Source organism: Salmo salar, chromosome 03, assembly GCF_965601325.2.
Source record: "Salmo salar chromosome 03, fSalSal1, whole genome shotgun sequence".
NCBI lineage: Eukaryota > Metazoa > Chordata > Actinopteri > Salmoniformes > Salmonidae > Salmo > Salmo salar.
The window spans coordinates 46,485,073-46,617,411 of NC_138293.1; the positions used below are offsets into that span (position 1 = coordinate 46,485,073).

At 43.2% G+C, this 132,339-nt stretch overlaps 4 protein-coding genes across 8 annotated transcripts; 1 reads left to right on the forward strand and 3 right to left on the reverse strand.

Moving 5' to 3' along the window:
• Positions 1–60,132: 60,132 nt before the first annotated feature.
• LOC106600583 (calcium/calmodulin-dependent protein kinase II inhibitor 2) lies at positions 60,133–63,279 on the reverse strand. The gene is made up of 2 exons (XM_014192062.3): positions 62,461–63,279; positions 60,133–61,876 (listed from the first exon to the last, which is right to left on the reverse strand). The coding sequence occupies exons 1-2, from the start codon at positions 62,624–62,626 to the stop codon at positions 61,806–61,808; spliced, it is 237 nt and encodes a 78-aa protein (XP_014047537.1). The 5' UTR covers positions 62,627–63,279; the 3' UTR covers positions 60,133–61,805.
• Positions 63,280–66,575: 3,296 nt separating this feature from the next.
• Positions 66,576–82,354, reverse strand: mul2 (mitochondrial E3 ubiquitin protein ligase 2). 3 transcript variants are annotated; one of them, XM_014192059.3, is made up of 7 exons: positions 80,520–80,541; positions 71,775–71,884; positions 70,843–71,011; positions 70,440–70,527; positions 70,167–70,287; positions 69,314–69,545; positions 66,576–69,122 (listed from the first exon to the last, which is right to left on the reverse strand). In XM_014192059.3, the coding sequence occupies exons 3-7, from the start codon at positions 70,957–70,959 to the stop codon at positions 68,619–68,621; spliced, it is 1,062 nt and encodes a 353-aa protein (XP_014047534.1). In that variant the 5' UTR covers positions 70,960–71,011; positions 71,775–71,884; positions 80,520–80,541; the 3' UTR covers positions 66,576–68,618. The 3 variants fall into 3 exon arrangements, with proteins under 3 accessions (XP_014047534.1, XP_014047535.1, XP_014047533.1); XM_014192060.3 differs by lacking the exons at positions 71,775–71,884; positions 80,520–80,541 and adding an exon at positions 82,029–82,354; XM_014192058.3 differs by lacking the exon at positions 71,775–71,884 and having other exon boundaries at positions 80,520–80,674.
• On the forward strand, positions 81,352–91,253 carry alg3 (ALG3 alpha-1,3- mannosyltransferase). 3 transcript variants are annotated; one of them, XM_082973530.1, is made up of 10 exons: positions 81,352–81,594; positions 84,725–84,763; positions 84,862–84,961; positions 85,525–85,672; positions 85,857–86,017; positions 86,246–86,366; positions 86,542–86,747; positions 86,966–87,041; positions 89,240–89,385; positions 89,599–91,253. In XM_082973530.1, the coding sequence occupies exons 1-10, from the start codon at positions 81,411–81,413 to the stop codon at positions 89,753–89,755; spliced, it is 1,338 nt and encodes a 445-aa protein (XP_082829656.1). In that variant the 5' UTR covers positions 81,352–81,410; the 3' UTR covers positions 89,756–91,253. The 3 variants fall into 3 exon arrangements, with proteins under 3 accessions (XP_082829656.1, XP_082829657.1, XP_082829658.1); XM_082973531.1 differs by lacking the exon at positions 84,725–84,763 and having other exon boundaries at positions 81,356–81,594; XM_082973532.1 differs by lacking the exons at positions 81,352–81,594; positions 84,725–84,763 and adding an exon at positions 83,012–83,916.
• vwa5b2 (von Willebrand factor A domain containing 5B2) lies at positions 91,186–119,717 on the reverse strand. The gene is made up of 21 exons (XM_014192055.3): positions 119,583–119,717; positions 108,469–108,612; positions 108,044–108,259; positions 105,552–105,777; positions 105,230–105,387; positions 104,137–104,268; positions 103,890–104,014; positions 103,496–103,672; positions 101,824–101,934; positions 100,205–100,407; positions 99,172–99,286; positions 98,768–98,953; positions 98,431–98,647; positions 97,958–98,277; positions 97,602–97,839; positions 97,139–97,480; positions 95,907–96,044; positions 95,440–95,568; positions 95,064–95,114; positions 94,670–94,905; positions 91,186–92,499 (listed from the first exon to the last, which is right to left on the reverse strand). Exons 2-21 carry the CDS (start codon positions 108,605–108,607, stop codon positions 91,702–91,704), a joined length of 4,257 nt encoding a protein of 1,418 aa, XP_014047530.2. The 5' UTR covers positions 108,608–108,612; positions 119,583–119,717; the 3' UTR covers positions 91,186–91,701.
• Between the last annotated feature and the right edge of the window lie 12,622 nt (positions 119,718–132,339).

A 132,339-nucleotide genomic window follows, 5' to 3' on the forward strand; every position in this document is an offset into this window, starting at 1 on the left:
TTTACAAAGATGGCCTACCGGGGAACAGTGGGCTAACTGCCTTGTTTAGGGGCAGAATGACAGATTTTTACCTTGTCAGCTCAGGAATTTGATCCAGCAACCTTTCAGTTACTGACCCAACACTCTAACCACTTGGCTAACTGCTCCCCACCTGGATACCTGGATATACCTGAGAAACCTGGTTAAGTAAACAATGAGAATTGAACCTCAGCGGTTTTTTTTTTTTCTTTGATGCTGCCATCGGACAGGACGCAACGCGAACAGTATAGCAGCTTTCATTGATTTCAAAGGAAGCATTCCCTCAATGGCTGATGGCTGATGGCAATGCCGGACGCCCAATAGCTTCAGTGCAGCAAGGTTATCACATGTTGGAATTTGAAAGGAAGTGGTGAAATTTTTACAATAGGATTTCACACATTACAATAGGTGGAATGCTACTTATATAGTGCTACTCTAGTTCCCTAGTAGAAACAAGTTAATGTTTCCAACATTTTCGGACCACTACACCGCTATTGATTTAGAACCACGGAGAGTTAGCGCAAGTTACAAAGAAAACAGGAGCTGCCTCCACTATTCCAGCACCATTTCAACTTCAACATTTCAACATAATTAAATCACCTATGCTCAGTCTAATACATTGACAACTAAAAGATACCAAAAACAATTTAGTCCAATCAACGTGAACTAAATATGATGTGACTGTCCATGGTTCTGATTTCTGTGTGTGTGCGTGCACGTTTGTGCAAGTAGAAAAAACATGTTGACTCACCCTACTTGTAGAGAAAAGCAAATGCCATCCTCCTCTTTCATGTTGACTAAACTGTCTATCACTCTGTCATACAGTACACACTTTTATTTTTTGTTGTCCTAGGCTACCTGACCTGCCTGCTAAAATGCTTGCCTGCTAGCCTAACTTCCATTCATGAGCAACGTTAGCTAGTTAACATTATCCTTCTACATCTAGCTACGGTACATATTGAACTTCCATCCTCTCAGGCCAGGGGCACAAAATATGTATTCATTGATGGTTGGATCAGAATTGCCGTTACAATCATTGGCCAGTACGGTGAATTAAGTAAAACCACAAGTGCAAATCCCTATCTCCATCAATGGCTAATTTAGGAAAGAGAAAAGTATTTTAGCTAGCTAGTCACTGGAGGACAACAACACAACAAGATGCAACAATTCAAGTTGTTTCTCTCAATGCGATTTGATTGGAGTTACGCCAAATCCAAACTGACTTCCCTTTACACTTTTTTTTGGTGCGCCAGGACCCTTCAGTGTTGAGCTCACTCAGTTTAGCTCAACGCTGATTGGCTATTTAATAAAAAAAATATATATATATATCAGTTGAAGTCAGAAGTTTACATACACCTTAGCCAAATACTTTTAAACTCAGTTTTTCAACAATTCCTGACATTTAATCCTCGTGAACATTCCCTGTCTTAGGTCAGTTAGGATCACTTTATTTTAAGAATGTGAAATGTCAGAATAATAGTAGAGATTTTATTTCTTTCATCACATTCCCAGTAGGTCAGAAGTTTACATACACTCAATTAGTATTTGGTAGCATTGCCTTTAAATTGTTTAACTTAGATCAAACGTTTTGGGTAGCCTTCCACAAGCTTCCCACAATAAGTTGGGTGAATTTTGGCCCATTCCTCCTGACAGAGCTGGTGTAACTATGTCAGGTTTGTAGGCCTCCATGCACGCACACGCTTTTTCAGTTCTGCCCACAAATTTTCTATAGGATTGAGGTCAGGGCTTTGTGATGGCCACTCCAATACCTTGACTTTGTTGTCCTTAAGCCATTTTGCAAAAACTTTGGAAGTATGCTTGGGGTCATTGTCCATTTGGAGGACCCATTCGCGACCAAGCTTTAACTTCCTGACTGATGTCTTGAGATGTTGCTTCAGTATATCCACAAAACTTTCCTCCCTCATGATGCCATCTATTTTGTGAAGTGCACCAGTCCCTCCTGCAGCAAAGCACCACCACAACATGATGCTGCCACCCCCTTGCATCACGGTCGGGATGATGTTCTTCGGCTTGCAAGCCTCCCCCTTTTTCCTACAAACATAACGATGGTCATTATTGCCAAACAGTTCTATTTTTGTTTCATCAGACCAGAGGACATTTCTCCAAAAAGTACAATCTTTGTCCCCATGTGCAGTTGCAAACCGTAGTCTGGCTTTTTTATGGCGGATTTGGAGCAGTGGCTTCTTCCTTGCTGAGCGGCCTTTCAGATTATGTCGATATAGGACTCGTTTTACTGTGGATATAGATACTTTTGTACCTGTTTCCTCCAGCATCTTCACAAGGTCCTTTGCTGTTGTTCTGGGATTGATTTGCCCTTTTCGCACCAAAGTACGTTCATCTCTAGGAGACAGAATGTGTCTCCTTCCTGAGCGGTATGACGGCTGCGTGGTCCCATGGTGTTTATACTTGCGTACTATTGATTGTACAGATGAACATGGTACCTTCAGGCGTTTGGAAATTGCTCCCAAGGATGAATCAGACTTGTGGAGGTCTACAATTTTTTTCTGAGGTCTTGGCTGATTTCTTTTGATTTTCCCATGATGTCAAGCAAAGAGGCACTGCGTTTGAAGGTCGGCCTTGAAATAAATCCACAGGTACTCCTCCAATTGACTCAAATTGTGTCAATTAGCCTATCAGAAGCTTCTAAAGCCATGACATCATTTTCTGGAATTTTCCAAGCTGTTTAAAGGCACAGTCAACTTAGTGTATGTAAACTTCTGACCCATTGGAAATTGTGATATTATAAGTGGAATAATCTGTCTGTAAACATTTGTTGGAAAAATTACTTGTGTCATGCACACAGTAGATGTCCTAAACGACTTTCCAAAACTATAGTTTGTTAACAAGACATTTGTGGAGTGGTTGAAAAACGAGTTTTAATGACTCCAACCTAACTGTATGTAAACTTCCGACTTCAACTGTACATTAGAACACCTACTCATTCAAGGACACCTACTTATTCATTTTCTTTATTTATACTATTTTCTACATTGTATAATAATAGTGAAGACTTCAAAACTATGAAATAACACATATGGAATCATGTAGTAAACAAAAATGTGTTAAACCAATCAAAATATATTTTATATTAGAGATTCTTCAAATAGCCACCTTTTGCCTTGATGACAGCTTTACACACTCTTAGCAGTCTCTCAACCAGCTTCATCACCTGGAATGCATTTCAATTAACAGGTGTGAATTCTTAAAAGTTAATTTGCGGAATTTCTTTCCTTCTTATTGTGTTTGAGCCAATCAGTTGAGTTGTGACAAGGTGGGTATACAGAAGATAGCCCTGTTTGGTAAAAGACCAAGTCCATATTATGGCAAGAATAGCTCAAATAAGCAAAGAGAAATGACAGTTATTATTATTTTAAGACATGAAGATCAGTCAATACAGACCATTTCAAGAACTTTGAACGTTTCTTCAAGTGCAGCCTCAAAAACCATCAAGCGCTATGATGAAACTGGCTATCAAGAGGACCACCACAGGAATGGAAGACCCAGAGTTACCTCTGCTGCAGAGAATAAGTTCATAAGATTTACCAGCCTCAGAAATTGCAGCCCAAGTAAATGCTTGAGTTCAAGTAATAGACACATCTCAAAATCAACTGTTCAGAGGAAACTGCGTGAATCAGGCCTTCATTGTCGAATTGCTTCAATGAAACCACTACTAAAGGACACCAATAGGAAGAAGAGACTTGTTTGGGCCAATATGCACGAGCAATGGACATTAGACCGGTGGAAATTTGTCCTTTGGTCTGGAGTCCAAATTGGAGATTTTTGGTTCCAACCACGGTGTCTTTGTGAGATGATTAACGGATGATCTCCACATGTGTATTTCCCACCATGAAGCATGGAGGAGGTATTATGGTGTGGGGTTGCTTTGCTGGTGACACTGTCTGTGATTTATTTAGAATTCAAGGCACACTTAACCAGCATGGCTACCACAGCATTCTGCAGTGATACGCCAAACCATCTGGATTGGGCTTAGGGGGACTATCATTTATTTTTCAACAGGACAAAGACCCAACACACCTCCAGGCTGTGTAAGGGCTGTTTAACCAAGAAGGAGAGTGATGGAGTGCTGCATCAGATGACCTGGCCTCCACAATCCCCTGACCTCAACCAAATTGAGAGAGTTATGTGATTAGTCGAACCGCAGAGTGAAGGAAAAGCAGCCAACTTTTTTTGGTTACTACATGATTGCATATTTGTTATGTCATAGTTTTGATGTCTTCACAATGTAGAAAATACAAAAAAATGAAGAAACTTTTTGAATGAGTAAATTAAGAAAAATGTTTGAATGAGTAGGTGTTCTAAAACTTTGACCAGTAGTATAAATGGAGGCCAAATGCTCGCTGGCTTCTCTTGCATTCAATGTTACGGGCGGCAACAATGTCAGCCTCATGCGAATTGAAGGAAAATATGAAACACAAAGAGAGAAGCCGGGCCTCCCTTGGCATCCATGAATACACGCTACTGAGCTAATGTCTAATTACAAAGCACTAGCTACTGTCATCCTGGTAAACTAGTCTTGCTAAATGGGCTAACGCAGCATAATGAAGCAATTGCTAAGCTGTGGCTAATGCACCTCTATTCAGCACAGTGACTTAATTACTAATTATATGGAAGTTCTAGTGAGTGCTTGGTAAGTGTAAAAAAGTGTATTTTGTTCTTCAGGCTAGATACTGTAGAGGAAGAGAGGAAGGGATGAGGGGAAAAGAGAGAGAGAGACTGCAGTGCTATCAAGAATGTCAGTGGTATCAGAAGCAGCAGTCACATTTTGCTTGCAGAAGAGGTTGATAGGTTTCACAGTAAACATGGAAAATGTTCTCATTATACTTCATAATAAGACAAGTTTTGTTGAAATGTCATTACATTGAGGATGTAGAACACACACACACACACACACACACACACACACACACACACACACACACACACACACACACACACACACACACACACACACTTTCAGATGATGTTACTTTATGCAGGTCTGAAAGGCAGTATAGTAGTGTGAGAAGACACACAAACACGCACAACACACACACCTAAAGGTGCTAGTGTATGTGTGAGAGTTGGTGTGTGTAAGCGGGCGGGATTGGGTGTATAAAGTGTGTCACTGCTACTGTCATTTTGAAAAGGAATTCAGTAATTAAAACAAACCTCTTCTCCCTGCCCCCTGCTGAGAAACAGCACCAAGAAAGAGGGAGTGAGAGAAAAGAGGGAGGCAGAGTTATTTTTTATCAAAAGGAAAGAAAGGGGTTTAAATTTAGCTGTCTGTGTCGGGTTGCCATGAGGGGAGAATGTGCTAGCTAATACCGGAGATGCTAACTGGTTAGACAGCGAGGGAGCGCACATGCAAACCGTAGCTTCCTCCCACAGCACATGCAGCCCGCTGTTGTGGCCTCGAGGCAGCAAGGTTTCCAAATGGACTTCACATAGAAATGAACACAGAGGATCACCACGGCTTTTCATCCCCGACCCAAAAGCTTTTAACGTTTTATTTAAACCCACAAAAAAACATAAACCTTAACCTGGTCCTTTGGTTTTTCAGGGGGAATTATTTACTGTAGCTAAAACCCAGTGGGTTTTCTAACTCTCAATTTTGGGGACACAGACTGGTTCCTTACGTCATCCCACAGTTATACACTTCCTAAAACAACTGTTAATCTCTATTCTACTGTACAGTAGGTGATGTATGGAGGGAATTCTGTCAGACAATGGCAACAATGCATCCCCCAAGAGTGTGCAGAGCATAGGATGAATTATATCAACAGTGGAAACTGCTGTGAGATATGATTAAAGATGTGGTACATAAATGCAATCTCATGTATTACTGAGTCAAATCCTTTTCATTATGATTACTCAAGTATTTCCCTCCATTTCCTCCTTCAACATTGCAGCAGTCAGCTAAACGGATAAAATGACCATATCGACGGAGAGTGAACATTTCTGAACTTTCTGCTGCGTGTTGTTTTTGTTTGGAGAGGTGTCGCATCGTGACCTAGATATGCTACTTTGGATGCTTCGAAACTTTAGTCTCCATGGTAACTCCCAATGTGAGAGCGAGTGAGCGATACGATGGGCTGCGTGCTGAATGCTGGAGGTTGTCTCCTGAGCCATCTGAGGTATACAGACAAGCACAACGAGCTAACTAACACCCCTGCCACTTACTGCTGCCTGCCATAGAACACCCTATGTAAAAGACGGGTCATATGCTAGAAATGCACAGTCCACTCCTGGTAAATGCAGTGGCTTGGGGCTATCATGAGAGCGTGCACTTATCATGCAAATATCCGAAGTAAGAAAAGCGAAAACAATTTTGGGGATAATTCGAACTGGTGAACTGCATTGCAGTTTTGAAGAGGTTGCAGAAGTTCACTGTACACAGTAACATGATTCTATTCTGATTCTATACTGAGAGCACATTCCTAATATTGAGTTGCACCCCCTTTTGCCCTCAGAACAGCCTCAATTCTTCAGGCATGTACTACAAGGTGTTGAAAGCTTTCCACAGGGATGCTGGCCCATGTTGACTCCAATGCTTCCCACAGTTATGTCAAGTTGGCTGCATGTCCTTTGGGTGGTGTACCATTCTTGATACACACAGGAAACTGTTGAGCGTGAAAAACCCAGCACCATTGCAGTTCTTGACACACTCAAACCAGTGTATCTGGCACCTACTACCATACCCCGTTCAAAGGCACTTCAATATTTTGTCTTGCCCATTCAACCTTTGAATGGCACACATACACAATCCATGTTTCAGTTGTCTCAAGACTTAAAAATCCTTATTTAACCAGTCTCCTTCCCTTCATCTACACTGATTGAAGAGGATTTAATAGGTGTGACATCAATAAGGGATCATAGCTTTCACCTGGATTTGCCTGATCAGTCTATGTTATGCTAAGATGTTTTGTACACTCAGTGTATATACTGTTTGTTTTTACTGCTTCTGCTGTAGCTAGCCTGTCCCTTTCCTCTATCTGACCAAAGGGACAGATACACACATGTATAAACACTCACCCTATATCTTTGTCGAATGCATAATAATGTAGACCCACACCTGGTGCTTGGGAGGCACACATGGAAGAGAGGAGAGAGGAACAGTCTCTGTGATATTTAATTCAGGTGTGAGGCTGGTGGCCAGAGAGATGGATGAGCGGGGGGTGTTGGTAGCCCCCCTCGAAACACTAACACACTCAGCCCTGGGCCCTTTATCTCTTTCTCACACTCCCTGTGAGATGGGCAGGGTGTACAGTGGCCAGGTTGAGGACTGGGGAATATAGGACAAATAGTAACGGGTGGGCAAGGCTGCTAACAACTGCTGTAGGTATTTCTGTACCGGCCTCCAAACAAGTCAATTAGACTGTATAGTAGGTGTGTTGTCACTAGATTATTGTTATGTTGTTATCAGCCTGCACACAAACACAAAGGGCTGTGCACAGACCTTTCAGGGGGCAGGTGCGCAAAATTAAAAAACAGGTCACCCCCTCTCCCTGCTTGAAAAAAATGATACTTTCATAATTCATATCTCAGAATTCATAACATACCAAATGACTCTGTAGGGAAAATTGAGCGTAGGCCTATTTATTTCTGCAACAACACACTCCCTCATCATCACACATTGTAAGCAAGCTAGTTACAATGCCTCCTAAAGACATGACTGACATCGGGAAAAGAGGGTGGGCTATCAGCTGATCCGTCATGTTGATGATTGATGTACAGTACTAGTCAAAAGTTTGGACACACCTACTCATTCAACGGTTTTTATTTTCATTTTACTATTTTCTACATTGTAGAATAATAGTGAAGACATCAAAACTATGAAATAACACATGGAATCATGTAGTAACCTCTTTTTTTTTTTAAACAAATCTAAATATATTTTATTTTTGAGATTCTTCAAAGTAGCCAACCTTTGCCTTGATGACAGCTTTGCACACTTTTGGCATTCTCTCAACCAGCTTCATGAGGTAGTCAACTGGAATTCATTTCAATTAACAGTTGTGCCTTGTCAAAAAAGTTCAATTGTGGAATTTATTTCCTTCTTAATGCTATTGAGTCAGTCAGTTGTGTTGTGACAAGGTAGGGGTGGTATACAGAAAGATTTCCCTATTTGGTGAAAGACCAAGTCCATATTATTATTATATTTTTGGGGGGACATACCTACTCATTCAAGGGCATATCACCACCAAAAGGTGCACTTTGGAGACTGGAAGGGTAAAGGGGCATGTGCTCTGCACAGGTAGATGCCTATCTGTGCACAGGCCTGCACACACTCCCTATCTCTCTCCACTTTGCAGATTGTGGCTTAGTATTTGCACACTGGGCGCTTGAAGGCCCGAATTGGGGGAGAGAGGGAGAGAAGGAAAGAGGGATGACACAGGGATAGTGGGATGAAGCAAAAACAAAGCAGGCTGTTACCAGTGCCCCTGGAGGGAAGAGTAGATCTGCACCTCTCTCTCTCTGTGTTACGGCTGTCGTAGAGAGGGGACCAAAGCGCAGCGTGGTAAGTGTTCATTATTATTTATTAAACAATAAAACACTAGAACAAAGAAACATAACGAAAAGCCAAACAGATCTGTCAGGTCACATACAAAACAGAAAACAACTACCCACAAAACACAAGTGGGAAAAGGCTGCCTAAGTATGGTTCCCAATCAGAGACAACGATAGACAGCTGCTTCTGATTGGAAACCATACCTGGCCAAAACATAGAAATATAAATACATAGAATGCCCACCCCATATCACACCCTGACCTAACTAAACAGAGAAAAACGGCTCTCTCAGGTCAGGGCGTGACACTCTGCAACGTTTACACATTTTCTACCTTCCACATGTCTCGTTGCAGGCTGTGGGTGAGGTGAAACGGAAAAGAAGCAGTTGATTTAAAATAAACATTTTGGAGGGAGTGGGTCTGCGGAGATAGAGAGAGGAAGAGCAGGAGGGTTTAAAAAGCGACCTCCCGAGTGGCGCAGGGGTCTATGGCACTTGTGGCGTTACTATAGCCTGGGGTTTGATCCCAGGCTGTGTCATTACCAGCTGTGACCGGGAGTCCCATAGGGCAGCGCACAATTGGCCCAGCGTCGTCTGGGTTAAGTTCAGGGTTTGTCCGGGGGGGGGGGGATTTACCTGGCTCATTGCGCTCTATTGACTCCTTGTGGCGGGCCAGGCACTTGCAGGCTAACCTCGGTTGTCAGTTGAACGCTGTTTCCTCTGACACATTGGTGCAGCTGGCTTCCGGGTTAAGCGAGTGGGTGTTAAGAAGTGTAGTTTTGCGGGTCATGATTCAGAGGATGCATGACTCCACCTTCACCTCTCGGGAGTTGCAGTGATCATGAAATTGAGAAGAAAAAGGGGGTAAAAATGACAACAAAAAGGAGAGAATATATGATCCAAATAACATTTTACAACATCCTTCTCCTATTACTCTATGCCCCAGTGCTTATGTGTTTGTATGCATGCTTTCCTGTGTGTGTGTGTGTGTGTGTGTGTGTGTGTGTGTGTGTGTGTGTGTGTGTGTGTGTGTGTGTGTGTGTGTGTGTGTGTGTGTGTGTGTGTGTGTGTGTGTGTGTGTGTGATCGTATACAGTGCATTCGGAAAGTATTCAGACCCCTTCTCTTTTTCCACATTTTGTTATGTTACAGCCTCATTCTAAAATTGACAACAGTTTCCCTCATCAATCTACACACAATATCCCATAATGATGAAGCGAAAACAGGTTTTTAGAAATGTTTGCAAACATATATTTTTTTAAATACAGAAATAACTTATTTACATAAGTATTCAGACTCTTTGCTATGAGAATCGAAATTGAGCTCAGGTGCATCCTGTTTCCATTGATCATGCTTGAGATGTTTCTACAACTTGATTGGAATCCACCTGTGGTCATTTCAATTGATTGGACACGATTTGGAAAGGCACACACTTGTGTTTATAAGGTCCCACAGTTGACAGTGCATGTCAGAGCAAAAACCAAGCCATGAGATTGAAGGAATTGACCGTAGAGCTCCGAGACAGGATTGTGTCGAGGCACAGATCGAAGGGTACCAAAAAATGTTTGCAGCATTGAAGGTCCCCAAGAACACAGTGGCCTCCATCATTCTTAAGTGGAAGAAGTTTGGAACCACCAAGACTCTTTCTAAAGATGGCTGCCTGGCCAAATTGAGTAATCAGGAGAGAAAGGTCAGGGAGGTGATCAAGAACCCGATGGTCACTTTGACAGAGCTCTAGAGTTCCTCTGTGGAGATGGGAGAAACTTACACAAGGACAACCATCTCTGCAGCACTCCACCAATCAGTCCTTTATGGTAGAGTGGCCAGACAGAAGCCACTCCTCAGTAAAAGGCAAATTACAGCCTTCTTGGAGTTTGCCAAAGGCACCTAATGGACTTAAGATTCTCTGGTCTGGTGAAACCAAGATTGAACTCTTTGGCCTGATTGCCAAGCGTCACATCTGGAGGAAACCTGGCATTGCCTGGCATCATCCCTACAGTGAAGCATGGTGGTGGCAGCATAACACTGTGGGAAAGTTTTTCAGCGGCAGGGACTGGGAGACTAGTCAGGATTGAGGGAAAGAGGAACGGAGAAAAGTGCAGAGAGCTCCTTGATGAAAACCTGCTACAGAGCGCTCAGGACCTCAGACTGAGGTGAAGGTTCACCTTCCAACAGGGCAATGACTCTAAGCACACAGCCAAGACAACGCAGGAGTGGCTTCGGGACAAGTCTCTGAATGTCTTTGAGTGGCCCAGCCAGAACCCGGACTTGAATCCGATCTAGCATCTCTGGAGAGACCTGAAAATAGCTGTGCAGCGACGCTCCCCATCCAAAATGACAGAGCTTGAGAGGATCTGCAGAGAAGAACGGGAGAAACTCCCCAAATGCATGTGTGCCAAGCTTGTAGCGTCATACCCAAGAAGACTCAAGGCTGTAATTGTTGCCAAAGGTGCTTCAACAAAGTACTGAGTAAAGGGTCTGAATACTTACGTAAATTTGATATTTACGTTTTTTATTTTTAATACATTTGTGGAAAATTTGTTAAACCTGTTTTCGCTTTTTCATTGTGGGGGGTATTGTGTGTAGATTGTTTAGGAAAAAAAGCTATTTAATACATTTTAATATATGGCTGCAACGTAACAAAATGTGGAAAAAGTCAACGGGTCTGAATACTTTCCGAATTAACTGTATGTATGTACTGTATGTGTGCGTGTGTACATCCACCTGTGTGGGTGTGTGTACGTGCATGTGTGCTTCTGTGCATGTTTACATCTGTGTGTGTGTGTGTGTGTGTGTGTGTGTGTGTGTGTGTGTGTGTGTGTGTAAGCCGGCTCCCTGAAGCAGACCGTTAGCTGTGGTCCGTCCAGGCCTGTTGTCCAGAGATAGCGCTGGGCTGTGTTGTTGCTACCCACCAATCAGCCCTGCGCTCACACCGAGGGGAGGGAGGGACCTGGCACAGCCCACCGCCTAGATGTACACACACACACACACACACACACACACACACACACACACACACACCTTCTCTCTCTGTTAGATACACACACACACACTCCTCCATCTTCTGCTCACTAAATCCTTTCCCACACACTACAGCTCCTCCATTAGTTTAGAACAGATTATACATGGATTTTAGGGTTAATCTCAATACGGTGGTAGAAAGTGGCTTCCTCTCCTTTTCTCCTTCATCTGATCTCAGCCGACTAGTCCGACTCAGAAGGCGTGCACACCATCCACCGCTTCCGAGTATACTACTCACTAATGTTCAGTCTCTGGACATAAAGTAGACGACCTCAGGGCTCTCTTTCTCCGTTCTCAGTACATCGTGCAGATAGGAATAAAGAACTCTATGGTAAGAAGAAAGGCGGTAGGGTATGTTTCATGATTAACTAGTCATGGTGTGATTGTGGTAACGTACAGAAACTGAAGTCCTTTTGTTCACCCGACCTAGAATATCTTACAATCAAATGCCGACCGTATTAGCTCCCAAGAGAATTCTCTTCAGTTATAGTGACAGCCGTCTATATTGCCCCTCAAGCCGATACCACGACGGCCATCAAGGAACTACACTGGACTTTGTACAAACTGGAAACCACGTATCCTAAGGCTGCATTTATTATAGCTGGGGATTTGAACAAAACATATTTAAGGAAGTTCTATCAACACATTGCCCATAGTACTCGCGCTGCAAAAACTCTCAACCATTGTTACTCCCCGTTCCGGGATGGCTACAAGGCCATCCCCCACCCTCCCTTTGGCAAATCAATTCACGACTCCATTTAGCTCCTCCCTTCCTATAGGCAGAAACTCAAACAGGAAGAACCTGTGCTAAGGTCTATTCAATGCTGGTCTGACCAATCGGAATCCATGCTTCAAGATTGTTTTGATCACGCAGACTGGGATATGTTCCGGGTAGCCTCTGAGAATAACATTGACGTACACACTGACACGGTGACTGAGTTCATCAGGAAGTGTATAGGGGATGTTGTTCCAACTGTGACTATTAAAACCTACCCAAACCAAAAACCGTGGATAGATGGCAGCATTCGAGCAAAATTTCCCACTGTAAGGAAATCAAACAAGCAAAACGCCAGTACAGAGACAAAGTGGAGTCGCAATTCAATGGCTCAGACATGAGACATATGTGGCATGGTCTACAAACAGTCACGGATTACAAAGGGAAAACCAGCCCCGTCTTGCTCCCGAACAAGCTAAACACCTTCTTCAACCGCTTTTACGATTAAACAGTGACACTGACACAGCCCGCTCTCGTTCTCCGTGGCCAACGTGAGTAAGACATTTAAGCGTGTTAACCCCTGCAAGGCTGCCGGCCCAGACGGCATCCCTAGCGGTATCCTTATAACATGCGCAGACCAGCTGGCTGGAGTGTTTATGGACATATTCAATCTCTCCCTATCCCAGCCTGCTGTCCCAACTTGCTTCAAGATGTCCACCATTGCTCCTGTACCCAAGAAAGCAAAGGTAACTGAACTAAATGACTATCGCCCCGTAGCACTAACTTCTGTCATCATGAAGTGATTTGAGAGGGTAGTTAAGAATCATATCACCTCTACCTTATCTGACACCCTAGACCTACTTCAATTTGTTTACTGCCACTATAGATCCACCGACAAGAGGAATACCTATGTCGGAATGCTGTTCATTGACTATAGCTCTGCCTTCGACACCATAGCACCCTCCAAGCTCATCATCAAGCTCGGGACCCTGGGTCTGTACCCGCCCTGTGCAATTGGGTCCTGGAATTCCTGACGGGCCGCCCCCAGGTGGTGAAGGTAGGAAACAACACCTCCACTTCGCTGATCCTCAACACAGGGGTCCCACAAGGGTGCGTGCTCAGCCCCCTCCTGTACTCCCTGTTCACTCATGACTGCATGGCCACGCACGCCTCCAACTCAATCATAACGTTTTCAGATGACACAACAGTAGTAAGCCTGATTAACAACAATGACAAGAGCCTACAGGTAGGAGGTGAGGGCCCTAGCGGATTGGTGCCAGTAAAATAACCTCTCCCTCAATGTCAACAAAATGAAGGAACTGATCGTGGACTTCGGGAAACAGCAGAGGGAGCACTTCCGTATCAACATCGACAGGACTGCAGTGGAGAAGGTGAAAAGCTTAAAGTTCCTCGGCGTACACGTCAATGACAATCTGAAATGGTCCACCCACACAGACAGAAGAAGACAGCACAACAGCGCCAGCGTCAACTACCCGAGCCATGGCCTGTTCACCCGCTATCATCCAGAAGGCGAGATCAGTACAGGTGCATCAAAGCTGGGACCGAGAGACTGAAAAACGGCTTCTATCTCAAGGCCATCAGACTGTTAAATAGCCATCACTAGCCATTTACCACCCGGTTACTCAAACCTGCACCTTAGAGGCTGCAGCCCTTTGTACATAGACACAGAATCACTGGTCAATTTAATAATGGAACACTATTCATGTTAATAATGTCTACATACTGCTTTACTTATTTCATATGTATATACTGTATTCTATTGTACTGTATTTTAGTCAATGCCACTCAGACATTGCTCATCCTAATATTTAAACATTTCTTAATTCCATTCTTTTACATTTAGATTTGTGTGTATTGTTGTGAATTTTTAGATACTAGTTCACTGTTGGGGCTAGGAACACAAGTATTTTGCTGCACCCTCATTAACATCTGCTAAGTATGTGTCTGTATCAGGACTCAGGATAAGACCCAAATGCAGACAGTTCGAATCGCAGATGTTTATTTAGAAAACAGGGGGCAGGCAAACGACAAGTCAAGGACAGGCAGAGGTCAGTAATTGAGGGCAGTGTCAGAGAGGTACAGAAAGGCAGGCAGGCTCAGGGTCAGGGCAGGCTGAACGGTCAAAACAAAACTAAAAAACTAGAGTACAGGAAACACAGGAGCACGCTGGTAGGACTTGACGCGACAAGACGAACTGGCAATAGACAAACAGAAAACGCAGGTATAAATACGCAGCCTCACTAATGTATCTATAGTGCCTACATAAAGTATTCATACCCCTCAATTTATTCCACATTTTGTTGTGTCACAACCTGAATTAATGGATACAAAAATGTATAATCTCACCCATCTGCACACATTACCCCATAATGACAAAGTGAAAACATGTTTTTAGAAATGTTTGCAAATTTAATTAGAATGAAATACAGAAATATCTAATTTAAATAAGTATTCACACCCCTGAGTCAATACATGTTAGAATTCAATTTGGCAGAGATTACAGCTGTGAGTCCTTCTGGGTAAGTCTCTAAGAGCTATGCACACCTGGATTGTACAATATTTCCATATTATTCTTTTCAAAGTTGTTGTTGATCAGAAACATTCAGTGTTGTCTTGGTAAGTCGCTCCAGTGTATATTTGGCCTTGTGTTTTAGGTTATTGTCCTGCTGAAAGGTGAATTTGTTGGAAAGCAGACTGAACCAGGTTTTCCTCTGGGATTTTCCTGTGCTTAGCGCCATTTCGTTTATTTTTATCCTAAAAACTTTGTAGTTGTGTTGTCTTGGATTTGTCCCAAACAAAACACCTTGTATTCAGGACCTAAAGATTTACTTTACCGCCTTAGTGCAAACGCCAAGATGGCATAGCAGTGCAGACATGGTTTGTTGTCCTCTCGTTTTTTTGTTGTTGTGTATATATTCCAATTTATTTTTCAATCTCTTTTTCCATTTTTAAATTAAATATACCTTCCGGTAACCCGCCTCACTCAATGTGACACGGATCCGCAATTTTTTAGACCCTATAGCCAAAACTTTCATCAGAAGGTAGCCAGCTAATTAGCTAAGTTACTAGCTATTTAGTCATTGTTAGCCACTGCTAGCGGCCTTTACCCTCTGCTCAGGCACCAGCCGTTTTTTTAGCCTGGATAATACCTGCCAGCCTCGGACTGTTTTTCTCCACTACAATGGCAGATTCCTGCCGTAAACCCCTGGACCATTGATCATCACAGCTAGCTATCGTCAACTGAGTGACCCAGCCCCGAAGCTAGCCCTGAGCCAGGCGCATCTCCCGGCTAGCAAACAAAATTCCCACAACTACAATAACTCTTTCGCCATCTGGCCCGGTCCCTTCGTCAACACGGTGCCCCGCCGTACCACCACGACTGGTCCGCAGACGTAATTTCATCAGCTGTGCCTTCAACCGGCCTTTGCTGGACGACGGAGCAGACGCTTCTACTTACCCCGGACTGCTAACTTTAAACGCCGTGTCTCCCACATGCTAGCGTAGTAACGACTACCTAGCAGCTTCCCTGTTTCATTTATAGATTGACACTGGAGCCTTTGATCACTTGGCTACATAGCTGATGCCTGCTGGACTGTTCATTTATCACGGTACTCCACTTTGTTTACCTTTTGTTTATCTGTCACCCTAGCCCCGAACTCAGGCCCTGTGTGTAGTTAACCGACCCTCCCTGCCCATTCATCGCCATTTTACCTGTTGTCGTTGACTTAGCTGATTAGCTGTTGTTGTCTTACCCATTGTTGACTTAGCTAGCTCTCCCAATCAACACCTGTGATTGCTTTACGCCTCGCTTTATTTCTCTCTCTAATGTCACTATGCCTTGTATACTGTTGTTTTACCACACCCAGAAATCTGCTCCTCTTATTCTCTGTCCCCAACGCACTAGACGACCAGTTTTGCTAGCCTTTAGCCGTACCCTCATCCTACACCTCCTCTATTCCTCGGGTGATGTGGAGGCTAACCCAGGCCCTGCGTGTCCCCAGGCACTCTCATTTGTTGACTTCTGTAATTGAAAAAGCCTTGGTTTCATGCATGTTAACATTAGAAGCCTCCTCCCTAAGTTTGTTTTACTCACTGCTTTAGCACACTCCACCAACCCCGATGTCCTTGCAGTGTCTGAATCCTGGCTTAGGAAGACCACCAAAGATTATGAGATTTCCATACCCAACTACAACATTTTCCGTCAAGCCAAAGGGGGAGGAGTTGCAATCTACTGCAGAGATAACTTGCAAAATTCTGTCATACTTTCCAGGTCTATGCCCAAACAGTTCGAGCTTCTAATTAAAAAAATTAATCTCTCCAGAAATAAGTCTCTCACTGTTGCCGCCTGTTATAGACCCCCCTCAGCTCCCAGCTGTGCTCTGGACACCATATGTGAATTGATTGCCCCCCCCCATCTATCTTCAGAGTTCGTTCAGTTAGGTGACCTAAACTGGGATATGCTTAACACCCCAGCAATCCTACAATCTAAGCTAGATGCCCTCAATCTCACACAAATTATCAAGGAAACCACCAGGTACAACCCTAAATCCATAAACATGGGCACCCTCATAGATATTATCCTGACCAACTTGCTACCCAAATACAACTCTGCTGTTGACCTCATCCCGTCAGTCGAGGATGCCTGGTCGTTCTTTAAAAGTAATTTCCTCACCATCTTAAATAGGCACGCCCCTTTCAGAAAATGTAGAACTAAGAACAGATATAGCCCTTGGTTCACTCCAGACCTGACTGCCCTTGAACAGCACAAAAACATCCTGTGGCGGACTGCAATAGCATCGAATAGTCCCCGCGATATGCAACTGTTCAGGGAAGTCAGGAACCAAAACACACAGTCAGTCAGGAAAGCAAAGGCTAGCTTTTTCAAACAGAAATTTGCATCCTGTAGCTCTAACTCCAAAAGGTTTTGGGACACTGTAAAGAACAAGAGCACCTCCTCCCAGCTGCCCACTGCACTGAGGCTAGGCGACACGGTCACCACTGATAAATCCATGATAATCGGAAATTTCAATAAACATTTCTCTACGGCTGGCCATGCTTTCCTCCTGGCTACCTCAAACCCGGCCAACAGCTCCGCACCCCTCCCAGCTACTTGCCCGAGCCTCCCCAGCTTCTCCTTCACCCAAATCCAGATCGCAGATGTTCTGAAAGAGCTGCAAAACCTGGACCTGTACAAATCAGCTGGGCTAGACAATCTGGACCCTCTCGTTCTAAAATTATCGGCCGCCATTGTTGCAACCCCTATTACCAGTCTGTTCAACCTCTCTTTCATTTCGTCCGAGATCCCTAAAGATTGGAAAGCTGCCACCGTCATCCCCCTCTTCAAAGGGGGTGACACTCTAGACCCAAACTGTTACAGACCTATATCCATCCTGCCCTGCCTTTCTGAAGTCTTTGAAAGCCAAGTTAATAAACAGATCACTGACCATTTCAAATCCCACCGTACCTTCTCTGCTGTGCAATCCGGTTTCCGAGCTGGTCACGGGTGCACCTCAGCCACGCTCAAGGTACTAAACAATATCATAACCGCCATCGATAAAAGGCAATATGGTGCAGCCGTCTTCATCGACCTGGACAAGGCTTTCGACTCTGTCAATCACCGTATTCTTATTGGCAGACTCGACAGCCTTGGTTTCTGAAATGATTGCCTCGCCTGGTTTACCAACTACTTCTCAGAGTTCAGTGTGTAAAATCGGAGGGCCTGTTGTCCGGACCTCTGGCAGGGGGTACCACAGGGTTCAATTCTCGGGCCGACTCTTTTCTCTGTATATATCAACGATGTCGCTCTTGCTGCGGGTGATTCCCTGATCCACCTCTACGCAGACGACACCATTCTGTATACATCTGGCCATTCTTTGAACACTGTGTTAACTAACCTCCAAACGAGCTTCAATGCCTTACAATACTCCTTCCGTGGCCTCCAACTGCTCTTAAACGCTAGCAAAACCAAATGCATGCTTTTCAACCGTTCGCTGCCTGCACCCGCCTGCCCGACTAGCATCACTACTCTGGACGGTTCTGACCTAGAATACGTGGACAACTACAAATACCTAGGTGTCTGGCTAGACTGTAAACTCTCCTTCCAGACTTATATCAAACATCTCCAATCCAAAATCAAATCTAGAATCGGCTTTCTATTTCGCAACAAAGCCTCCTTCACTCACGTCGCCAAACTTACCCTAGTAAAACTGACGATCCTACCAATTCTCGACTTCGGCGATGTCATCAACAAAATAGCTTCCAATACTCTACTCAGCAAATTGGATGCAGTCTATCACAGTGCCATCCGTTTTGTTACCAAAGCGCCTTATATCACCCACCACTGTGACCTGTATGCTCTAGTCGGCTGGCCCTCGCTACATACTCGTCGCCAAACCCACTGGCTCCAGGTCATCCACAAGTCTATGCTAGGTAAAGCTCCGCCTTATTTCAGCTCACTGGTCACAATAACAACACCCACCCGTAGCACGCGCTCCAGCAGGTATATCTCACTGATCATCCCCAAAGCCAACACCTGCTTTGGCCGCCTTTCCTTCCAGTTCTCTGCTGCCAGTGACTGGAACGAATTGCAAAAATTGCTGAAGCTGGAGACTTACATTTCCCTCACTAACTTTAAACATCAGCTATCTGAGCAGCTAACCGATCGCTGCACATAGTCCACCTGTAAATAGCCCACCCAATCTACCTACCTCATCCCCATATTGTTTTTATTTACTTTGCTGCTCTTTTGCACACCAGTATCACTACTTACACACCATCATCTGCTCATCTATCATTCCAGTGTTAATCTGCTAAATTGTAATTACTTTGCTACTATGGCCTATTTATTGCCATACCTCCTCATGCCATTTGCACACACTGTATATACACTTTCTTTTTTTTCTATTGTGTTATTGACTGTACGCTTGTTTATTCCATGTAACTCTGTGTTGTTGTTTCTGTCGCACTGCTTTGCTTTATCTTGGCCAGGTCGCAGTTGTAAATGAGAACTTGTTCTCAACTAGCTTACCAGGTTAAATAAAGGTGAAATAAAATAAAAAAAATATAAATAAAAACAGGATGAATGTTTTGGCATATGTTTATTCTGTACAAGCTTCCTTCTTTTAATGTATGTTAGTATTTTGGAGTCACTACAATGTTGTTGATACATCCTCAGGTTTCTCCTATCACAGCCATTGAACTATGTAACTATTTTAAAGTCACCATTGGTTTCCTTTCTCTCCGGCAAGTGAGTTAGGACGGATGCCTGTGTATTTGAAGTGACTGGGTGTATTGATACACCATCCAAAGTGTAATTAATAATAAAGTGTAATTAATAACTAATGTTCCCCATCTACTAATAGGTGCCCTTCTTTGTGAGGCATTGGAAAAAAACCCTGGCCTTCGTGGTTGAATCTCTGTTTGACATTCACTGCTCAACTGGGGGACCTTACAATTATCTGTATGTGTGGGGTACAGAGATGACATAGTAAAAAAAAATCATGTTGAACACCATTATTGCACACAGAGTGAGTCCATGAACTGTAACTCATTCTGTGACAAAGGGGTGGAATACTTATTGACTGAAGACATTTCAGATTGTTTTTATTTGTAAGAATTTCTAAAAACATAATTTCATTTTGACATTATAGGGTATCGTATGTAGGCCAGTGACACAAAATCAAAATATAATCCATTTTCAATTCCGGCTGTAACATAACAAAATGTGACTACTTTCTGAAGGCACTGTATATATTTATATTCCGGACTCTGACATTGCTCATTCTGATATTTTTTTTGACACTTTTTGAATATGTGCGTATTGTTTTGTATAGCTTTCTAGGTATTATTACTTTACTGTTGGATCTAGAAACACAAGCATTTTGATTCATCTAAGATAACATCTGCAAATCTTTTTATGCGATTTGATTTGTTTTGAAGGAACCTGACTTCGGCTACTATATCCAACCAAGCTCCTATATCACAGAGAAAGAGGCAGAGAAAGACTGTCACCATACAGTCATGGAAGCCAACAGTAAATACACGGTTGAACGTTGCAGCTGCACTCTGGATGTGGGTTGAGGCCAATCCACCACCGCTCTCACCTTGTCAGTGTCCATCTGAATATTTTGCAACCTGATTCAAGTGTCCTCCATTGCTCTGAAGGAGGACTGGTGTCTGGCCACTTCCTTAGCCTTCTATAACAGCTGCTCAATAACAAATCTACCACGTTTTGTTTGTAGCATGTGAATGAAATAAGATATCATCACTCAATAAAAATATATCGATAAAAATAATATATTTGTAGTAGACAAGTGCCATCCATCTATTTTTGCCCTAGAAAATACACTATAGTTTTGGGTTAGCAGATGAAGCCCCCTAATGCTATCAAGCTAGCTACCTAACTTGCAAATCCTAGTTAGTTATCATATCTTTTTCCGAGTTGAAATTAGTTGTCTAGATAGCTAACGTTAGCTAGCCAGTTCAGATGAAACATTATTGAAAGCAAGCTGACTACATCCTATGATTAGCTAGCAAGCTAGTATCCAAGTGCCTGCCCTGCATTGACCCTTAATGACAATGAGCTACAGTTAGCTGTTATTAGCAAGGTAGCTAGCTAATGTGTGCTATGCACATCTTCCTCTGACATGCAACATCCCATTACATGTGAGCTTGATGTATTTAGCTAACTAAAGTATCATTCCCATTTCATCTGTGATATCATAGCCAGCCTGGCTCGCTAGCATAATCAAATCATGTTGTATAACTAAAAGTAGCTACTAGCTAGCGAGTAAATCAAATCAAATCAAATTGTGTTTGTCACATGCGCCAAATACAACAGTTGTAGACCTTGCAGTGAAATGCTTACTTACAAGCCCTTAACCAACAATGCAGTTTATACCCCCCTCCAAAAAAAAGTAAGTGATAAGAATAACAAATAATTAAAGAGCAGCAGTAAATAACACCGGTGTCGAGGTAATTAAGATAATATGCACATGTAGGTAGAGTTATTAAAGTGACTATGCATAGACAATAACAGAGTAGAAGGGGGGGGGCAATGAAAATAGTCTGAGTAACCATTTGATTAGCTGTTCAAGAGTCTTTTGGCTTGCACCTAGACTTGGCACTCCGGTACCGCTTGCCATGCGGTAGCAGAGAAAACAGTCTATGACTAGGGTGGCTGGAGTCTTTGACATTTTTTAGGGCCTTCCTCTGACACTGCCTGATATAGTAGTCCTGGATGTCAGGGAGCTTGGCCCCGATGATGTACTGGGCAGTGCGCACTACCCTTCGTAGTGCCATGCGGTTGGAGGCCAAGCAGTTGCCATACCAGGCAGTGACACAACCCATCAGGATGCTCTCGATGGAGCAGCTGTAAGACCTTTTGAGGATCTGAGGACCCATGCCAAATCTTTTCAGTCTCCTGAAGGGGAATAGGTTTTGTTGTGCCCTCTTCATGACTGTCTTGGTGTGCTTGGACCATGTTAGTTTGTTGGTGATGTGGACACCAAGGAACTTGAAGCTCTCAACCTGCTGTACTACAGCCCAATCGATGAGAATGGGGGCGTGCTCGGTCCTCCTTTTCCTGTAGTACACAATCAACCCCTTTTGTCTTGATTACGTTGAGGGAGAGGTTGTTGTCCTTGCACCACACGGTCAGGTCTCTGACCTCCTCCCTATAGGCTGTCTCATCGTTGTCGGTGATCACGCCTACCACTGTTGTGTCATCAGCAAACTTAATGATTATGTTGGAATTGTGCCTGGCAGTGTAGTCATGAGTGAACAGGAAGTACAGGAGGGGACTGAACACGCACCCCTGAGGGGCCCCCGTGTTGAGGATCAGCGTGGCAGATGTGTTGTTAGCTTAGTGATGAGCTTTGAGGGCACTATGGTGTTGAACGCTGAGCTGTAGTCAATGAATAGCATTCTCCAATAGGTGTTCCTTTAGTCCAGGTGGGAAAGGGCAGTGTGGAGTGAAATAGAGATTGCATCGTCTGTGGATCTGGTAGGGGGGTATGCAAATTGGAGTGGTTCTAGGATTTCTGGGATAATGGTGTTGATGTGAGTCAGGACCAGCCTTTCAAAGAACTTCATGGCTACAGACGTGAGTGATACAGGTCGGTAGTCATTTAGGCAGGTTACCTTAGTGTTCTTGGGCACAGGCACTATGGTGGTCTGCTTAAAACATGTTGGTATTATAGACTCAGACAGGTAGAGGTTGAAAATGTCAATTAGTACCAGCTATCCACCTAGCAAAAGTGACCGTATTGGATGTAATGCATTCCTGGCCATCTAGCAATATTGTTGAAATGCATTGGAAGTTTGCACCAAATTTATGGAAGCCCATTTTCACTCCTATTTTCCAAGCAAATGTGCATGCGTTGCACCCATATGGAGAGGTGACATGTCCACATGGCAGCAGACCAAAAGTGTTTATTCTGGGCAATTGGTCCATATTGGCATGTACAATTGAAGTCGGAAGTTCACATACACCTTAGCCAAATACATTTAAACTCAGTTTTTCACAATTGCTGACATTTAATCCAAGTAAAAATTCCCTGTCTCTGTTCAGTTAGGATCACCCCTTTATTTTAAGAATGTGAAATGTCAGAATAATAGTAGAGAGAATTATTTATTTCAGCTTTTATTTCTTTCAACACATTCCCAGTGGGTCAGAAGTTTACATACACTCAATTAGTATTTGGTAGCATTGCCTTTAAATTGTTTAACTTGGGTCAAACATTTCGGGTAGCCTTCCACAAGCTTTCCACAATAAGTTGGGTGAATTTTGGCCCATTCCTCCTGACAGAGCTGGTGTAACTGAGTCAGGTTTGTAGGCCTCCTCACTCGCACACACTTTTTCAGTTCTGCCCACAAATTTTCTATAGGATTGAGGTCAGAGCTTTGTGATGGACACTCCAATATCTTGACTTTGTTGTCCTTAAGCCATTTTGTCACAACTTTGGAAGTATGCTTGGGGTCATTGTCCATTTGGAAGACCCATTTGCCACCAAGCTTTAACTTCCTGACTGATGTCTTAAGATGTTGCTTCAATATATCCACATAATTTTCCTCCCTCATGATGCCATCTATTTTGTGAAGTGCACCAGTTCCTCCTGCAGCAAAGCACCACCACAACATGATGCTGCCCCCCTCATGCTTCACGGTTGGGATGGTGTTCTTCGGCTTGCAAGCTTCCCCCTTTTTCTCCAAACATAGCAATGGTCATTATGGCCAAACAGTTCTATTTTTGTTTCATCAGAACAGGGGACATTTCTCAAAAAAGTACAAACTTTGCCACCATGTGCAGTTGCAAACCGTAGTCTGTCTTTTTTATGGCGGTTTTGGAGCAGTGGCTTCTTCCTTGCTGAGCGGCCTTTCAGGTTGTCGATATAGAACTCGTTTTACTGTGGATATAGATACTTTTGTACCTGTTTCCTCCAGCATCTTCACAAGATCCTTTTCTATTGTTTTGGGATCGATTTGCAATTTTTGCACCAAAGTACGTTCATCTCTAGGAGACAGAACGCGTCTCCTTCCTTCTACTTGCATACTATTGTTTGTACAGATCAATGTGGTACCTTCAGACGTTTGGAAATAGCTCCCAAAGATGAACCAGACTTGTGGAGGTCTACAATTTTTTTTCTGAAGTCTTGGCTGATTTCTTTTGATTTTCCCATGATGTCAAGGAAAGAGGCACTGAGCTTGAAGGTAGGCCTTGAAATACATCCACAGGTATACCTCCAATTGACTCAAATTATGTCAATTAGCCTATCAGAAGCTTCAGACGCCATCACGTAATTTTCTGGAATTTTCCAAGCTGTTTAAAAGCACAGTCAACTTAGTGTATGTACACTTCTGACCCAGTGGAGTTGTGATACAGTGAGTTATAAGTGAAATAATCTGTCTGTAAACAATTGTTGGAAAAATTACTTGTGTCATGCACAAAGTAGATGTCCTAACCTACTTGCCAAAACTATAGTTTGTTAACAAGAAATTTGTGGATTGTTTGAAAAACAAGTTTTAATGACTCCAACCTAAGTGTATGTAAGCTTCTGACTTCAACTGTAAGTGTATTTATTTTTTTTACCTTTATTTAACTAGGCAAGTCAGTTAAGAACAAATGTGTATTTACAATGACGGCCTACCCCGGCCAAACCCTCCCCTAACCCGGACGACACTGGGCCAATTGTGCGCCACCGTATGGGACTCCCGATCACAGACGGCTGTGATACAGCCTGGGATCAAACCAGGGTCTGTAGTGACTCCTCTAGCACTGCAATGCAGTGTCGTAGACCGCTGCGCCACTCGGGAGACCATAAGTAATCCATACCCAATCCTCCAGTAAGTCGTAACGAACTCACTTACAAAACTCAGTTTAGGACGAGACTGACTTTATGACCAAAATTATCCTATTTACACTTTGTAGCCAATTTTGACAATAAAATGACTGTTTTGGCTCAAATCTATTCCACATAGGCTGTTTAAAGCCAGAGAAAGGGGCAGTTGACCTTTAATATATTTTCTGCAAAGTAGAGAGGAAATGGGCAGGTTATGTGCAGGTAATGGGGAGACTGAATTTAAACTGTCCCATTATGCTGTGACAGCTGGAGTAACTAAAACCACTGAATTATTAAGAGGTAGAAAAGCCATGACATCACCTGAACCCGGGGGTGGGGGGACGACGACAATGCCTGAGCCAGGGGGAGGAATCAAAGAAACAAGGGAGGTAAGAAGAATGAGAGATGTGGTGTAACAGGGGGGATCAAATGAGTTGGTTTCCTAGTTAACACTTTGCTCCAGCTAGTTGCCCTTAGGTACCTCATCTAGGATCTGGTTACTATCCTCAAATCCTAACCTTTTACTGGGGAAGTAGTGTCACGTCCTGGCCAGTATACGGGTTAATTGTTATTGTAGTTTGGTCAGGACGTGGCAGAGGGTATTTGTTTTATGTGGTTCGGGGTGGTGTTTTGGTAAAAGGGCGTTTGATTTAGTATTTCCGGGTTTTTGGTTTCTGATCTATGTTTATGTAATTCTATGTTTAGTCTAGGTAGTCTGTTTCTATGTAGAGTTAATTGGGGTGGACTTCCAATTGAAGGCAGCTGTGTGGTGTTGCCTTTGATTGGAAGTCCTATATTAGTTGGGTGTGTTTGTCTGTGTGTTTGTGGGAGATTGTTTCTTGTTTTGCTGAGTGTGCTTTTCAAGACTGTTTCGTGTTTGTAAGTTCGTTTTTGTTTTGTTGTTTTTGGTGTTCACTTAGTTGGTAAATAAATACACAAGATGAGCGTCAACATTCCTGCTGCGTTTTGGTCCTCCTTAACCGACGACTGTGACAAGTAGTATTCATCTTGAATCAGTTTTATAAGGGCAACTTCATCCTATACTGACTAGAACAGTTTGGGTGTGGAGGGTTAATTCCCAGGGCTTAATGAATCTAAACCAGAAGCATTGGTTTAATTTGTGTCCCAAATGGCACCCTATTCCCTATAGTGCATTACTTTTGACCAAAGCCCTATGTTCCCTGGTCAAAAATAGTGCCGTTTGGGATGGAGGCTTAGATAATGGTTCAAATGTATATTCTGTGAAGGGGGTTACCCCTGTCAGTCTGTGATATAACCTCTGTGTGTGTTAAATATGTAGTCTTGGTTATTTTACCCAGATTCAGAGGAAAACACTCTGGCAAGCTTGTTTCATTGTTCATTTGAAATGAGTAACTATTCCTTGTATTTCAAAGCAACAAGTGGGTGAAACCAGCTGGCACAGCGAGTCTCTACTCCAGGACCAGGTTTTCACTATATCACAACAGTTTTGTTCCTGTCTATGATCTCAGCTTAGCGGGGGGGCGGCGGCGGCAAGTAGCACAGCAGGTAGAGCGTTGGGCAAGTAACCGAAAGGTCTCAGGGGAGTTGGGATATGCAACAACAACAAAAGAATCACACATTTAGGCAGTATTCTCTCATGTTCACAGCCATTTTTAACTGTCAGTATCTATGCATGGAATTATGTTCAATCCGTTTTGTTTTTAGACCACCATGATAAAACATTGAAGGAATGTTTGAAGGAAACATTGGAGTGCATTTTTACAAATGGCTTGAGGAAGACAAACACCTGTCTTCCTCTCTTCCTTCTCCCCTCTCTCTCTCTCTTGCAGTGCATGCTGGGAGTTTTTTTAGAGTTTGAGTGTTTGGTGTGGAGGGCTGTCCTACCTTATTTTCTTGATTATCTCCTTGGTCTTTTATTTCAGTTTTTCTTTTCTATGGTGGAGGGTTAATGCACTGTTTGTTTTAGCAGTACTCACTGCTTTTTTTCAAAGTTAGGGAGGAAGAGGACAGAGTTCTAGTTTCCTGGGGTTTGGAAGGTATGGTGTGCACGATGGATTCTCAGCCTAGCGCGGAGGAGACGCTGTCATTACGGCATGGATTCAGGTGTATTTCTGAGAATGGAGTTAAGGTGGAGGAGGTTCTGCTCGCGGTCAGTGAACAGGTAGGAGCTAAATTTATACATTCCACTTCCAGAATGAACAAAGCTGTGGTTGTGTTCATGAAAAGAGCAAGTTTGGTGGGTAGGTTCTTTGCTATTTGAATATTTGTAAGGTGTGTGTTGGTGCCAATTTCTCCTCTTTCTACACCTTCAACCAGGGTGGTAGTTGCAAATTTTCCTCCGTTTATTACGGATGATAAAATCAGGAAAGATCTCAGTCGTTTTGGTAAGTTTGCTAGAGGTTTTCGTGTACTGTCGGCAGGTTTTCAGGCAGATGTCGTTGAGCATTTTTCGTTCCGGAGGCAATGAGACACAGGCAGCAGAGGCTGGGCCTAGTCATGCCAGGGATGGTGGTGTAGATGAGGCTGGGCCTAGTCATGCTATGGAGGGTGATGCAGATGAGGCTGGGCCTAGTCAGGTTATGCTAGTGGATGAGGAGAGTATAGTGGGGAAGTGTAAGAGACTAGGGGGAGGAGGACGGTGTCAAGCAGAAGAGGAAAAAGGGGAGAAGAAAGGAGGTGGAAGGGGAGAGGCTGGGGTGGCCAAAGCCACCAAGGAACCTTTGCCTGGTGTTGGGGTGAGAGGCCCTGACCAGAGAGGAAGGGAAGGTGGTCAGGATGGGAGATAGAAGGAAGGTGAGTCTAAGGAAGAGGATGTAGAGGCCTTTTTCAGACTCCTCCTCAATGGGTCCGGAGCTGACAGCCAGTCAAGCAGAAGGGTCAAAGTACACGGTGAGGGATCTGACAAGGTTCCTGAATAAGACCAACAGGAAAAAAGTGAATCTTGAGGCTTTTTTTCTGATCCGAGAAAGTTTGTAAGATCAATACAACATGCTATGAAAAATGAGGGGTGGTGTCCTCTCACCCAGGAAATGGTTTAGGTTGAGGAAGTAGGTCACAACTGTGCGTAAAGGTCTACCTTCAAACGCTGTTTAGATAACTAGTTTTTTATGGCACTGGGGCTTTTCAAGCTTTGTTATTGGTCTCTTTGTTGGCTTTTCTCCCACTTCCTTTGGAGACTCTTCGGGTAGGCTCGGTAATATAAATGACGCCAGAGTTGCGGGAAAGAGGAGTGTGTTGGGTGAATATGTAAAACAAAAAAGGTACAGGTGTTGTTTCTGCAGGAGACGCATAATGATGTGGTGAATGAAGTCGATTGGGGGCTCTGGTGGAAAGGGGCAAGTGTGTTGAGCCATGGGACAAATTTTAGTGCAAGGGTGGCAGTCCTTTTTGTACCGGGTCTGTCTGTAAAAATGTTCTCCCCAAAGGAGGTGTGTAGGGGTAGGCTGCTTGTAGTTAAAACAGAAATTAACAACATGGGTTTTGTCTTTATAAATGTGTATGCGCCTAACACAGGGAGAGAGGGGGGTTCTTTTTGGGTGTCTAAGACAGGAACTCTCACAGGTAGCACCTGAGGAGACGCTGGTGGTCAGCGGGGACTGGAACTGTGCAATGGATTTTACGAAAGACAAATGGGAAAGAGCCTCATGCAGGGTCAGTGAGAGTGTTTATTCATACATTTTTTTTCACCTTTATTTAACCAGGTAGGCCAGTTGAGAACAAGTGGTAGTGTTAAGGGACATCTTTAATCAGTTTGACCTTGTGGATGTTTGGAGAACTAGACATCCTGACACAAGACAGAATACATGGGTGAAAGTCTTTGGGGCTAGGGTGAGTGCAGCCCGACTTGATCGTTTTTACATGTCCAGGAATAAGAACAATAGGCTGTTGGGCGCTACCATTCTCCCGGTGGGTTTTTCGGCTCACCACATAACCATGACTCGGCTGTCTACTTCACCAGGGCCTTGGCATGCATCCTATGGGAAGTTTAATGTAACGCTCTTACAAGATGCCACTTTTTGCTCAGGTTTCCAGATTTTTTGGGGAAAGATGGGGGCAGCAAAGTGAGGAGTATGAGTCTCTGAGTCAATAGTGGGATGTGGGAAAGTCCAAATTCGGCTTTTCTGTCTACAGTATACAGTTCTCTCATCCTCAGAGGCTAGGAGGGTATTGGGGGGAACTCGAGCGTAGTATTTGTGAGATGGCGGTAGAGATGGTGGGGCAAAGGGGCAGTTTTTTCCAGGTTAAGGCAAAGGGAGCATTTGTAAGAGCTAGGTTCTCCATGCTCAAGGAAATGGACGCTCCCAGCTCCTCCTCCTATGGTTTGGAAAGACAGCTGTGAAGCCAAGGGTATGCATTGTCTACGGCTTTCTGATGGGAGGGTGATCTCTGTGGTGGGGGAGATGCGGGAGCGGACTGTGGAGTTTTATACTGAGTTGTATAGGGCAGAACTGTGTGATCCTATGTGTGCTCAGGTCTTGTTTGCAGAACTCCCTCAGCTCTCTCTGTGCCAGAGGGATGAAATGGACATTCCTCTGTTGTCCCATGAACTGGAAAAGGCCATAACCCAGATGTCCCCTGGCCGTGCACCCGGGGTCGATGTACACCCAGTGGAGATTTATAAAACATTCAGGGAAATAATTAGACTGGACTTCTTTTGCGTGTTGCGTGAATGCGTCGGGGTAAGAGAGTTTGCGATGAGCTGCCGTCGGGCGTCTCTGACTCCCCTGCCCAAAAAGGGGACTTGTGTGAACTCAAGAACTGGAGGCCTGTGGCATTGCTTTGTGCAGACTACAAGATATTTGCCGAGATCCTCTAACAGACTGAAGTCTCATCTGGACTCTATAGTACTCAAGTACCAGACATACTGGGATGCTCAATCATGGACAACTTGTTCTTAATCAGGGACATGTTGGACTTGTTGAGAGGTTCTAATGTGAACTTTGGACTGGTCTCTTTAGATCAAGAGAAGGCTTTTGATAGAGTGGACCATGAGTATCTGTTTAATGTGATGTTTGGGAAAAGGTTTTTGACTTGTGTAAAGATGTTGCATACTGGAGTGTCATGTATGGTCAAGGTGGGAGGGGGGCTCAGTAGGCCAGTCTGGGTGAGATGGGGCATTAGACAAGGATGCCCTCTATCGGGGCAGTTATATACGTTAGCCATTGAGACTTTTTGGGGTCTGCTATATATATACTGCTCAAAAAAATAAAGGGAACACTTAAACAACACAATGTAACTCCAAGTCAATCACACTTCTGTGAAATCAAACTGTCCACTTAGGAAGCAACACTGATTGACAATAAATTCACATGCTGTTGTGCAAATGGAATAGACAACAGGTGGAAATTATAGGCAATAAGCAAGACACCCCCAATAAAGGAGTGGTTCTGCAGGTGGTAACCACAGACCACTTCTCAGTTCCTATGCTTCCTGGCTGATGTTTTGGTCACTTTTGAATGCTGGCGGTGCTTTCACTCTAGTGGTAGCATGAGACGGAGTCTACAACCCACACAAGTGGCTCAGGTAGTGCAGCTCATCCAGGATGGCACATCAATGCGATCTGTGGCAAGAAGGTTTGCTGTGTCTGTCAGCGTAGTGTCCAGAGCATGGAGGCGCTACCAGGAGACAGGCCAGTACATCAGGAGACGTGGAGGAGGCCGTAGGAGGGCAACAACCCAGCAGCAGGACCGCTACCTCCGCCTTTGTGCAAGGAGGAGCAGGAGGAGCACTGCCAGAGCCCTGCAAAATGACCTCCAGCAGGCCACAAATGTGCATGGGTCTGCTCAAACGGTCAGAAACAGACTCCATGAGGGTGGTATGAGAGCCCCACAACCACAGGTGGGAGTTGTGCTTACAGCCCAACACCGTGCAGGACGTTTGACATTTGCCAGAGAACACCAAGATTGGTAAATTCGCCACTAGCGCACTGTGCTCTTCACAGATGAAAGCAGGTTCACACTGAGCACGTGACAGACGTGACAGAGTCTGGAGACACCGTGGAGAACGTTCTGCTGCCTGCAACATCCTCCAGCATGACCGGTTTGGCGGTGGGTCAGTCATGGTGTGGGGTGGCATTTCTTTGGGGGGCCGCACAGCCCTCCATGTGCTCGCCAGAGGTAGCCTGACTGCCATTAGGTACCGAGATGAGATCCTCAGACCCCTTGTGAGACCATATGCTGGTGCGGTTGGCCCTGGGTTCCTCCTAATGCAAGACAATGCTAGACCTCATGTGGCTGGAGTGTGTCAGCAGTTCCTGCAAGAGGAAGGCATTGGTGCTATGGACTGGCCCGCCCGTTCCCCAGACCTGAATCCAATTGAGCACATCTGGGACATCATGTCTCGCTCCATCCACCAACGCCACGTTGCACCACAGACGGTCCAGGAGTTGGCGGATGCTTTAGTCCAGGTCTGGGAGGAGATCCCTCAGGAGACCATCCGCCACCTCATCAGGAGCATGCCCAGGCGTTGTAGGGAGGTCATACAGGCACGTGGAGGCCACACACACTACTGAGCCTCATTTTGACTTGTTTTAAGGACATTACATCAAAGTTGGATCAGCCTGTAGTGTGGTTTTCCACTTTAATTTTGAGTGTGACTCCAAATCCAAACCTCCATGGGTTGATAAATTGGATTTCCATTGATTATTTTTGTGATTTTGTTGTCAGCACATTCAACTATGTAAAGAAAAAAGTATTTAATAAGATTATTTCTTTCATTCAGATCTAGGATGTGTTGTTTAAGTGTTCCCTTTATTTTTTTGAGCAGTATATATATATATACACTGAAACTGACAGGATGGCTGCAGTTTTATTGGCTCTTAACCAACAGTGCTGTTTTGTTAGTTTTTTCGCATTGTTTGTAACTTCTTCTGTACATAATGTTGCTGCTACCGTCTCTTATGACCGAAAAGAGTATCAGTGATTACTCACCTTGAATAGGACAAATAATTTTTCTTTAATGAGTCGGACAAGAGGGATTTACTCCAGACACCTGAATAGGCCCTCATCCCCGTCATTTGCAGGAGAAAGAGATTTTGAGGAAGGAGATCGGGGTGCCTTGTGAGGCGACGAGTGGCTAATCTGCCTTTGCCATCCATACTATTTGCCAATGTACAATTGCTGGATAATAAATTGGACAAACTAAAAGCACGTACAGTATATCCTACAAACGGGACATTAACTCTCTTATGTTTCACAGAGTCGTGGCTGAATAACAACATGAATAACACACAGCTGGCGGGTTATACACTGTATGGGCAGGATAGAACAGCAGCCTCTGGTAAGACAAGGGGTGCAGTCTATGTGTATTTGTAAACAACAGCTGGTGCATGATATTGAAGGACGTCTCAAGGTTTTGCTTTCCTGAGGTACAGTATCTCATGATAAGCCCTAGACCACACTATATACTTAGAGTTTTCATCTGTATTTTTCATAGCTGTCTTCATACCACCACAGACCGATGCTGGCACTAAGACCGCACTCAATGAGCTGTATATTGCCATAAGCAAATAGGAAAACGCTCATCCAGAGAAGGCACTCCTAGTGGCCGGGGATTTTAATGCAGGGAAACTTAAATCATTACTATTGAATTTCTATCAGCATGTTAAATGTGCAACCAGAGGGGAAAAGAAGTCTAGACTACCTTTACTCCACACACAGAGACGGGTACAAAGCTCTCCCTTGCCCTCCAATTGGCAAATCTGACCATAATTCTGTCCTCCTGATTCCTGCTTACAGGAAGCACCAGTGACTCGGTCAATAAAAAAGTGGTCAGCTGAAGCAGATGCTAATCTGCAGGACTGTTTTGCTAGCACAGACTGGAATGTTCCGGAATTCTTCCGATGGCATTGAGGAGTACACCACACCAGTCACTGGCTTCATCAATAAGTGCATCGATGAGGTTGTCCCCACAGTGACTGTACGTACATACCGAAGCCATGGATTACAGGCAACATCCACACTGAGCTAAAGGCTAGAGCTGCCACTTTCAAGCTTATAAGAAATACTGCTATGCCCTCTGACGAACCATCAAACAGGAAAAGCATCAATAAAGAACTAAGTTCAAATCATACTACACCGGCTCCGACGCTCGTTGGATGTGGCAGGACTTGCAAACCATTACAGACTACAAAGGGAAGCACAGCCGAGAGCTGCCCAGTGACACGAGCCTACCAGAAGAGCTAAATAACTTCTATGCTCGCGTCGAGGCAAGTAATACTGAAACATGCATGAGAGCATCAGCTGTTCCGGACGACTGTGTGATCATGCTCTCTGCAGCCGATGTGAGTAAGACATTTTAAACAGGTCAACATTCACAAGGCCGCAGGGCCAGACGGATTCACTGACTACAGCTCAGTGTTCAACACCATAGTTCCCTCAAAGCTCATCTCTAAGCTAAGGACCCTGAGACTAAACACTTCCCTTTGCAACTGGATCCTAGACTTCCTGATGGGCCACCCCCAGGTGGTAAGGGTAGGAAACTTCACTCGACTCTGTAAACTGGAAACTATATACCCGTAGGCTGTATTTATTGGAGCTGAGGAATTTAACAAAGCAAATTTGAGATCAATGCTACCTACATTTTATCAGCATATTGATTGCGTGACACGTAGGCCTAATACTTTTGACCACTGCTACTCTAACTTCCGCGATGCATACAAAGCCCTCCCCCGCTCTCCCTTCGGCAAATCTGACCACGACGCCATCTTGCTCGTGCCAGCTTATAGGCAGAAACTCAAACAGGATGTACCAGTGATGAGAACCATTCATTGCTGGACTGACCAATCAGAACCACGCTCCAAGGTTGTTTTGATCACATGGACTGGAATATGTTCCAATCAGCCTCAGAAAATGACATTGATCTATACGCTGACTCGGTGAGTGCGTTTATAAATGAGTGCATTGGAGATGTCATAACCACTGTGACTATTAAAACCTACCCTACCCAGAAACCGTGGATGGATGGCGGCATTCGCGAAAAACTGAAAGCGTGATCCACCACATTTAACCATGGGAAGAGGTCTGGCAAAATGGCTGAATATAAACAGTGTAGTTATTCCCTCCGCAAGGCAATCAAACAAGCGAAATACTGGTACAGGGACAAGGTGGAGTCACTATTCAACGGCTCAGACACAAGACGTATGTGGCGGGGTCTACAGGAAATCATGGACTACAAAAACAAAAACAGCCACGTCACGGATACCGACGTCACGCTTCCAGACAAACTCAACACCTTCTTTGCCCGCTTTGAGGATAATACCAGTGCCACCGTCGCGGCTCACAAACAAAGTCTGCAGCCCCCCCTCTCTTTCTCAGTGGCTGACGTGAGTATAACATTTAAACATGTTCACCCTCGCAAGGCTGCTGGCCCAGACGGCATCCCCAACCGCGTCCTCGGAGCATGCGCAGACCAGCTGGCTCAACAACAAAGCTTTCTGAGTGTCCAACAAGCTTTCTCTGCCCTTAACCTTGCTCTGACACCTCCAAAACAAAGGTAATGTGGTTTGATAAGAATGCCCCTCTCCCCACAGGTGTGATTACTACCACTGAGGGTTTAGAGCTTGAGGTAGTCACCTCATTCAAGTACTTGGGAGTATTGCTAAACGGTACACTGTCCTTCTGTCAGGACATATCAAAGCTACAGGCTATTTATTTATTTATAAAACCCTCTTAGGCCTCACTCCCCCCTATCTGAGAGATCTACTGCAGCCCTCATCCTCCACATACAACACCCATTCTGCCAGTCACATTCTGTTAAAGGTCACCAAAGCACACACATCCCTGGGTCGCTTGTCTTTTCAGTTCACTGCAGCTAGCAACTGGAACGAGTTGCAACAAACACTCAAAATTGACAGTTAATCTCAATCTCTTCATTCAAAGACTCAATCATGGATACTCTTACTGGCAGTTGTGGCTGCTTTGCGTGATGTATTGTTGTCTCTACCTTCTTGCCCTTTGTGCTGTTGTTTGTGCCCAATAATGTTTGTACCATGTTTTGTGCTGCTGCCATGTTGTGTTCCAACCATGTTGTTGCTACTATGCTGTGTTGTCATCTTAGGTCTCTATTTATGTAGTGTTATGTTGTCTCTTGTCGTGATGTGTGTTTTGTCCTATATTTAAATTTTATTTGTCATCCCATCCCCGCAGGAGGCCTTTTGGTAGGCCGTCATTGTAAATAAGAACTTGTTCTTAACTGACTTTCCTAGCTGAATAAAGGTTAAATACATAAAAAGACAACATGGTTGTTTCAATTTGAAAACAAACTGTTAAAGACATGGACAGAGAAAGTGGTACCCCACATGGCAAAGTCATTGGACGGGCAGGAAAAGCAAAAAGAAAACACCAGAACTTGTACAACTTGCACGACTCTTAACCAGCTGCCCTTTCTGGTACAACGGGGTCAACTGACTTGTCACTTGTAGATAATCACCAGATTGAACCAATGGACAATCTAGAACAACAAAATGACATTCACGATGATGACGTACTCGAAAACAAAGGATGTCTCATTTGACTCAGCTAAAAAAGATGAACTCAGTAATTGGGGGAAAGATTGATTGTTTGAGGAAGTCAAAGACATTGGCCAAAAATGTGTCTCAAGGCTGGTATGTATACTTAAAGAATCCTCAACCGGAATAGTGCCAAAAGCATGTCTAGTGGTTAGAGGTTTGAGGAGCTGGCTACTGAAGAACTCCCAAAAGTCTAATCCACATGTGCCTCAGTCACTCCGTTTGCTGACTGTGATCTGCCAGAACCAATGGAAGCTTCAATCTATGATATCAAATCTGCATGTCTGCAGGGAACAGAGCTGTTAAGGGACGTTCACATCTAATCTCCACCTGAAGTTAAGGGAGAAGGAACACTGTGGAAACTACAAAAGTGTGTGTATGGTCTGGCAGATGTATCACTCTACTGGTACAACAAAGTCAAGGCAACAATGCTGAGTACAGGAGGGAAAAGGTCAAGTGGAACCTGCCGTCTTCTACTGATCAAGACCTGAAATGTGGCTGGATTACTACTACTGTGATTTCACACCTTAAAGGCGTTCCCTACTTGATGCTGTCAGGTCAACCAAGTCTGTCATCTTGAGATTAACAGCATCAAGGAATTTGAGGCTCAGAAAATTCTGCAGATTCTGTGGTCAGCTACAAAGGAACAGTTGGCTGACTATCTGACTAAAAAGGAACATCCTCTCTTGCACTCAGTAATGAAAAGTGTCAGCTTGAGTAAAAAACTTTGTCACGTGACATTGCCGTATGGGGCGGCAGGTAGCCTAGTGGTTAGAGCGTTGGGCCAGTAACCGAAAGGTTGCTGGATTGAATCCCCAAGCTGAGAAGGTAAAAATCTGCCGTTCTGCCCCTGAACAAAGCAGTTAACCCATTGTTCCCCGGTAGGCAGTCATTGTAAATAAGAATGTGTTCTTAACTGACTTGCCTAGTTAAATAAAAGTTAAATAAAAAATATATATATGTAAATGGGGGACTTAAATAATGCTTTGACATTTTATTTTATTCTGCGTTTATTTTCTGTGGGAGATCGTTAAGTTCATGTATTAAGTAGTCCTATACTTGTCTAATTACTCCCTCTGGTATTAGTGCACCTGAGCAGAAGTTACTGTCACTGTTGGACCAGGCCTGAGTGTGATGGATGTTATGTACCGGGCTGATACTGCAAAGTACATTTTGTTAAACTGGAACTTTAGTCATTGTGTCATTTTGGAGTTAACACCTATCAATTACTTTCTTGCAGGTGAGCTCTGTGGAGACTCCTCTGATCTTCAAGCCCTGCCATACCATAACCTACACTACACCGCGTTGCATGGAAATACATTGCATTGTCATGTTATCTTCGCACATGAGCAAAGTTGGGGCTTGTGTGGTCCCTAGAGCCCTGTCACTGAACTGCTTTGCCATCGCATACTGGACATGACACTAAAATGTATTTATTTATACTGTAAGTTGCATCCACACACATGAGCACAGTGTAAGGTCATGAATAGGGCAAAACAGAATCTGTTAGGACTGTACATCACCCATTCTGCACAATGTATTCAATTCTCTACTGATGTTTGGATAACCTTCTCTCCCTCTTGTTTCCTATTGTCCCACTGTATACTGTGTAGACTGAACTACACACAAACACTTCAATGTGGTTGTGCACATGCGCACTTGTGTTTGCGTTTGTGTGTGTGCTTGCATGTTTGCGTTGGTATTTGTTGCGTATGCGTTTGTGTCATGCGTGCACACATATGCATTTCTGTGTGTGTGTATGTGTCGTGGTGCTAAAGGCTCCATGTTCTACAACACACCACAAGTGACTTAACTCTCACTTTCTTACATTATGCCTTCAAAGACTGTTTTCATTCCCATTGGCTTTGAACCAGTTGTTATATTGGGATTCATTTTGTATGATTCCCTAATTTATTGTATTTTTTTAGGTGAAAAAAATCTTTGATTAAAATGACTTAAAGGCTAGTCATTTTAGTATCATTGGTGTTCCATCAAGTCGTCATTGTATTGTTTACCTAATCATCCACCATTGGAATATTTGCAAGACCCCACACTACAAGCTTCTTTGGGCAGTCTGTACATAACTCCATTAATACGACACCCAGCACCCCTCCCTGTGGTACAGTTTCCATCTCTCATGTCTCCTTTTGGCTGGTGACAAAAATTAGACCCACTTTTAAGACAAGCAAGATATGCACATACACTATACTGTATATAAAAAAAAAGGTTGTAGACACCCCTTCAAATGAGTGGATTTGGCTATTTCAGCCACACCTGTTGCTGACACATGTATTGAATCGAGCACACAGCCATTCAATCTCCATAGACAAACATTGGCAGTAGAATGGCTTTACTGAAGAACTTTCAACGTGGCATTGTCATAGGATGCCACCTTTCCAACAAGTCAGTTTGTAACATTATTACTCTGCTAGAGCTGCCCCGGTCAACTGTAAGTGCTGTTATTGTGAAGTTGACACGATTAGGAGCAACAACGGTTCAGCCGTGAAGTGTTACGCCACACAAACTCACAGAACGGGTCAGCTGCATGCTGAAGCGTGTAGCACGTAAAAAGAGTCTGTACTCAGTTGCAATGCTCACTACCGATTTCCAAATTGCCTCTGGAAGCAACGTCAGCTCAAGAACTGTTCGTCGGGAGCTTCATGAAATGGGTTTCCATGGCAGAGCAGCCGCACACAACCCTAAGGTCATCATGCGCAGTGCCAAGCGTTGGCTGGAGTGGTATAAAGCTCACTGCCATTGGACTCTGGAGCAGTGGAAACGTGTTCTCTGGAGTGATGAACCACGCTTCACCATCTGGCAGTCCGACAGACGAATCTGGGTATGGCGGATGCCAGGAGAACGCCACCTGACCAAATGCATGGTGCCAACTGTAAAGTTTGGTGGAGGAGGAATAATGGTCTGGGTCTGTTTTTCATGGTTCAGGCTAGGCCCCTTTGTTCCAGTGAAGGGAAATCTTAACGCCTAGCATACAATGACATTCTAGACGATTCTGTACTTCCAAGTTTGTGGCAATAGTCTGGGAAAGGCCCTTTTCTGTTTCAGTATGACAACGCCCCCGTGCACAAAGCGAGTTCCCTACAGAAATGGTTTGTCAAGATCAGTGTGGAAGAAGTTGACTGGCCTGCACAGAGCCCTGATCTAAACCTCATCGAACACCTTTAGGATGAATTGGAATGCCGCCTGCGTGCTACATGCGCTACACATCACTATGCTCTTGTAGCTGAATGGAAGCAAATCTCCGCAGCAATGTTCCAACAGCGTGTGGAAAGCCTTCCCAGAAGAGTGGAGGCTGTTATAGCAGCAAAGAGGGGACCAACTCCATATTAATGCCCATGATTTTGGAATGAGATGTTCGACGAGTAGGTGTCCACATACTTTGTCATGTGGTGTACTTTTACTCTCTCTCTGACACAGACTCAAACACACACACAGCCAACCCTATCAGCTAGCATCCCAGCCTTCAAACCTCCTGATATTTGTATAAGAAACATATCTGATGAAGCTATGGGTTTCTTCTGCAGCTTAAATATAGAACACAGAGCCATGCAGGGATATAGGGAGCGACGGCTGACTGGGGGCCCCATTAATAAAGTAGAAATCATTTATTTTTAATTCTCTGCTCAAATGTAATTACCGTCTATTTTTAATACCTGAAAAAAGGTCAATGATTTCTCAGCAGACAGGCTCCTGTGTGTGCTGCTGAATTTTAACGATTTGGTTTAAAATAAATATTTATGGAAGTGTTATAATGCAATGCAAAAAAAATACAAACTGCCATTTACTGTAGTGTGGAAGTTTTGATAATTGGATGAAGTAATATCACAGATGGTTAGGCAGGCATGTTGATGGCAGATATAGTACCTATTGGGTGTAACCCTAAGGATCTACCTTAATGCATTACCAGGATTTTGTGCCTCAACACTCAATACTGCTCAGTAGCGTTAGTGTTCAAAACACTCAGTAGACCTCATTGTGAAAGAAACAATTGAACCCTCTGGAGTCTAAGCATTGGGGGGGGGGGCATACAAAAGCTAATTTAGCTATTTTATTTTAGGATCCCTTTAGGTATAACAAAAACATATATTTGAAGAAACATTTGGCCTTACTGCTATTGGCCAATTGAAACGCATTAAATAACAGATTCATACATACAGTTGTTGAAAAATAAATCAAAAGGAAGTTGGTTTTGAAGTATCTGAGAGATATAAGAAAGAGCAGGATTTATTTATTTGTTTTTACCCATATTTAACACCTTTTTTGGCACTTAAATATTTCCATATACAGTGCCTTTGAAAAGTATTCAGACCCCTTGACATTGTTAGGTTACAGCCTTATTCTAAAACTGATCATTGTTTTTTTCTTCATCGATCTACTCACAATATTGCATAATGACAAAGAAAAAACAGAAATCATATTTACATAAGAATTCAGACCCTTTACTCAGTACTTTCTTGAAGCACCTTTGGCAGCGATTACTGCTTCGAGTCTTCTTGCGTATGACACTACAAGCTTGGCACACCTGTATTATGGGAGTTTCTCCCATTCTTCTCTGCAGATCCGCTCAAGCTCTGTCAGGTTGGATGGGAAGCATTGCTGTACAGCTATTTTCAGGTCTCTCCAGAGATGTTAGATCAGGTTCAAGTCCGGACTCTGGCTGGGCCACTCAAGGACATTCAGAGACTTGTCCCGAAGCCATTCCTACATTGTCTTGGTTGTGTGCTTAGGGTCGTTGTCCTGTTGGAAGGCGAACCTTCGCCCCAGTCTGTGGTCCTGAGCGCTTTTGGAGCAGGTTTTCATCAAGGTTCTACCTGTAATTTGCTCTGTTCATCGTTGTCTCGATCCTTGACTAGTCTCCCAGTCCCTGCCGCTGAAAAACATCCCCACAGCATGATGCTGCCACCACCATGCTTAACCGTAGGGATGGTGCCAGGTTTCCTCCAGACGGGACGCTTGGCATTCAGGCCAAAGAGTTCAATCTTGGTTTCATCAGACCAGAGAATCTTGTTTCTCATGGTCAGTCTTTCGGTGCCTTTTGGCAGGCTGTCATGTGCCTTTTACTGAGGAGTGGCTTCCGTCTGGTCACTCTACCATAAAAGCCTGATTAGTTGAGTGCTGCAGAAATGATTGTCCTTCTGGAAGGTTCTCCCATCTCCACAGAGGAACTCTAGAGCTCTGTCAAGAGTGACCAAGGATCTTCTCCCTCAAATGCTCAGTTTGGCAGGGTGGACAGCTCTAGGAAGAGTCTTGGTGGTTCCAAATGTCTTCCATTTAAGAATGATGGAGGCCACTGTGTTCTTGGGGACCTTCAATGCAGATCTGTGCCTCAACACAATCCTGTCTCGGAGCTCTATAGACAATTCCTTCGACTTCATGGCTTGGTTTTTACTCTGACATGCACTGTCAACTGTGACCCCTTTTTATATAGATAGGTGTGTGCCTTTCCAAATCATGTCCAATCAATTGAATTTACCACAGGTGGACTCCAATCAAGTTGTAGAAACATCTCAAGGACGATCAATGGAAACAGGATGCACCTGAGCACAATTTCAAGTCTGGTAGCAAAGGGTTTGAATACTTATGTAAATAAAGGATTTCTGTTTTTGTTTAATACGTTTGCAAAAAAAAAACTTTTTTCGCTTTATCATTATGGGGTATTATTTAATCAATTTTAGAATAAGGCTGTAAAATGACAAAATGTGGAAGAAATCAAGGAATGGATACTTTCCGAATGCACTATACACGTCCATACATTTTTTTAACTGGTATCGTGTTGCGTGACTTGTGGGCTTCCTAAAGCAAAACTGGTATGTTCATGAGAGTCTTACCTTTCCATAGATGTGTCATATTAGTGTTTAGTCCAAACTGTTCGGATGCTGCAGGCAGAAGTTGGCAGACAGGCGAAACCGACTTTAGTCATATTAGCCAATCCGTTCGGACACTACAGAAGTTTGCATGAGAAGACCGATTTTCGGGATGTCTCCTGGTCTGGAGTGTAGTGTGTTTTGTAAAATAAATAATACAAATACTGAGCTATATTGTATGCAAAAAAAAATAAGAATTATATTCTTTACTAATACAATTGCTCAGTTAAATACATTTTGTTTAATAAGTAAAAAAAGAAAATCTAAAAAAGATAGGGGTCCAAATGATTGGCATCCCTGTTTTGAATACTTCGGCACCCTCCCCTTGCGAAGATAATGGCACTGACCCTTTTTCTAAAATGTTTTATGAGATTGCAGAAGGAATTGGGAGGGATTTCAGACCAATCCTCCATACATAATCATTTTAGACCATTCCAGATCCTTGATATCCTTCATCTACGCTTATGGACTGCCCTCTTCAATTCAAACAACAGGTTTTCAGTGGGGTTCAAGTCCACTGACTGACGTTGATTTTTGTGGTCAATTAACCATTGATTTTGTGATTTTGATGTGTGCTTGGGGTTATGGTCTTGCTGGAAGATCCACTTGTGGCCAAGTTTCAGCCTCCTGGCAGAAACAACCAGGTTTTTGTCTGCAATATCCTGGTACTGGGTAAAGTTAATGATGCCATGGACCTTAACAAAGGCCCCAGGACCAGAAGAAGCAAAATAGCCTCATAACATCAAAGATATTTTACAGTAAGTATGAGGTACTTTTCTGCATATGCATCTGTCTTTTGCCTCCAAACCCACCACTGGTGTGTGTGGCCAAAGAGCTCGATGTCCTCCAACCTTAGCGCCGGTTCTAATCCAAATGCCAGTAGCCCTTTCCTGCAGTTAAATAACTAATAAACATTATTTCAAAAACCTGCTGAAAATCCAATGTTTCTATGTCAAAAGGTTTTGTTATATTTCAGTCTTCTATGATGTGTGTGTATGTACTGTAAAGTGTAATATAGGGATGCAAACTCCAAATTGAATACATTTCAACTCTGTCTGACATGGTACAGCCCACGATCAGGTTTGTGAGGTGTATACTTTTATTTGAAAATAGATTTGTATAAGACTACCAAGAAACACTGTGTGACCCGGATTTAGCCCACTGCAGTCAAATTAAGCAAACTCCAGGTATTCACATTTGTTGCATGACATGAAAATAATGCTCTTTTGACCATGCACACCAGTGGTGGGTTATAATAATTTTGGAGGTGACAGTATGCATGTGTCGTGACTTGACTTTAATTAATGTGAATATTATTTATCAAATCAACCTGAATATGTTTAATTATCACCCGATTTTTTAATTAATCATGTAACAATTAACTCATTAGGATCTGGGGCACCACGAGAGCGGTTCTTTACAGAGTTACCATCTCCCTAATTAAACTCTAAACGTCTTTACCTATTACATTCATAAACAGTCAACTTATTAATCATAACCTCGTATCATATCATTCTGAACAGTCGTAACCTCCTTGCATCTGCAAAATCCAGAGCCTTACTTATGATTCAGTACTACACAAATTGGTTTAATCATTTATTTACTAGCTAACTAAATGGTGACACAAGATAAACATACACACTTAATACATTATAAACAGGTCCCTAGAGGACTGACAACAATATTGCTGCTTGTTACAAAAGACATGGAGAGGGCGAGAGAGGAACAGAGACACTTAATGTTGGTATATTTAGAAACACTCTCAGTTATAGCACTCCTATACTTTACACACAAACTGCCACCCGCTTGGAGTAAGAAATCATGAATGTATTTACTTGAAAATCCTTGGTTTCTCTCGGTGGACAGGGCCGCCTTGGAAAGGGGATTGGGCCTTTTCGCAGAATGCTTGTAAGGCTCTGTTTGTCCTAAAGGGGTTTCTCTGTTGTTCCCCTAACCAGTCGTTCGGTATCCGGTGACTTGGAAGTTTATTCTCCTTCCATTCACTCTGGAAGATGCTTCTTTGAAGATATGCTAGCCAGCCGTGTCGATGGTTCCCAGTGGGGGGATGAGAGTAGCATGCTATGGTGGTTTGAGCAGAGTAGTAGAATGGTTCCACTTCAATTCGCTTTTGTAGATACTTTACTTAGGACAGCTAATCAGCCGTACCAGTGATTGTCCAGGAGGTGACTTTATCGTCTCTACCTCGTGCTGCGATTCAGAGTTCAAACCACTTTAAACGTGAGCTGCAGCTCTACGTCTCTGGTGTAATATGTTAATTCTTAACCAGTAATTGGATACAGTTCATTCAAAACGGGTGGTTCCGTCAGGCTGGCGCTCTCTGACCTCACTGAAGGGGGCGGTGACTACTTACTGTGGACAGTTATAGAAACAATTTCCTCCTATAGTTTCTTAAATCACATCTCTCTCTTAACAAAAATAATTTCATAATTGTTCATGTAGCATCCACAACGCAGAGGATGGAAACTTCGTACATGTAGTGTGTATACTTTTCAAGTTACAGTATTTCCTTTAACATTTTGAATAACGTCACAAAGTAACACTCAAAATGACATTAGTGTTCTTTAGGTCGCATCTGACCATTCCCCATGTTCTATGTTAGAAATATTTTTCCAGTAGTTGCTTTTGAAAGTGTTAGTTTCGTCAGGAAAGTATTTTTAAAACAAAGCACATTCCTTGGGTGAATTTGGAGAGGGATGTCTGAATGTTCTGTCCTTGATTTACAACAGGGTGGTGAGAGGGGGTCCTAGTGAAGATATTTATTGCAAAGCTGATCTGACCTATTTGGATCCTCACAGGACAGTCATGACATACTGTATGCATGCCTGCCCGTGTGTATATCTGCCAGTTTGTGTGCTATATGTATGTGTAAAGTGACAGACCATTTGAGTAGCACTACTGTTTTTGCTGAGTGCTGACCCTAGCCTGCTCTGCTGTCCAATCCCATCTGTGGTCCTGTATGGCTCAGCTGGTAGAGCATTGTGCTTGCAAAGCCAGGATTGTGGCTTCAATTCCCAGGGCCACCTATACGTAAAAATGTATCCACACGTGACTGTAAGTTGCTTTCTGCTAAATAGCTATTATTATTATATTATTTGTTGATGTTGAGTCTGTAGGAACAGTATGTGGGGTGAGAGGGATTCTAGTTTTAGGCTAATTACTTCTGGTTCTTTGTTTTGTCAAGGCCGTAAGAGGACATCATATGGGGACAGGATAACCGTTCACATGTAAACAGACACACACATATGTACAAAGAGCAACAAGTCGATTGTAATGCATGCCTATCCGACTCTGTACTGAACATCAATGGTGATAATGTAACAGCCACAAAAACAAACACACACTTTCATTGACACACACAAACACACTTTCTCTCTTACAGAGACACATGCACGCATATACAATGGTTGATGGTAATGTGTTCTGATAACCTTTCAGTCAGTACTCTCAGTACAACGCAACTATGGGGAGTCGCACTCTCGCAACTTCGACTGAAGAACTAAAATCCTGCTTGACAAGGCCAATGAAATCTGCACCTTGCTGGAAGCTTTGCCTTCCACAGGTGATAAGCCTAAGGCTTGGATTCATTCCTTCAATTCAGTACCGCTATTAAAAACTGGAACAGGAGTCTTACAAGCATTAGAAACAACATTGGGTGTGGATACGGTGGGAACATGTGAGTCTGAGCAAGTGTGATGTGACTTTTTCCACATTTTGTTGTTACCGCCTGAATTTAAAATGGATTAAATTGAGAATTGTTTTCATTGGCCTACACAACACCCCACAATGTCAAAGTGGAATTATGTTTTTAAAAATGTTTTCAAATGAAAAGCTGAAATGTCTTGAGTCAATAAGTATTCAACCCCTTTGTTATGGCAAGCTTAAATAAGTTCAAGAATGAAAATGTGCTTAACAAGTTACATAATACGTTGCATGGATTCACTCTGTGTGCAATAATAGTGTTTAACCTCTATGGGCTAGGTGGGACGCTTGCGTCCCACCTACTCAACAGCCAGTGTAATCCCGTGGCGCGTTATTCAAATACCTAAAAAATGCAAAAACTAAAATTTTTCAAATATATGACTATTTTACACCATTTTAAAGACAAGACTCTCGTTAATCTAACCACAGTGTCCGATTTCAAAAAGGCTTTACAACGAAAGCAAAACATTAGATTATGTCAGCAGAGTACCCAGCCAGAAATAATCAGACACCCATTTTTCAAGCTAGCATATAATGTCACATAAACCCAAACCACAGCTAAATGCAGCACTAACCTTTGATCTTCATCAGATGACAACCCTAGGACATTATGTTATACAATACATGCATGTTTTGTTCAACCAGCTTTTTACATTAGCATGTGACTAGCATGTGACTAGCATTCCCACCGAACACTGCCGGTGAATTTACTAAATTACTCACGATAAACGTTCACAAAAAACATAACAATTATTTTAAGAATTATAGATACAGAACTCCTCTAAGCACATTTTGCAATATTCTCAGTAGATAGCCCGGCATCACAGGGCTAGCTATTTAGACACCCAGCAAGTTTAGCCTTCACCAAACTCCGATTTACTATTAGAAAAGTTTGATTACCTTTGGTGTTCTTCGTCAGAATGCACTCCCAGGACTGCTACTTCAATAACAAATGTTGGTTTGGTCCCAAATAATCCATTGTTATATCCAAACAGCGGCGTTTTGTTCGTGCGTTCAAGACACTATCCGAAAGGGTAAATAAGGGTGGCGAGCATGGCGCATTTCGTGACAAAAAATTCTAAATATTCCATTACCGTACTTCGAAGCATGTCAACCGCTGTTTAAAATCAATTTTTATGCCATTTTTCTCATAAAAAAGCGATACTATTCCGACCGGGAAAGCCTGTATACGTACAGAGAGAGAAAATAAATAGATCTCGTGCACGAGCGTGAGTCTCAGAGTACTCTGACCAGCCACTATCCAAACGCGATAATGTGTTTCAGCCAGAGGCTATCTCGATATCATTCAGCTTTTTCCCGGGTTCTGAGAGCCTATGGGAGCCGTAGGAAATGTCACATTACGGCAAAGATCCTCAGTCTTCAATAAAAAGAGCCAAGATGAACAACAACTTGTCAGAGAGGGCGCTTCCTGTTTGGAATCTTCTCAGGTTTTTGCCTGCCATATGAGTTCTGTTATACTCACAGACCCCATTCAAACAGTTTTAGAAACTTTAGGGTGTTTTCTATCCAAAGCCAATAACTATATGCATATTCTAGTTACTGGGCAGGAGTAGTAACCAGATTAAATCGGGTACGTTTTTTATCCGGCCGTGTCAATACTGCCCCCTAGCCCTAACAGGTTTTTAACATGATTTTTGAATGACTACTTCATCTCTGTACCCCACACATACAAGTATCTGTAAGGTCCTTTAGTCGAGCAGTGAATTTCAAAGACAGGTTCAACCACAAAGACCAGGAAGGTTTTTCAGTGCCTCACAAAAGGCACCTATTGGTAGATGGGTAAAAATGTAAAAGCAGACATTGAATATCCCTTTGAGCACGGGGAAGTGACTAATTACACTTTGGATGGTGTATCAAAACACCCAGTCACTACAAAGATACAGGAGTCCTTCCTAACTCAGTTACCGGAGTGGAAGGACACCGCTCAGGGATTTCACAATGGTGACTTTAAAACAGTTAGAGTTTAATAGCTGTGACAAGAGAACTGAGGATGGATCAACAACATTGTAGTTACTCTACAATACTAACCAACCGTAATTTCCGGACTATAAGCCGCTACTTTTTTCCCAGGCTTTGAACCTCGCGGCTTAAACAATGACGTGGATAATATATGGATTTTTCCTGCTTTCAAATAAAAAAAATTTTTTTTTTAAAAACACATTCTGTGACGTGCTCAGTTTTTTGGCGGCATGAAGCTTTCATTAGACCAATGAAATTGCCGAACGGGTTAAGGTCAAACAACTTTTTTGTTTACTGTTTAGATTAAATCGAGCGCGCTCAAACTTCCCATCATTCTGATTACGGTAGTCATTTTGTCACCCTCATCATGGCAAAGACACGGAGAAATGCATATGATGCAGCTTTCAAGTTGGAAGGCGATTGATCTGGCTGTTGGAAAAGGAAATAGAGCTGCTGCACGGGAGCTTGGTCTGGAGCAATGACTTTCTTGGTAGGCTACTGTTTACTGCTAATTTTTTATTTTTTGTTACAAGCCGTGTTTCGTTAAAGCCTATTTATTTTTGTTACAAGCCGTGTTTCGTTAAAGCCTGTGTAAAGTTCATTTGTTTCAATGTACCAGTAGGCACCTACGGCTTAGACATGTGCGGCTTATTTATGTTCAAAATAATATATTTTTTTAATTCAGTGGGTGCGGCTTATATTCAGGTGCGCTCAATAGTCCAGAAATTACTGTAATTGACAGAGTGAAAAAAGGAAGACTACAGAATAAAACATATTCCAAAACATGCATCCTGTTTGCAACAAGGCACTAAAGCAATACTGCAAAGAATGTGGCAAAGCAATTCACTTTTTGTCCTGAATACAAAGTGTTATGTTTGTGGCAAATCCAATACAACACATTACTGAGTACCACTCTCCATATTTTCAAGCATAGTGTCACACCCTGATCTGTTTCACCTGTCTTTGTGCTTTTCTCCACCCCCCTCCAGGTGTAGCCCATCTTCCCCATTATCCCCAGTGTATTTATACCTGTGTTCTCGATTTCTGTTGGCAGTTCGTTTTGTTTCATCAAGCCTACCAGCGTTTTTCCCTGTGCTCCTGTCAATCTCTTGTTCCTGTTTCTAGTTTTCCCAGTTTTGACCATTCTGCCTGCCCTGACTTTGAGCTGGGCCGTCTCTTTGGCGGAGGGTAGCTTACGAAGAGGAATGAAGTGGGCAGCTTTGGAAAACCGGTCCACTGCTGTCAGGATGGCGGTGTTGCCATCAGATTGGGGGAGACCCATGACAAAGTCCAGGGATATGTGAGACCAGGGACGGTGAGGGACAGTAAGAGGTTGAAGAAGATCAGCTGGAGCTTGCCGAGGAGTCTTGTTCTGCCCACAGATCGTGCATGTGGCGATGAATGCGGAGACGTCAGGAACCATGGTAGGCCACCAAAAACGTTGTCACACAAAGGCCTGGGTCCAACGGGAGCCTGGGTGGCAGGCAAGCCTGGAGGAGTGGGCCCACTCCAGGACTGAGGAGCGGACCGCATCAGGAACAAACATCCGGTTATCTGTGCCCCACCCCGGGGTTCGGCTGGGAACGCTGCGCCTCACGAACATTCTTCCCTATTCCCCAGCTGAGTGCCGTCGCCAGGCATGAGGTGGGAAGGATGGTCTCGGGTTCCGGGTTGCAGCCGTGGGGCTATAGCGGCATGACAGCGCATCAGACTTGACATTCTCGGATCCCGGTCAGTATTAGAGGGAAAAGTTGAACTGGGTGAAAAGCAGGTCCCACCTAAGTTGCCTGGAATTGATATTCCAGGTTCTTGTGTTTGGTCCACACAATGAACAGATGTTCCGCCCCCTCCAGCCAGTGTCTCCACTCCTCCAATGCCATCTTCACCGTGAGAAGCTCACGATTCCCCACATCGTAGTTCCTCTCCGTGGCGTTAAGGCGATGGGAGAAGGCGACGCAGGGATGTAACTTGAGGTCCAGGGCAGAAAGCTGGGACAGGACAGCCCCCACTCCGACATCCAAAGCGTCGGCCTCCACCATGAACTGACCGGACGGGTCAGGATGAACCAATATGGGAGCTGTGGTGAAGCGATGCTTGAGGTCCCGGAATGCCCGGTCAGCAGTTGGGGACCACTTGAACGGAACCTTGGGAGAGGTGAGTGCAGACAGGGAGGAAGCCATGGTGCTGTAACCCCATGTAAAAGTTGGCAAATCCTAGGAAACATTGCCTGCGCACTCTGGATGTAGGCTGGGACCAGTCCACCACCGCTCTCACCTTCCCGGGATTTGCAATTCTCCGCTTTCACAAAAAGCTGGTACTCCAGGCGGCGCTGGAGGACCTGTCGGACATGGAGCACGTGTTCTTGGCCTGAGTGGGAGAAAACGAGGATGTTGTCGAGGTAGACGAAGATGAACCAGTTCAACATGTCCTCAGTTCTCTCCCCAGTTCAGTCGGAGCGAGCCAGCCAAGACCTGGACATGACTCTTCGCTGCCTGGTCTCCGCCAACCCCACCATCTTGAGCCAGCAACTAGTCTGGGTCGATTATGCCCGCAACACCCTTCCTTGCTCTGCCATGCGTCTCTCACCCTTTGAGTGTTCCCTGGGTTATCAGCCCCCGCTCTTCCCTGAGCAAGAGGAAGAGGTCGACATACCTTCGGCCCAGATGTTTGTCCGCTGCTGTCGTCATACCTGGAAGAAAGCCCGGTCGGTCCTTCTCAAGACCACCTCCAGGTATCGATGACAAACGGACCACCACCGGACCCCGGCTCCCTGGTATCGTCTCGGGCAGAAGGTATGGCTGTCCACTTGGGATCTACCCCTCCAGGTGGAGTCCCGCAAACTTTCCCCCGGTTTATCGTCCCTTTCCCCATCTCCAAGGTCATTAGCCCCTCTGCTGTTCGTCTTCTGTTGCCCCGTACCCTCCGTATACATCCCACTTTTCATGTATCTAGAATCAAACCCATGTCTCACAGCCCTTTGTCTCCTGTTTCCTGTTGATCATTCTACCTGCCCTGATCCTGAGCCTGCCTGCCATTCTGTACCTTTTGGATTCTGATCTGGATTACCGACCTCTGCCTGCCCTTGACCTGTCGTTTTGCCTGCCCCCTGTTCTAGTAATAAACTTTTGTTACTTCGACACTGTCTGCTTCTGGGTCTTCCCTAAAACGTGATAATAACAATGGGGTTGAGTGCTTATTGACTTTTTTATTAATTTGTAAATATTTCAAAAACATTATTCCACAGACATTATGGGGTATTGTGTGTAGGCCAGTGACACAAGATCTCTATTTAATCCATTTTCAATTCAGGCTGTAACAAAATGCAGAAAAAGTAATGTGGTGTGAGTAGGCACTGTATGTACAGTACATATAACTAGGAATAAAGTGACATTTGTATTTGTTTTTCCTGGGGTCCAGCAAAATTAAGGCAGTTTTTTTAATACAATTTTTAAAACATTACAATACATTCACAGATTTCACAACACACTGTGTGACCTCAGGCCCCTACTCTACCACTACCACATATCTACAATACAAAATCCATGTGTACGAGTATCATGTGTATGATATCGTGTGTGTGTGTGTATGCATGTGTTTGTGCCTATATTTGTGTTGCTTCACAGTCCCCGCTGTTCAATAAGATATATATTTTTATCTGTTTCTTAAACCTAATTTTACTGCTTGCATCAGTTACTTGATGTGGAATAGAGTTCCATGTAGTCATGGCTCTATGTAGTACTGTGCGCCTCCCATAGTCTGTTCTGGACTTGGGGACTGTGAAGAGACCTCGTGGCATGTCTTGTGGGGCTTGCATGGGTGTCCGAGCTGTGAGCCAATAGTTCAAACAGACAGCTCGGTGGATTCAACATGTCAATACAAGTAGTGATGATGTCAATCTCTCCTCCACTTTGAGCCAGGAGAGATTGACATTAATATTATGAATGGTAGCTCTCTCTGTGTTCATCCAAGGGCCAGCCATGCTGCCCTGTTCTGAGCCAATTGCAAGTTCCCTTTTTGTGGCACCTGACCACACAACTGAACAGTAGTCCAGGTGTGACAAAACTAGGGCCTGTAGGACTTGCCTTGTGCTGTTAAGAAGGTAGAGCAACACTTTATTATGGACAGACAACTCCCCATCTTAGCTACTGTTGTATCAATATGTTTTGACCATGACAGTTTACAATCCAGGGTTACTCCAAGCAGTTTAGTCACCTCAACTTGCTCAATTTCCACATTATTTATTCCAAGATTTAGTTGAGGTTTAGGGTTTATTAATGAATGATTTGTCCCAAATACAATGCTTTTAGTTTTAGAAGTATTTAGGACTAACTTATTCCTTGCCACCCACTCTAAAATTAACTGCAGCCCTTTTGTTAAGTGTTGCAGTCATTTCAGTCGCTGTAGTAGCTGACGTGTATAGTGTTGAGTCATCCGCATAAATTCTTTACCCAAAGCCAGTGTCATGACGTTAGTAAAGATTGAAAAAAGTAAGGGGCCTGGACAGCTGCCCTGTGGAATTCCTGATTCTACCTGGATTATGTTGTAGAGGCTTCCATTAAAGAACACCCTGTGTTATGTTAGACAGGTAACTCTTTATCCACAATATAGCAGGGGGTGTAAAGCCATTACACAAGTGTTTCAGCAGCAGACTATGATAACGTAAAAAGCCGCACTGAAGTCTAACAAAACAGCCCCCACAATTATTTTATCATCAATTTCTCTCAGCCAATCATCAGTCATTTGTGTAAGTGTTGTGCTTAATTGAATGTCCTTCCCTATAACCATACTGAAAGTTTGTCAATTTGGAAAATAACATTGTATCTGGTCAAACACAATTTTCTCAAAGTTTACTAAGGCTTGGTAACAGGCTGATTGGTCAGCTATTTGAGCCAGTAAAAGGGGCTTTACTATTCTTAGGTAGCAGAATGACTTTTGCTTCCCTCCAAGCTTGGGGGAACACACTTTCTAATAGGCTTAAATTGAAAATATGGCAAATAGGAGTGGCAATATCATTATTATCCTCTGTAATTATACATCCAAGTTGGCTTGTCACTCTTAAACTCTTACTTTACAGAATTCAAAATTACAATGCTTGTCTTTCATAATTTGTGACCCGTTTCAGGAAACTAGGTGTATGTCGTAGGTCACTTCTAAACAGGAGAACTGTTTGAACGTTACCTTTTTCTTTTTAATCAAAATGGGTTTTTGGGCAGAAATGTGAACTTTCATGTGCCTTAATAACAAATGTGTATGCCATCTGTAAATACAAATAAAAAAAATAATTACCAGCCTAGTTGGTTAAGCCACAGAAAAAGTTAGCAACCTTCCCGCTATCCATGATTGGCTGAGATAATGAGTGGGCTGGGCATGCCAAGAGATGAGTTTGGATTGGTCTGCCATATAGCACGCTTCTGTCTATTTGAGCTGGTCAGTATGTGTAGGTAATCCTGTTTTACGTGACTTTTTTAAATGTATCGCATAGTAAAACTTAGCCAAAGACTCCCCTATGCAAGTATCCATTTCAATAGGATGTCACTGAAAGAATTGTTTCAGAGCACTCTCATCTGTGTGCCAGAGCGCAGAATAACTGATTAATTTACGAACGCTAAACACCGGTTGAATATGGCCTGGTGTCAGTAAACGTTGGCAAAAAAAGCGTAATTCAATTGTTGCCAGGAGGACAGTTACAGTCACCAACGCTCTGGATAACATGAAAACAGCCTAACCAGCTCTGCTAGGGTGAGTAAAATGGTCAGAGTTTGGGTGGGGGCTAAAGCTTAAGATGATTCTTATGGCATTGCACATGGTCAGTGTGACCCAGAGTGACTTGACACAACGGGCCAAGCAATCTGTACAAACGAAACGGGAACGACACAGGACGTCTTATTTAATGCAATGAGTTGCCGTCTGCTGTGAAGCATTCATCCATGTATACGGGTAAGAGTCCAGCTACAGTTTCAGATATTATATGTTTTTAATTTTGTCAGAAAGTTATTTTCATTACAAGTTAAAGCTAACGTTAGCTAGCTGATGTTAGATGGCTGGCTCACTAGCTAACATTACGTGTATGATCTGTGTGTAGTAATGCTATCTCAGAATGCCATTTCGCATTGCTTGTTAAAGCCTAATGTTAGCTAGTTAACTAGCTAACATTGAACCTATTTGGTTAACTTTAGCTAGCTATGATAATCGGTTTGTATTGCTAGTACTCTATGGATTGGGATTATGGTTCATTGTCTAAACAAAAGACCCCAAGTTAAATATTACTGTTAGCTAGCTAGCTGACGTTAGATGGCTGGCTCACTAGCTAACATTACGTTTATGATCTGTATATAGTAATGTTATCTCAGAATGCCATTTTGCATTGCTAGTTATAGCCTAATGTAACCCATCTGGTTAACTTTAGCTATGACAATGTGATGAATGAGCCATCATTCAATGAATGATGGAGCTTAGTTTGCTATTTTTACCAAAATGTAATTTAAGGTGCTCCAATGATTTTTTTTTTTCTATCCTTCTTTATTATTTATCTTTGTTTCATAGTGTAGTTTCTTCTTCCTTTTATTCTTTTTAGTCACTTGATTTCTCAATTTGCAATACGTTTGCCAATCAGTTGTGCAGCCAGACTTACTTGCTATTCCTTTTCCCTCATCCCTCTCAACCATACCATTTTTCAATTCCTCATCAATCCACAGGGAAATATATACCCAGAAAATATACCTCTCTGTTGATACAACATACATTATCAAGCATTTCACATATGTTATCCAGATACTGACTGTTAGCACTTGGTGGAGTATAGCAGCTTCCCACCAGAATGGGCTTTAGGTGAGGCAGATGAACCTGTAGCCATATTACTTCAACAGTATTTAACATGAGATCATCTCTACTCTTTACAGGAATGTGGTTCTGAATATAAACAGCAACACCTCCACCATTGGTATTTCTATCTTTTCTGTAAATGTTATAACCTTGAATTGCTACCACTGTATCATCAAAGGTATTATCCAAGTGAGTTTCAGAGATTGTCAAAATATGAATGTCATCTGTTACTAGCAAATTATTGATTTCATGAACCATGATTCTTAAGCTACATACTTAAGCTACGTGGGCTATTTTGAGCACTTTTCTTCTGGGATGCTTACTTGTTTTCGTTGCTTTATTGGGAAGCTTAGCTGAAGTAGTTATGCTCATGTTATTTATGTTAGTGCAGGGTGAGTTACACACAGTGGACTTCCTCCTAGGGCACACCACCTCAGTGCTACAGTATAAATCTGGTTCATAGGCACATGATCACTGCATACAATAGCTGTAGGATCAGCAGAGGCATTCAGGGCAGTTAGAGAGACATACTTTTGGTTACTTACATTGTGTCTACTAATGCCCCTGGTGTAATGTTCATTTGCTGAAGCAATATGGCAACTCTGCATTACAATGGTAGGGATTAGCTGAGCTGGGCTTGGGTCATTGATAAGTCATTGTCTCAATGCAGCCTTATAATGTGATGAAAGGATCCAGGAACCCAGATTATTTGGGTGGATCCCGTCCTTATAAAATGTGTTTTGTTTCCAAAAGGTATCAAAATTGTCAACAAAAGTTATACCCATTGAGCTGAAATAATCATGAGCCAGTTGTGAAGAGAGGGAATCCTGCTAAAGTGTTCAATGCCACAATTCAGAGAGGGCACAGGGCCAGATATGAGGAGTCTTTTGTCAGTGTCTAGCAGACAGTCAATCAGCTCTTTAAAATCCAGTTTCAACTGTTCAGAGCTGCCCTTCGTAACATACTACATTTGGGAGCAGCTTTGTAATGTCATTTACTCAAGCTGAAGGGATAGGACATTGTTTTTGCACCAGAAATGGTCACATTTCTTACCATGGAGCTGCCCAAAATCACAGCTGGTGAGAAGGACGAGGAAATCCGCCCACTCCCACGCTTCACAGGATTCTGAGAACCCTTTATGTCAAGGTTCAGGAGAAGACCCAGAAGCAGACAGTTTCGAAGTAACAAAAGTTTATTACAAAAACAGGGGGGCAGGCAAACGACAGGTCAAGGGCAGGCAGAGGTCAGTAATCCAGGGTGGTGTGACAAGGTACAGAACGACAGGCAGGCTCAGGGTCAGGGCAGACAGAATGGTCAAAAACCAGGAAAACTAGAAACAGGAACTAGAGACAGAAAGGAGCACAGGAATAAACGCTGGTAGGCTTGATGAAACAAAACGAACTGGCAACAGAAATAGAGAACACAGGTATAAATACACAGGGGGTAATGAGGAAGATGGGTGACACCTGGAGGGGGGTGGAGACAAGCACAAAGACAGGTGAAACAGATCATGGTGTGACACTTTATGGACGGGCGAGGGGCAGAATAACTAGAGCCGTTGCTCCCGGTGCCTGGTGCAGGCTTCCGACAGATAGAGAAGCCCCACTCGATCCACAGCAGTGATGGGAGGTTGTCAACGTCGACTTCGAAATCGTAGTAGTAGGCACTGAGGCCACAGACACAGGCAACTCCAGCAACGAAGGTGCAGGAAGATCAGGCTCCAGGATGGCGAAACTATTCGTTGTTTGTATCCTCTACAGTCCTCTCATTGGGAGTGTAGACTGCTATACTCCGCTATCAGATGGGGGAGTTCCGGGCAACACCGACCAGTCAGATAAAGACAAACGACAAGGCAGTGATGCATCCAACAAGCGCGAATGTCGTCAAGCCTTTTAATTGTTATTTTTTTATTTACCCCTTTTTCATGGTATCCAATTGGTAATTACAGTCTTGTCCCATTGCTGCAACTCCCGTACAGACTCGGGAGAGGTGACCGTCGAGAGCCGTGCATCCTCCGAAACAGAACCCAGCCAACCTCACTGCTGCTTGACACAATGCCCGCTTAACCCGGAAGCCAGCCGCACCAAGGTGTTGGAGGAAACACCGTACACCTGGCGACGGTGTCAGCGTGCACTATGCCCAGCCCGCCACAGGAGTCGCTAGTGCGCGATGGGACAAGAACATCCCTGCCAGCCACACCCTCCCCTAACCCGGACCAATTGTGCGCCGCTCCAAGGGTCTCCCAGTTGCGGCGGGCTGCAACATAGCCTGGACTCGAACCAGGATCTCTACTGGCACAGCCTTAGACCACTGCGCCACTCGGGAGGCCACTCTGCGTTTTACCAAGTTTCTTATGTAGACAGGCAACTTGCGTGATCAAGGAAGTCACCTTAAGCCTCTAATCCTTGGCAAGCCAACAAGTGCCGTATTGGAACTCTGAGTAATCCGCTTTGTCCTGAATTAAAGTGTAGTAGATACAGCTCTTACAGAGCTGGAACCGTTAACTTATCTCGGCTAGAGGTTTACCTCTGAACTATTCGTCCGTAACGGTGACCTCCACGGGAAGTCTGCATGTGTATAAGTGGCAAGCGTCAGAGCTTTGGTACCAAAATAAAGGAATTGTCCCCCAGAGCACTCTGAAAATGAATATTTTAATGTCCCTACAGGAGATTTTCGACCGGATTCGTTCATTCCCCACTTTGAGAACGACTATAGGTTTCTAAACCTATTGCGCCCACTTGGGATTTAGCTTTGGTTTTGGATGCTCTGAGTGACGTCCACTTTAGAACCACTGAAGTCTGTGGATCTGAAGATAATTTCGTCCCTGGCGACTCTATGGTGACTTTGTTCCCTAATGCGGCCATTACCCCAAAGGTCATGACTATGCCCTACAGGTCTCTAGCTTTTAGCTACTTCCCTTTTCGCCTCCTCCATTTGCTTCTGAGAAGCAACGGAGGTTACATGCCCTGTGTCCAGTACGAGCTTTACGCGTGTACCTTGAGTGAACCCGGGATATCCGGTTATGTGATCAGCTTTTTGTCTGTTTTGCTATTCCAGCTCATGACAGGGCACTCTCTAAGCATCATCTCTCCCACTGGATTTGTGGAGGTTACAGCCTTATTCTAACATTGATGAGGACAAACATTTATTTAATCAATCTACACACAATACCAAATTATGACAAAGCAAAAACAGGTTTTTAGAAATGTTTGCAAAAAAAAAGTATTCATGCCCTTTGCTGTGAAACTCAAAACTGTGCTCAGGTGCATCCTGTTTCCATTGATTATCCTTGAGATTTTTCTACAACTTGATCGGAGTCCACCTGTGGTAAATTCAATTGATTGGACATGATTTGGAAAGGCACACACCTGTCTATATAAGGTCCCACAGTTGACAGTGCATGTTAGAGCAAAAACCAAGCCAAGAGGTCGAAGAAATTGTCCGTAGAGCTCCGAGACAGGATTGTGTAAAATAATAGATCTGGGGAAGGGAGCCAAAACATTTCTGCAGCATTGAAGGACTCCAAGAAAACAGTGGCCTCCATCATTCTTAAATGTAAGAAGTTCGGAACCACCAAGACTCTTCCTAGAGCTGGCCGCCCGGCCAAATTGAGCAATAGGGGGAGAAGGGTCTTGGTCAGGGAGGGGACCATGAACCCGATGGTCACTCTGACAGAGCTCCAGAGTTCCTCTGTGGAGATGGTTGTCCTTCTGGAAGTTCTCCCATCTCTGCAGCACTCCACCAATCAGGTCTTTATGGTAGAATGACCAGATGGAAGCCATTCCTCAGTAAAAGGCAAATGACAGCTCACTTGGAGTTTGCCAAAAGGCACCTAATGGACTCTCAGACCATTGAGAAACAAGATGATCTGACCTGATGAAACAAAAATTTAACTCTTTGGCCTGAATGCCAATAGTTAAGTCTGGAAGAAACCTGGCACCATCCCTACGGTGAAGCATGGTGGTGGCAGCATCATGCTGTGGGGATGTTTTTCAGTGACTGGGACTGGGAGACTAGTCAGGATTAAGGGAAAGAGGAACAGAGCAAAGTACACAGAGATCCTTGAGTGCTCCACAGCACTCACGACCTCAGACTGGGGAGAAGGTTCACCTTCCAACAGGACAATGACCCTAAGCACACAGCCAAGACAACGTAGTAGTGACTTCGGGACAAGTCTCTGAATGTCCTTGAGTGGCCCAGCCAGTGCCCAGACTTGAACCTGATCGAACATCTCTGGAGAGACCTGAAAATAGCTGTGCAGCGAGACTCCCCATCCAACCTGACAGAGCTTGTGAGGATCTGCAGAGAAGAATGGGAGAAACTCCCCAAATACATGTGTGCCAACTTGTAGCGTCATACCCAAGAAGACACGAGGCTGTAATCACTGCCAAAGTACTGAGCAAAGGGTCTGAATATTTACGTAAATGTGATATTTCAGTTTTTTATTTTAATACATTTGAAAACATTTCTAAAAACCAGTTTTTGCTTTGTCATTATTGGGTATTGTGTGTAGATTGAGGATTTTTTTTATTCAGTCGATTTCAGAATAAGGGTGTAACGTAACAAAGTGTAGAAAGTCAAGGAGTCTGAATACTTTCCCAATGCTCTGTAGCAGCAAGTGGCAAGGGTTACCTAGTGGTGTATGCGCCCACTCCACCAGGGGTCTGGCAGCGTTTTGGCCGTTATATAAAAGGGGTTGACTGTAGGGTATATTTGTGCTGTGGCAAGTTGGGCATCACCACACACTTTTGTGAGGTTTTATTGCTTGGTTGTCACTGCTCCCAATGTAGCCCACAGTGTGATTACAGCTGGTACAGGAGAGGGTTACTAAGCAGCGTGCAGTGTGCCCAATAACCAGACAACCGCATCTTGTGAGGTGGAGGACTGTGTGGTCTACCATGGGCCGTTTCATTTGATATCCATTGGGGTCGACTTGGGGCGTGATTTCCCCATAGTTGTGTTATACCGAGAGTACTGACTGAAAGGGAACGTAACGTTATGACTATAACTACTGTTCCTTGAAGGAGGGAAACAAGGTTCAACACCTATTTGGCCCCACGCCGATCGGATCTGGGCACGGTGAAGAGCGGTACTGGGTTGAAGGAATGAATCCGAGCCTGAGGCTTATCACCTGTGTAAGAAGGGGCTTCCAGTGAGGCGTGGATTTCATTGGCTTTTGTCAGGTGTGATTTTAGTTCTTCAGTCAAAGTTGTGTGTGATTCTCCATAGTTGTGTTGTACCTTGTTTCCCATCCTTCAGAGAACAGTAGTTATAGTCATAACGTTACGTTTTCCCATGCATGCCAATAGTTTCAGTGGTACAAAATCTATAGAAACAATGTGACAGAGTTCAAACACACACACACTCACACACTCACAAAGTGGTCAGCGGTGATTGGTGGTCATGCCCATCCAACTTAGTACTGAACATCAAAGTTGAAAATGTATCTGGCTATGAACACACACATTGCCCACAACACAACAGAGGTTGATGGTAATGTGTGTTCATTCAGTCCAGTGGAGACTGCAACAGAAAAGTCAATAACTAGTAGTGCGTGAGTACTGAGAGTGGAGAGGCTTGTTTTGTTATTGTCTGCAGCATTACAGAGTGATACTACACTGGGGTATACTACAAGCAGATTCAAATTCAAACACATATCAAAGTTTAGGTTTCTTTAATGAACCAGAAAATACACAGTTATTTCTGTTCTTTTATCAAAGTTAGCTGACTAACTAAATGCACCTGGGGTGTATACTACATAGCAGGATCAATGAGTTAGCCAGCTAACTTTGATAAACAACCAGAAACAACTATTGATGTTCTGCTTAATTAACAAACCTAAACTTAGATATATGGTTTTGGTTTTTCAGTCAATTAGACCATGCCCATTTCAAGCCTATGTTTCTAAAAAATGAAAAGATACCTTAGAATATTTGGTCAAGTTAGCTGGATAACTCATTGATCCTGCTTTGTAGTATACCCCTATGGTAAACAACAATTTGGGATTACGCCTTACTTGGCCCCTCCATTAGGATACTGTTAGGCAGATCTGATATGAATGGCTAGGTGTCAGCTATGTTGTGGAATCCTTGCTTTTACCTGTCCGACAGTGTTAGATGATGTTAGACTTAAAGGATTATTCAAGTATTCCCTCTGGGCCACTATGTGTGGGGCACCATGTTAGTATGAATGGCCTGGGGCCTAGAACCATGTTCACATTCATACACCTTGTATCTCAGGTTATGATAGGGACTTTGATAGCTGATAGATTGGTGTTATATTCCAGAGGGCCCTTGTTCCAACAGAATCCCCAGCGTACTATTGTAGGAAAATCTCCACTTGCACTGTGTTGCCCACCATGTTGCGGTGCACTACATTTGACCAGAACCATCTGGTCATCAGGTATACAGTAACCTATAGTTGTGTCATCAAAGACTATGAGCTATAGCTTGGAGATCTACTGTAATCCACTTTATGTCCAACAATGTGGTTGTAATCCAAAGCCAAACCAGCTGTCATTATGTATTAACTGCCATGTGTTAATGTTTGTACTCTGTGATGATGGAGAGATCTTGGGAAATGAATACCATAGGACCACATTGGACATGTTCTTTCACCATTTATTTGTTCACCAAATACAGTGAAAATGGCATCGTAATATACAATGACTCATTCTTAGAATGTCATGACACTGTTGCTTTTTTTGCTTCGTAAAACAATGTTTCATTAATGGAAATATTAAGGTTTCATGCACAACAAACCATATTGAGTTTCCTTAGAAGAATGGTACAAGATAAATGAAATAAAAAAACAACTTTAATGTCCAAAATCTGTCCAAATTCAACGTGTTATTTGAGGATCCTCGTAAACAGTGCAATATACAAAAAAAAATGGCTATTTTCTAACAAATTCATCAACGAAGCTCAAGTCACAGGATACAATTTCTCAATAATAGTTTAACATTGATGTGTGCAAAACCCCAAACACATTCAGTTAGTCTTTAAAAAATGATATAGAATGAGAAAAGTCAAAACCCAAATCTTAGATTCTCCGTTAGACTTATATGGTCTCAATCTGCATATCCTCTCTATAGTACACACATTTGTGTTGATGAATTGTAAGATGGTAGACTAGCACATAATTTCTCAATAACAATTGTTTAGATATAAAAATACAAATATGAATTTTGTTAAAAAGAAGCGTGCCAGGGTAAGAGTGGTGGCACCTGTGTTGGCACCAGAGCGAAAGTTCATGCAAATAGATGGAGAAAATAGTATGACTTTTTAATTATAGTAGACAAAAAAACACGAATAATTGCAAAATCGAAATAAATAAAACATTTCCCCATCAATTTCATGACTATTTTTCCAAACATAATTTGCCGATCTCGCCTCCTTCGATATTTCGAGTGTGTAAAAAGTGAAACAGCTATGAATAGGTGTCGGTAGGCTTCATGAAGGTGCCGACCTGCATCGTTAACCATGGGGGGTAATGTAACACCATGTATCATTTTAATTCAATTCAACCTGGGGACTATGCATTACTAGCTTATTCTTTACAGATGGAGCCAAAATGAATATAGGCCTACGAAAGGAAATATTAACATTGCACCATCCTTGGTGTGTGTGTGTGTGTGTGTATATTTATATATATATATTATTATCTTTTTTTTTTTTTTTACATACAATGGGTCTCTACTAGTTACTGGACAGTGTTTGTTTGGTCAGTATTAAAAAGCTTTAGCAGCAATCGGAATGCATTCTCTACGTTCGACCAGTGCTGAAAAGGACAGCTCCCTTGAATGCGATGTCGCCGATTGTTATCAACAATGCAAAGCGTGTAAGGGGAATACGGTCTTCGAGCTTAGGAAGGCTATTGTATACAACTATAGAAATAGAGCTTGAAATGAGATTCAGACACCACTTGTAGTTTTGTGTTGCTTACGGCGCTTTTGGAAGATGGTTGTGAAGTAATGGCAAGTTCATCCATCAGAGCCAGGGTCCGCCATCTCAACATCACGCTGCGCAGCACAAGTTAAAATGGGTTTTCGTTTGGAGAATTGCCAGCAACCCCATGATAAATCTCTGTCTTTTCTGGAGTCTTGCTCTTCCTCTGCTTTCTCATCCAATCTTCACATATTTCTTTCCATTCATTTCCTTCCCCTTGTCTTCGCTTCGTGCCATCGTTTCTCCTACAATCCTCGAACATGCACAACCGACAAGTGCTTTAAATCGTTGATCAAAATAAAAAGTCTGCAAGGCGTCGTTCATCTTTAAACACCAGGTGACGACTTGTCTGCCATCCCCTTTAGGACATCGTCTATTCGGTCATCTTCGATGACCACTGCGGAGGGAAGAATAAATAATTTTGTTTATTACTGACATCATATAACTGTTTCATAAAGATGTTTTACAGACAACAAATCAAGTAATTGCAAAGGCTTTGAGTGAATAGGATGGGGACTGGTGCAAGACAAAGGAATACAGTATGTTGTTGTGTCAAACCCCTGACCTTGGTCCTGAAATACTGCAAACAATGCCTTGTCCATAATGGCACATAGCCACGCATGCAATGAGGACAAATTTGTTATTTAAAAAAGACAGAACATATCTAATGAATAAATATAGTAGCCTATAGCTACTGAAATACATTTTGATAGCACATCAGTAGTCTATTTTTCTCATGCATCACTTTCAACTGGGCTCATTGTGGTCAGCTGCTGACCTTTGTTATATCAACAAATGTTTGCCTCATAATTTAGAGGTCAGATGCATATCTGTGTTTTATCTTTTTGTTTAATAACAAGTAGGCTAGGTAACTGTAGCCTAGGTTAGAGTTAACGTTCACACAAGCATGGCCAAGCCTTTGTTTTTGATGACCAAAACAAAACCTCTATTCAACAATCCATTCCAATAACCAGCTCTTACCTCTCTTGGCTCTGCCGATCTGTCCCAGCTTTGGGGGTCTTTTCGCTTGCGACGCCCCGAAGAACGAATTGGTGTCCTGTAGCCCGCAGCTAAAGGATATCTGACTGGCCTCGGTGTCCCCATAGCCGCTCATTTTCCCCTCGCTGTAAGGCAGTACCTCGGACATTATGGCACGGATGAGACGGACGGATCAACAGCAGTGAACAAACTTTTGAACTCGGCGGCTATAGTCGATATAGCCCAGAAATCCTTGTCTTGGTAATTGCACTTGTCAAGCTTTCCGGTGGGAATCCGTTTGGAAAATCACTCGATGACTTCGTCGTGCGTAGCCAGTCTGCGAAGGATGAAGGTGAAGAGTCCTGGTTGAGGTGTCGTGGTGCGGGGTGGTAGCAGGCTGCTGTGTCGCTGGTAGAAAGGAGAGCAGAGGAGCGGTCTGTTCGCATGTGTTGCTAGATGAAGTCTGATGAGGAAAGTGGGAGATCCCAGGATCATAAAGGAAACCCAGGAGGAACGGCGAAGTTATCCATCTGCGTGTGTGTGTGTGTGTGCTGGGGGACTCCGAATGCTGGAGGAGTAGGCTAAGGGTGACATCAACAGGCGAAATATATAATATGTACTGTGGAGGTAACAGAAATGGAGGCTATCAATTCATGACCACAGAGCTAGAGCTACTGGAGCAACGGTGAGGTAAACATTTTATTTTTGGAGTAATCTTTTCTATGCTAAACAAAATTGTAGTCTAGATACGTTATTACAATGTGATGATATTTACGCATAGTCTATGCCTAAGTAGGCTAATTATATTTTATCTGAGAATTATGAATATAACCTACTCGCGCTTTTGCGCGTATTGCTAGTTATTGGGAAAGCCTAATTTTTTGGTTTACCTATTACGCTTGACATTGTGATGTGTTTCTCTCCTCGTATGCAGTATATTTCTTCCTGTAAACAAGCCTCTTTGGTGGCTCTTGCTTGACATTGGCTCTGGTGACACGAGGTTCTCACAGGAAATCATTACCTGCTCATTTGAGAGTCTGTATGGCACAGAAGTCGGAAGTACCTTCCTCACGCACATCTTTTCCCTTAGCTACAAAGCAAAATCACACAGCAGCAGCGGGTGAACGAGGTTCACAAATGCCACTTTTAAGCAAATGGGATAGTTACACTGTAGGCTTCATGGATAATTTACAAATTCATCGCTGACATGTTATTTTAGAAGGCAGTTACCTCTTTTCCAGAGGTTAAAAGCAGTTTACACACACCATCATACAATTGTATGCCTTTAACCAAGCCTGTTTCTATACAGTGATGAAGTATCCACTAATAATATCATGGCCTAGTTATTTCATATAGGGGTGTTTGAAAACATGCAGTTCAATATCGATGTAGGCATATGGTTTTTGCAGGATGCTCTCTTGTTAGGCGAGGGAGGGCGGTCTCTAAACGCACAAGATAAATCAACTTCAGCACGATGGACAGTATCCGCGTACATTTGCGTCTTTCGCGATTTCTGCTATGTTTTGTTTTGAACATAGAAATATAACAGAGGTAAAGTTGGTTTTATATTCAACAGACATTCGCCAAATAATATAAAATGCATTTCATTCCCTTATCCACAATAACTTATTCCTGGATTGTCTTAGAAACATTAAATGAAATGCAAGTTATTCTAAAAAGTTCTTCTCTTACAACCTTTTGATTTGCATAACAACTTGAAATACATCAAATCATTAACATTATATTTAACCCTTAATCTGTTTTTCCGCGCAATTGCATAGCCTATAGAAATGTTGTGCAACATGAGCTTATGGGTTCTCATGAAGTGTTTGATTAGATTTTCAATCGCATTTGCAGCTGTATAGCTTTTTGAGGATCTGGGGAACCATGCCAAATATACTGCTCAAAAAAATAAAGGGAACGCTTAAACAACACATCCTAGATCTGAATGAAATAAATAATCTTATTAAATACTTTTTTCTTTACATAGTTGAATGTGCTGACAACAAAATCACACAAAAATAATCAATGGAAATCCAATTTATCAACCCATGGAGGTCTGGATTTGGAGTCACACTCAAAATTAAAGTGGAAAACCACACTACAGGCTGATCCAACTTTGATGTAATGTCCTTAAAACAAGTCAAAATGAGGCTCAGTAGTGTGTGTGGCCTCCACGTGCCTGTATGACCTCCCTACAACGCCTGGGCATGCTCCTGATGAGGTGGCGGATGGTCTCCTGAGGGATCTCCTCCCAGACCTGGACTAAAGAATCCGCCAACTCCTGGACAGTCTGTGGTGCAATGTGGCGTTTGGTGGATGGAGCGAGACATGATGTCCCAGATGTGCTCAATTGGATTCAGGTCTGGGGAACGGGCGGGCCAGTCCATAGCATCAATGCCTTCCTCTTGCATTAGGAGGAACCCAGGGCCAACCGCACCAGCAAATGGTCTCACAAGGGGTCTGAGGATCTCATCTCGGTACCTAATGGCAGTCAGGCTACCTCTGGCGAGCACATGGAGGGCTGTGCGGCCCCCCAAAGAAATGCCACCCCACACCATGACTGACCCACCGCCAAACCGGTCATGCTGGAGGATGTTGCAGGCAGCAGAACGTTCTCCACGGCGTCTCCAGACTCTGTCACGTCTGTCACGTCTGTCACGTGCTCAGTGTGAACCTGCTTTCATCTGTGAAGAGCACAGGGCGCCAGTGGCGAATTTGCCAATGTTGGTGTTCTCTGGCAAATGCCAAACGTCCTGCACGGTGTTGGGCTGTAAGCACAACCCCCACCTGTGGATGTCGGGCCCTCATACCACCCTCACGGAGTCTGTTTCTGACTGTTTGAGCAGACACATGCACATTTGTGGCCTGCTGGAGGTCATTTTGCAGGGCTCTGGCAGCGCTCCTCCTGCTCTTCCTTGCACAAAGGCGGAGGTAGCGGTCCTGCTGCTGGGTTGTTGCCCTCCTACGGCCTCCTCCACGTCTCCTGATGTACTGGCCTGTCTCCTGGTAGCACCTCCATGCTCTGGACACTACGCTGACAGACACAGCAAACCTTCTTGCCACAGCTCGCATTGATGTGCCATCCTGGATGAGCTGCACTACCTGAGCCACTTGTGTGGGTTGTAGACTCCGTCTCATGCTACCACTAGAGTGAAAGCACCGCCAGCATTCAAAAGTGACCAAAACATCAGCCAGGAAGCATAGGAACTGAGAAGTGGTCTGTGGTCACCACCTGCAGAACCACTCCTTTATTGGGGGTGTCTTGCTAATTGCCTATAATTTCCACCTGTTGTCTATTCCATTTGCACAACAGCATGTGAAATGTATTGTCAATCAGTGTTGCTTCCTAAGTGGACAGTTTGATTTCACAGAAGTGTGATTGACTTGGAGTTACATTGTGTTGTTTAAGTGTTCCCTTTATTTTTTTGAGCTGTGTATTTTCAGTTTACATCTTGGGCACTGTTCAAAAGCATCTTTCTCTTTATAAGATATTTGCGATGCGGCATGTTGGGCTACTTCTCATACGTTTTACTGACTGGATATTACTGCACCTTCGTTGGCGCAGACTGTCCTGTGTTGGAGCCTTTGAGGGATGAAACTGTTGGGACTGCCCTGGCTTCGGAGAGCATGGCTGCGTTATGGGAGTTGGCCACATCCCATTGTGAGACATCGAAACGAATATTTGAAAAAAACTCAAGGTTATTTTCATAACCCCAGTTCTATGATACTATTAATGAGATGTCTCACCACATGTGCCTGCTTGTAGAGCGCAAGGAAGAGACATGCTTTGGATTGACCAGAGGCCAGGACAGACGTTGTGCAATTGGTCCTTCCTCTAGTGATCTGCCTTCCAGCAAATCCCATTGTGAGAAATGTCACTCATATTATCAGAGCTTAGTGTTGATAGTGTACATACGTCAATTTGTGTCAATTATAAATTCTGTATATTTTGTTTATTGTGGCAGCACAATTTCACCGAGTCAAATTCCTCTATTTGCAAATATATTTGGCAAATAAAGGTGTTTAGTTCTCCAAATGTCCCATAACTCATAGCAGGAGCTCTGACCTGATGTTCCCTGCAGGTTAAACTTGTCATAGTTCAATAATTGTCATAGTTCAGGGGAAAATGTAATTATTATTATTGTATTATATGAACAGCAATACAAATAATGAACAGCAATATCATAAACTCACAGCGGGTAACTTGTCATTGTTAGTATAATGAAACAGATGCAAGTAGGCCCCCTGGTGGCCACTTTACAAATCACATTATTTATCCTGGTAGAATGTGCATTGGTTTGGTGAGGGATCACTCTTGTAAGTTCAGCGTGTACTGCAAACCTGAAGAAATTCCTGTCTTTAGTGTCATGAGATGTTGAGGTTTAAGTTACCCCCAAGAGCCACAGCTGTTTTTCTGCCAGGGGAGCTCATGAAGGATTCTCAGACTGCCCTCCCCCCAGGAAGATTTACGACACCTAATCCCCCACCTGCTCCTCACTCACTCAACCCACGCATGCCAGTTAGTTTCTCAACTTTTCCATTTCCTTAGTGCCCCAAAACTCTGTAGGTGGCTTTCCATCTATTCCTTTCCTCCTCCCCTCTGCTTGTTAGAGATGACAGAAATAGCAGGATAGTTGACTCATGACAGCAAACTTTTCAGAGTACATTGGTGTTCCTGGAAAAAGAGCAGTGTTTCACTGGGGGGGAGGGATTTACTGACGGTTTAAGCAGGTTAAACCTTTGTTTTATGCAATTATACATTTTAGTTTGACAATATTCAACATTGGGTTATCACAAATTCAATGTGATCCGATGATTCATACAGTCAATGAGAAATTAGTGCCTTTTGCATCCCTTTTCTATATTTGTACTTAAAATATCACTTTTAAAGCCTGTTATGATAAATGAAGTGCCCTTTAATATAGACCACATGGAGAATTCAATACGGAACATTTAGTAGTAATTTCATAGTGTAAGAAACAGGTGAGCTGGTACTACTCTTTTTTTTAACCTTTTCTGGTGTTTTGTGTTGGAAAACGGAGCAGGTCAACCCTGTTACCCATAGATAGGCTAGAAATGTTCTCAAGCTTGCATTCAATTGCCCCCCTCCTGTTGGAAACAAGCTTCCATTCCATGTCAAAGCATTTTGACAGGATTCTTTACTTTTACAACAAAAATATAATTGGTGGAACGACCCCCCCTCCTTACACCAGGAGTGAAAATAAGGCACAAAGCAAGCGATAGTACTACAAAAGTAAACACCTCTCTATCCATATGCACACTTATTTATGAGAGAACTGCATTCCCAGTATCTATACTGAACAAAAATATAAACTTAACATGTTAAGTGTTGCTCCCATGTTTCATGAGCTGAAATAAAAGATCCCAGAAATGTTCCATATGCACAAAAAGCTTATTTCTCTCTCAAATGCATACATTTGCTTTACATCCCTGTTAGAGAGAATCTCTCCTTTGCCAAGATAATCCATTGCCCCTGCACAGTCATGTGAAATCCATAGATTGGGGCCTAATGAATTTATTTCAATTGACGGATTTCCATATGAACTGTAACTCAGTAAAAATCTGTGTATTTATATTTTTGTTCAGTGTATTTACTATTCAAAACCAAACTCAACAGCTGTTAGCTTCATAATACATATGCATTTAAGTGCTTCAAAATGTTCACAAACCTCAGATTCACATTTTGTTAATACAGTAGCTGCACCTAGCCTATTTGTGTTGAGAATGCCAAGAACCATTCAGGTGATTATTACAGTGTAATAAGTACAGCGATGGTTTGCCTTGTCTATGAATAGTTGGTCTCTCTCTGACATTGTGAGGGGTTTAAGGACTAGTGTGTGCACGTCCTGCTCTGTCTTGCTAGCTTAGGCCTCTCCTCGGCTGTCCAAAAGCTGTATTTCCAGGGTGACTGTTGTTATCATCACAGTAGAGTTCGGTCCTTCTGGTGCTCTTTCCTTCTGCCTCTATGTAGAGACTTATCTTCAAGGTTTTACAGCAAGTCAAAATGTCAATTATAAATTGTCTCCATTCCATCACCTTGACCTTGTCTTTCTAGGAGTACAGGTAACAACACCCCAGGGGATACATACATATACCAACCATGAGAACACATATCTGTTCTACTCCAAGGCTGGGCATTAGGCCTGGTAGAGGGGCACCACCCTCTTGATGGCCTGCCGGCATATGGGGCAGGTGGGCTGGGGCAAGGCCTGGTAGCAGCTGTAGCAGCAGCACACGTGTCCACACTCCAGCAGCACACAGCTACGCGGCTGTGTCAGGCAGATCACACAGGCGTTTTCCAAGGGTGTCTCCTGCTCCCCAGACCCCTCTTGTGTTGACCCTTCCCCCGTCCCACCAGCAGCCAACCTCTCAAACTCCCTCCTCAGCCGTTCCTGGTCCCAGCGGACCCTCAGGCTGCGGTAGTAGCGGCAGCCCACCCAGAGGAGGATGGCGGACCCGGCCAGGGCGAACACAGAGGCCAGGACCTGCCAGACCACCGCTTGACCCTCCTGCTCCAGCCGCAGGGTCTCAAAGTCTGCCGTGGTGAGGAAGTACTCTGAGCCGTCAGTGGGCGGGCGGAGCTTCAGCACCCGGTCCGTGTCCAGGATGAGCTCGCCTACACCCGTCAGAGTAGCGCCAACCTAGAAAGACAAACTGGTCAGGATTATGGAGCAACACACTCACTATTTAGGGGCAATAGTAACCTCCCTCACCCTAAACACAATAGAACATTTTGGGATCTTATTGTGGAATTTTGGGATTGAATATACTGTTTTTAACATAAGTAATCTATCAGTGATATTGCTACATAAAAAATGTACTCAAACCTCACCTTGAGCATCTCCTCAGTCTCCAGCTGGCCTTTGGGCTTCTCTCCACTGAGGTACTGCCCGATGATGTCGGTGAAACCATAGGTGGCCTGGTGGAACTTCTCATGGATGACCTCCATCTCCAGCCCCGAGGCCTCCAGGGGACACAGCACCCTCACGTTGGCCTGGTCCGACCCGACCAGGCTGAAGGGCACCGCGTTCACCCTCTGGTGCAGCACACGCTCACTGTCCGTCCTACACAGGAAAGGGTGGGGGGTGAGAAAGTTAGAGGAACAAAGATTATTCATGATTATCCATAATCATGGTAGCATCCACATTAATGTAGACTTCAGAAACATCTTATTTACAATAAAAGGTAGTCCAAAATTACAAAATACATTATTCACCACTTAGTTCCTATTGGGCAAAACAATCTTTTACACAATCAAAGCAAACTGCAAATGCATCCAACAAGTTTGTAGCCATTGCGTGCTAGGAATATGGGACCAATTACTAACCTTTTGACTATTTTAATACACTGTGAATTTGTCCAAATACTTATGGAACAAAAACTTATTCAAATGGGGGGGTATATACAAATGGGGGGGATATATACATCAAGTGGTTTAATTTCTAAATGGTAAAACAGATATGTATGAAAATAGCTTCAAATACCGTAGCATCTTATGAAACATTTAAACTCAAATCCAAAATACTGGAGTATAGAGCCAAACTTACAAATGTTAGCTTCACTGAGGAGTGTATATTTGATGTCAGACGGTCCTAGTCATATTAAAGTTTATCATTGAAAGTGGTAATACAGATGATACTAGTCTTTCACATTACATTTGGAGCGTCAATCAGGAGTGTTTCTACCAGGTGCGAGACAGGCTATTCCACACCAGCTTGTGTTCCCTCAGCATGAGTTTCTGCACCACCCCCATACTGCCTTCCTGGAACTGACTCCTCAAAGGTTCCCCCAGAGGCTGCACTGCCCCTACACACACGCACCATGGAGAGACATTAATTATACTAAGAACTGCCCCATCACACCAATAAGTGAGAGAACAGGGTCTAGTCAATATCATAATAAAATTATCATAGTGACACTCAAATGTTTCCCATTGACACAGATAACTATATGCCTACCTTCAATGACAACATACTGCAGACACTTTCCCGGTGTCACGTTCAAAAGGTCTGCCAGTTTCCCATCCAAAGTCAAATGTGGTGCATCCTCAAACAACAAGCAAATCGAAATGTCAGTAATTTCTATGAAAAAATCCATGTCTCAAAATTAGTTTTGTACTTTATCTACAACGTGTAAAGACTACGGCCTAGACTCAATTCGTGTAGCGGAAAACCCGCATTACAGCGCAATTTAAATTTAAAAGGTCATTTCCATTTGAGACGACATATGGAGCATGCAGTCACTGAATGTGGGAACATTGCCTTAAATTTCAATCGCCCTATAATGTGGATCTTCAGCGATACGGATTGAATCTAGGCCGTAGCCTGAAGGAATAGATACAGGGCAGGGCAGACTACTAACATTGAGCTTGTCCACTGTTTTCCTCTTTTTCCTGTAGACGTAGTAGAAGAAACCAGATATAGCCAAGCTGGTGCCTAGACAGAGCCCTTCCACCGTCCTCACTGGAAACTCCTCCATCCCCCCCAACACACACTCCACACCGTCTCTTCTCACCTCCCTGGTAACAAGCCTACAGTACAGAGACAGACATACATACAGCCAAACATGTTATATGAAAGATGTTCTTCAGCATGAAAGCAAGGGGGCCATGCGTCACTCAGACAAGCTGCAATTAAATCTGCAGCTGCACGATTCTCTTTAAAATGTCAGTGAAATGCTTGAAAATGTCTATCATTAGATTTTGACAGCACAGTGTCAGAACGCTGGTTGCTATTTATTTTCAGCACTTTGACAGTAAACTGGATTAGGCTACTCAGAATGCAAAGATGCACAAAAATATGTTCGGTATTCACATTTGATTGGGTTAGGCTATATAACGTTATAATCTAGGAAAATACATCATAATCCTATACTATAGTATTACACAGATAATTATGACTATTTGCCTTCACTCACAAGCACAACAAAGTTGGAAATGTGTTTCATTTCATTGATGACTTACAATCTGTGTTGGTGGCATTATAGCTACCTTTTGGAAATGGGGTACCTACATCAGTCTTTCTAGATGTCATACGATGACAGCGTTTGGGTTCAAATACCGTTTATTGACTTTCAGGTGATTGACACGGTCTTTACATTCCTTGGCTAAATAGAACTGGTTCAGCTAGATAATACCAAATGAATGCCTATTGATGAAGGTATTTTCTTCCCATGGGACTTTCGTTAAGAACATCAACGGTCGGTCTGAATGTGAACACGGATCACATGCGGTACAGTTTATCATATCAGCTAGAAATACTTTTCTAAAAACAAAAGGTTAAATGACTACACACCTTTATAGGGTTAGTGTTCCCATACAGCCATATCTCTACATTACTGCGGAAGACAGACGGAAAACAGTGGCAACCGCCTCTGCTAATTAGCCATCTAGCGCTCCAAACACCTGTGTATAACAGAAGAAGGCCGCCAGAAATGTGTTGTAACTAGGGTGGCACATTTTGGGGAATATTCAGAGGTGGAAACTTTCCGTGGGGATTAACGGGAATATATACAAATTAATATTAATACCATTTAAATGAAGATGTTTTTTGCATTGGATATATTAACCATATCGTATGGAGACAAAAACAAACATTTTACCTTATAAGTAGACATAATTGCAAATGATTAAATCTTTCCAAATGAAAAAATATATATAATTTTGTTATGAATTGAACTTTAATTAAATGAGTTGACTCTTCACATGGGATGATTTCACTGAACAACAAAAGGGAATATTGAATGATCCATTCCATCTCCCAAAAACGTTTAACATCTGTAAAATGGTAGTCTAAAAACTAAAGCTTTGGTTGTCTTCCTCTCTGGCTTACACGTCTTCTCCCTGGACCTCCTCAATGTCCACCTCTTGAACATCAGACCGAGGCCTCATCTTCACTGTCACTTTCCAACCTTGTTGAGGATGGCTCGTTGTTAGGCTCAAAAAGCCTCAAATTTGCTCGGATGGCCACCAATTTTTCAACCCTTGTATTGGTCAGCCTGTTGCGTGGTTTGGTGTGTGTGTTCTCAAACAAGGTCCAGTTGCGCTCTGAGGCAGCTGATGTTAGTGGGATTTGGAGGATGATGGAGGCAACAGGGGAAAGAGCCTCAGATCCACAAAGACCCTTCCACCAGGTGGCTGATGAGGTATGTTGGCACGACTTCCAAATTGCATCTCCATCCCTAAGCCCTTGCTTGGAAGTGTACTTCACCAGACTGCCAAGAACCTTGCCCTCATCCAGGCCAAGGTGGTGAGAGACAGTATTGATGACACCATAGGCCTTGTTGATCTCTGCACCAGACAGGATGCGCTTGCCAGCATACTTGGGGTCCAACATTTACGCTGCGACGTGTATGGACTTCAGGCAGAAGTCTTCACGCTTTTTGATGTATTTCAGAACTGCAATTTCCTCTGCTTGGAGCAACAATGAAGCCTGGGCAGGGCAGTATGAATGAATTCTCTTACATCTGCAAGCAGAGTCTGAACATCAGACAGGATGGCATTGTCTCCCTCAATCCGTGCAATGGCTACTGCTATAGGTTTCAGGAGTTTCAGGCTGCTTATCACTCTCTCCCAAAATACATCATCCAGGAGGATCCTCTTGATGGGGCTGTCCATAATCAGCAGACTGTGATATGGCCATTTCTTGGAGAGACTCCTTTCCCTCCAGGAGACTGTCAAACATGATGACAACACCACCCCAACAGGTGTTGCTGGGCAGCTTCAATGTGGTGCTCTTATTCTTCTCACTTTGCTTGGTGAGGTAGATTGCTGCTATAACTTGATGACCCTTCAAATACCTAACCATTTCCTTGGCTCTCTTGTAGAGTATATCCATTGTTTTCAGTGCCATGATGTCATTGAGGAGCAGATTCAATGCATGAGCAGCACAGCCAATGGGTGTGATGTGAGGGTAGGACTCCTCCACTTTAGACCAAGCAGCCGTCATGTTCACAGCATTGTCTGTCACCAGTGCAAATACCTTCTGTGGTCCAAGGTCATTGACTTCCTTCAGCTCATCGGCAATGTAGAGACCGGTGTGTCTGTTGTCCCTTGTGTCTGTGCTCTTGTAGAATACAGGTTGAGGTGTGGAGATGATGTAGTTAATTATTCCTTGCCCACGAACATTTGACCACCCATCAGAGATGATTGCAATACAGTCTGCTTTCTCTATGATTTGCTTGACCTTCACTTGAACTCTGAATCCAGCAAATGAGTAGATAAAGCATGTCTGACTGGAGGGGTGTATGCTGGGCGTAATCTCTTCCAATAAATCAAATGTTATTTGTCACATGCGCCGAGCAGTTGCCATACCAGGCAGTGATGCAACCTGTCAGGATGCTCTTGATGGTGCAGCTGTAAAATCTTTTGAGGATCTGAGGACCCATGCCAAATCTTTTCAGTCTCCTGAGGGGGAATAGGTTTTGTCGTGCCCTCTTCACGACTGTCTTGGTGTGCTTGGACCATGTTAGTTTATTGTTGATGTACACATTGCCTGTGAGCATCAGAGGTGAACCAGTTGCTTACACAGCTCGAGCAAGACACTCATCAGCATTTCTCTGACTACGTTCCTCCATTGAGTCAAAACATTTCTGATTCCAGGAGGACCATGAGCTGCTGCTATCGATAAGGTGTCTGATTTATCATTTTCACATCGAATAGAAGTAGAGGGACTTTTGTCAAGAGGTTGCTTGTTGTGGGCGCTGAGGGAACTTTATGCACTTGGCCAGATGATTTTGCATCTTTGTTGCATTCTTCACATATGATTTGGCACTGCATTTGCAAATGTACACAGGTTTTCCTTTCAATATTAGATGCAGTGAAATGTCTCCACACATCAGACAGTGCCCATGGCATTTTCCTGTAAAGATTAGAAAAAATAAACTAAAATACAATTCCATGTACAGATAAATAGTTAAGCAGTTAGATTAAACAACTCCGTTGTAAGATAAATGTTTTAAAGTGAAACATGTATGGAAACAGGTGAATTAACACTCAGTTAGCAGGCTCAAGCAAGCTAAAACCCACATGGTAGCAACAACTAACTAGCAGAAATTGTTAAGTTAGAAATTATTTAAAACACACTTTGCTGTAGGCTACTATTTACTAGTTAACCAAAAAATCATGTCATAAAATATTTTCATCCCACCCAGTATTGTAATCAGAACTTACCAGAAAGCATGTAGTCCTTGGCTCAAACAGTGTAGTAGTGTGGGCTCAATAGCATCTCATTAGTGTGCAAGATCTTGAGAATCAGCTGTACATGTGATGGAAGAGTGCACTGCACATGTGATGGAAGAATGCACTGTGCATGCAGAGGGTTGCAATTCCATTGAATTGGGAATAGTTTAAACAAAATATGCGACAACACCTAGAATTGCCTTGTGTATCCCACAAAACAGTACCAAGTCAATGTGCAGGGGTACAAGGTAATTGAGGTAGATATGTACATAGGTAGGGCTAAATGAACTAGACAATAAACAGTAGCAGCAGCGTATGTGATGAGTCAAAAGAGTTCAATGCAGATAAATAGTTAGTCTGGGTAGCTATTTGGTTAACAGTCTTATGGCTTGGGGGTAAAAGCTGTTCAGGGTCTTGTTGGTTCCAGACTTAGTGCATCAGTACAGCTTGCCGTGAGGTAGCAGAGAGAACAGTCTATGACTTGGTGGCTGGAGTCTGAGCATTTCTAGGGCCTTACTCTGACACTGCCTGGTATAGAGGCCCTGGACGGCAGGGAGCTCAGCCCCAGTGACGTACCAGGCCTACTCACTACCCTCTGTAGTGACCTGCGGTCAGATGCCAAGCAGCTGCCACACAGCCAGTCAAGATGCTCTCAATGGTGCAGCTGTAGAACTGAGGATCTGAGGGTCCATGCCAAATGCACTATGGTATATTGAACACTGAGCTATAGTCAATTAACAGCATTCTCACGTAGGTGTTCCTCTTGTCCAGGTGGAGGGCAGTGTGGAGCGCAAGAGATTGTGTCATCTGAGGATCTGTTGGGGCGTATGCGAATTGGAGTGTGTCCAGGGTGTCTGTGATGATGGTGTTGATGTGAGCCATGCCCTTCAAAGCATTCCATGGCAACAGATGTGAGTGCTATGGGGGCAATAGTCATAGACAGGTTACCTTAGTGTTCTTGGGCACAGGGACTATGGTGGTCTGCTTGAAACATGTAGGTATTGCAGACTGGGTCAGGGAGAGGTTGAAAATGTCAGTGAAGACACTTGCCAGCTGGTTAGCGCATGCTCTGAGTACGCGTCATGGTAATCCGTCTGGCCCCGCGGCCTTGTGAATGTTAACCTGTTAGGGCTAGGGGGCAGTATTTACACGGCCGGATAAAAAAAAAAAAAAACGTACCCGATCTAATCTGGTTATTACTACTGCCCAGAAACTAGAATATGCATATAATTATTGGCTTTGGATAGAAAACACCCTAAAGTTTCTACAACTGTTTGAATGGTGTCTGTGAGTATAACGGAACTCATATGTCAAGCAAAAACCTGAGAAGATTCTGTACAGGAAGTGCCCTCTCTGACCATTCCTTGGGCTTCTTGACTCTTTTTATTGAAAACTTAGGATCTTTGCTGTAACGTGACACTTCCTACGGCTCCCATAGGCTCTCAGAACCCGGGAAAAAGCTGAATGATGTCGAGGCAGCCCCTGGCTGAAAAACATTAGCGCCTTTGGTAAGTGGTCTATCAGAGGACAATGAGACTGAGGCGCGTGCACGAGGCGACCCCATGTTTTTATTTTCTCTCTTTTTGTACAAAAACACAGATTCCCAGTCGGAATATTATCGCTTTTTTAAGAGAAAAATTGCATAAAAATTGATTTTAAAACAGCGGTTGACTTGCTTCGAAGTACGGTAATGGAATATTTAGAATTTTTTTGTCACGAAACGCGTCGGGCGCGTCACCCTTCTTTACACTTCGGATAGTGTCTTGAACGCACGAACAAAACAGAGGATATTTGAACATAACTATGGATTATTTTGAACCAAACCAACATTTGTTATTGAAGTAGAAGTCCTGGGAGTGCATTCTGACGAAGAACAGCAAAGGTAATAACATTTGTCTTACAGTAAATCTGACTTTGGTGAGGGCTAAACTTGGTGGGTGTCTAAATAGCTAGCCCTGTGATGCCGGGCTATCTACTTAAAATATTACAAAATGTGCTTTCACCGAAAAGCTATTTTAAAATCGGACATAGCGAGTGCATAGAGGAGTTCTGTATCTATAATTCTTAAAATAATTGTTTTTTTGTGAACGTTTATCGTGAGTAATTTAGTAAATTCACCGGAAGTTTGCGGGGGTATGCTAGTTCTGAACGTCACATGCTAATGTAAAAAGCTGGTTTTTGATATAAATATGAACTTGATTGAACAAAACATGCATGTATTGTATAACATAATGTCCTAGGATTGTCATCTGATGAAGATCATCAAAGGTTAGTGCTGCATTTAGCTGTGGTTTGGGTTTATGTGACATTATATGCTAGCTTGAAAAATGGGTGTCTGATTATTTCTGGCTGGGTACTCTGCTGACAATCTTATGTTTTGCTTTCGTTGTAAAGCCTTTTTGAAATCGGACAGTGTGGTTAGATTAACGAGAGTCTTGTCTTTAAAATGCTGTAAAATAGTCATATGTTTGAGAAATTGAAGTAATAGCATTTAAGGTATTTGAATAACGCGCCACAGGATTCCACTGGCTGTTACGTAGGTGGGATGATTTCGTCCCACCTACCCTAGAGAGGTTAACCTGTTTAAAAGGTCTTACTCACATCGGCTACGGAGAGCGAGATTACACAGATGCCTGGAACAGCTAGTGCTCTCATGCATGGTTCAGTGTTGTCTGTCTCGAATGGCAGCATAGAAGGAATTTGGCTCGTCTGGTAGGCTCGCGTCACTGGGCAGCTCCTGGCTGGGTTTCCCCTTTAAAATCCGTGATAGTTTGCAAGCCTTGCCACGAGCATCAGAGCCGGCCTAGTAGGATTCGATCTTAGTCCTGTATTGACATTTTGACTGTTTGATGGGTTGTCGGAGGTCATAGCTGGATTTCTTTTAAGCGCCCGAATTAGTGTCCCGCTCCTTGAAAGCGGCAGCTCTTGCCTTAAACTCAGTGTGGATGTTGCCTGTAATCCATGGCTTCCGGTTGGAATATGTACGTATGGTCACTGTGGGGTCGACATCGTCAATGCACTTATTAATGAAGACGGCGACTGATGTAATTTTCTCAATGTTAAATCGGATGAATCCCAGAACATATTCCAGTCTGTGCTAGCGAAACAGTCCTGTAGCTTAGCATCCACTTCATGGGACCACTTCCGTATTGAGCGTGTCACTGGTACTTCCTGTTTGAGTTTTTGCTTGTAAGCAGGAATCAGAAGGATAGAGTTATGGTCATATTTGCCAAATGGAGGGCAAGGGAGAGCTTGTATGCGTCTCTGTGTGTGGAGTAACGGTGATAGTTTTTGCACATGTGACATGCTGGTAAAAATTACGAGACGGATTTCAGTTTCCCTGCATTAAAATCACTGGCCACTATAAGCCTCTGGATGTGCATTTTCTTGTTTGCTTACGGCTCTATACAGTTCGTTGAGTGCTGTTTCAGTGCCAGCATCGGTTTGTGGTGGTAAATGGACAACTACGAAAAGTATAGATTAAAACTCTCTTTGTAAATAGTATGGTATACTAACTCAGGCGAGCAAAACCTTGAGACTTCCTTAACATTAGAGATCAGGCACCACCAGTTATTAATAAAGACACACACACCTCCCCCCTTAACTTTACCCAAAGCTGCCGTTCGGTCTTGACGATGCATAGAAAAAAAACAGCTAGATGTACAGTACCAGTCAAAAGTTTGGACACACCTACTCATTCAAGGTTTTCATTATTTTACTATTTCTACATTATTGAATAATAGTGAAGACATCAAAACTATGAAATAGGGAATCATCTAGTAACCAAAAAAGTGTTAAACAAATCAAAATATATTTCATGAGATTCTTCAAAGTAGCCACCCTTAGCCTTGATGACATCTTTGCTCAACCAGCTTCATGAGGTAGTCACCTGGAATGTATTCCAATTAACAGGTGTGCCTTGTTAAATTGTGGAATTTCTTTCCTTCTTAATGCGTTTGAGCCAATCAGTTGTGTTGTGACAAGGTAGGGGTGGTATACAGAAGACAGCCCTATTAGGTAAGACCATGTCCATATTATGCAAGAACAGCTCAAATAAGCAAAGAGAAATGACAGTCCATCATTACTTTAAGACATGAAGGTCAGTCAATGCGGAACATTTGAAGAACATTGAACATTTCTTCAAGTGCAGTAGCAAAAACCATCAAGCGCTATGATGAAACTGGCCCTCATGAAGACCGCCACAAAGGAAGACCCAGAGTTACCTCTGCTGCTGAGGATAAGTTCATTAGAGTTAACTGCACCTCAGATTGCAGCCCAAATAAATGCTTCAGAGTTCAAGTAACAGATAGATACATCTCAACATCAACTGTTCAGAGGAGACTGCGTGAAATCAGGCCTTCATGCTTGAATTGCTGCAAAGAAACCACTACTAAAGGACACCAATAAGAAGAAGAGACTTGCTTGGGCCAAGAAACACGAGAAATGGACATTAGACATCTGTCCTTCGGTCTAATGAGTCCAAATTTGTCCAACCGCAGTGTCTTCCTGAGACGCAGAGTAGGTGAACAGATTATCTCTGCATATGTAGTTCCCACTGTGAAGCATGGATGTGTGATGGTGTGGGGGGTGCTTTGCTGGTAACACAATCAGTGATTTATTTAGAATTCAAGGTATACTTAACCAGCATGGCTACCACAGCATTCTGCAGCGATACGCCATCCCATCTGATTTGCGCCTAGTGGGACTATAATTTGTTTTTAAACAGGACAATGACCCAAAACACACCTCCAGTCTGTGTAAGGACTATTTTACCAAGGAGAGTGATGAAGTGCTGCATCAGATGACCTGGCCTCCACAATCACCCGACCTCAATCCAATTGAGATGGTTTGGGATGAGTTGGACCGCAGAGTGAGGGGAAAGCAGCCAACAAGTGCTCAGCATATGTGGGAACTCCTTCAAGACTGTTAGGAAAGCATTCCTCATGAAGCTGGTTGAGAGAATGTCAAGAGTGTGTAAAACTCATCTAGCCAAAGGTTGGCTACTTTGAAGTACTTCATAAAATATATTTTGATTTGATTAACACTGTTGTTTACTACATGATTCCAAATGTGTTATTTCATAGTTTTGATGTCTTCTATTATTCTACAATGTAGAAAACAATCAAAATAAAGAAAAACCCTTGAAGGTGTGTCCAAACGTTTGACTGGTGCTGTACATTATCCAATTCTTCCAGTTGATAGGATAGACTCCAATGGAGCTCGTCTAGTTTGTTCTCTAGTGATTGTAAGCTCGTTTGCCTCTCTTGCGCCGTCGGGTGATTCGAGCCTGGTCCGGACTCTTTGATGAATAAATATTCATCTAAATCGAGGTTAGTGATTGTTGTTCCCGATGTCCAGAAGCGGTTTCAGTCATTGGTAACGATGGCAGAAATATTATGTACAAAAAAAGTAGCATAATCGGTCAGGAGCCCGTAAAATGGCAGCTAGCCACTGCAGCGCCATCTCCCCCCATTGCACAACCATACATAACCAGTAAAGCCAGTTCTAAGATGTAGCCGGCCCAGAACACCATTTAACAAAATATCACGTTCAACATTGACAGCATAATATCTCAGACACCTACTTCGATAAACATCCAAGTTGCTGGCCCACAGAGTGGATATAAACAATAACTACAGTTGGTTTGCTAGCAAGCAAATGTTTTGTTAGCTAGCTAATTGAAATATTTTGCTAGCTGGAAGACCTGCCATTGACCTCTAAAATATCGTCTTTGTTTAGTCTTAAATGTGGCCTATGTCCGCAAAGGTTAGACCATAACATGACAACAGTATTTGTGCATTCTTTTGCAACAGCCGAAGGGTCAAATCTGACTTAATCAATCAGTATTGTACATTTTTACCTTTCAAAAACACTAGTTGTCTTCGCCGGAAGAACGGGCTTTGTGTTTTGATCACATGACATGTTCCCTTTCCTTGAAGCTACGCATCTTCGGGTGGGGCCAATGGCCCGGTTCCCTGGGTATTTTGCGAATTTCACTTAAAGATGCACAATAAAGAAATTGCTCCGCCTTCCTGGACACAAAAATTCGAATCGTTTGTCTAATTTCAGTTTGTGACCAAACAAGCAAGTATTGTACCATTTAAAACGCTGTGAAGCATATTTTCCATAACAAAATATTGTATTTTCAGCTGTATGAAGCTGGTGTACAAAACCAAAAGTAAAATGCGCAACAACTAAATATAAGGGAAGTTTAGAAATAGCCCACAGAGAACACATCTGCCGCGTCTTAGGCTTGCTTTCATTGAGAATGAAAGATCAATAAAACATTTTTGTCGGTGGCATCTTTAATGACCAATGGAATGCACTAGCGGTTCGGGGGGGGGGGGGGGGGGCAGTGCCCGTGACAACAATTTTGGACCCCCTTGTGGCCCCCCTAAATGTGGAGTATGAAATAATTTTTACATCCGTTATTAGACAGTGGCAACGCGGAACATGGTTTTTTGACTGCTAATGCCTGCAATGCAGTGAAGAAAACGATATGACAACAATAACGTCTAATGTAACTGGCCCCTCTAACAGTACAACTGGCCCCTGTTTGCCCCCCAGTTGAAATGGTCTAGAACCGCCACTGATGGAATGGTGTAAAATGTACAAACTATTCCTCACCCGGGCCACCGGGTCATGCAAAACGAACTCCCCAACGACAGGGGTGACGCTATACTGAATCATGTGACGGGATACTAATCTGTACTGTTGCCGCCGCTGCGCCACGTAGCTAGCGTAAGCCGAAATGGCAGGAGGTGTGAAGAAAAAGTCATCACCTGGTCCACCGTCTCGAGTGTGGGCGACACTTGGAAAACTATGGCAGGAGAAACATTTGATATTATTCAAGGCGGAGTACACAATACTGGTCGCCTCTATTCTGTGGTTCCTGGAGATCGGAATTAACATATGGGTCATACAAAAAGTAGCATGTAAGTAGCTAGCGGTTTAGCTTGAGCATGCGGCTAGCCTTAAAAGGATACTTCGGGATTTTGGCAATGAGGTCCTTAATATTGAGGCCCTTTATCTACTTCCCCAGAGTCAGATGAACTCGTGGATACCATGTGTATGTCCAGTTTGAAGGAAGGTAGTGGTAGTTTCAGAAGCCAAGGTTAACTGACGTTAGTACAACGACTGCAAGTCTATGGTATCTACTAGCATGCCTAATATTCAACTCTTGAAAACCCTTATTATTCGTATGGTTTTCAGTAGTTAGCTTCGCCCACGTTTGGCTGCACTTGAACTACAATTCCGAAGCTGTGTTGTAACGTTTAGAAACGTCAACAATCACTTGCGAACCCGTTTTTGAAATCTATGCCCCTTATCTTTCGTATCGGCAATAAACTCGTAAAAAATATACACTTACTGCAGCAGTTCTACGCTGATCCATAAGCTGTGTGTGCCTCCAGTTGAACCACAGTACACTTTCTCCCTACCCAGTTACGGTTACACTGGTGTTCAGAGCATGCTAATTAGGACAGGTGGATTTCTATTTGTCTTGCGTAAACGAGCGATGTAACATGGAAATATGGCTGTGTGAGAACACTAACCCAAACTCCTGTCGTGTAATAATTTTAAGATTTGTGTAAAAAAAAATGTATATTTGTCGCTGATATGAAGATAGCAAACGTTCCTTGTTTCTAAAACCGTACCGCAAGCGATGCGTGTTAACCTTCAGAACGCGCATACAGGCCATTCATGCTCCCACGACCAGAATATACCTTACTACACATGCTTCTGCTGGCAACAACACTTTAAACCTGTTTGGGATAGGGGGCGGTATTTTCACATCCGGATGAAAAGTGTGCCCAAAGTAATCTGCCTGCTACTCAGGCCCAGAAGCTAGGATATGCATGTCATTTGTAGATTTGGATAGAAAACATTCTAAAGTTTCTAAAACTGTTAAAATTATGTATGTGACTATAACAGAACTTATTTGGCAGGTGAAACCCCGAGGACAAACCATCCAGGTATTTTTGTTGTTGTTGAGGTGACAGTGTTTTCAATGGGTTTTCTATGTGGATCAAGATTTCTAAGGCACTTGCTTGCAGTTCCTATCGCTTCCACTGGATGTCAACAGTCTTTAGAAATTGGTTGATGTTTTTCTTTTGAGTAATGAAGAAGTATTGCTGTTCAGAAAGAGGGTCTAGTGTACTGTTGTGGTTGGGGCGCGCGACCTGAAAGCTCGCTCCACTTTGTTTTCGTCCTGTATTGAACACAGTTTATCCCGTCTTAAATTTTATAGATTATTTACGTTAAAAAATACCTAAAGTTCTATTAGGAAAGTTGTTTGAAATGTTTGGATCAAGATTACAGGTAACTTATTAGATATTTTGTAGTCATGTTGCGTGAGTTGGAACCGGTGGTTTTTCTGAATATAACGCTCCAAATAAATTGACATTTTGGAGATATAACAACGGAATTTATTTAACAAAAGGACCATTTATGATGTTTATGGGACATACTGGAGTGCCAACAGAAGAAGATCTTCAAAGTTAAGGCATGAATTATATCGTTATTTCTGAGTTTTGTGTCGCGCCTGGCGGGTTGTATTATGATTGTCATGTGTTTGTTTGATGTGGTGCTGTCCTCAGATAATAGCATGGTTTGCTTTTGCCGTAAAGCCTTTTTGAAATCTGACATGGTGGCTAGATGAACAAGAAGATATGCTTTAATTTGGTGTATTGCACTTGTGAATGTATGAAAGTTAAATATTTCAAATAATTTAATTTGAATTTCGCGCTCTGCAGTTTCACCGGATGTTGTGGAAACGTTCCGCTAGTGGAACCCCTATCCCAAACAAGTTTTAAACTTGCCACAACTATTGAGCGCTAAATATTTCGTCCATACTAGGCAGCATCACAAGGGACCGTGACCACGTCTGTAAATTAACTTTGACAGGTGGCACTACAGAGGCTAACCCATTCATAGACACGCCTAACTGCTATTGACTAGTATCTTCTGCTGGGGGACTTTTGTTAAGATCCCAGACGCTCGTTCTGACGTTAAAATGCATCGCTTGCGGTATGGTTTTGGGAACATATCTGTTAAATTACTGCACACCTTTGCTTTATAGAGTTATGGTTTGTTTTCCCACATGTACATATCTCCATGTTACAGCGCTTAATACAGACGACCACCTGTGCTAATTAGCTATCTAACGTGCTCAACACCTGCGTAAGTGTAACTGTGGAGGAAGTGTAGTTCGTTGGCTCGAGGTAAACAGCGGTATGGAACTGTGCAAACCTGCTACAGTAAGTGAATCTCTTTTTATTCAAAATATTCTTTATTGCTGAAATGAAAGATCAGTTCCATATGTTTGGAAAACCGTATCAAAGCAATTATTTATTATTAATTAAGGTATCTAAATGTTCAAACATAGTGTCAGGATTGTAGTTCACATGGTCCCACTGGTGCTTATAGCTGAGAACCCTTGGTATAAAGTAGAATACCTTGGGTTCTTGAGAGCAAGAAGAAAGGGTCAGAAGCAATTTAATTAACTTGTTCTTGCAGATGCTTCGTTCTCTCGATTTGGAAGAAAAGTCTATCTTATGTGTCTGTGTTCAGCTGCAGGTGGTTCTCCACAAAAGAGAATATTCATTAAGATAGTAAAATCCACGTTTTTCACAGTGAGGCGTTCCATCGCCATTTTAGCTGCCAGACATCTTGCATTTCCCAACATCTTTGCAGGAACTAGTCATTTCTATGCGCCATCGCCACTTGTTGAAGCAGATGATAGTGCATCACACAGTGCGACCAAAACAAAGATCTACACCCAGTCAAGAGGCATTTCTCACTCGATACAAAATGTTGATTTTACTACCTTTCAAAATATTCTCTGGTTTTTGGAGAACCACCTGTAACTCAACAGACATTTATAAGACACTCTTCTTCCGACTTGAGAATGAAGGAAGTATCTGCAAGAACAGGTAAGTAAAACAATTGCTTCCAACCCTTTCTACTAGCCAAGGTATAACCAAATGTGGGAAAATTCGCATATTGCCGTTTTAAATCTATAGCTACAGTTTCCCTTTCTTGTTTGATTTTTGTTTTCTTTGGTAGTTGCTGCTGACCTGTTCTTACTGTCACCTGATTCTTTAGGTACCTTCATCCACATATTTGACCCCATTTGTTGAATGTATATGACAAGTTATTGCCAATGCAACTGGTCATTCATTGGTGAATGTCTTCTCCTGCAGACACAGAGATAGACTGGAAGGCGTATATGGATGAGGTAGAGGGAGTCATCAACGGCACCTACGACTACACCCAGCTCAAAGGAGACACAGGCCCTCTGGTGTAGGTTCCACTACCCTATACGTGGCACTCTACAAGTTAAGGAACCAGGTTCCAATACCAGTGTTGGCAACCCCAGGGATGTATTCATTAGTCGGATTCCATTGCAAAACGTGTCTGTTGCAAAACGTTTTGCAACGGAAACCGTTTCACGTTTTCTCTAGGAAGCAAACGAAACGGAGGGACCTACCTGAATTTGTCCTATAGAAATGCTTGTTTTCGTTGTAAAACTTTTTCCTTTTGGAGTAAACGGTTTCTGTTGCAAAACATTATGCCACAGACCAAACATTTTGCATCGGAATCCGACTAATGAATACACCCTGGTTCCTCTCTAGGTTTCTTCCTAGTTACCGTGCTTCTACACCTGCATTGCTTGCTGTTTGGGGTTTTAGGCTGGGTGTCAGTATAACACTTTGTGACATCGGCTGATGTAAGAAGGGCTTTATAAATACATTTCAATCTTCACCAGACCCATCACAAAGCATTGCACTTTTCCCTGTGTGTGTGTCTGTGCGTGCCTGCAGTCTGACATGTCTTGAAACTGATTTCTGAACCTACCTTTCCAGATACCCAGCAGGGTTTGTGTACATCTTCACAGCGTTGTATTACGTCACCAACCATGGGGTGAATATTCGCCTGGCCCAGTACCTGTTCGCTGTCTTCTACCTGCTCACTCTGCTACTCGTCTTCAGGATATACCACCGCACCAAGAAGGTCAGATGCAACACTTATTCCTTTCTAGGCTGTTTTCCAAGGTGACGTTATTTCTTTGGTACTTAGCTAGTTGTCATTACCCAACAAATATTTCATTTTTATTGCAACTTGGAATTCATCATTTTATAATACTGTAATCTTTTCCATGATTTAAAAAAAGGGCAATTTTGACTCTCCTCTCCAGGTTCCTCCCTATGTGTTCTTCTTTGTGTGCTGTGCCTCCTACCGGATCCACTCCATCTTTGTCCTGCGTCTTTTCAACGACCCCGTGGCCATGATGATGCTGTTTGGGGCCGTCAATTTTTTCCTGGACGGCCGCTGGACTTTGGGCTGCGGGCTCTACAGGCAAGTGTAAACCCTGGTTCTGCACAGCTGGAGCCTAGCTCAGTTAAACTGAAATGATCAAAGCTAAGTTGAACTTGATTCAGTGTGCGGGCCAATATGGGACACCTTTCATGATAATAACGCTCTAATTTAGATTGGCAGAACTGAGTTGCTGAACTCAACATCTGACTGTGGTAGCCCCTGTCACATGGTCTGAATAACAACTTCCTCTACCTCTGCTGTGGACAGTTTAGCAGTGTCTGTGAAAATGAACGTGCTCCTGTTTGCCCCGGGCCTCCTCTTCTTGCTGCTGTCTGAATTTGGCCTGATGAGAACCATATCCAAGCTTTCTCTCTGTGCTGCTATCCAGGTTTGGACCTCCTTCATCTGCTTTAACTGTTACATTTAGATTTTACTCACAGATGCTTCTTGTCCCCAGCGTTTCATCCAATTTCCACACTTTGTGTACAATTAGGATTTGCCTACTCTATTTCCATTCTGTTGATTGTCCATCTCTACTCCACCTCACCTCTCTCTCATCACAGTTGTTGCTGGGCCTACCCTTCCTGATGGAGAATCCTATTGGTTATATGACCCGGGCCTTTGACCTGGGTCGTCAGTTCATGTTCACGTGGACAGTGAACTGGCGCTTCCTGCCGGAGTGGCTGTTCCTGAGTCGCTACTTCCACCTGGTGCTCCTGGCCACCCACCTGCTAGCCCTGCTACTGTTTGCCCTGCGCCGCTGGAAGAGGTGAGAGAGGTGGCTTCCCAGGTGACTACTGGGGTTACCTCTAGGACCAGCGTTTTTCATGGTCAGGCCAAAACTCTTGGCCCTAGTGAAGCCTAAAATTTGATACAGACTCAATTATATTTGTACACCAAAGCTTGGGTCTGGCCATCTCTGCTTTTTTGTTGTTGTTAACCAGATGTGCTCTCTGTTGAATTAAATCAACACATGTTTCCCCTCAGGCCTGAAGAGAGCATCATGGAACTGCTGAAGGAGCCAGGCAAGAGAGTCCTCCTTGCACAGAAACGCACCTCAGATCATATCCTTTTCTCAGTCTGTCTCTGGAGCCATGACTAGAAACAGTACCATTGTGTTGTTCTGTATCTCCTAACACACACTGTTATCTTTTTTTTTTTTTTTTTTTTAACCTTTATTTAATTAGGTCTGTCTCTATGTCCATGAAGTACCAGTGTCTAGTGTATATCTTAAGAGCTGTAACTAAAGAGTGCTATTAGTGGATATGGGTTAGAAAACCCAATTACTTTGTGTTTGTTTTTTCCATGTTTTTTTCCACACCAAATACGAACATACAAACAACAACTGTGCCTGTTATATAGTTATTAGAAAGTTTTCACACCCCTTGACTTCTTCAAGATTTTGTTCTAAAGTGGGAATAAATGTATTTAATTGTAAAAAAAAATGTCAGTGATCTCTACGCAATACTCTAATGTCAAAGTGGAAGAAATAGGTATTATGGAAAATAAGACGTTAATATATCTTCATTAGATAAGTATTCAACCCCCTGAATCACCTTTGGCAGTGATTACAGCTGTGTCTTTCTGGGTAAGTCTTTTTAAGAGTTTTGCACACCTGGATTGTACAATATTTGCCTTTTTTAATTATTATTCAAGCTCTGTCAAGTTGGTTGTTGCTAGACAGCAATTTAGAAGTCTTGCCATAGATTTTCAAGCCAATTTTATTTTTTACATTTTTTCAATTTTTTTTAAAACATTTTTATTGAGTGGCGCGGCGATCTAAGGCACTGCATTGCAGTGCTTGAGGCATCACTACAGCCCCGGGTTCGATCCCAAGCTGTTTCACAGCTGGCTGTGACCGGGAGACCCATGAGGCGGTGCACAATTGGCCCAGCGTCGTCCGGGTTAGGGAAAGGTTTGGCCGGCCGGGATTTCCTTGTCCCATCGCGCTAGAGAGACTCATTGTGGCGGGCCGGGCACCTGCAAGCTGACTTCAGTCGCCAGTTGGACAGTGTTTCCTCTGACACATTGGTGCGGCTGGCTTCCGGTTTAAGAGGGCAGTGTATCAAGAAGCAGTGCGGCTTGGCAGGGTCGTGTTTCAGAGGACGCATGGCTCTCGACTTTCGACTCTCCCGAGTCCATAGGGGAGTTGCAGCGATGGGACAAGACTGTAATTGGATATCACAAAATTGGGGAGAAAAGGGGGTAGAAGGTCAAGAGCCATGCGTCCTCCGAAACACGACCCTGCTTCTTATTTAAAAAAAAAATATATATATATATATATATATAGTTAATTCCTTTGCCACATTTTTTGCAGTATTACTTTCGTGCCTTAGTGCAATAAGTGTTTAGCATGATTGTTGAATGACTACCCCATCTCGGTACACCACATATACAATTATCTCTGAGGTCCCTCAGTCGAGCAGTGAATTTCAAGCACAGATTCAACCAGAAAGACCAGGGAGGTTTTCCAATGACTCGCAAGGAAGGGCACCTATTGGTAGATGGGTAAAAATAAAAAACAGACACGTTCTTCCTAACTCAGTTGTCGGAGGGGAAGGAAACCGCTCAGGGATATCACCATGAGGCCAATGGTAATTTTAAAACAGAATTTAATGGCTCTGGAGACAATTGAGGATGAATCAACAACATTGTAGTTTTTCCACAGTACTGTGAAAAGGAAGCCTGTACAGAATATTCCAAAACATGCACCCTGTTTGCACACAGAGTGAGTCCACGCAACTTATTTTGTGACTTGTTAAGCACATTTTTACTCCTGAACTTATTTAGGCTTTCCATAACCAAGGGGTTGAATACTTACTGACTCAAGACATTTCTGCTTTTCATTTATTAATTTGCAAAAAATTTAATAATCCACTTTGACAATATGGGGTAGATCAGTGACCCAAAATCTCAACTTAATCCATTTTAAATTCAGGCAGTAACACAACAAAATGTGGAAAAAGTCAAAGGGTGTGAATATTTTGAAGGCACTGTGTGTGTGTATATATATATATATATATATATATATATATTTTAATTTGACCTTTTATTTAACTAGGCAAGTCAGTTAAGAACAAATTCTTATTTTCAATGACGGCCTAGGAACAGTGGGTTAACTGCCTGTTCAAGAGTAGAACGACAGATTTGTACCTTGTCAGCTCAGGGATTTGAACTTGCAACCTTTCGGTTACTCTAACCAATGCTCTAACCACTAGGCTACCCTGCTGCCCCACAATATTAGACCTTAACAGCCGATCACAGATGGTGCTGATCCTTTTCACATCTAACTTCATCGGCATGTGCTTCAGCCGCTCGCTGCACTACCAATTTTATGTCTGGTACTTCCACACCCTACCCTTCCTGCTCTGGAGTGGAGGGGTCAAGAAGCTGGCTCACCTACTCCGGTAAGGGGGGGGGGGATGGAAAGGGTCCTAACTTCCGACGTACATTTTCACAAATCTTAATTGACATCCATGTAGAATTCAGGCATATGCAGAATTGGGAACATTTGCTAATTTTAGTCTACTATAAATTCAGAGCCTAGAGGGGTCAAAAGGCCTGTTATTGTCACTCATTGTGCTCTCACGTTATGTCTTACCTGGTCTTTCTGTGGACAGGGTTTTGATCCTAGGTCTGGTGGAGCTGTCATGGAACACCTACCCGTCTACCATATACAGCTCAGCAGCCCTCCACCTGTGTCACCTCATCATGCTGCTCTCCTTATGGATCGCCCAGCCCCCAGCCCGCCAGGGAGAGAAGGCCAAGAGCCAGTAAGCTTGCCCCTAGAGGACCCTCCCGTCCTTGGTCTGGTCGACCATCTCCATCCTGCTCTCACCCTAGGCTGGTTCTCACCCCTCGCCTCACCGTGTCTTGCCTATTTCCTCATGACGCACACGGGGTTATTGAGGTGGAGGGGGGTCTGTCTTAAACGCATCGGTTTGTTGCTACCCACCTCGCTGTAGCTCTGCTAACGTATAGCGGTACATACAGGTGAGAGAAGGGACTAAGTGAGACTGCATGTGGGGTGTATTACGATTTGGCAGTCGTACAGGTTTGTGGCGTGGGAGGAAGCTGAAAAAAAATGTGGGTTCTCAGGTTAAAGAATGAAATAATATAAATCTAAGAGTGGGAGGCTAGTGGTGTGGAGAAACGCTGAATGTTTTGCTGCGTCGTCTAGAACATCTTAAGGAAGGATCTCTTGCTTACAGTATGTGTTTTATGTCAACTGCCTTTAGCCCATGATTTTTCTTGTTAAGTATTATCTGGTCTTGGCGATAATCGAGAATAGTGAGAAACTCTTAGGTCCCCATCCTGGCGATCAGCCGTTCTGAACTTCTGATACTGGACCATTTGTTGTTGTAAAGATGGTTTCTATGTGCGTTTGTCTTAACTCCGTATCAGGGAATTTTTACTTTGCTACTACTTATTTGACGAAGCTTTGAATTGAACTCTCCTCTGCGATAGATTCCAGCCGTCTAACTCAGTTGGTAGAGCATGGCGCTTGCAACACCAGGATAGTGAGTTCGATTCCAGGGACCACCCATACGTTAAAAAAATGATGCACGCTTGACTGTAAGTTGTTCTGGTTAAAAGCTTCCGGTAAATGGCATATATTATTATATTAAAGATGATTTCTGCTTGTCCTTAACTCCATACCTGGGAATTTTTACTTTACTACATATTAATAAAAGCTTTAAATTGAACTGTTCTCTGCGATAAGCTTTTGGTGCTGCCCATTGGGCACAATAGGAATGACGTTGCCTAGCTAGCACAAGGCTTATCGTAGGCAAATACGTCATTTCATATAATAATATCACCATGCAGAACTAAGCTGTTGACTGTCATGAATATCTGTCTATTGTTTTTTTTATTTTCTAATAGTTTCTTTCAGAGAATGCGGATCAGTGTGTGCACTAGACTAAATAGATGAGCCCCATTTCCCGCACCCAGATTGAGCATACCCCTGGACGAAACACTCACTAAAGTTATTTTAGTCCAAGAATAGGCTTAAATGGATAGTTCTGCGTGTTAACATATTCACGTAATTTTGCAGAACTTTCCTTTTAATCTGAGTAGGGAACTGTCCCTGTTTTATTTTCTTTAATGAGCTGCCATAGGTGATATTTAGTGCTCATATTTGTTTGCTGATGTTTGTGTGTTTGTTTGATTTGCATGAGTGTTTGTGTTACACATGAAGACAGAGATTGATTCCAAAGGTGTGTTTTATTGTTGATAAAGATGAAAATAAAAGGCATATCTCTGTGTAAAGAAATTTGAATTAAATGTCATTCATTCACAAACATAAATTTGAGTAATTTAATTCTACACTAATGCAAGTTAGACATACTACCCAGTTAATAGGCCATTCAGCTAAGACAAAATATACTAAATCAAAGTAATGTAAGCTTTACATGATCAAGTCATTATTGTAATTTCATATGGTGTACTTAAAGGCCACTTGGGTTAGTCAAGTCTCAATTTACCTAAGTCAATGGCTTTTAAATGATCTTTGCACTGGGAAAAATTGAATCTGTTTCTTATGTAGATGGGGCACAGAAGCATTAGTATTAGCAACCAGAGGTGCAAATGCCATTTTTCAACTGATCCTGATTTTAAAAACAAATTATTTAAGGTAGGAGGCAACTGCACCAAAGTTCTAGTAGGACAAAACACTGGTAACTATCACATGTTGTGGTGGTTTTAACATGGTGGCTATGTGGTCACATGTTGTTGGGATTGTAGCAGAGCATGTTGAGCTGGATGTTCTCGTCCCAGTGGCGGAGCAGCAGAAACAGTTGCCTGGCAGCCCCCTTCAACCCGGCCAGGTCCACCCCCTCCGGCAGCTCCTGGCCCCGCAGCCAGAAATCCGCCTTGGCTGCCACCAGCTCCCACTCCATGAAAAACCCTGCACAGCGGTGCTCCAGCCAGGCCAGAGCCACGGCCGTGGCCCAGCTCGAGCCCTCCAGGTCCCCCAGAGCTAGCTGATCGCTCCCCTGGGGGTCTGGAGCTGCTGGATCCAGCAGAGAACCCTCACAGACGTCAGTCTCTGAGCCGCGCCCACTGTCTGCCTGGGTCTGGGTGGTCTGGGGGATAGGGCCACCTGTCATGTCAGGGGAGCCTTCCTTGGAGCTAGGGGGGTCGGGGAGGGTCGTCAGGGGCTCTTGGCACCGGTCGGAGCGTCTCCTGCGGAGTCGGGGGTCCAGGATCAGGGGAGGGTCATCTGGGGTGTGGGGGCCACCCAAGGGCTTGGTACCAGTAGAGCTGTGGTGATGGGGGAGACTAGGAGGCTTGGTAGAGGTGGTGGTGTGGTGGAGGGGGGTACCAGTTGGGAGCTTGGCAGTAGTGGTGGAGGAGGGGATTGTTGGGGCGTTGGGGGAGGTGCAGCGGAAGGGGGGACTGAGGCTGCTGCGGTGGAGGCTGTAGGGGGATGCCCTCTTCAGACGGTCCAGGGGGATCTGGATGCAGTCAGAGTAGACCTCTGTCAGGAGGAAGGCCCCAGAGGCCAACTGGAGACGCACCTGTGGAGGAGATACCAGATACTAACTCTTAAATCAGGTATCCACCTCTAAATACTTCTTGTAGTACCACTTTTCAACCTCATATTCATTATATCTAGCACCATACCAGTGTCTACATATATAAAACTGACACACTTCTATGTTTTGTAGTACAAATATCAAATTAGAAAGTGCAATTTTGTTGTCATCAAAAGTAAAAACATTAAACGTGATTTTGAAACAGATCGAGCTCTCCCCCTGGCTAGAAACTCGTTGCAGGTTTTGAAAATAATTCTTTATCCTTCTCAAGGATGTCACAGAGTGGGACTTTTTAGGAACTTCTCTTTTTAATCACAGAACACGACTTTTTCCACTTTGTTACGATACAGTCTTAGAAAATTGATTAAATCGTTTTCCCCCTCATCTACACACAATACCCCTTAATGACAACGCAAAACCAGGTTTTTATAAATTTTTGCAAATTTATTAAAAATAAAAAAACTTTGCACATTTACATAAGTATTCAGACTCTTTACTCAGTACTTTATGGAAGCACCTTTAGCAGCGATTACAGCCTCGAGTTTTCTTGGGTATGACGCTACAAGCTTGGCACACCTGTATTTGGGGAGTTTCTCCAACTCTTTGCAGATCCTCTCAAGCTCTGTCAGGTTGGTTGGGGAGCGTTGCTGCACAGCTATTTTCAGGTCTCTCCAGAGATGTTCGATTGGGTTCAAGTCCGGGCTCTTGCTGGGCCACTCAAGGAGATTCAGAGACTTATCCCGAACCCACTCCTGCGTTGTCTTGGCTGTGTGCTTAGAGTCGTTGTCCTGTTAGAAGGTGAACCTTCGCCCCAATCTGGAGCAGGTTTTCATCAAGGATCTCCATGCACGCCTCCAACTCAATCATCAAGTTTGCAGATGATACAACAGTAGTGGGCTTGATTACCAACAATGACGAGACAGCCTACAGGGAGGAGGTGAGGGCACTCGGAGTGTGGTGTCAGGAAAACAACCTCGCACTCAACGTCAACAAAACAAAGGAGATGATCGTGGACTTCAGGAAACAGCAGTGGGAGTACCCCCCCATCCACATCGAATGGACGGCAGTGGAGGTGGAAAGTTTTAAGTTCCTCGGCATACACATCACAGACAAACTGAAATGGTCCCCCACACAGACAGTGTGGTGAAGGTGGTACAACAGCGTCTCTTCAACCTCAGGAGGCAGAAGAAATTTGGCTTGTCACCCAAAACCCTGACCAACTTTTACAGATGCACAATCGAGAGCATCCTGTCGGGCTGACTACCTGCCCTCCATGACACCTACAGCACCCGATGTCACAGGAAGGCCAAAAAGATCATCAAGGACAACAACCACCCGAGCCACTGCCTGTTCACACCGCTACCATCCAGAAGGCGAGGTTTGATGCACCTGTACACTGAGAGATAGAAGCTGTTTTTCAATCTCCAGGCCATCTGATTGCTAAACAGCAATCACTAACTCAGAGAGGCTGCTGCCTACATTAAGACCCAATCACTGGCCACTTTAACAAATGGATCACTAGTCAGTTTAATAATGCCACTTTAAAAATGTTTACATATCTTACATTACTCATCCCATATGTACGTATATTCTGTATTTTATACCATCTATTGCACCTTGCCTTTGCTGCTCAGCCATCGCTCATCCATATATTTATATGTACATATTCTCATTCACCCCTTTAGATTTGTGTGTATTAGGTAGTGGTGGGGGAATTGTTAGATTACTTGTTAGATATTACTGCACTGTCAGAAACTAGAAGCACAAGTATTTCCCTACACTCACATTAACATCTGCTAATCATGTGTATGTGACCAATAACATTTTATTTGATTTATACCGACATTTCGCTTGTTTGACTGTCTTGCGGAGGGAATAACTACACTGTTTATACTGGTATGTGCCTACATGTAGATACTGGTATGATGCTGGAGATCATGAATATTAGGTCGAAAGGGGTGGAATTGCCCTTTAATACAATTGCACTAAGGGCTTGATTAAGTCAGATCCACTTTAAATCCGCTATGCGGGTGTCTGCTATCGTCAGTTAACGCTTGATCTGATTGAATCTAGGCCTAAGACCTTTTAGGCACAGCCTGGATCTATTGTAATGATCGTATGATCAAATGTAGTGAGAGGACAGTAGTCTCACCAGAGGTAGGTAGTCTGGGGTCTCAGTGTCTGTGTGTTTCTCTGCCTCAGCAGACAGACAGTGGCCCTTCAGAGGGGCCTGCTTCCCAGAGGAGTTAGATGACCTTAGTCTGCCCAGAGGGAATCTGGAGCCAAAGAAGCTCTCCACAGACTTGCTCTCCACTGAGCGTTGGGAGCGGGTGGAGGAGGTGCCGGACACGGCTGAGGGACTGGCAGGGTAGGGATTTCCCCCTGCACCTGAGAGAGAGGCACACAGATTTGATCAACAATATTGAAGGGCTTTATTACAACATGTTGTAGAGAGGTTATAGTGAAACAAATCGTGAACTCGGATACTGAGTAATTGAATGGTCGAAGTGTTCGGTTTGAGATTCAGCCAATGTAATGGCACTTACTGCTGTCCCAAGACTTCAGGCTGCATGGGGAGGCAGGAGTATCATCCCTGTCTGGGAAACAACCAAACAAAATGTTGACTATAAGACGTGGAGTTCATTATTGTATGTAAATGTGTTACCTGTCAGGTATTTTAAATGTCTGTAATGTCTACTTATGTAGACATTATATATATATATATATATATATATATATATATATATATATATATATATAATGTCTTTAATGTAAATGTTAATTGTTTGTAATGTCTTTTTAGTTCTGTATCGGAACCCAGATAGACTAGCTGACATGGCATTGGCTAATCGGGATCCTAATTAAAATGTAAATATACATACTATTTGACCTCTGCAGGTTTACTAATGACTGTAGTTTTACCTGTGGAGTTGCAGGTGTCCTCAAATTCCTCACTGTCTCTGCTGGAGGGGCGTCGGCCCAGTCCCACAGAGTAGGCCCTCTGTCTACGACTGCCTGACTGGGAGCTCCGCCTGTTCCCCAAACGCAACCCTACACATGACAGGACAACAGTCACCACACACCACTGCTATCCAAACCATACTCATCTGAGCCTGCTTCCTGTCTTTCTTTTTTCCTAGGTTCCTGCCTTGTAGAGTTTTTCCTAGCCACTGTGCTTCTACGTCTGCATTGCTTGCTCTTTGGGGTTTTAGGCTGGGTGTCTGTAAAACACTTTGACAACTGCTGATGTAAAAAGGGCTTTATAAAATACATTTAGTTGTTTGAAATTTGATTGATACCGTTAACAGACATCAGTTCCCATGCATATTATGAAATTAGGCCATGTGTTTTCAGGTTTGCTGTGACTGTGGAACTGTCTGAAGTGTTACCGGTGTTTCTCACTTCCACAGTGTCTGATGGACCCTTGCTGGTGTTGGCGTCAGTGGCAGTAAAGGCTGTGTACGTACAGATGATGTTACAGCTCTTACTGGTCTGGATGGCTTTCATACGGTACCGCTTAGCAGGCCCTGCAAAACAAGTATAAAGCATACAATCAATCATACACATAGACAGGTATACTACAAAGCAGGATAAATTAGTTAGCCATCTAACTTTGATAAGCAACAAGAACTATAGATTGTTTTGTTCATTAAAAAAGCTAAACTTAGAAACAGTCGGGTCTAAAGATGAGCTAAAAGAATACAAAATAAATAATAAAAATACTGAGCTATGTTGGCTGTGTTTACACAGGCAGCCCAATTCTGATATTTTCCCCAATTATTGTGGAAAGAGCTGATCTTTATTTAACTGGGCAAGTCAGTTAACAAATTTGTATTTTCAATGACAGCCTATGAACAGTGGGTTAACTGTCTTGTTCAGGGGCAGAACGACAGATTTTTACCTTGTCAGCTCGGGGATTCGATCTTGCAACCTTTCGGTTGCTAGTCCAACTCTCTAACCACTAGGCTACCTGCCACCCCGTGGCAGGTAGCCTAGTGGTAAAAGATCAGAATTCGGCTGCGTGTGTAAACGACGCCATTGCATGCTCAAAAATCTGGAAAATTATATTATTTTATATTACTACAATTGCTCAGAGAATGAGATTTTGTTTATCAAGTAAAACTTTTATTCTCTCAAAAAGATAGGGGTCAAAATTATTGGCACCCCTGTTTTCAATACCATTCAAATAGTGTTGCATCATCCGATAGAGTTCCAAACTCTCCAGTTGCATTGAAGCTGTTCTGGCTCGTGGCGGCCCAATTCCCTACTAAGACACTTCGTGTTGGTGTTTCCTTTATTTTGGCAGTTACCTGGAGCTTACTATTTGTATTATTTATTTTATACAGTCTTTTTTGCTCATCTTTATCAAGTGTGCCAATAATTTCGGACCTGACTGTATGCGTTTTCATTTGTTGAATCAATTACACCATATCCATTTCAAGCTTATCTTTCAAAGAAATTAAGTTACATCAGAATATTTAGGCAAGTTAGCTGGCTAACTCTTTGATCCTGCTTTGTGGTATACCCCTCAGTACTCAACTAATCAAGGCTGAAACAAAACCCTGTACACCCTGTGACCTCCTCAATCCCAAAATTGAGGAACACTGGTGGAAACCCTCACCGTGCTCAATGTCACTCTCCTTCTCCGCCATCTTTTCAAAGTCCCTGATTGCAGAGCGAGCGGTCAGCTGGTGGATAATTTCCTCCCAGAGGTCTCCCCTTCCTCCCCCTTCTCCTCCTCCCCCGGATGTCCCTCCTGTCCCCTGGTCCTCAGAGGCCCAGAGTTGTGTCAGGTCCACGGTGACCTCCCAGGAAACAGGCCTGCTTCCTAGGAGCCCGTGGATGAGGGAGCGGCACTGGGCAGGGGGCGTGGGGGGGTCGTCCGGGGGGGCGGCGGTAAACAGGTACTCCGGGTCGGTGAAGCTGTCCCAGTCCAGAGGAGAGACAGGGAACAGCAGGCCGTCTAGGGGGAGAGAAAGAGGGATAGAAGGAGAGGGTTAGTGGATGGATGGAAAAGCGAGAGAAAGAGAGTGTGAGGGAGTTTAGTTTCAGACATCAGTCTAGAGGTGAGGAAGTTAACCTACTGGAGTCAGTGAGGCTCCTGCGGGACAGCCCTCCTCTGGGTGTAGACTGGTTCTCCCCATCGCTTTCCTCAAGCCTCCCCCCCACCGCCTGATCAAAGGAGACTCTCTCTAGTGCCCTCCGCAGGCGGTGCATGTCCAGCTCACCCTGTGGGGAGGAGAAACTCCTTGCAGACATGGCTGAGCGGGCCAATGCCCTCTGTCTCCTTCGAGATTCTTCCCCTCCACACAGACGCCCTGCCTGGATTGTGACAAGGGAAAACGAGTACACTGGGTTAAAAAATATTTACAGCAGTGTAGTCTAATGACTAAAGTATTGAGGTGGTTCAAACTGCAGTTGTAAACAAAGCCAGTCCTACCTTTTTTGACACGGAATCCGTATTCTCGGAGGAAGGGGGCTGTTGCCATGGCGACTCGCCCCAGCGGGACAGGGTGCTTCTCTGTTCGGGTGGAGCCATCTTCTCGAGGCCCTGCGGCAGAGAGCCCGTGTCCAGGTACGGGATGGGGAGCAGATCAGGGGGGTAAGGGCCTCCCATAGAGTCGGAGGTGGAGGGGGTGTGGGTGTAGGGCAGCCCCCTCTCACTGCTCAGGGAGCAGCGGGTCAGAACATACTGCTCCTGGATGTAAGAACTCTCCTGGATCCTACGACGAACATCACTGGACCATTCCACCTCTCCACCTGTGGATGAGATATCAGAGGAGAGCTTGGAACACAGTTATAATCATTGTGCTTCAGGTGTAATATGCACAAAGCCAAAATAACTTTACAGGTATTGGATTGAGGGAACTGTTTTTTGAGTGACCATGTCTTTTTTGAGTGTCAGTATTTCACCTGTACTAGTCCCAGTGTTGGTGTCTTTGGCACAGGAGAACTCTGAGGAGATTTCCCGGGAGATTTCCCTCAGCGCCTCCTCTAGGTCTGCGCCTTCTGATGATGTAACCAGAGGGAGGAGCTCAGACACGGAGGGAGGGGACAGCTCATCGTTGGATAAGCCGAACACAGAGCCCATCGAGCCCCGAGACAAGCCTTTATAGCCCCGACCACGCCCCTACAGAACACACAAGGTGAGAGAATGGACTGAGTTTACTTTGTATTCTGCACAGTTTACATGTTGTCCACAAGACAGGACACTTGAAAGCCTTTACAGAGTGGATAGTTGGACACTCACCTCAGTCTTCTTGCCTCTGAAGCTAGACACATCGTACAGGGTACAGTAGCCAATCAGACGATTCCCCGGGTAAAGCGGAGGGATCTCATTGGGTGACAGGAGAGCCTCCATGTTATCAGGCAGGTACCAGTCAATACGTACATCTGTGAGGACTGGCTCAAAGGCCTTCTTCAGGGACTTTATCAGCTGAGGGGTCAGTGATTAGTTAAACATTAGGGGTTAAAGATTGATTCAAATGTGTTTTCATTTTTAGGTTGAGGAGGGAAGCAATAATCTTTGAATGTTAGAGTAGAGTGTATGTCCCCAGTAGCCTACTACAGTATTTCCCCAAAGTGAAATTATTTAAATGATTTACTTTCCCCACTAGGGGTCAGTGATGTGACTACAGTGATGTCGCTTCTCACCTTGGGCTGCAGCCTCTCTTCATCACCCAAGAACTCTGTGGTTCCACCTGTCACATTGGCAACGCCCTGTAGGAGCCTCCTGCAGGCTCTGGGGCCCAGGCCAAGACCAAAGCACCTTGGATAATAATAAAATAACCTCTTATTCAGTTGAGAGAGAGAGAGAATCTATCTACTGTAGCAAATTTAGACAGATTTATTAGTTAGGGACTTTAAAACCAGGTGATCTATGATGGACTTACTGTGTCTTTCGTATCTAAACCTGAGTTATTAGCTACACACAGCAGTGTTGAACACAACACTGAGAGCAATCAAATGGGATTTCACTAATTGAATGGCTGAAAGGGCCACAGGCCAGACTAATTGAAAAAGCCAAGTGACGGACAGCGTGTTACTCTGCTCTGAATTCAGCTACGTCTGTCTGTCTGGCAGGGCAGACTCATTGTCCCACATGAATATCAATACGCGCACGCACACGCACACACACACACACACACACACACACACACACACACACACACACACACACACACACACATACACACACACACACACACACACACACACACTCACAGACCCAGGCATGTACACGTGGGCTAGGGTTAGAGGTTGGAATCACATTTGTAATTTGACTGCTCCCTACGTACCTCCATCTTCTCTAACATTACCAGTGTGCTGTCGGGGATAGCTGGGCTAACAGTAGAATACTAATGAAGGATAAATGGAGTTATTGTTGCACAATGCCCAGGGAGCTGGGAAGGGGGGGGGGGGGGGGGCAGACAAGACCAGACCAGAGTGGCGTGGCAGTAACTGCAGAAGGAAGCAATTAGTGGGATTAATGGGTGTGGCTTATATCTGATACTACATACTGCATCAGCCACTCTCTAACTCTCTCTTCTTCTTGCTCTCTCTCCTTCCAGACACACTTTATTACCACAATATTCAGGGTTGAACCTACAGTATCACTTTTGATCAATACAGTAGGTTTTAAATGATCCCATTTCTACGCATTCTACCAGCTGCCATCAGACAATACCTGGCAGCACAAGTGTTCCTGCGGACCAGCTCCAGCACCTTGCCCACACTGCTGACGCTGCCGTCTGTGATGATGAACACCTGGCGGGGGCAGGAGCGCTGCACAGGCTGCTGATACACCCAGGACAGCGCCCCCAGCAGGTTGGTTTCCCGCATGTCAGCCCTCATCTTCTGGATGTACTCACAGGACTGTGCCAAGGTCACCTGGGGAGAGAGGAGAGGAGAGCGGAGCAGAGCGTGAGGGATAGGGTAGGGGAGGGACAGACAGGATTACAGCTTATTGGTTCATATTGATGGACACGTTAGATAAGCAGTGTACGATCACTAAACTATTCTTCTAATTAATTTAATCAATGAGGGGGCATAAAAACGTAAGGGTAGCATACATCTACTGTACACTAAAGAATTGACAGAGGGATAGTATGATATGCATCAGATTGGGCGAGGAGAAATGAGGGGCACTTACGAGTTTCAATAAATCTCTTGTTATCTGTCTGGTAGAACGGGGTAAATACCTTCCTATTGTTTGATATGTAAACATTGGAAGAGCACAATTGATTTGAATTGGAATAAATCAAACAGACATAATCCTATATTACTATTGACGTTAGAATGTAATCAAGCCCTGTCCAAGCTGTAAGGGAATAGAAACGTAACAAAGCCCATAGTAGACCATCACTGAACAACATACACAGTGATGGTCACCCAACGTTAGCACCTGCACCTGCCTAAAGCCAAATCACAAAGGGGACACAAACACCCATGACAATCTGGGATTCATTCAACCAGACAGAGAGAGAGGGAGAGAAAATAGGTTAGGTGGCTATTGCTCATCCTCGTTTTTCTCATTATAATATGCATGAAAGGTCACCATATGTTGTTTAACTACTCTTTGTCCTTGCACAGCCCTGGTCTGGCTAAAACCTGATACTCAGCTGCTAGGGCAACCCTGGTGTGAGCTGACCTGGACTCTGAATGAGGTGGAACAAAGAGGGGGACAGGACAGAAGGTCCACAAGTGATCTTTTTTTTTAAAGTTTGTCAAGGTCCTGCTGAGAACACCTTGTCTGACTGAGCATGTTAAGCTCTTCACTTATCATGGTTTGTAGATCGTCATACATGTAAGGTTGCATGGAAGCTCATGGTTGCTCGGCAAATGGAGACCTATTGTCAAGGTTACACAGTATATTTCACATTCATTTGGCGATTGAGCCCTGCAGATTTCTCTTAATGCATGTATATGGATCTAGATAATGGATCTGCATAATGGATCTGCATAATGGCTCTTCATAATGGATCTGCATAATCGATCTGCATAACGGATCTGCATAATGGATCTACATAATGGATCGGCATAATGATCTGCATAATGGATCTACATAATGGATCTGCGTAATGGACCTACATAATGGATCTGCATAATGGTTCTCTATAATGGATCTACATAATGGATCTGCATAATGGATCTGCATAATGGATCTACATAAGGGATCTGCATAACAGATGGTGGGGGATATCAGTGCAAGTCAATAATATATTACTTATTTGAGGTGTGAAAGCATCTGACAAACTTTGACTTTATAGGGTGAACTATTCCTTTGTGCTCTGATGTAGTACTTACATCTGTGCAGAGCTTGCTGCTAGTGAACAGGGCTTTGATGGTGGTGCCGAAGCCTATGATGTTGAGCATGGTGCCTGGAGGAAGACTCTTCAGAGCTACCACCATTGGTTCCTTGGGACAGGAAGTAGACATGGGGTTAGTATACCATCTATTACACCTTGCCTATGTCGCTCGGCCATCGCTCATCCATATATTTATATGTACATATTCTCATTCACCCCTTTTAGATTTGTGTGTATTAGGTAGTTGTTGGGGAATTGTTAGATTACTTGTTAGATATTACTTCACTGTTGTAACCAGAAGCACAGCTTGGCACAGCTTGGAAAATTCCAGAAAATGATGTCATGGCTTTAGACGCTTCTGATAGGCCAATTGACATAATTTGAGTCAATTGGAGGTGTACCTGTGGATGTATTTCAAGGGCTACCTTCAAACTCAGTGCCTCTTTGCTTGACATCATGGGAAAATCAAAAGAAATCAGCCAAGACCTCATAAAAAAAATTGTAGACATCCACAAGTCTGGTTCATCCTTGGGAGCAATTTCCAAACGCCTGAAGGTACCACGTTCATCTGTACAAACAATAGTATGCAAGTATAAACACCATGGGACCACGCAGCCGTCATACCGCTCAGGAAGGAGACGCGTTCTGTCTCCTAGAGATGAACGTACTTTGGTGCGAAAAGTGCAAATCAATCCCAGAACAACAGCAAAGGACCTTGTGAAGATGCTGGAGGAAGCAGGTACAAAAGTATCTATATCCACAGTAAAACGAGTCCTATATCGACAACCTGAAAGGCCGCTCAGCAAGGAAGAAGCCTCTGTTTCCAAAACCGCCATAAAAAAGCCAGACTACGGTTTGCAACTGCACATGGGGATAAAGATCATAGGCTTGCAAGGGGGAGGCTTTCAAGCCAAAGAACACCATTCCAACCGTGAAGCACAGGGGTGGCAGCATCATGTTGTGGGGTTGCTTTGCTGCAGGAGGGACTGGTGCACTTCACAAAATAGATGGCATCATGAGGGAGGAAAATTATGTGGATATATTGAAGCAACATCTCAAGACATCAGTCAGGAAGTTAAAGCTTGGTGGCAAATGGGTCTTCCAAATGGACAATGACCCCAAGCATACTTCAAAGTGGTGGCAAAATGGCTTAAGGACAACAAAGTCAAGGTATTGGAGTGGCCATCACAAAGCCCTGACATCAATCCTTTAGAACATTTGTGGGCAGAACTGAAAAAGTGTGTGCGAACAAGGAGGCCTACAAACCTGACTCAGTTACACCAGCTCTGTCAGGAGGAATGGGCCAAAATTCACCCAACTTATTGTGGGAAGCTTGTGGAAGGCTACCCAAAACGTTTGACCCAAGTTAAACAATTTAAAGGCTATGCTACCAAATACTAATTGAGTGTATGTAAACTTCTGACCCACTGGGAATGTGATGAAGGAAATAAAAGCTGAAATAAGTAATTTTCTCTACTATTATTCTCACATTTCACATTCTTAAAATAAAGTGGTGATCCTAACTGACCTAAGACAGGGCGTCATTACTACGACTAAATGAATTGTGAAAACTGAGTTTAAATGTATTTGGCTAAGGTGTATGTTAACTTCAACTGTGGGTGTATTTTATCCCCTCCCCTTCCCTATGTCTGTGTTTTCTCCATCATCACCTTGATGCGGTGGATGTTGATGCCGCTCATGCTGCCGCTGCGGTCTATGAGAAAGAGCAGTTCCCTGGTGGCACGGTGTAGCTCTGGAGGCTCAGACAGCAGGTCAGGACAGAAGTTGAGCATCAGGACTGGGCTGCTCAGGATGTCCTTGTGGTACCGCTTTCTCACAAACTCCAACTGTACAGGAGGATTGATTGATAGAATTTATTAGACAATAAAAAAAAACATATACAGCCAGAATATACTGTGTGTTCGTCCAAATAATGTATAGATGTATTATAAGGACATTAAAGACTATTTGCCGGGTACTGGGTAAATAGTTTAAAGGAAATAAAATTAAGCCCCACACTGTTGTTTGCGCCCAAGTGATTGTTTCGCTTTCAGTCCAGCTCACCTTCTTCTCTGGTTCCAGCTCTTTGCGAGCACAGCGAATGAAGTCGCGGCGGGAACAAATCTGCTGCTCGTATTGGCTGAAGGTGAGCCGACCCCTCTCCAGGATAACCAATGGGCTGTGAGGCTCTGGAGTAGACAGTTTAGGGACAGAACTCAAGATCAGTGAGATAAGGAAGGAGGCCATCAGAGACTATTGTGACACACGCACACACACACGCACACCCACACACACAGACACTCTCTCTCACCGCTGAGGTGCAGAATGATCTCTATGTGTCTGTCATAGGGGTGTTCCTGTGCCAGGGTGATGTAGGTGGCGGAAGCACTCTGGGCGCTGGGGTCTGCATCTGCCCTCAGGGCATGGGTAGGGCTTTCCAGACCTGGGCAGGAGAACGGGACAAGAGAAGCCGAGTTCAACAACAACACTTAGGTGAAGGGGATGGGGTAGGGGCCAGCTAGAGGAAGAGGTTAAGGGAAGGGGCTAGGGAAAGGATATGCTCCCTCTCAGACAGGCCGGAGTGATTCCACTCCCATACAGGCCCTCCTAGTGCCCAATCGGATTGAGTAGCCTAATTTCCCCCACCTAATATCTTGACTGCTGCACAGTACAGTTACAGTAGCCTGGCCCTGTTCCAAACACACCCACTACCTCCTTCATTTCTCAGCTCCCTTACTCTGTCCCTGTCCCTGGGCTGCCTCACTCTGAGCTCCTTGTCCCGCCTCCCCAGACACATTTCATATATCACTATGGGAGTGCCAGGGCCAATTGTATCTGTCACTATATCATTACAGGAGACAGGCTAAAGATAGAAAGAGCTGTTTCTCCCACCCACTCAAGTGTTTGCTGTACTCAAAGATCTCTGCATCACCAAACCAGGAGGAGATAGGGATGATATTGTAGTGATCCTCACTATATGAGCCAAGTGGCACAATGCATAGGGTGTTTGCCTTTCACACCAGCGACCTGGGTTTGCTTCCCTGCCCTTTCGTTTGTTACATTGGTGTCAAAAGTGGGATGGCGGCTGTAAGGCCATCGGAATTGCACGGCCCAGACGTGTGAGGGGGCTGAGTAGCCAAAGCACGGGGATGTGCTTTCCTGTTCTGAGGGGGCAGTGTATCAAGCCTATATGAACCAAGTTACAATTACCACCAAGTGGGTTAACCCTATTTGCATGATGCGTAGGTGTTTGCCTTTCATGCCAGTGACCCTGGTTCACTTCCCTGCCCTGCTGTTCGCTACAATTGCAAAGCTACTTCATGGGAAAGAGGTATTTTGACATCAATGGGACTTCCTGGGTAAATAAATGTGGGCCGATAGATGGGTATATAATATGGGTATACCAGCCAGCAGGCATGCCCCTCGGACCAGCAGCTGGAAGTTGAGCTCATAGGGTGCCAGGTTGGTGGCAGGGCTGGTGAAGATGGCATGGGCACACTGTTGCTCCGAACCCAAAACCCTCTCCTGTTTCCCTGAGGTGGCTCCAAAACAACTGGTGGGTCTGGGGGGGGGGGAAATATTAAGCACCAGAGTTTGAATTACACATGACCTTTTGGTCGTTCCAATAATATGGGATAATGTACTTTTTTCAACACTTGTGGGAATGAATTTAATTGACATCAAACTACCAAACATTTAGATCATTTTCAAGGGGGAGGGAAATACCCTGTTTCATCTGATTTCGCCCCATTTTCGCTTTTGCTTGCAGTCACCCGCCCTGTGGCGATGGGAGTGAGTACTGTGGGGTAGACCAGGCGGATCGCGCCACTCTTCAAGGTGGGGAGTTCCACGGTCGTACTTATGATGACAGATACTTTGTCCATCGAGCCAATGACCCCTGTGCCTACAATGAAGGTGGTTCGCTCCAAGTCTTCATCTAGGATGAGATGGCCTAAAAGACAGAGATTCAGATAAAAATCATCAGTGCATGGTTCCATGGACTGAATAGAGTCCTAACATTCACTTAAAGTCCATACATTTCTTACACTAAGTGAAAGCCATTTCATGAAAAGGCAAGACGCCAAATCCTTTTAGCTTCAGTCCTCTGCCCCATCCTACAAGATTATACCATTATGTTAAATGATTCAAGGGAATGAGGTAAAGGGTATTTCTATTCTGGTAGAGATTCTTCACTCTTCTAAAGTATTAGGTACAATTTCACATTTCAGTCATTTAGCAGACACTCTTATCCAGAGCCACTTACAGTTAGTGCACTCATCTGAAGATACAGTAGCTAGCCGAGACAACCACATGTCACAGTCTTAGTTAATACATTTTCCCTCAATAAAGAAGTTATCAGCAAAGTTAGTGCTAGTGGGGAAAGATGAGTGCAGGGTCTTTGTTTTTTTTTGGGGGTGGGGGGGGGGGATAAGACAGCTTTATTATTTAAGATGCTGAAGAGTTAATGTTTCAGACACTTTCAGAAGATTGGCAGGGACTGCTGTCCTAACAGGGACACTGCTGTCCTAGTATCAAAAATGTTTACTGTCACACACCAGATAGGTGCAGTGTAATTGTTGTTTTACAGGGTCAGCCATAGTAGTACGGCGCCCCTGGAGCAAATTAGGGTTAAGTGCCTTGCTTAAGGGCAAATCTACAGATGTTTCACCTTATCGCCTTGAGTATTCAAACCAGCGACCTTTCGAATATTATCCCAACACCCAAGCGCTACCTGCCGCCCAATAAAACGATCAATAAAACGATCACATAGAATGGCAGCTGAGAGAGAGTTGGGAGGCAGGGGGGAAGCAGAGTGGTGGGGAACAGGAATGATGACTGATGTGGTATTTGAAAACTCCCAATCAGGTCAGACACAGAGAGGAGACCTGGTGTGCCTTAGTCCCTGTGTTGTCTCTCTACTGATTAACGATTACTTTGTGAAAGTTAGAGAAAGGAAAACATGAAATAGGACCAAACAGAATCTGTGGGCAGTGGTGAAAAGTACTTAAGTAAAAATACTTTAAAGTACTACTTAAGTACTTTTATGGGGTAGCTGTACTTTACTATTTATATTTTTGACAACTTTTACTTTTACTCCACTACATTGCTAAAGAAAACTATTGTCACGTCCTGACCAGTAAAGGGGTCATTTTGTTATTGTAGTTGGTCAGGATGTGGCAGGGGTGTGTTTGTTTTGTGTTGTTGGGTTTTGTGGGCACTGTTCTATGTCATCTATTTCTATGTGGTTATCTTGTTGTTCTATTTCTATGTTCAGGGTTTGGTTTGGCCTTCAATTGGAGGCAGCTGTTCTTCGTTGCCTCTAATTGGAGGCCATATTTAAGTAGGGGTTTTCAGCTTGTGTTTTGTGGGTGGTTTTCTCCGTGTATAGTCAGTGTACCTTACAGGACTGTTTTCGTTGTGCTTTTCTTTTGTTCAGTATTCATTTTCTTTCAATAAAACAAGATGATTCACATACCCGCTGCAGTTTGGTCCGCTCCCTACAACGACGCTTGTGACAATAATGTACTTTTTACTCCTTACATTTCCCTGATACACAAAAGTACTAGCTACATTTTGAATGCTTAGCAGGACAGGAAAATGGTCTAATTCACTCACTTATCAAGAGAACATCCCCAGTCATCCATACTGCCTCTGATCTGGCAGATTCACTAAACACAAATGCTTTGTTTGTACATGATGTGTTGTAGTGTGCCCCTGGCTATCCATAAATAAAAAAATCAAGAAAATCATGCCATCTGGTTTGCTTAATATGAGGAATTTGAAAGGATTTATACTTTTACTTTGATACTTAAGTATATTTTAGCGATTACATTTACTTTTGATACTAAAGTACATATAAAACCAAATACTTTTAAACTTTTACTCAAGTAGTATTTTACTGGGTGATTTTCCCTTGAGTCATTATCTTTTAAGGTATCTTTACTTTTATTCAAGTATGACAAATAGGTACTTTTTCCACCACTGTCTGTGGGTTATGCCCTAAGCTTTTAGAAATGAAAAATACCTTCTCATACACTCCTTCCTTCCTTCTATCCATCCAGCCCTATCTCTACCTCCCTCCTTCCATCCCTACCTTCCTTCCCTCCCTCTCACCATCCTTTCCCTCTCTCCATCCTTTCACTCCTTCCTTCCTTCCTCCATCCTTTCCCTCCCTCCCTCCCTTCTGCCTTACATCTCTCCTTCCCCCCTTTGTTCACCATTGGTACACTGCATGTCCAGGCTGGATCCCCCGCAGCAGCCCCACTCCCGTCCGTTGCCACATTGGCCGTCGAGCCCCGATCCTGGGCAACAGTCCAGACAGCAATCCTCCAGCTTCCCCCGACTCTGGATCTGAACTCCCACCATGCGGCCGGCGATGACCGCCTCAAAGCCCACCACCACCTCCTTCTCCCCCAGCGGGTACACAAACACACCTTGGGGGAGAGGGGTGGGGGGAAGGTGCAAGGGGCATTGAATAAAGGACAACAGACAACAGTTGAAGAACTACATTACAGAAAGACTATTACAGAAAGACAAGACCAAGACTAGATCTGGCTATAGATGTTATGGCTTGATATGTGACTAACCGATTGCTAAGGCCCAAAATCCCCCCTCCCCCCATGACATCAGTGTGTGACCTCACCCTCCACAGGTTCGGTGTCTGTGTTGGCGTAGGTGAGATGTGCGGTGATGCCCAGGGAGCAGCCGTTGGCACAGGACTTGATGCAGGAGGCCTTGAGGAGCAGCGGGGCCCACGTGGACCGGTTTCTCAGGCCAACCATCGTCTCTGGATGTGAGGAAGAGAGAAAATCCTTGAGTTCAATGTGTGTGTGTAAGATTGTGTGTGCGTGTGTGTGTGTGTGTGTGTGTGTGTGTGTGTGTGTGTGTGTGTGTGTGTGTGTGTGTGTGTGTGTGTGTGTGTGTGTGTGTGTGTGTGTGGGTGTGGGTGTGTGTGGGTGCACATGCATTCAAATGGCCTCAATTTCTAGCCTTATCAAGGGGAAGGATCAGAAGCACAGTATGGAAAGTTCTTCGACCAATTATGTGCTTCTAAATTAGGCCTTCTCTCAATTGATAGAAAAAACATTGCCCTGGAATCAGCTCTGATAATTATTTCAAAATGTCAGCTAAAGGTCCCCAAATTTAATGAACCTTGCTGCAGGGCAATTGTGTCAGGTTGGTATAATAAAGAAAAGGTAAACATGTACTGTTTTCACATTGTGAGATATATTTATTTACAGCAGCCCCATCTTGCCTTGGGCTTCTACTCTGGTAACCGAGCTATCCCCTCTCTCCACCTGCATAGCAACCGGTTGCAGCAGTGTTAAAGGCCAGCTCAATCATTAACAGACTGGTCAACACTCCATGGTCTCCAGGGCAGCATCTCCTCAACAGCTACCTGATGCAAATCCATACTATACAGCTTCACAAGTCTTACCTGACCACAGAGGAGATAAGAGTGGGTTGTATGATGTATCTTTAGGTTGTGTTAGTGGCACAATACGGGAAAGAGATCAGGTAAGCTTGTTGGGTTACTGGAACCTCTTAGTAAACCTACCAAACAGGTGCTCCTCAAGAGAATGTTAGTGTAAATAAGAGATGTAGTAACAAATAGAAACTATTCTCATCTTGAAAAGGCTTACATCTTGTTGTTTAGGACTTTAAACTCACAGGGACGTCCTTCCAGTTTAACATCACCTTGTTGCTTGCACTAACCCTGTTGCTTGCATCAGCACCAAACACAATCAAACTAGGCAGCCATGTTCTTTACGAAAGAAACACAGATGCTGCAAATAAGCCCAGCAGGTCAAAGAAGAACATAAAACACACTTGTTAGTGATTGACCTTTTTACCACTCCTTGAATAAAACAATGTTCTGGGAATCTGGGCTATAACGTGCAGGTGTAATGGTTTCTAATGGTTTAGTGTTAGCGGACTCACAGCTCAGTGAGCAGTAAATTGCGGAGTGCAGACTGTGACTGTTTGCTTTGGTCTGGGTAATGGTCTCTACATCCACCTCTGACTAAGTAGATCAACAGCTTCCATCTGGCTACTGTGCTCTGGAGGGATGGAGGGGGAGTAGCAAATACATGTCTGTTTGGGAGAAGGGGAGGGCAGAAATAAGCCAAACCAGCATTCAACAACAAACACTCGATAAGAGTAAAACACACAGCAGAAAAGGTTACTTGTTAAATGTAAATGTCTAGATCTTTCAATTAAAAGGTCTCGTCATCTTCCATAAAGTACTACTGAATAAATCTGTTTAATATACATTTTGGCTGATATGAAAGGGCACCGGTACGTAGATGGCAAACACATACTGTGCTTTACCTATTTTCTCTCATAAAAAAATGTCCATGGGAGATCTGATACAACAGGCTGCTTCTTCTGCTGTTTGGGTTCAGGGTTGTTCTATATGAATTTAATCACTTCTGACTTCACCCCTTCTGATTTAAACAAAACCTTCCATACTTGTTTGCCCATGGAAGAACAGTTTAGAAATTGAGGTGCTCAAAATTGACAAATTTTGCATACCCCACCCTACCATGAGTCATCCATGTCTTCAACACTGAAAAAAATAAAAGTTGAGTTAGATATAATTTACAAAATTCGGTCATTTTTTAACCTTTAACGTAAATGATCTAAAAACATTTTCACATTTTCGCATATGTTGTAGCTCAGACCCTTTTTTACATCATATGAGGTATTTATGTTGTGCCCGTCATCGGTTGAGACACAGCATACACTTGAATACAGGGTGGGTGTCATTTCAATCATAGAAGTAGAATTCATAGAATGGACATTTCCATTCAGACCACTACAATTTACCTGGTACACCATGAAATTTAAATTGAGTAGAAACTTTAACTTCCAATTACCAGAAAGATGGCCACCAGTCCACCCACCATCGAATGTCAACTTGAATGGAAATCTATATTCTATTATCTATATTTCAATAAAGGGAATGGGGGATACCTAGTCAGTTGTACAACTGAAATGTGTCTTCTGCATTTAACCCAACCCTTATGAATCAGAGGTGCAAGGGGCTGCCTTAATCGACATCCACGTAATCAGTGCCTGGGAAGCAGAGGTTGTTAACTGCCCGGTTCAAGTACAAACCGGTAGGTTTTTTCCCACCTTGCCATCTCGGGGATACGAACCAGTAACCTTTTGATTACTGCCCAACACTCTACAAGGTAGCCAAGTAATCTTCCATAGGAAACCTAACAGTTTAATTTAAATCAATGAATATTCCCACAACTCATTCTCTAACATTCTCCAACCATAATCTTTTTTTTTGGGGGGGGGGGTAGATCAGCTTTAATATTGCAGATAGATTGTAGCTTCCATCAATGTAATTGTCTGCATATATATCCCCCATATATTTAAAAAATATATATACATATACATACAGTGCCTTCGGAAAGTATTCAGACCCCTTGACTTATTCCACATTTTGTTACAATACAGCCTTATTCTACAATTGATTATAGTTTTTCTCCCTCATCAATCTACACACAAAACCCAATAATGACAAAGCAAAAACTGATTTATAGAAATGTTTGCAAATGTATAAAAATGTACATAAGTATTCAGATCCTTTACTCAGTCCTTTGTTGAAGCACCTTTGGCAGCGATTACAGTCGACTCTTCTTGGGTATGACGCTACAAGATTGGCACACCTATATTAGGGTAGTTTCTTCCATTCTTCTCTGCAGATCCTCTCAAGCTCTGTCTGGTTGGATGGGGAGCGTTGCTGCACGGCTATTTTCAGGTCTCTCCAGAGATGTTCGATCGGGTTCAAGTCCAGGCTCTCTGGCTGGGCCACTCAAGGACATTCAGAGACTTGTACCGAAGCCACTCTTGCGTTGTCTTGGCTGTGTGTTTAGGGTCATTGTCCTGTTGGAAGGTGAACCTTTGTGCCAGACTGAGGTCCTGAGCGCTCTGGAGCAGGTTTCATCAAGGATCTCTCTGTACTTTGCTCCGTTCGTCTTTCCCTCGATCCTGACTAGTCTCCCAGTCCCTGCCGCTGAAAAACATCCCCACAGCATGATGCTGGCACCACCCTGCTTCGCCATAGGGATGGTGCCAGGTTTCCTCTAGACGTCGCACTTGGCATTCAGGACAAAGAGTTCTTGGTTTCATCAGACCAGAGAATCTTGTTTCTCATGGTCTGAGAGTCTTAAGGTGCCTTTTGATAAACTCCAAGCGGGCTGTCATGTGCCTTTTAGTGAGGAGTGGCTTCCGTCTACCCACTCTACGATAAAGGCTTGATTGGTGGAGTGATGAAGAGATGGTTGTCCTTCTGGAAGGTTCTCCCATCTCCACAGATTGCTCAATTTGGCCGGGCGGCCAGCTCTAGGAAGAGTCTTGGTGGTTCCAAACATCGTTCATCTAAGAATGATGGAGGCCACTGTGTTCTTGGGGACCTTAAATGCTGCAGAAATGTTTTGGTACCCTTCCCCAGATCTGTGCCTCGACACAATCCTGTTTCGGAGCTCTACGGACAATTCCTTTGACCTCTTGGCTTGGTTTTTGCTCTGAAATGCACTGTCAACTGTGGGACCTTATATAGCCAGGTGTGTGCCTTTCTAAATAATGCACAATCAATTGAATTTACCACAGATAGACTCCAATCAAGTTGTAGAAACATCTCAAGGATGATCAATGGAAACAGGATGCACCAGAGCAAAATTCTGAGTTTCATAACGAAGGGTCTGAATACTTATGTAAATAAGGTATTTTTTTATTTTATTCTAAAAACCTGTTTTCGCTTTGTCAGTATGGTTTATTGTGTGTAGATTGATGAGGGGGGGAAATGATTTACTTCATTTTAGAATAAGGCTGTATCGTAACAAAATGTGGGAAAAGTGAAGGGGTCTGAATACTTTCCGAATGCACTGTACATACATATATATACACACATATATATTCCAGTTGGTCAGAAGTTTGCATAAACTAAGTTGACTGTGCCTTTAAACAGCTTGGAAAATTCCAGAAAATGATGTCATGGCTTTAGAAGCTTCTGATAGGCTAATTGACATCATTTGAGTCAATTGGAGGTGTACCTGTGGATGTATTTCAAGGCCTACCTCAAGCTCAGTGCCTCTTTGCTTGACATCATGGGAAAATCAAAAGAAATCAGCCAAGACCTCAGAAAAATAATTGTAGACCGCCACAAGTCTGGTTCATCCTTGGGAGCAATTTCCAAACACCAGAAGATACCACGTTCATCTGTACAAACAATAGTATGCAAGTATAAACACCATGGGACCACGCAGTTGTCATGCCGCTCAGGAAGGAGACGCATTCTGTCTCCTAGAGATTAATGTACTTTGGTGCGAAAAGTGCAAATCAATCCCAGAACAACAGCAAAGGACCTTGTGAAGATGCTGGAGGAAACAGGTACAAAAGTATCTATATCCACAATAAAACGAGTCCTATATTGACAGAACCTGAAAGGCCGCTCAGCAAGGAAGAAGCCACTGCTCCAAAACCACCATAAAAAAGCCAGACTACGGTTTGCAACTGCACATGGGGACAAAGATCATACTTTTTGGAGAAATGTCTACCAAATACTAATTGAGTGTATGTAAACTTCTGACCCACTGGGAATGTGATGAAAGATCTTCCCTGTGGCTCAGTTGGTAGAGCATGGTGTTTGCAATGCCAGCATGGTGTGTGCAACGCCAGGGTTGTGGGTTTGTTTCCCACGGGGGGCCATGACAACAAATAAATGCATGAAATGAAATGTATGTATTCACTACTGTAAGTCGCTCTGGATAAGAGTGTCTGCTAAATGACTAAAATGTAAAATGAAAGAAATAAAAGCTGAAATGAATCATTCTCTCTACTATTATTCTGGCATTTCACATTCTTTAAATAAAGTGGTGATCCTAACTGACCTAAGACAGGGCATTTTTACTAGGATTAAATGTCAGGAATTCTTTAAATGTATTTGGCTAAGGTGTATGTAAACTTCCAACTTCAACTGTACATATATATATACAGTACCAGTCAAATGTTTGGACACACCTACTCATTCTAGGGTTTTTATTTATTTTTACTATTTTCTACATTGTATAATAATTTTGAAGACATCAAAACTATGAAATAACACATATGGAATCATGTAGTAACAAATAGATTTTAGATTTTAGATTCTTCAAAGTAGCCACCTTTGCCTTGAAGGGAGCTTTGCACACTCTTGGCATTCTCTCAACCAGCTTCATCTGAAATGCTTTTCCAACCGTCTTGAAGGAGTTCCCACATATGCTGAGCACTTGTTGGCTGTATTTCGTTCACTCGTCCGAATCATCTCAAACCATCTTAATTTGGTTGAGGTTGGGGGATTGCGGAGGCCAGGTCATCTGATGCAGCACTACCTCACTCTCCTTCTTGGTCAAATAGCCCTTACACAGCCTGGAGGTGTGTTTTGGGTCATTGTCCTGTTGAAAAACAAATGATAATCCCACTAAGCGCAAACCTGATGGGATGGTGTATCGCTGCAGAATGCTGTGGTTGTCATGCTGGTTAAGTGTGCCTTGAATTCTAAATAAATCACTGACAGTGTCACCAGCAAAGCACCCCCACACCATCACACCTCCTCCTCCATGCTTCACGGTGGGAACCACATGCGGAGATAATCCGTTCACCTACTCTGCGTCTCACAAAGACAAAGCAGCTGGAACCAAAAATCTCAAATTTGGACTCATCAGACCAAAGGACAGATTTCCACCGGTTTAATGTCCATTGCTCGTGTTTCTTAGCCCAAGCAAGTCTCCTTCTTATTGGTGTCCATTAGTAGTGGTTTCTCTGCAGCAATTCGAGCATGAATGCCTGATTCAAGCAGTCTCCCCAGAACAGTTGATGTTGAGATGTGTCTTACTTGAACTCTGTGAAGCATTTATTTGGACTGAAATTTCTGAGGCTGGTAACTCTAATGAAGTTATCCTCTGCAGCAGAGATAACTCTGGGTCTTCCTTTCCTGTGGCGGTCCTCATGAGAGCCAGTTTCATGATAGCGCTTGATGGCTTTTGCGACTGCACTTGAAGAAACGTTCAAAGTTCTTGAAACGTTCCACATTGATTGACCTTCATGTCTTAAAGTAATGATGGACTGTTATTTCTCTTTGCTTATTTGAGCTGTTCTTGCCATAATATGGACTTGGTCTTTCACCAAATAGGGCTATCTTCTGTAAACCACCCCTACCTTGTCACAACACAACTGATTGGCTCAAACGCATTAAGAAGGAAAGAAATTCCATAAATTAACTTTTACCAAGGCACACCTGTTAATTGAAATGCATTCAAAGTGACTACCTCATGAAGCTGGTTGAGAGAATGCCAAGAGTGCGCATCTTTTTAAAATACACTGCTCAAAAAAATAAAGGGAACACTTAAACAACACAATGTAACTCCAAGTCAATCTCACTTCTGTGAAATCAAACTGTCCACTTAGGAAGCAACACTGATTGACAATAAATGTCACATGCTGTTGTGCAAATGCAATAGACAACAGGTGGAAATTATAGGCAATTAGCAAGACACCCCCAATAAAGGAGTGGTTCTGCAAGTGGTGACCACTTCTCAGTTCCTATGCTTCCTGGCTGATGTTTTGGTCACTTTTGAATGCTGGCGGTGCTTTCACTCTAGTGGTAGCATGAGACGGAGTCTACAACCCACACAAGTGGCTCAGGTAGTGCAGCTCATTCAGGATGGCACATCAATGCGAGCTTTGGCAAGAAGGTTTGCTGTGTCTGTCAGCGTAGTGTCCAGAGCATGGAGGCGCTACCAGGAGACAGGCCAGTACATCAGGAGACGTGGAGGAGGCCGTAGGAGGGTAACAACCCAGCAGCAGGACCGCTACCTCCGCCTTTGTGCAAGGAGGAGCAGGAGAAGCACTGCCAGAGCCCTGCAAAATGACCTCCAGCAGGCCACAAATGTGCATGTGTCTGCTCAAACAGTCAGAAACAGACTCCATGAGGGTGGTATGAGGGCCCGACATCCACAGGTGGGGGTTGTGCTTACAGCCCAACACCGTGCAGGACGTTTTGCATTTGCCAGAGAACACCAAGATTGGCAAATTCGCCACTGGCACCCTGTGCTCTTCACAGATGAAAGCAGGTTCACACTGAGCACGTGACAGACATGACAGAGTCTGGAGACGCCGTGGAGAACGTTCTGCTGCCTGCAACATCCTCCAGCATGACCGGTTTGGTGGTGGGTCAGTCATGGTGTGGGGTGGCATTTCTTTGGGGGGCCGCACAGCCCTCCATGTGCTCGCCAGAGGTAGCCTGACTGCCATTAGGTACCGAGATGAGATCCTCAGACCCCTTGTGAGACCATATGCTGGTGCGGTTGGCCCTGGGTTCCTCCTAATGCAAGACAATGCTAGACCTCATGTGGCTGGAGTGTGTCAGCAGTTCCTGCAAGAGGAAGGCATTGATGCTATGGATGCGTTCCCCAGACCTGAATCCAATTGAGCACATCTGGGACATCATGTCTCGCTCCATCCACCAACAGACTGTCCAGGAGTTGGCGGATGCTTTAGTCCAGGTCTGGGAGGAGATCCCTCAGGAGACCATCCGCCACCTCATCAGGAGCATGCCCAGGCGTTGTAGGGAGGTCATACAGGCACGTGGAGGCCACACACACTACTGAGCCTCATTTTGACTTGTTTTAAGGACATTACATCAAAGTTGGATCAGCCTGTAGTGTGGTTTTCCACTTTAATTTTGAGTGTGACTCCAAATCCAGACCTCCATGGGTTGATAAATTGGATTTCCATTGATTATTTTTGTGTGATTTTGTTGTCAGCACATTCAACTATGTAAAGAAAAAAGTATTTAATAAGATTATTTCTTTCATTCAGATCTAGGATGTGTTGTTTAAGTGTTCCCTTTATTTTTTTGAGCAGTATATATTTTACCACCCCTCCCCTAATTGGAGTAAACTAATGAACAACAACACTTTGGCTTCTACTTTCAGCTTATACATTCTATATACATTTTACAGATACAATCTCTTTTACAATGGTTATCTTTTGTTTGTTTTTACTCCTGTCCTTCCTCTACCCTCTACCATCTATTTCTGCAGACCATCCAGTTCAATTTCTATTTGCCATATATTTTTAACTGTGCTGTTTCACAATAGTTCTGAACCTATATACATTTTACATACACAGTATATTTGACATGAGTTATCTTGTTGTTATTTGTCCCACCCTTCAGCTACACTCAACCCCTCCCATCTATCTCTTAACACCATCCATATTGGATTTCTATTTGCCATATCTTTTCAATCTGTGCTGTGATGTTTTACAACAGTTCTGAACCTTTCTATTCTCATAGTTTCTACAGATTGTAAATTAAAGATAACATTTTTTGCTAAAAGTATTATTATATTATTGCTCGAATGACTATGACTTTTCAAATCACCCAGTAGTGCTATCTGCAGTTAGCTTCAGGTAAATGTTGCAATTCTTCTGCCATTCCTGGACCTACAACCAAAAACAAGCTACTGTATATATCTAATGATTCTGTCTCTGCAGCAAAATCTGCAGAGCTGGGATGATTGTATCCCCCATATATATAACATTCAATTAGTTACAATAATTTTGTATAATAATTTAAATTGAATAATTCAAAGTTTTGAATCTGGCATCGTTTTGCGTGTATGTTCTCCAACCATCTTTGTGTTACCAAAATGAAAGTAAAAATGTCCATTATATTCACATTTTAGTACATTTATCAGTGGTGTAAAGTACTTAAGTAAAAATAACTACTTAAGTAGTTTTTTGGGGTATCTGTTCTTTATTTTACTATTTATGTTTTTGCCAACTTTTACTTTAACTTCACTACATTCCTAAAGAAAATAATATACTTTTTACTTGATACATTTTCCCTGATACCCAAGAGTACTTGTTACAGTATATTTTAGCAATTCCATACACTTTTGATACTTAAGTATATTTAAAACCAAATACTTTTAGACTTTTACTCAAGTAGTATTTTACTGGGTGACTCACTTTTACTTGAGTCATTTTCTATTAAGGCAACTTTACTTTTACTCAAGTATGACAATTGAGTACTGTTTCTACCACTGGCATTTATCAGCCAATACATGACACCCACCTGTATTCAAAAGTATGGTGTGTCTGAAGACAGGCACAACACAAACACCTCAGATGATGTCAAATAGGGTCTGAACTAGAACATATATGAAATCATTTTTTGTTTAATTTGTGTTTTTTATATTGACTGAAAGGTCAAAATATTACGCAATTTTTATTTAAAAATCATTTTTCAATACATTTTTTAATAGTTTGACAATCCGGTTTGCAAGCTTTCAAATTATGTCAAACGTAATTATTTATATGTTTAATTGATAAAGACATAGACTTTTTTTTACAATGACAGCCTACCCTAACCCGGACGGCGCTGGGCCAATTGTGCACCGCCCTGTGGGACTCCCAATCACAGCCGGTTGTGATACAGCCTGGAATCAAACCAAGGTCTGTAGTGACACCTCTAGAACTGAGATGCAGTGCCTTAGACCACTGCGCCACTCAGGAGGATGGGGTATGCTCATGGTAGGAGGGGGTATGCAAAAACTTTGAGCATCTCTATCTCCTCAATGGTGTAAGGCACTTAAGTAAGAATACTTTTAAGTACTACTTACATTTACGTCATTTAGCAGATGCTCTTATCCAGAGCAACTTACAGTAGTGAATGCATTCATTTCATTAAAAAAAAATTGTACTGGCCCCCCGTGGGAATCAAACCCCCAACCCTGGCATTGCACACACCATGCTGGCGTTGCAAACACCATGCTCTACCAACTGAGCCACAGGGAAGACTACTTAAGTTGTTGTTTGGGGTATCTGTACGTTACTTTGCTATTAATATTTTTGACTACTTTTACTTTTACTCCACTACATTTCTAAAGAAAATAATGTACTTTTTACTCCATACATTTTCCCTGACACCTCAAAGTACTTGTTACATTCCGAATGCTTAGCAGGAGAGGAAAATCGTCCAAATCACACACTTATCAAGATAACATCCCTGGTCCTCCCTACTGCCTTTGATCTGAAGGACTCACTAAACACAAATGCTTCATTTGTAAATTATTGTCTAAGTGTTGGAGTGTGCCTCTGGCTATTCATAAATAAATACAAATCAAGAAAATCAATTACATTGACTTTTGATACTTAAGTATACTTAAAAACAAATTCTTTTAGACTTTTACTCAAGTAGTATTTTTTATGTACATTTTATTCAAGTATGACAATTGGATACTGTTTAACACCACTGTATCACCTGAATGTTTTGGCATTTAGGTAAAAAAGAATCACTTTCTGACCACTACAATGGGCAAACATGTATGGAAGGTTTCGTTCAAATCAAAAGGGGTACAGTCAGAAAGTGGTTGAAATCATATGGAATGACAGGAGTGTGTGTGTGGGGGGGTGGGGGGGTTGCTGTATCAACATCAAATTATTTTTGCAAATGCAAATACCTTAAATTGAAGATCATTGTAAGCCTACATAAGAATGCATAAGTGCATAAGCTCCTAACAAAACTCAGTGCAGACAGGCTAAACATGACACAGCATTGAGCTGCCCATTATTTTTACTGTTGAAAGTGGCTGCAAGAGATATACACAGTGAGTATAGCCCTACTGCAGGCTATTTGCGTTAATAAAACCCCTTTGATAAAATGCTAAATCAATACATTGCCATGCATTTACTTACCGGTCTTTCTGCTTCTCTGTGATCACTGCGGTCCCGTTGTTTCTCTCCGGTTCCTCTTGCTGGTCAGCATCACTCCATCCCACTTCTGTCTCCTACTGTTTTTAACCCCACTCGGGTTTTTACCGTTAAAGGACGGACCCTGTTCTCCTCAGTGCCTATTTACCCACGCGCGCACGCGCAATACGGACGGTGCAGAGCGTGCGCGTGCATTGACACACACACACACACACACACACACACACACACACACACACACACACACACACACACACACTGTTCCTCATCTCTGAGTATTACTGTAAGGAGAACTATAATGATTGACGAGGATTCATTGACAGGGTAGACATTGTTATGACAACAAATAATACTATTCTTATTCATTCAGAATAATGCTTATTCATTCAGTATTAGTGTATTATATGGATTACATTGTGGCTTTGAAGTTATACAGGTATAGTCCTTAGTAAATTACGCAAAGATAAACATACTGTATGTGTCTGTTACTGATCTACAATCAATCCTACATATCCCATCCCTACATGTCACCATTGTAAACCATACTGCCCCTGGACCAGTTGCTGTGGTGGACATAATTCGCTGTCTGTTCTGTGTCCAGGCAATTGGCTCTGACCATAGCCCATAAGTCAAGATAATGGCTGATTGAGCCAGGAGAGAGCAGATCATCTGAGTCTGTCTGCCTGCCTCTCCTCAACAGGTCAGAGTCAGACACAGGAGGAGAATATTCATTTCATTTCCTTGATTTCTCATGTCCTCTCTCCTTGCCTCCTCAAATCCCATTAGATGAGAAGGTTAGAGGGAAGGGATCTTTGACCTTCTCATCCAATGGTTTTTGAGAGGGAGGCGAGGAGAGAAGTTTTGAGGAATCAATTAAATGCTATTCTCCCATGTACATTCTCATCAGTTTCAACACTGGCAAAAGGAAAACAGTAGCTACATCACAGTCTAAAATGGCTCCCTCTTCTTTAACTGCACTGGCCAACAGGTCTATTCGGTATGGAACGTGCTCTCACTGACCTTTACTAAGTCTGGATAGTCTGAGTTACTGTGAAGGAACCATGGTAACAGGTACAGTATGTAGTTATATTGGCACTGGCAGGTGTTGCACCTGTTCTGATTGTTAGGTTCATGGGGCTGCAGGTGTTGCACCTGTTATGATTGTTAGGGTCGTGGGGCTGCAGGTGTTGCACCTGTTATGATTGTTAGGGTCGTGGGGCTGCAGGTGTTGCACCTGTTATGATTGTTAGGGTCGTGGGGCTGCAGGTGCGGTGATGTAACTTTGAGAAATTAACCTAGCCTCGTGACATTTCGTTGGATTTGGAACGTACATTTGTATCCCTCCGTTTAGTCTCATATTTTACATTACATTACGCTACCTTACGAATGGAATAGCGGTTGTAGATTAATGTGGTCAGGCTGTGAGTATAGATCATGTGTATAAGACATTATTCATCATTTAGTAACAGATAATAACACACAGACAACAGGTCACTTCAAATATAGCACATTGAGTCAAAGTTTATACACAAACTGATTAATGTGAGCAAAATACATATTATGGCTAAGATAATTGATTTTATCTTCTGTTTACATTGATTATAGATTTCTATCCCCATTGATTGGGTTTGTCTTGAAGGAAAAAAATATTGATTGCAGAATTGAGGACAGCATGCTTGTACCTTGATACAAACAAGACAAAGCCTTTTGCCAAATAATCAAAAACAACTTATTTGTTTGTCCTGACTTTCCTCTACTTGTTGAATTCAAAAATGCAAAATGTAGGTCTACTTCACTTTTTATTCATCTTTGTCACCATCTAGAGACAAAGTCAGGTATTGCTGAGGTGTTCTCACTACTGACTACAGCACGACAGACTATGACCAACAAGAGAGATCAAGTTCACCTTTATTTAATTTACTATAATTTAATTCCCCACACAAATAAGCAGTATCATTCAATAACTCAGTTCCCTCCTATACACATAGCATACAACAACACAAATATTTGTTTGTTGAAAATAAAGATTTATAAATCCATGTTAAGGTGGGGCTACTGGTCCACATTCTTAGAAAGACTCTTAGCATCTCTTTTTCTGATGGAGGGCAAGACACAGTACTTGTTGAGGGAGCTGCAGGATACTCGAGGTACAAGGAGGGGATGTGTAGATGAGTAGTATGAGTGCATCGTATTTGTATTGGACTCCACCATATCCACAACATCTGTGGCTGCTTGATTATGACCGGGATAAACATGACTGCCTGGCCGCTCTATATTCTTTGCGTCTGGAGCATGGTGCTCTTGACTTTGAGTTAGTACTGGGTACCGATGGTGTCCCTGTCCTTGAGTGTTGTGTGTGTTCCAAGGTTGGTCCTCCTGACTTTGAGGTTGTGGTTGTACTGGGTATCGCTGCCGTCCCTCAGATGACTTGGGCCTGATTCTCTGACCTTTCACCTCTGGGTCATCTTGGTCAAAGGATCCGCTACTCTTCCCTCTGTTCAGGTCATCCTGAGACACACAGGGGGTCTCAGCCCCCTCTCCAGACCAGTTGACAGAAGCTATCTTCAATGCCTGGTTCAGGCGAGGTTGACTCGGAGTCAGGTCATGTGAACGATGGGTTTCCACTTGAGATTGGTTCCTCTCTGCATCTGGTGTGTGATGGGAGGGTTGCTGTTGTCATCGGCACCCCCTGGCGGACATGGGCCTACCTACAGGGGAGGCCATGACGCCTAGGTCCCTCAGTGGAGCAAAGCTGTCTCTCTGCTGGTCCCTCTGGTGATGCCTAGATGGCACCACAGCACCAGTAGCAGCTGCGATAGTAAAGGTATTAAAGTTTCCACCATACAGGCCTTGTGGAGTCTGAGAGCGGTGCTGGCGCATTGACACTGACACTACCTCTGCATGTTGTTGGGTATTTACAGACGGGTCTGGGTCAGGTGGAGGATACCGTTGTCTGGCCTTGGCTGATTTGGGCCTCCTGGTCAGAGCCCTGCTGACTGCGTCCTCCAAGCTATCTCTGGGACCCCGCTTCATGAGCTACAGATAGAGGTAGTACTTAAGAGAGGCGACACGTGGTCAGGTTTATCACATGCTCAAACAAAGCACTGATAAGATACCTATCACAAGCCTCTCACGCCACACTGCATTCTCACTCCATGTGGCTCAAAGCCTTAATGCAAACCTCTCTGTGTGCATATAATATAAAACTGAGCATTTTTATTTCACAGCTCAGAAAATATTATGAAAGTTTATTCTTATTGAAATGTTGTACATATCTCTATTCAAAACATAGACCATTATTGCTGTTGCATGTAGTATTACAATAACAACAGAATTTCAAATACTGTGTAGTATAGACTTCATGTGTCTGTGAATGACCCTATGCCAGTTATGGGAATGAGCTGAATACCCCGTCTGACTTTTAACCTTGTAAGGGACTTGGGCTAATGCACCTACATTTGCAAAGTATGATTTAAAAAATGGACACAATTGACATTTGGGTACAGGACTCGTGTCCAGACATTCTGGTTTTCTCAGAAACATGGTTAAATGATTCTGTCTACAATAAAGACATTGAAGTAAATTATTATAATGTATTTAGATGTGACAGATTACAGAAAGGGGGAGGACTGGCCATATACTGTATGTAAAATCAAATTTCAGGGCGTCCCAATCTTTAAATATTTCTGTTTCTGAAATTTGAGCTCCTGGTTGTAGATACAGTGGGCTCCAAAATGACTGGCACCCCTGACTGGCAACACATATAAACAATATAATTATAGAGAAACTCAAAATACCAACATGTGAAAAATACTCTACTTTATTAATGTTTCAATGGAACCCACCAAAATCATAAAATTATTTAATACAAAATACATTTCCCCAAAATCAAGATTTCATCATTTTTGGCACTCCTCATTTAGTACTTAGTGCCACCACCTCTGGCATGGATAACAGCATGGTCTTTTCCTGTAATGTTTGACAAGGTTAAGGAACACATTTGGAGGGATTTTGGACCATTCCTCTATGCAGATCCTTTCAAGATCCTTCACATTCTTGGGTTTGCGCTTATCAACTGCCCTCTTCCACTCAGCACACAGGTTTTCCTTTGGATGGAGGCCCGGTGTCTGAGATGGCCATGGCAGAACATTGATTTTGTTGTCACAGAACCATTTCTGTGTGGATCTTGAGGTATGTTTTGGGTCATTGTCTTGTTGGAAAGTCCACATACGGCCAAGTCCCAGCCTTCTGGCAGAGGCAACCAGACTGTCAGCCAAAATTGCCTGGTACTTGGTGGAATTCATTATGCCATCAATCTTAACCAGTACCTCTGGACCTCTGGAATTAAAAGAGCCCCAAAACATCACTGACCCACCACCATATTTCACCGTGGGTATGAGGTGCCTCTCCTTGTATGCATCTCTGTTTCGACGCCAAACATGCCGATGCTGTATCTGACCAAAACGTTCAATTTTGGTCTCATCTGACCAGAGCACCTTCTTCCAATTATAATTTAAATGATGTTTGGCAAACTCCAAGCGCTTGCGTCTTTGTCAAGGGGTCATTAAGGGCTTTCTTCTGGCAACCCTTCCAAAGAGCCTGTCGTTGTGGAGGTGGCGTCTGATGGTGCTTTTTTAAACCTGGTGACTCCAAGACGCCACCAAGGCCTGCAATTCTTTCACAGTGATTTTGGGGGATTTTGTTGCTTCTCTCACCATCCTCCTCCCTATCCTGGGGGGCAAATGCATTTGCGTCCTCTACCCGTGAGGTTTTCAACTGTTCCATATCTTTAGAATGTTTTAATAATTGCCATGACAGTGCTCAGTGATATATTCAATCCTTTGTAGATCTTCTTGTAGCCATCACCAGATTTATGAAGGTCTACGACCATCTGTCCCTTTTGAACTGCCAGTTCTTTTCTTTTCTTCATGGTGTTGGATGACAAAATGATATTGCATGAGTGTTACCTCATTTTTATACCCTAGTGAAAAAGGAAGTGATGTAATGGCTCAATATACACTGCTCAAAAAAATAGAACATTTCTCCTCCATATTTATTCCTCTGGCAGATAAACACACCCCTTTTAAACAATTCAGAGTCAAAGATAAATCTAGCGCTTGGTTTTCTTCAGAGCTATCTGAGCTCATTCAGATGAGAAATCAGGCCTGGGGCAGAGCAAGGAAAACGGACTCTGTAGAGGACTGGCAATCTTTCAGACAATTGAAAAACAGATGTACTATCTCAATTAAGAAAGCTAGATCATTTAGGAAAACAGTTACTGAAGCGTACAAATTCCTCTTCTTCCCTGCCTAAGCAAGTTCTGTCTGATTCTGGCATCAAAACTGAGAAGAGTGGAATAAATTATGCTCTTAATCAATTTTATCTCAGCAGGCTTTTTATTTGAGAGAAACGGTGGTTTAATTGACCCTGGTCAGTCAATCGGCTGCTCTTCCCTCTGCCAGCCTCTAGCTGACTCTACGGTTAACCCGTTAACTTTTGGTGAATCTGTTTTCATTTCAACAATTTCCTGTCTGTGATGTGCTAGACGCCTTGCTTAAGATTGATGTAAAAAAAAAAATCCACTGGGGCTTTATCCATTTTTGCTGCACTCTCTGCCCCACTGATTGCTGAATCATTAACATTTATTTTAAGCCTGACGATTATATCTGGTACTATCCCCAAGGTTTGGAAAGTGGCCCATGTACTCCCCCTTCACAAAGGTGGTGACCCTTGTGACCTAAATAACTTTCTCCCTATTTCTAAACTTTCTTGCCTAGCTAAAATATTAGAATCCTCGATTAAGATAAAAAATAAAAGAAATGATCAGCTAACATCATTCTTATCTTTGAAATGTATTCTAAATGTAGACCAGGTAATAGCACTATCTCTGCTGATAAAAAGCAACGTGCTGCCCTCTTCATTGACCTGTCAAAGGCTTTCGATACGGTTGATCGCTCACTTCTAATTCAGAGGATTTCCTCAATTGGCCTAGACCAGGCTGCATGTAACTGGTTTAAAAATTACTTGACATATTTACTGATGGTGTTAAATCAGGTTTCCTGGATATTACGGCAGGTCTCCTGCACGGGTCGATTCTGGGTCCTGTTTACATGAACAATATCGACTTGTCTGTGAACAACTGTAACCTGCACTTGTGTGCCGATGATTCTGTTTTGTATGCTATTGCCCCCATGGTTGACAGGCTCTATCTGAACTACAGTCTGCCTTTATCTTATTACAGAAAAACGTTATTGACCTGAAATTAGTAAAAAACTGAGAATAAAAATAACTGATTTAAGCATATGTACTTTGGATGGTGTCCATATTGAACATGTCCCGCTTACAAATATTGGGACAGATAAAAAGCTGTCTCTTAAAAAGCATATTGATAAGTTAGTGAAAATGGGCTTCTTCTATAGAAAATGGTCCTGCCTCTCGCTAAATAGTAGATAGCAGATTATACAGTCGACGTTCCAATTGGTCCTAGGGTATGGTGACATCATTTCCTGTATATGAGCACAACTGCCACTTCATTAAAGCCGTTAGATGCAGTTGATCATGACACACTGTGGTTGACTATGTAACCTTTATTTAACTAGGCAAGTCAGTTAAGCACACATTCTTATTTACAATGACGGCCTATTCCGGCAAAACCTGGATGACGCTGGGCTCATTGTTCGCCACCCTATGAGACTCCCAATCACGGCCGGTTGTGATACAGCCTCAAATCAAACCAGGGTCTGTAGTGACACCTCTAGCACTGAGATGCAGTGGCCTAGACCGCTGCGCCACTCAGGATATATTTTTAATTTGAGATTCTTCAAAGTAGCCACTTTATAGGAGACAATTTTAGTACTCATCACTGCATTATCCTGCAGAAAGTTGGTTGACCCTCTTTGATGTCACGTAGGTTGCTGCATTGCTATGTTTTCATTTACAAAAAAGTCCTACTGTAAGTCCTAACACATTTAGGTACAAGAGTGTGCAAAGCTGTCATCAAGGCAAAAAGTGTCTACTTTAAAGAATCTCAAATATAAAATATACACTTTTTTGGTTACTACATGAGTCCATATGTCTTATTTCATAGTTTTGATGTCTTCATTACTTTTCTACAATGTAGAAAATAATAAAAAATAAAGAAAAACCCTGGATTGAGTAGGTGTCCAAAGTTTTTACTGGTACTGTATATATTTTTTGAATGAATTGTATTGTAACTAAACAAAATGAATGTTATTACCTGCTCTGTTGTCTTTCCTTTATGCTCCTATATTATCTTCATTATTTACATTTACATTTACATTTAAGTCATTTAGCAGCCGCTCTTATCCAGAGCGACTTACAAAATGGTGCATTCACCTTATGATATCCAGTGGAACAACCACTTTACAATAGTGCATCTAAATCTTTTAAGGGAGGGGGGGGGGGGGGGGTTAGAAGGATTACTTTATCCTATCCTAGGTATTCCTTAAAGAGGTGGGGTTTCAGGTGTCTCCGGAAGGTGGTGATTGACTCCGCTGTCCTGACGTCGTGAGGGAGCTTGTTCCACCATTGGGGTGCCAGAGCAGCGAACAGTTTTGACTGGGCTGAGCGGGAACTGTGCTTCCTCAGAGGTAGGGGGGCCAGCAGGCCAGTGGTGGATGAACGCAGTGCCCTTGTTTGGGTGTAGGGCCTGATCAGAGCCTGAAGGTATGGAGGTGCCGTTCCCTTCACAGCTCCGTAGGCAATCACCATGGTCTTGTAGCGGATGCGAGCTTCAACTGGAAGCCAGTGGAGAGAGCGGAGGAGCGGGGTGACGTGAGAGAACTTGGGAAGGTTGAACACCAGACGGGCTGCGGCGTTCTGGATGAGTTGTAGGGGTTTAATGGCACAGGCAGGGAGCCCAGCCAACAGCGAGTTGCAGTAATCCAGACGGGAGATGACAAGTGCCTGGATTAGGACCTGCGCCGCTTCCTGTGTGAGGCAGGGTCGTACTCTGCGAATGTTGTAGAGCATGAACCTACAGGATCGGGTCACCGCCTTGATGTTAGTGGAGAACGACAGGGTGTTGTCCAGGATCACGCCAAGGTTCTTAGCACTCTGGGAGGAGGACACAAGGGAGTTGTCAACCGTGATGGCGAGATCATGGAAGGGGCAGTCCTTTAGCAGGAGAGAGTATGAAAGCTTCTCTCTACTCTAGTGCACCCTCTCTTTGTATTCACATTACAACTGCCTTGGAGACAATGTTTGTCTTCACTGCACCCAAGTATGTCAATAATACCTGAGTGTGTGTGTGTGTGTGTGTGTGTGTGTGTGTGTGTGTGTGTGTGTGCCCACATGTAGTGCATCAAGGGGTGCATTCATTTTATGCACCTAAGGATGAGTAGTAGTCCATTACACGTGTAACTAGAGGAGAATTGAGACCCAGTTTATGCTCATCATACACACATTATTTAGCATAGAATAACAGAAGTTAAATAGCCCTGCATTCTAATTTGTTTGGCAGTCACATATCGTTTACCTACTGTATATCAGGCAAGATAAGATGCTTTCCATATAAACTGCATAGCCAACTGTTTCCCACTAACGTAGGCTACCTCAGAACAACATGGATCAAATTAACAGGTTTTTGATCATACTCATACTCTCACCTTTCTAGTAAACCAGTATACAACTCAAACAGACAAGGAGGCTGAATAGAGGCAAACAAAATAGATTATATATTTAGAACAGGGCTCTCCAACCCTGTTCCTACAGAGCTACCCTCCTGTAGGTTTTCAATCCAATCCCAATTGTAACTAACCTGATTCAGCTGATCAACAGGCTAAGTATTAGAATCAGGTGCGCTAGATTAGGGTTGAAGTGAAAACCTACAGGGACAGTAGCTCTCCAGGAACAGGGTTGGAGAGCCCTGATTTAGAACATGCAAAAGAAATAGAAATTTAATGAACGCGTATGCATTAGAAACACACCAAACAAGGAATGGCTGGCTCCCCTCTCTACAAGCTGGAGGGTCACCCACCTAACAAAGCAAAGGAACATAACAGGGTAGGTGACAGGGTCCCCAGCTCTGGTTAACAGCACAAACTCAGATATACAAAACACATCAATGGAAAGACACTCAGAACAGCATAGTCTTCACACAGGTCATGTTAAATGTAATCCCAACAGTCATAACTCAGAACTGTCAGTCAAAAGAGACTATTGATGCTACATTACTGTACTAGGTTTTCTTTTGTAAGAGCAAATGCAGGCCAGCCACTCTCCTTGGCAGTTGGGGCTGCCCCCATCTACACCGTCTGGTGGTATGTCCCAATTGGTTGCTGGTCATTCCCTGAAATGAGTGCCTTTTGCGTCCTTTTGATATTTTAAAGGGGCACTGCAGTCAAACACGTGATTTCCTGTATGTCATGATATTTTACAACTAGGAGGTTGAAATAACACTCTGAAATTGTGAAAACTATGATAATGTCCTTTTAGTGTAAGAGCTTTTTGAAAACAACTCCTGGAATTTCAGTCTGTTCAGGCCGATGGAGTTTTTGGCCCACAGCATAACATCACAGTATTCAATGACGAGCAAAGGGTGGCTCAGGGAAATAAATTGTAAAAATATATTTTGAGTTATTTTCATGAAATAAACACACACAGTGATTTATTAGGCATAGAGTTTTTAGGTGCAAACATTCGTCTAGTACAAATTAAATAAATCTGGGCCGAAGAGAAGTTATTCTTTGGGTCGTTTCACAAAATTAGCACCTTCTGCGTCCCTTTGATATTTTAAGTAGAAATTGTGCACAAATAGGCTATTGAATTTTAAAAGCTTGTTGTATTAAATGAAGTTCCCTTTAATATAGACCACATGGACAATTTAATAAATCTGACTTTCAATAGGAATAAAGACTTGCTAAAGTGCCAATATTCTGCATTTTGACATGTCTCTTTGTACATCTATGACTTCTAGGAAGATTTTAACCCACTTAACCCCAACATGTCTCCACGTTTTCCCCGTCATTGTAAAGTCCTAGTTATTTTGTCCCTCACTTTAAGGTCAACCCTGTTATGTGAACTGAACTCTTGTGGGGAAACTATACCTTTTTTAATAATAATAATGGCAATTTTCTGGTGTTTTGTGGTGGAAAACTGAGCAGATTGAGCATAACACACATGTTACCCATAGATAGACAATACCTTTTTTGTATCCAGTTAAGCCTCCCTGTTGCACATTCCCCTATCACAAGGGGATTTGTGTCTGATTTAAGAGAAAGTCATCAACCCTGTTATGGTCAACCATGTTACTTTATTTGGCACTTAATAGGCACTTACTATAATATTATTTTTTTTTACCTCTTGAGATGGGAAAGTGATGTTTTATTAAGTTGAACATGTGCTCTTTATGACAGAATGTTAAAAATAAGGTGAAATAAAACATTGGCAGTCAGGCAAGAGAGTCTGATGTCAAGGCCATCTTGGGGGCCTGTGAGAGCTTTAGATGTCAGCATCTAGCCGGAAGGCTTTGTCTGTGGTGCCAGACATCATGCCCATGGTGCCAGACATCATGCCCATTCTCTGGAACTCCCCTACACGCTTCACAAAGTAGTTAGTCTTGCCCTCCAGTGAGATGTTCTCCATCAAGACCAAAAATGTAAAAGTTGGTCAACAAAGAAGTTGACAAAAAAATGTACAATCCGCATTAAAATGCAACGGCTGTTTAGAGTATCAAATAGGCTGGCTTTAGGAACATGCGGAGTATCGCTTGGAGAGAAGCTGCCAGCCTGTATCTTTCTTGCACTTTAAGAAAGCAGAGACAGAGCCAGCCAGCTTGCTTTGCCGGTCAGCAGTTTAGGCGGTGAGCCAATTGCTTTGTGCCTCCAATAAGCTAGGGGAAGACAAGCTTTAGTAAATTGAAAAGTACATGGAAATTAGCTATAGCCTATAACTACTTGTGTCTATACAGAAATAAATCATTAAACATACGTCACAAGAGAACATGATTTGGCCACAGACGATAATTAGCTTCTTTTTAAAATGAGCTATAGATTGTTTTCAGCACGCAATTTGGGCAGCGCATGGCTAATAGCCTACCAAATAGCTGATTGTTCTGTTGCAGCAGTCAGTGAAAATCAGTTAAATAGGCCTATCTCAATAAAAAAAATTTTTTTTTAGAAAAACATAGTTTAGAAAGCAAATGGCTATTGCTGAAAAGAGAAGACAAAGAAAATACTCGAATCTGTCTCAAGTTATCAAAATTCTCATCCCCCAATTGAGCGACCAGTAGCCTATCTTATTGGCCATATCGTGGATGAGTGTGCGCATATTCACTCTTTATCATTGGATCAGTACCACTGTAAAGTTTTTCTGGGGACAATCATTTCCTCCTCCAGGCTAGATGGATGTCATATTGTACACAACTCCCCTTTTCGCTGGCCTAAATTAGATGGTTGCAGACAAGGTCGTTTTTACTGATCTGTTAGTCAGTGTCAGCAGAGAAGGCTACTAATTTGTGTCGCATTTAAAAATATGTTGCTTATGTCTTCAGTCATATAAAGTGTACTAGAATTGCATGAAATGTGTTTATAAATGGCCACATTTTTCCCATGCAAAGAAAAGAGAAGAAACGTCTCTGATTAGGCCTACTTTACGTCACTACGCGATCAGTCATGCATTGTTCAGAACTGTCTGTTTTGCTAACAGTGATTGAGTTATATTATCAGCCTAAATTATGACTATGCAATCTACTCATCACAATAGGAATAGTAGCCCAGCTAAAAAGAAATGTCCCCAAAACTTTACAGAACTTTCCCTTAAGACTCCCATTAGGGTGATGTGCAAGAGACCATTCCCTTAATGTCAAATAGAAGTTATCCAGAACCTGGTTAACATGTTCTCAGAACATGTTAATATTCTAAACACGTTTCATGGGAACGTTGCAAGAACATTCATGTGTCCAGTTTTCTGAGGGTTTGGAAACTTTTCCATCAACGTCCTACCAAACATACACAGAACATGGTTGCCATATTCTTAGAACATACAATATTTATGTTGTAGACATGTTTAATGGGAACGCTGCAAGAACATTTCTGTGTGTCAGTTATCAGGACATTTCCTGATGGTCTTAAAGACCCCCCCCCCAAAAAAAGTATTCATTACACCTTGTTACTGTTGCCATCTCACACCGACTAGCACAAGTGGCCGCCTTCCCAAAGCATCTTACGAGTCGGTGCCACGAAAAGTTAAAGACGTTGTCCAGCAATTTTTTAACAATTCCTGTTGAAAAGCGATATCTCAAATATACAAATACAGTAAAGAACACATACTGTTTTGATCACATGGACTGGAATATGTTCCGGGCGCCTCTGGGGAAAACATCAATGAATACACCGATTCAGTCACCGGATACAAAAAAAATGTATAGATGACGTGATAGCGATGGTGTCTTTCAAAACATACCCAAATCAAAAACCGTGGAATGATGGCAGCATGGTTGGGAAACTGAAGGCGAGAGATGCTGCTTATGAACATGGCATGGTGACCGGGGGAAATTGTATGGATAAACACTGCGAATACGACCTACGCAGATCCATCAAGATGGTGAGACACAAGTATAGAGACAAAGTGGAGGAGCAATTCAGCGGGTCGGACACGAAGCGTATGTGGAAGGGGCTTCTTACGATCACGGATTACAAAAAGAAGCCAATCACGTTGCAGACTTCAACGCCTCCCTACCAGACGACACAATTCGAGCATAGCGACTGAGTTGCCGAGGTGA

Bases quoted from the DNA above. Each gene is read 5' to 3' on its own strand.
- LOC106600583 (XM_014192062.3), bottom strand. From the start codon at position 62,626: ATGTCCGAGGTACTGCCTTACAGCGAGGGGAAAATGAGCGGCTATGGG. The intron at 61,877-62,460 runs GTAAGAGCTGGT...TTCCCTCCGCAG, and splicing joins GATCGGCAGAGCCAAGAGAG to TGGTCATCGAAGATGACCGA.
- mul2 (XM_014192058.3), bottom strand. From the start codon at position 80,581: ATGTCATGTGATCAAAACACAAAGCCCGTTCTTCCGGCGAAGACAACT. The intron at 70,288-70,439 runs GTAGGCATATAG...GCGTGTGTGTAG, and splicing joins GCAGTATGTTGTCATTGAAG to GGGCAGTGCAGCCTCTGGGG. The intron at 69,546-70,166 runs GTAGAAACACTC...TTTCCTGTGTAG, and splicing joins AATAGCCTGTCTCGCACCTG to GACGGACAGTGAGCGTGTGC.
- alg3 (XM_082973530.1), top strand. From the start codon at position 81,411: ATGGCAGGAGGTGTGAAGAAAAAGTCATCACCTGGTCCACCGTCTCGA. The intron at 86,018-86,245 runs GCAAGTGTAAAC...TGCTGTGGACAG, and splicing joins TTGGGCTGCGGGCTCTACAG to TTTAGCAGTGTCTGTGAAAA. The intron at 89,386-89,598 runs GTAAGGGGGGGG...TTCTGTGGACAG, and splicing joins AAGCTGGCTCACCTACTCCG to GGTTTTGATCCTAGGTCTGG.
- vwa5b2 (XM_014192055.3), bottom strand. From the start codon at position 108,607: ATGGTTGGCCTGAGAAACCGGTCCACGTGGGCCCCGCTGCTCCTCAAG. The intron at 98,954-99,171 runs GTGAGAAGCGAC...CTGACCCCTCAG, and splicing joins AAGAGAGGCTGCAGCCCAAG to CTGATAAAGTCCCTGAAGAA. The intron at 95,569-95,906 runs GTAACACTTCAG...TGTCATGTGTAG, and splicing joins TGTGGAAGTGAGAAACACCG to GGTTGCGTTTGGGGAACAGG.